Source organism: Styela clava, chromosome 13 (assembly GCF_964204865.1).
Source record: "Styela clava chromosome 13, kaStyClav1.hap1.2, whole genome shotgun sequence".
Classification (NCBI taxonomy): Eukaryota; Metazoa; Chordata; class Ascidiacea; order Stolidobranchia; family Styelidae; genus Styela; species Styela clava.
In genome coordinates this window covers 17,287,967-17,411,649 of record NC_135262.1, presented here as the reverse complement: position 1 = coordinate 17,411,649, position 123,683 = coordinate 17,287,967, and the positions used below count along the sequence as shown (strand labels likewise).

At 34.9% G+C, this 123,683-nt stretch overlaps 3 protein-coding genes, 2 long non-coding RNA genes and 1 pseudogene across 10 annotated transcripts; 3 read left to right on the top strand and 3 right to left on the bottom strand.

The window, feature by feature from the left end:
* Nucleotides 1–3,789: 3,789 nt before the first annotated feature.
* LOC120332913 (uncharacterized) lies at nucleotides 3,790–5,408 on the top strand. Its single transcript, XR_005568167.2, has 4 exons — nucleotides 3,790–3,942; nucleotides 4,374–4,544; nucleotides 4,773–4,840; nucleotides 5,298–5,408. It is a non-coding gene; the product is annotated as an uncharacterized LOC120332913 (long non-coding RNA).
* A 4,255-nt stretch (nucleotides 5,409–9,663) lies between these two features.
* Nucleotides 9,664–59,072, bottom strand: LOC120332819 (uncharacterized). 2 transcript variants are annotated; one of them, XM_039400136.2, is made up of 19 exons: nucleotides 58,907–59,072; nucleotides 57,808–57,892; nucleotides 57,115–57,184; nucleotides 49,323–49,366; nucleotides 48,644–48,692; nucleotides 35,723–35,772; nucleotides 24,920–25,043; nucleotides 22,591–22,653; nucleotides 22,376–22,440; nucleotides 21,764–21,847; nucleotides 21,566–21,679; nucleotides 20,674–20,832; nucleotides 19,020–19,178; nucleotides 15,861–15,969; nucleotides 15,119–15,303; nucleotides 14,674–14,756; nucleotides 14,039–14,292; nucleotides 13,611–13,886; nucleotides 9,664–13,205 (listed from the first exon to the last, which is right to left on the bottom strand). In XM_039400136.2, the coding sequence occupies exons 2-19, from the start codon at nucleotides 57,883–57,885 to the stop codon at nucleotides 13,018–13,020; spliced, it is 2,154 nt and encodes a 717-aa protein (XP_039256070.2). In that variant the 5' UTR covers nucleotides 57,886–57,892; nucleotides 58,907–59,072; the 3' UTR covers nucleotides 9,664–13,017. The 2 variants fall into 2 exon arrangements, with proteins under 2 accessions (XP_039256070.2, XP_039256071.2); XM_039400137.2 differs by lacking the exon at nucleotides 20,674–20,832.
* A 9,278-nt stretch (nucleotides 59,073–68,350) lies between these two features.
* On the top strand, nucleotides 68,351–76,947 carry LOC120332565 (uncharacterized). Its single transcript, XM_039399834.2, has 14 exons — nucleotides 68,351–68,920; nucleotides 69,321–70,033; nucleotides 70,114–70,232; nucleotides 70,770–71,002; nucleotides 71,740–71,958; nucleotides 72,173–72,323; nucleotides 73,264–73,358; nucleotides 74,036–74,165; nucleotides 74,228–74,314; nucleotides 74,694–74,934; nucleotides 75,266–75,366; nucleotides 75,438–75,560; nucleotides 75,845–76,096; nucleotides 76,189–76,947. Exons 1-14 carry the CDS (start codon nucleotides 68,364–68,366, stop codon nucleotides 76,477–76,479), a joined length of 3,312 nt encoding a protein of 1,103 aa, XP_039255768.2. The 5' UTR covers nucleotides 68,351–68,363; the 3' UTR covers nucleotides 76,480–76,947.
* A 5,457-nt stretch (nucleotides 76,948–82,404) lies between these two features.
* LOC144431546 (U2 spliceosomal RNA) lies at nucleotides 82,405–82,576 on the bottom strand (annotated as a pseudogene).
* Nucleotides 82,577–93,745: 11,169 nt separating this feature from the next.
* On the bottom strand, nucleotides 93,746–121,914 carry LOC120332461 (uncharacterized). 4 transcript variants are annotated; one of them, XM_039399710.2, is made up of 19 exons: nucleotides 121,775–121,914; nucleotides 121,621–121,641; nucleotides 121,010–121,133; nucleotides 120,522–120,700; nucleotides 119,878–120,083; nucleotides 119,052–119,192; nucleotides 117,973–118,159; nucleotides 117,367–117,472; nucleotides 116,687–116,785; nucleotides 116,205–116,295; nucleotides 115,512–115,688; nucleotides 105,885–106,046; nucleotides 104,460–104,583; nucleotides 103,559–103,759; nucleotides 102,326–102,540; nucleotides 95,883–96,066; nucleotides 95,306–95,418; nucleotides 95,145–95,238; nucleotides 93,746–95,071 (listed from the first exon to the last, which is right to left on the bottom strand). In XM_039399710.2, the coding sequence occupies exons 3-19, from the start codon at nucleotides 121,110–121,112 to the stop codon at nucleotides 94,931–94,933; spliced, it is 2,523 nt and encodes an 840-aa protein (XP_039255644.2). In that variant the 5' UTR covers nucleotides 121,113–121,133; nucleotides 121,621–121,641; nucleotides 121,775–121,914; the 3' UTR covers nucleotides 93,746–94,930. The 4 variants fall into 4 exon arrangements, with proteins under 4 accessions (XP_039255644.2, XP_039255646.2, XP_077975255.1 ...); XM_039399712.2 differs by having other exon boundaries at nucleotides 121,595–121,641; nucleotides 121,775–121,890; XM_078119129.1 differs by having other exon boundaries at nucleotides 121,621–121,705; nucleotides 121,820–121,865.
* On the top strand, nucleotides 110,086–111,067 carry LOC120332462 (uncharacterized). Of its 2 annotated transcripts, XR_005568092.2 has the most exons (3): nucleotides 110,121–110,171; nucleotides 110,435–110,621; nucleotides 110,870–111,067. It is a non-coding gene; the product is annotated as an uncharacterized LOC120332462 (long non-coding RNA). The 2 variants fall into 2 exon arrangements; XR_005568091.2 differs by having other exon boundaries at nucleotides 110,086–110,621.
* Nucleotides 121,915–123,683: the final 1,769 nt, after the last annotated feature.

Below are 123,683 nucleotides of genomic sequence, written 5' to 3'. Positions count from 1 at the left end.
GGTTGGGAAACAATAGTATTATTGTTCTAATAATTGTGAAAGTTTGGTGTGAGGGTATTACCTGTAGTCAGTGTAGCAAAACTAGAACATACCCACCCTGTTAGGTGGCCCGCGCCTTCATTAGTAAACTACATGTGGCCCTTCGGCCAAAAAGGTTGGACGACCTCTAGGAGAAGAATGGCTAATTCTTTTTAAAATAAATAGTGAAAAATTATATTTTTAATGCTGAAAAGAGGGTGGGAAGTCGTTTAAATTGATCAATGTTTGCATGAGTTCGAATCTTGATTTTGCCTCGAAATCCTTGGTTGATATTGTGTAGTTTTAAAAAGGTGCAGTGCTTATATCGAGACTGAGGCGACTCCTGGTACTTGATTTTATGAAATCCATGCGCGAAAACACGATCTTATATTCATATGCCATATCAAAAAATGTTTATTGAGCAATGGCAAATCTATTGGAAGTTAATTCTACTCCGACAAAGTTATACTTTTCGATCGGCTTTCAATGTCATTAGGGTCACTACCATCCTGCTTCAAAAACTTCATCATCTACTCTGATGTCAGTGGCTATTGAAACTCTCGAAGAGACCGCTTACGACGCAATAATCTGGTTCTTAGAGAAGATGGAATTAAATTCATTTCAACCCCATAAAAGGCGATAAAATGATTGATAAAAATAAATAAAAACCGAGTATGAAATCAGGAGAGCAGACAAAACCTTGGATAAGGTTTAAAACCTACAGAATACCAGATGGTAGGTTTTGCCAAAACGAAGTGTACGAGTTCACTCACCTTAAATTACTGAATCAATACACGTACACACACAACAACATGGCTATGATAACGTTAGAAAAAGAAGAGAAGCTTTGGATAAATTATATGACGCTCCCGTAGTATTCGTACCAAGATGGCGCACAACCTGGTACCCATACTATGTTCAGGCTGTGCGCCATCTTGGTACTACGTGAGCACCAATTATATTGTAGAAAAAAATAAGTAAAAAGAAATTAGAATAAACAATAAAAATTGTTTGCCAGATCATTTTAATAATTTTAAAAAAGTTCCCAAATTGAATACAAATTTTGTAAACAAGAGTGAACAGTATTTAATATAAAGACAAAAAAAAAGAATTCGCCAAGCTGATTATAGTTGGAGACAAATGCCGAATTGCCCAACCAAAGTTCAATTAAACGAGGGTATTGATACTGAGGTAGGTATTGGAATACATTGGTTATGAGGGTGTGAGCAAGGATAAAGGAATTGAGGATATTCGCATATTTCACGCCATACGATAATTGTGATGTAGCATAAAAAACGAGAAAACAATCTGCGAGTATGTGTTTGAATGATCGCGTATAAGAAACATGGTGACATAGTATTATCTATTTAGAGATAAATGAAATTGTTCAATTGATTTTAGGAGGTATTGATCATTAAATTATTATCACTTTATATTGACGGAGGATACAAAAGCAAATTCTGTTACGGACACAAGAAATTATCACACCATGCGAAAACACTCAACTTTGATCATATCACTTATCACACTATGTACACTTTGGCCCCCAAGTCAACTCCATAGCAATACCTTACTTAAACAAAAAGTTCATGCTTTTAAAATGTAGAAAACCACATCAAATTAAAATCACACACAGAAAATTGAAATCTGAATGGGAGAATTCAATATATATAGCTCGACTGCGCATCCAGTTACAATACATGCAAATCTTGCAGGAACTATATTATGCTCTTACTAAGAATAAGCCAAATAAAATATGAATGATGCAATAATTCAGTCCATGGCAAAATAAAAATAAAAAAGTTTATTTTGACTGACTTGAATCACCTTAATCTCATTTTTGCCGCTCGCGATTTGTGAATATACTATTTGCGAAGTATATATATATGGTTTATATATATATATATATGTTTCAAACCATCATTTCAGTTCAAAACATTTAACAACCTGTCATATAAAAATTCATTGATCATTGACTTATTTGAGTCGTAGTTAAATTTAAGCTTAAAGACAGCTAAAAACAAACAAGTAGCATGCGAAAACGAGGTAATGTTTACAGTCATGCCTGAAAATCTGTGTGAGGGACAAGTATCTGGGCGGCTGCTAAAACGTCTCTTGTTACTTACTGTATCTTGATGATTAGCCAATGTTGCGGAATTGAACAGGTAAGTCGGTGCTCGGGGAAAAGTCCATACTTTAGGAAATCCTTTCATTGAATCCCCACTGCTGCTAACAAAAAGCTGCTGTGATCACTTTGAAAAACGTAAGCTGGAGCCCCAAAAGCAAAAAGGCGCAGGTTGTCGATCGCTGATCTATTGCATTTTTTTTTATCATGAACGCTGTGGCGGCATTGCTGCATACTGTGGCGGTATACGATACTAATTATATATATGGTATTTCACTTCTTTTAGATTGAACTGAAACTGGTTTATAGTAGTACACCTATTAGACGCGAAGTGGACCTATGGATCGTTTTATGAAATCGATGTTGTTCTTTTGTTATTGTTGTGAAAAAAATCGCTTTTCTGTGCAACCATTGAACTAATTGCTCTGAAATTTTCTGTGCTTCAAGATTGTTGTCGATAGGTTTTTTATCTCAAAAATGTTTGTGGGATTCGTTTTGGAACCGAACTAGGTTTTAAAAGTGTAGTTGAGAGTAGGAACAAGGCAAGTACCAGGTTGAATACCATACCGCATCTAGAAACTACTGGATCTTACAAAAGGTATGGAAACTCTTTCAAATTAGGGCTACAAGTCGTCACGTTCACACAGGCAAAATCAAGATTTGTACATAGGCCTACATATTCCACCCATTCAGCGCCAAACGTCGGATGTTGGGTGATATCATTTCCGGTCGATGGTGATGCATGAACTGGCGCCATAAAGTGTTATTTACATTAATAATATTTTTTCTAGATAAAATTTTTACTTGGTGCCAAAGTGAATCAAGCACGTCTATTTGCAAGCTCTTATCTTTGAGCTTACAGTCCCAGTATTTACGGCGCTCTGGAAGTATTCGTACCAAGATGACGCGCAACCTGAACAAACCTAACCCGGTACACATACTATGTTCAGGTTGTGAGCCATCTTGGTACGAAAACTTCGGGAGCACCGTATTTACGACAGCTCACGATTTATATCTTGGTTTACATTTCATCTGAAATTTTGCTCGTTCTTCAAAGTATTTATTGAGTTGGCAATTGTACCAATACGAATGCCGATTTTGAGTATTGTACGGTTGAACTCGACATCTTCGAAAGTGATGACAACGCAGTCTAATGTTTTCGTGCTCGGTTTAGTGGACTCGAAATAATATATATATATATATATCACTGCTACCGCGGTTATTCATATTTAACGCAGGGTAATCGTATGAATAAATTTGCACATGCCCTGTCTATCCCTATTCCAACTTACGTGCGCTTTGAACTCAATTCACATCTTAGTAGCTACTACCGCTTTTTATGAAGTGGAGGTTCTGAAAATGCGACACATCATGTAAAATGCTACAGTTGGAGGAAACCTGACACAGTTTGACTGCCAGTTTCTGTTGCTTTCGGTCTCGATGATATAACTAAATCATACGCAAACCAAATGAAAGTTCTGATGTCTATTCAAGGTGAAGTACAGTAATTTTTGCAAAATACGACAGCACGTGCTGCTATACCACTTTGATCACGTTTCCCGCATTGAGTAAGAATTCAGCTATTCAGATATTTAGTTGCTACAGGAAATATTTGTCTGCAAAATTGAATATATATACATAAAATGCGTTAATACCAACGACTACGACGAGGAATATATATATGAGTTATTTACAAGTAATACTTCACATTGAACGCCAGGTTGGTATCTGAAGAGTGAAATATTAAGAAGCTGGTATATCGCTCACAAGAGAGCAAGAATATCGGGGTTTCCCATTAGGTACATGGGTATCGTATAGCCTACAATGTATTATCAATTTTCACACATATACACTTTTTTATGGATTTATGTTAAATGAAGTGTTTATATTGTTTATTTATAATATTATATACTATATATAATAAAGTAATGTTTTGTAAAATCTGAAATTATTTGGCATTTATTTTAAAGATATGTATAAATTATATATATATATATAAAAAACTTTACATCGAAACAGTTATCTCTAGTAAACATTCGGCGATTTATTTTCATGTTGACGAGTGAAATGTTTTTCGCTAATGCTCCATTGCAGAAAAAGTATTAGATTCCTAGTGGAAAAGTAGCAGTAAGCTTTAAAAAACGTACATCATTATGCTTGTATTTTTTTATTCGCATCGAAAATATCGTAAATGTTGTAATTCTATACATTCTATTACAATTTTTTTTAGATTTCTAAATTTGTCAGATACGATGCATACAACTAAGTCAATTTTGGTGCTCAGTATTTGCTGTTTGGTTTTACTTGATCAAATGTATTTTGGAAGCTGTAGTAAAGATGAACTTGGTATAATGTTGCCCACTGAACATATTAACTCAGATGAGAAAACTGAATTCTCGCGGTGAGTGAAATATTTAATCTCCTTCGCCCATATTCCAGTACAGTACAGATTGTTCTCAACAGAAAAATCTATATTCAAAATTTCAAGATAACCTGAATTCAGTTCATAATCATATGAAAGTGACCCAATTTCCTATAATCTTGTCAATGCGATTTGAGTTTAAGAATAATAAAGTACAAATTAATATATTTGTTTAAATTCAAATATTTGTTGTATTCGTTGATGTAGGTTCAACCGCGATTTTGCTAGATGGATTCCTTGGCGACCAACAGAAAATCCATCAATGGATGACGACGGTAAATAACATGAACTGAATAGTGAAATATTTCAGCAGTGAAAGTTTTTTTTCCTGATACAATTGATCTGAATACAGTAAAAAATATATTAGCTTGTTCGAATATAGGCAATCGGGTAAATTATATCAAGAGATACATATATAATTGAACATAGTATTTGGCCGCATTTCTGTTTTTCATTACTATGAAGTGCCATTTCATAAAATGTAGCTAGTTTATTTCAATAATTACCTATATAATATGATGAATTCTAATTGTCGATTACTAAAGGTGAAGCAAGGAAAGTAAAATAATGTATTTTATTGGCCTATATATATTTGAATATTAGTTTACGCACTCGTGCCTCCAAGCTGAGACGAGAAAAATATATGCCAGGAACAAGCCTGCCATACTACGAGCCAATCCTCTCGAAAGTATCGAGGAGGGAAAAGTGAACGATCTATTTTTATTATTACAGAACTTTTCGACTTCGATTGAAAACGACAATAGCCGCTTCATTATGAGAATCAAAACTGTTGATGTGATAATTGTCTATTATTTATATCTTCAATAAATCATACTCCATGAAGTTTTGTTACTTTTTTTCAGCTTTACATAATATTAGTAGCAAATATAATATTGCTAATGCTCCGGTATATATTAGAAAAGTGCGTTTTGCATCATTTCTTAAATCATGGTCACAATTTTACAGATTTTCAGTTATCTCCCGATATTGCACATATATATATATATATATACATCAGTTTCTTTTGAAACGGGATCAGATCTTTTATCACATTTTGTTAGCAGGGCAGTGTAGGCTATTGTTACCTTATTAGTTTTCTGTAACACAAACGAATATTGTTCCTTTCTGGATAGTCATAGGTGGTCTCTGAAACAAACAAAAAAATAGTGTGGGCGAGAATGCCTTCTTCAGTCAAGGTAAGTTTTGCCTGACATATATATATATATATATATTACATGATCGAGAAAAACATTGCACGATGTCACACCTTGCTACAATTCATCAACAATTTGTACATGTTAACAAAGGCATCAATTCATTCAACACGAATATGCTTGTGCGCTGTTGTTAATATATTCAACTGCCATTCTCCACAGGAGCCCAAGTACGTGGATCCAAATGTCCACGTGAAAATGTGCTAGCTCCTACAATAATAAACCAAAATATATTCTCTCTACCATGGTGTTTGTACACACTGACAATTCCATTTACGCCGAGAAAGCTGTTTAAAACACTTGTGCTTATTTTCGTTTATGGGTAGGGACTGGGCATTTTCGAATTTATACCTAATGATTTCAGAATCGAATACTTTATTCGAACCGAATCTCAAATGCTCAAAAATATTCTATTGTATGTTAATCTTTCATTGTTATGGTTCCTCCAGGCACATAGATTACACTCAGACAGTTTGTTGAGTGTTACAACACAATAAGAAACATGTTTCATCAATAACTCACTAGAAAGAAAAGAGTCATCTGTCAGGATTGCATTTTAAAAATTTGGCACTAGTTGTGTGTCTACCTGTTTCCAGGCGTTCCATGAACTAAATTCGTGGATGAAAGACCACAAGCAGCCTCCTTCAGCCTTAAAATTAGAATATGATAATTTGAATAGTTTCTACAGAATGCCTTTATGATTTGAAAAAGTTTATAAAATATATATATATCGATATTAAGCTGTAGGCTACTACTTCATCTGAGCAACGAGAAATCCAGTATATATCATATTTTTCTATTATTTCGCTTCTTTTTTTTTTATTGTAGACTCGTTTATCCAAAATATCATTTTAAAACTTAGTTATTTCTGTAACGATTATTTCAGGAAGCTCTGTATTTTTGATACAACATTTTATACTATGGAGGTCAATAAATTTACAGCTTCAGAGTCTGTCAAAACATGGGACTTAAAAAAGGTTCTTTTACAACAGTGCGTTTGTATAATATGCAGGCTTGTCCATGGGACATTTGTGTTATTTCACAAGATGAAAATGCGCTGTTGACAAGTTTGTGTTATTTCACAAGATGGAAATAATGAACATGATTCACATTGCATTGTTTACTGTGACCCATCTTCTGTATCAGGGATGGCGATACCCACCAAGTTTTTTTCAGTGACCCGTCAGGTCACGAATTATGTCACAAACATACTACCATTCGAGTGATGAAAATAAAATAAACCGGCTTCAATTTAATCTAACATTAAAGTGAACTTCTAACTATAGCAGGGATGGCAAACCTTTTTCAATGATTGGGTCAAAAATTACATTTTTATCGCGGAACAGAAGAGAGTGGGTCACATATATATAATCAATGTTTATATCTATAAGAAACTTCCGAAACAAATCTTATAAGCTTCTAATGGTGTAGTTTTGGCCTTTACTTATGCAGCCCTTCTATCATTTTTTATGGCACTCGATTTTATGAAATTAGAGTACGAAAACACGCATATGAATTACGAAAAACGTTTAGGATGATACGGCAAATTATTTTACTACGGTTCCAAAGAGTTTGGAGGGAATTTCACTCTGATAATGTTATATTTTTCGATCAGTTTTCAACCACATTAAGGCACTTTTACACTGCCCCATTGTTATTTTAGATTTATAGATTTTTATTTCAAGTCAAGTGAAAGATTTTGTTTTCTCAACGGCATTGTAAACGAGAAACTAATAAAATGCAAAGTAGCATAATATACTATTCAATTAAAGAGTCCAGCTGCACACTAACACAAATGTATTTCAGTAACGTTTCGTCCGACCAGAGTCAGACTTCCTCAGACAAGCAGTTTACAACATTGTTGTAAACTGCTTGTCTGAGGAAGTCTGACTCTGGTCGGACGAAACGTTACAGAAATACATTTGTGTTAGTGTGCAGCTGGACTCTTTAATTGAATAGAATAGTCACGTTTATTCCAGCTACAGTATCCTTGCAGTATACGCATACGGATCCACTAGCATAAAGGCATAGAGAAAAGATAGGAAGTTAGTCTCGCGCAACCCAACTCAAATTTAGCATAATATATTTCTCGTATAACCCCTGAAACAGTCTGCAGATGCACTTCCGAAAGAGACAAGACGTTACGAGAAATGGACACCAATTGCATTGTTATGTCATAAACGATGTCAGAGCCAAGAGCTGGAAAACGGTACACAGCGGTGCAGACATGCGTCCAAGATTAGGGGTTTTGAAAATTACCATACCGATCCAAAATTGAAGCAAATTGAATATGAGCGATCGCAGCCTTGACTTCTCAACTGACGTTATAATTATTTTTGTTATTTTTAGATTAATTAGGCCGGTTTAATCAATTTTTATCATTGTTACGTTAGCATTTTTATTTTATTATACTCGTGCCTTGGCGGGTCACGAATAACACGCGTTGGGTCACTTTGTGACCCGCGGGTCAGTGGTTTGCCATCCCTGATCTATAGGATATCGGAAGGCACAACGCTTATGAGATAACAATACAATTGATTGGGTTTTTTCTTGAAACTTGTCTTCTAACAGGGTTTACTTTCGGTGGTGCATGAACCGAAGCGATGCACCGATGAATCAAGGTATACGAGAAATTAGATCCTACTTTTTAGTTTATTTTTTTCACATACAGTCAATGCCTATTGGAAAGCAAGATTTTATTGACTTAACGACCACGGTTGAAAGCCAATCAAAAAATATAATTCACCCACAGTGATATTTTTTAACAAATTTTTTTGAAACCATGAAAAGATTTGCCTCAGCCTTAGAAACGTTTCTCGGTATGCATGCGAATCCGTGTTTACGTTGTAGCGAGTACATAAGGATAGTTACTGTGTATTTTAATATTTTCACCACGTACTGTTAATAGTGCACGTTATTTGCCTGTAACATTGTCATTGCTCTAATTCATTTCCATTATGATATATTTTCTCTCGCTCAGTGTTGCTCGTGTTTATCGTCCTTTGTTAGTTAGTAATTTGGTTTCATCACACATACTTTATTAAGGTTTTAAGTGTAGGTTCGATATCTGTTATTTGGATCAATTTGATTGTAAAACTTTACAATATAACAAATGGCATTCAATACATTGTGTGCTTATTGACCTCTGAAGGAGTTCAGATCGGAGTTACACTCTGTTAACGTGTGTTCAATAACACGGGAGTGTGGACACACAGATAGGGTCCATAGCCCTCCATAACATACATGAATCCCATAAATCGCCTCAAAGTGCTGCGTACAAAATTCAAGCTCAACCAAAGATTATAAGACTTGTTGGAAAAATATAACTGCAAGTTTCTCATTGATGCAAACTTGACCCATTTATTGAAAGGTTCGCCATTCCTGATTTACGACTTCAATTGATCATATTGTTGCGTCTTTGTATAGTAACAAGTGCTTGGCACATGATGGCCAAAGTGCCTGTACAGACGAATAGTCCACAAACGCGAATTCGGGGTTGAAACAAAGTAGTAGTATTCAAGATATTAAGCCTGGGGAGATTCTCGTTTGAACGTGACCTATCTATTTTTGGTACTCCCGAAGTATCTGAACCAAGATAGCGGACACTGGAACGTAGTATGTGCATCAGGTTAGGCCCTAATTTCAGGTACAAATACCACGGGAGTCACCTGGCTAGTCCACGAACACGTTATAGATATAAAATGAGGAAAATTGGAATAAAATTATGACCTATCCTCAACCTGGTACACATACTACGTCCCGGTGTCCGCCATATTGGGTCACATACTACAGGAGTACCCTATTTTCTGTACATCAGGAATCACGTAACAACCCACTGTCGGTTTGCATATATCCTAGATTACTACCCACAAGAACAAAACACATTTGCTTACTGTGGATTTTAATACGGAATAGAGAGAGAGAAATGGTATAAATATCGAAACAAATATCGCAACTACAAAATAGTAGACCGAGCATTTCACGAAGTCAGGTTAAAGTGGTAAATGATTCCAGTTGTTTCATTGTTTCAAACAAATTAATGCTTTAGCTAGTGTCCAACTCTTATTTCCAACAGATCAACCCACATAAAAATAATAAACTTAAAAAGGGAAAAAAAATAATACGGATGTTATTTTACAAATCAATAATGAAATCGAAAATGTGTGCAGGCGCACTGTAGTACCTGGAAGTCTAAAGGTTCAAAAAAAATGTGTGATACCGCATTGTTTCGTGAAAATATTGTCAAAAAGTGAGAGAAAAAAAAAGAAAGAAATAATATTAACAATAATAATAGTTAAAAAAAATAATAGTAATAATAGCCATGATAATGGTAATACAACCAGTCCTTGCTTTTCTACGAAACTTCGTTTGGAAATCGCAGTACTGTTCACTTTTTAGTAAAATAACAAAGCAATAAAATGCTGTAAAAGGCATCATGGTAGGTTCGTGTTTCAATTTTTTGTCGGAAAGTAAAAAAGCTTAAAACGATAAAATAGCAAAAGATTCTTCAATTACAATAGGGCATTCATTGTTCTTAAAATTATTGATACAACCTTCATAATGTAACAATGTAGCGGATAATTTTGATCTTGTTTATGTGAGGACATTCCACACTTACTGCTATAAATAGAACTTCAAAAAAGAGAAACTTTTGTATCAGTCATTAAGAGGATGATCAAATAGATTGGATGTTCAAAAACAAACAGGATGTTGGGAATTTTAGTTGAGAAAAAATTTGCTTCAGTAACAAGTACATACACGTTTAGGTTAATGAATTGCGTTTTTAACAATCCACTATTCACTTGAATAAATCAAAATGTGAAGATTTAAATTAGGAATCCATAGACAGAGATTCATTCAGGTCGATGTAAAATTTTTGAACTTCAAAATTAGTAACAAAAAAAGCCTTAAAATTGGCAAAACAAAATGAATTTTGTTACAAAAATTCAAAATTCTTGGCAAAAATTGTTAACATTTATCTACGCATCGAATACTAAAAAGTAATAAATGTTGTCGAAAAGTGGAATTTCATTATGTTTGGCAGTTTGTAATAGACAACAAAAAAGACTACATTGATGGAGGAAAAACGTAGAATCATCTCTCCAATTAAAAGTGAGCACTGCAATAATGCGATAAAGTTAAAACTGCTCCTACTTATCATGTAATATTGTATTGTAAGTCTGCTAATATACTTTGAATTACTAATAACGCTAATCAGAAATCACAGACAAATATCTTTATCAAACAAGAACCATTGTTGGCTAAAGAAGTTGTGATTTCTGACTGCGTGATACGACTGCTACCATACTGCAAAAGGGATGTAATTAATAACATCTACGTACTATCTTAATAACGTTTGACAATAGACAGTCATTAATTTCATATTCTATGCTAATTTCATTAAAATACCCAGAATTAATTAGAATATAATACTGCCTGGGATAACAACTGGATTTATAACTAAAAGCAGAGCAGAACTTGTGTAAAACAAATCCAGGAGAATACTAATTTAAAAACTTGTCAAGTTTAATAAAAATAATAAACTTGGTATCACATAGTACAGTTGCCAGTAACAAATATTTTGTTTTTGTACAACTCTTTTTCATGAATTTATTTCAACTTTTTATAGTATTATGAAGATTTCTTAAATTTTATACTGACCATTTCATGTTCAAATAGACATAATTTTAAAAAAAATCAAAATGCTTTCAAAATTTTTGTTAACGAATATTCGAAATGATCTTTTAACCAAACTATTAAATTATACGAAAACCTTTAAATGCCGGACTAAAAATCTGCTAGTTTGCAATTCCATGAATTCCGTTAGCTTTAGATCAGTTGGAATAACTTGCGCTAGTGTAAACGAGCCCCAAATTATACTTATAAATCAATTAATTAGTTCAATTTGATAATACTTTTGCCGTAGTACGATGAAAAACATTTCATTTTAAGAAATTAGAAATTAACAAGAGAAAAAGTTCAGCTTTTGACAAAATTTACGACTATACAAAAAACGGTGCTCAAAAATACCTCCTAGCTGTCAAAATTTTAATTCGTAAAAAATAATTTAGCACCCTGAACAAAGCACATATCAAAATTTGACAATATGCACAAAAGAGCACAAGAATTATTAAAACATAGCTTCAAGTAAAAAAATTTGTCACATTTTCTCATTTGTACATTTTAATAAAAACTGGCAATGAAGCACGGGATATTCAAATAATTAGTCGAGACTCGGAAAAAAAATTGCAAAAATATTTCTGGCCATATTCAAAGACGTTGCAAAAATTGTTTAGAAAAACTTTTTAAAATTCTGGGAAAAGTATTGGCAAAACTTTTTTCAAACTTTTGATTGGCACAAGTTAAAAACAAACAACGATGTCAGCTTATGACAAAAACAGCGGGGAAAAAGGCATAGTAGTAGTAATTCAACATGGCGGCACACAGAAAAAGAAACAAATGCAACTTCTGACAGCCACGAAAATCGCAGTAACATAGATACGTAGTGCCTATAAAAGAAAACAGAAACTTTCACTTAGAAATGAGAGATAAAAAGAGTAGAAAAGCAATTTTATTACCATCAACAACTAGTCAGACAATTGACAAATACTATAAAAATTTATGAGAAAAAGATTTCTTTATCAGCTTTATCCTGTGCAAAAGAATATGAGCGATTTGAAATAATTTTCACACAAAGGTGACCACAGTCAAAGATTGTGCTTTATTGAATATGGGCAAGTGAACGTATCAATACAACAGCAATAGATCTCCTCATTTGACCATGCACACAACACTGACTGGAATACAACTACCTTCATTAATGTTTATAAAAACAGACGATCTACATTTTTGTGGCAAATAAGAACTCCGTGGACCTCTCTAGTTGTTTAGGAATGGATAGAAAACAGGTTAAATTTCGCAAATTGCGACTGAAGATGGAAAATGTTGATGTTCACCTGGAACTCGCAATACATCGACACAGAATATGTACAATTTTTTTATATAAATAAAGTGCCGAAGATAGTTTAAGCGAAAGCGTATACTACTTGAAGTTACATCTCCCAGTTATTGCTTCTATTTGCTATCTCCCTATATGTAGGTGCATCATTTAAATAATATTGCTGGGATTTAGTCATACGGTGCCCAATCTTCTTCTTATAGTACAACTTGAAGCCGAGTCTGTGGCAGTGTTGTTATTTACTTTGTTGATATTGCTAGTCTTCTACAACATTTGAAATTTACATTTGCGTTGAAGTTACTGATCCAAAAACTGGATCCATTTGTTGCGGCATCCCTGGAGTAGGTACGAGGGCTGGGGGTAATGAGTTGGGTCCCATAGTGCTTCCGCCAGCAGCCTCCATGTACCGAACTTGCTGCTCATTTGATGTGTTTGGGTAGTGTCCACCAGAATTCATGGCATGGAGATCTGTTTGAAAAAGTTATGGTTACTTGCAAATTCAATTGAATAATCAAAATCTACCCACTGTAAGGAGTACTGTACCAGGAGTAAGTTTGTATTTAATACCTGATAAAAATTATATAAGGAACTGTCCACAAAATGACAATATTTACAAAGGACAAGTATATAATATACAATCAAGTTGGAACAGCCAAAACACATGCAGAGTGACCCCAAAAAACACAGCCCATGTTCATTTGGAACATATTCTAAAGAAAACATATCTCATGCATGAAGCATCTTAGATTACTGAAACTTTTGGGTAACCCACACATAAAGAGAATTCCAAGTGTGAAATAAATTTTCCTCATTTTTGTTGAGAAATCATTAAGAAAATTTATAGGTTCTTTTTTTATAAAAAACGTATCTTACCAGGATGGTTAGAGTATTGCTTCTGCATATGTTGATATTGAACATTGGATGAAACAGTTGGATCGTTGATGTTCATTTGTCCAGGATGGTGACCATGGTAACCATGTTGTGATGAATCCGGACCATATGCACCCATGTGTCCATTGCTTCTTGGACGTTTGACCATAGAAGAAGCACCAGGAGATGAATAAGAAGGTGATGGTTGTTGCATTGATGCAGCTACTTTTTCTTCTTCTCTTCTTTTCATGCAAGCAGCCTTCGGATTTAGGTTACGATCTGAAATAATATTTAATCGAAAGACTTTGAAATATTTTCAAAACACCAGCATAAAATGTACATGACAAAATGAAAAAAATAGTTAATTTGCGATGCCATACAATACATGCCACAATTAAAACATTATAATCAAAAAATAGTTTTCAAAATACCTCTGACTTCATGTTCCAATCCAAGTATAACCTGTACCGCATGATGTAAAATGGTCAGCTTTGTTTGTGGTTTGTCATTGTTCATATGAATTTGCACCATTTTCCCAAGTTCTTTGAATGCTTCGTTGATGTCACGAACTCGCAGCCTTTCTCTTGCGTTGTTTGCCATTCTTCTCTCCTTTTCCCTCTTTTCTCTTTCTTCTACTGGCAAATCATCATCCAGATGCGAATCATCCGGGTCGTCAATAGAAGTACTGATAATAACATAATGGGAATTTATTTTTTCGCTGGCAATTTCAAAAGATACACACGTAAATGAAATTTATGTTTATGTTAACCTATGTCACTACTTGTCATTGGTTTTGGACAATATGAACGAACACCTCACTGGAAAGGACTATTTCCGGAATTGTTTTGTATTATACAGTTTGGCATATCAATTATTTCAATTTCAGATGATAATATACCTATCTTGGAGCAAAATTGGCAAACTATAAAATCAAAACAATCCTCAATTATGAAAGTTCCTACGAAGGTTCTAAATCATATTCATTTCAAATTTCTTCAAACTAAATTCTCTGGACAAAATTTGGTTTGCGATGGAATGCAAACATGCAATTAACGAAAGTTCTAACCTCTTCAATCTTCCTCTTGTCGTACTCGTAACTTTTCCTGATTCTTTTTCTTTGCCTTTTTTACTGCTTGACCCAGAAGAACTCTGAATAGAAATTTTGCATTTTTCATATTACAATTATTCACCCATTTTGCCCCGAACAAAGTCCTATACAAGCAGACAGTTCAGCATTGCCTGATTTATTACATCCTGGGTAACATGGGGGGGGGGGGGGGGGTCGCATGAAATGTGAACCTGAGATGTATTAGTAAAGGTAACACTTTAGCCGTCAGGCCAAAGGGCGCCGGAAAATTTCAAACAATACAGTAGTGCAATTGATAATTAACCAAGATCAAATTCATGTTCAAATAGAGAATTGAAATTTGTTGGAAATCACCTTACAAAATATTTAGCAAACGGATTAACCCTATGGATGAGTTTCAGTACTCAGAAACAATCACACTTACATCTGCTTTTGATTTTGTTGATTTTCCAGCAGTTTCCTTTGTTTCTTGTTTTACTGAACTTGACGAAGAAGTTTTCCGAGAAGAACGTTGTTCAACTACACAGTTGTTATTACTGTTTGTACTCGATACGGCAGGACTTCCTAGAGCTTCGGACGATGAAACTTCAGAAATGGAAAGGGCGGAATCTAAAAAAAGCAAATTACCCATTAGTTGGAACAGATGCCCAATAAAAATAATGTCAGATTGTTAGAAATATTAGGTTTTTATCCAATATATCGCCACCATTTTACATCATTTGAAAGTTTAAAACAAGATTTGAGTCATACTTTAAGATGATGTCCTTTTTACCACAACGCAAAATTAGCAAACATTTTGTTAAATCGCGCGATCTCAGAGCGGACAGGCATGAAGTGCCATTATGGTCGCAAAATTAAATTATTAATGCAAACATCCATTGTCATATTGACCAGAAATTACTTAGAAGTTGAACTAATGAGAAAACCGCACTTGTTTGAGAAATTGAGAGATTTTAAAACAGAGCATGCTCTACTTGCAGCATCGTAAAATAGATACTGCCAAGTTTTTACAATGAAAATAATAACTTTTATGTTTTCGTTTAAATACAAGCGACCCAACTTAGCCCCGCATCCCACACAATGGAAACTGCTGTTTTAGTGTAGATTTTATAAACAAACTTACTCAAAACAGTTTTCGAAATAACTCATTTAAAATTGTTTCTTACTTGAAGGAAATGTGTTGAGTCGTGAAGATCCAGCTGCATTGTTGACTGAAGTGACTGTGGTTTGAGTCTGTGAAATACCAGTTAGACTGGAAGCATCTGGCGGCGTAACCTAAAACAAAACAGTATATTTATGATTAAGAATTTCCATAACTCGCTGCTATTAAACCAAATATATTATTCTACTATAATAAATGCCTAAAATTTCTGTCATTAATTAAATCTTGATAACAAACAACTTTTGAGAACTTTGACTAATCAGTCAACTTGATAAATTACTAAATACAGTTATTATAACAACAGCCAAAAGCAGTGTACCACATATCAAGCATAGGTACAATAAAAGATTCATGCAAAGATGGTTGATACCACCGAGCAATCAGTGATGGTAATGCACAATAACTCTGGGACTTGAAGGCAAAACCGGTAAAAGCTGTTTTGAGAAAATGAACAAAACGTATATTTTTGATTTTTAAACTCTAGTAACTTTTTATTGAAACAGTCTGATGAATACTGCTTCGAAATATGAACAAAGGCATTGTTTTATTGATATTGACATCTCGGTAAAAGAAGCCAAATTTCGTGAAAATATTACATTTCGAATAAACTTATGTGCTTATATTCTAATTATAATATTCTCCTTTTTACATCATTATACAGTGTCTAATTATGTTTATTCAACCTTTTTTACAGAATTTATTGTTAAAACTATTTGAGCTATATATAATGTGGCTTAAACTGTTCAGCTTCAAGGGAATATATTTCAATATTTTCAAATATTCTTTTTTCCAAAATTTCAATGTTCACCATTTTGTTTCGAGTCTCTAGACTGGAGGTTACTATACATAGTGTATTCAATAATATGTATTTTAAACAGGATATAGCAGTTTAAATAATTTGAAAAAATAATATGAATTGCAAGATTGATACTATTTCACCATTTTGTTTTGAGACCCTAAAATTTACTATCAAATAATTTTATTTCAAGCATTACATTTTATTCATTATATATTCTAAGTAAGACTGAACTCTACTGAAAAGGTAAATAACACCAATTTATCTTATTCTTATGGTGAAAAAAATTACTTTCCAAAATTTAAGGACCAAACGATTTCAAATTTTCAATACTCAATAAAGATGGAAGTAGTTTGTAGGAGGCTATAAACTTTAATGTTTATGAAGTCTATATATTTTGGATCTGCTGTCTGGTTTTATATTTCATAAAGATATTACATCCATGTAGTTTTGTCCACTTATGAAACCATGAAAGACGACCAGGGAAAATGTTCCAATACATGTTTCCTGACTCAAGTACCCTTGAGACAAAATATTACCAGCATAAGTGGTTGATAATATTGGTAGACTATGATACGCACCCAGTAGATAGATGGTGAATTGGGATAAGCAGTCAAGATAGATCCTAATCTTGCTAGTTCATATACATTGCACCACATTTTATAAGTAATTTGTATAATATAACACTACAGTATAAACTAAACATAATATATAATATAACTGGAATGGAATAAGACGTTGAATGCAAAGAAAAATCATGACAACCCTTTCCTAAATAACTGGCAAAAATTGACTCTTAGAATATTGACATATTAAGGAAGATTAATTCATGCAATACCAATATATTGCTTCCTGAATTACCCAATTATTTCTAAAATTTCACACAACATTTAATCTACAAGCAAAGCTTATCATATAACAAAGTGTCTTTCTGGGTTGCTTCCAACAGATCATCTATGGTCTATACTCAAGAAAACTTGTACCTATTTTCTTCGCCATACTATACAATCTACTGTAACATACCATCACTAATATAATGTATGGATACAGCTATAGGTAGAGACTATAAAAGTGAATTAATGTCAAATGAACTAAATGGAATGACTGTGTAGCAACTAGCAAGGTTATAAAATATAGTGTGATCTCCTTTAGACACAAAACACAAAGTACAGCTGTTATGTTACATACACAAATTAAACCTGCAAGTTAGACCAATTTCACCAGCACAGTTTTAATTTAGAGAATCCTCAAATTAACTTTTCTATTATTTATGTATTTGCCAGGAATTCTCAACATAAAATCCCTGTTTTAAATTTTACCTGATTCTAAAATTTCAGTTTCGGGTATCATAAATAAAATAAGCTTGTGGGAAAACAATACTAACGATTTTGGTTGATCAAAGTTAAAAGTGGATCTTGTGAAGATCTGCATTAATTAAGCTCAACAGTTTATATTTACAGACTCCCAAAATAAAAAAAAGATTGTTATTCGGAACATTTTCCAGAAAGAACATAACTTTTTTGCAAGGCGTCCTAGATTACTGGAACTTTTGGGTACAATCATACACAAAGAGTAATTAAATAAATAAAAATTTATGGATTCTGCTTTTTTTCCTGGTCACAACTTGAAAAAACAAAACATTTGAGATAAAGTCAAACTTCTTGCACTAGATGAGTATATTTATCTGAACTTTTCTTGAAGCCAAAAATTTTTTCATCGGCACTAAAGCATTCAGCCTATCTCACTAAAATTCAAAATTAGTGTAAATCCTCAATTTATGTAAAATAAGATATTGTAATTCAATTTATTCGAAATCAAAATAAATCACAAATAAAATTATAAAATAACCAACTATTCTGATATAAACAACCAAACTGCAATCCTTAGCCGAACCATTATCCAACTGATAATTCCCAAATCCAAACACTTGGTTTTATAATCATTCAACATTTCTTTCTCATAGATCAAACAAATTACTCTGTTGATGAGTGACATATTTCCTCGTCACCTGTCTCATAAGTTGAAAATCATAAAGCTGTGTATATCCAAGTACGTGGACTAAGCCTCAAACTTTACTTGTGCGATATGGCAGATGTCAAAAAAGGTTTGGCAACTCATTAATTCCAGTTGGATGCACGACAGAGGATGCTTGAGTAATGGGATGGCCATAACTTTGTGAAATGTGGTACATGGATATATCGCCATATTTGCAGGTGACATAACAATACTAAAAGTTGATTTTGACATAATGATAGGTTTTTAAATGCAAATCCTGTTCATCTTATCATGAAGAAGCTTTCTAAATTTTAATATTAAATTTAAATAAACTTGATCAAAAAAATTTAAGAAAAGAAAAAAGTATCATACCAAAGGCTGTCCCGGGAATTGATTTCCAGGTGAGTTCCATCCCATCAATGGTCCCGTTGACATTCCGGCATGTCCATAACCTGATGGAGGCCTTTGTTGCTGTGAATGCATGCCCACATGTTCGCTCACCACCTCGATGGCATCATTAAGGGCAATGTTCTAAAAGAAATATGGGTGATGAGTTTCTCAACAAGACATGAAAAATTCTAAAATGTGATATGCAGAGTGACCCAAAATACAAATCCTGTCAATTTCTTAATTACTTCTATAAAAATATTTTTTAATAAACTTCTTTTTGTGTATAACTGTACCTCAAAATTTCAGTAATGTGGGACATTTGCACAAAAGTTAGTGTTCTCTCTGGAACATGTTCCAAATGACCTGGCTTCTGTTTTAGGGTCACTGTCTATATGAAGCAAGAATTTCTTAAGAGCATAGGTTGTACTATTATATTAGTGAATTATGCATGCAATTAATTAATTAAAAACACCATAATTGTGTTAAAAATTTGTTTTTGATGACAAAACTGGGGATTAATCACACAGATAACAAAATTGTTTGGTTGACTCAATAAAACCTATGTATGGATTATTACAAATTAAAATGCATGCAAAGAACACATATATGCTGAACAAAAAAAATCATAGAAATTGTTGAATAAAGCAATGGCTCAGGTTACCTCATTCTAGCTTAACAGATTAAGATATAATATAGTTTATTATCCAGAATACAATATTTACTCGGACAACTTGTTACAAAATCAGTCTGGTTTAAAAATAAAAATAAATTAGGCTAAGAAGAAGCAAAATTAAAATAATCTTCATGTGTGACTTTTAGTAAACTAATTAGACAAGACAGACCAGTGGGCAGTGGCATTTTTGGGGAATTTCTAAAGGTTCAGTTTATCAGGCTTTAAAGTGATACATGGAACTTTTTTAAGAATTCAGTAAATTGTTGAATTATGAAACAGGATACTTGTTTCCAAAAAACAACAATTTAATTATTATCATCTTCACCAAATTCCCAATATAGGATATAGAGTTTTAAGCATTTAAAATATAAAAAATACAGTACCAACAGAAATTTTGTAAAAATTGAAGATTTGAAATTATAGTTAGTTAGTCACATGCACACAAGCAGCACCAATTTGAGATACTTCATTGAATAATTAAAATAAATCCAAAATATCAAACTACGCAACATGAACAGATCTTTCACTTTTTTCAATAATTTGTTCAAAGTAGGGTCATGGCACTTACTCAGAAGGGAGATTCATCTCTGAGCAAGGTTGAAGGTGTCCGCCAAAATGCCTAAAGCCACCAAATCGGTGGATTATTCACAACTGGACGCAATTTAACTACCAATAATGCATGGCCCACCATCCAACCATGCCCGACAAAATATAAGATAGCTCAAACATAATGTTGAATTAAGCTGCTTGTATATTAGATTTGTGAATAGTAAGCAATCAAAAGCTTTCACGAGTACACTACTGCAGAAGATTTGGAGCTCCCGAAGTATGTGTACCAAGATGGCACACAACCTGAACCGTGATCTTGGTACACATACTTCGGGAGCGCCGAAAATTTATTGAAATTATTTGTGTTATTGGTATTATTAGAAGATTCTTTGTGAGCTTGGTGTCACATGCTACCTGTTGTTGATGTGTATTGCCGTGTGGTGGGTGGTGAGAATGGTGAGGTGGAAATGAGGGATGATGCTGAGAACGTGGGTGAGCCCCGCCGTCGGGGACAGACGCATGGTGATGATGAGGTGGAAAGCTGTGTTGTCTTCTCGTTGGCATTTTGCGAGACTGTCGATGAATGGTTATTTTATTTTTGATATACTAGTTTATAATTTAAGTAACTTTGGTAGGCTACTACTGAATTAACCTTTTCTAATGAAGATTTGATGAGTTTTTCATAAAATATGTCAATTTTGAGAATTGAATATTTTGTATTTATCCCAGTTTGCAAACATAACTCAAATAATTGAATTAGAAATAATAAAAAAAGTTGGAAATGATAAAATATACAACAAAGAAGGATCGATATTATTATCATACCATTTTCAAAAAGCACATCATGGTTAATTGCAAATAAATAAATAATAAACTTTTAATATGTCATCATCTCTTAGATCTAGCTGATGACAATGCGGGAGTAAATCAGACACAGACAGAGATGTTTAATTCACAAAAAGTTAAGCCACAAAAAAAAAACCTATCGAAAAACGATAACAACTCAGACATTTTACTGAGAAACAGGTAAATTCATCTATCATTGAGTTTGTATTTCAGATTTGAAACAGACCGCAGTAGACAACAATGAAATTTCCTGATAAAAAATTCTAATTCTAAAAAGCAAAGTCATTCAAATACGACTCATCAAAAATATATTGTGCTACAACATTTACTAATATCACATACTGATATATGAATACAGTACATTGAAATGACATTCAACATGGCAAACAAAACACAAAGACCCAATACCGAACAAAACATGCACTTTCTAAACAAGGTATAATGTCCATGCACAACTCACCGAAGGTATGTCATGAGATGATTGATAATGCTGTTGTGGTCTGTGCCACTGTGGCATGGGTGAGGCGGCTGGAGTGGCCGGATTTGAGGCATAATTGGGATCTTGGCCATACATCTGTAAAAGGCATGGTTATTTATCTTATTTATTTTTTTGCTATTAAACAAAAATGAACACTCAAAAGTCGAACAATTGTCTTACCTGTGGAGAGGGATTCCCATGTTGAACATTGTACATATTATGAGAAGAGATATGCTGACTTTGTGGAGATAAAGAACTAAAATTCTAGATGAAAAAGGTATGAGTTAATACATAATAACATTACGTAAACTATGGGCGCTCCCGAAGTACCTGAACCCTAACCTGGTACACATACTTTGTTCAGGTTGTGCGCCATCTTGGTGCACATACTTCTGAAGGTCCAAATTATGTTTGGTGGATGTTGGCACCATGAGTTAAAAAAGTAGGTGTTTCAAGTTCCGATTTATTTGCCACCAAATTCAATTTTGTTATGAAGTCTGTATCAATATATCTCTTAACCAAGTTAAATTTTAATCAGTGTTTATTCAAGTTTTTTACTTCACTTCTGTAGGGCAAATAAACTATATATGGTATCAATGAAGTCCTTCGCAATTCTAAATTTCCTATTTCAAATTGGGCCATGGTTAACAATAACGAAAAAACGTAGTATATCGATATAACTCATTTCGACTTTCTATAGTAGGATATTATAGATAATTGTTCAGGATTAATATTATGGTAAATGTACAGTGCAACAAAACTAAGTGTATAACTGTCAAAAAAACAACATACCGATCTCTCTGGCTGATGAATATACTGATGTGGATGATGCATGCTGTTTCCATATGGCATTGGTTCTGAAAAAAAAAATAATAATTTAGACATTCAAAAATTTTGGCTGACAAGATTCATCAATCGATAGGGCCATGTATAAGACGACAATAAATACAATTTTTCTTGTTGATGTATTCACACCAAGAATTAATAAGGTTAATTGATGTACTTACCAACATAGGGGTGAAAATCTTCACTACCAGTAGGTGAGTATGTTGCTCTCCTCCTTTTAACCCCTGTAATTAAAAAATAAATTAATTAGTTAATTAATTAATATATTTCTGATCTCAAGACAGACATGCATATTCAAAGTATTATAGCACATTCATTCATCTCAAAGTATACCGGTAAATAAAACGTGGTTTAAAACCTAATTATGCTAATATTGAGAATTAAAATTGTAAATTAAGCGTAAAAAAATGAATCAATAAAATGGAATATATTGCTACCAATATTGATCAATGACTTGAATCAGTAAACAATTAATTTTTAAATGGAATAAATTATAACTATTCTATATTTATTATTTTAAAACTTGTATGTAATCAAAAAACAAGAGCTAATTGAGTAAAAAACAGGGCTTATGTTTGAATATTCACAAATACATATACACAAATCATTAGGGATAACAGGATCACCCAATTACAATTTCCCAGAAAATAAAGAAACTTATCAATAACACTTGAATTTCTGTCTGTGTATGATTGTACCTAAAAGTTTCAGTAATGTGGGATGCAAAAGTTATGTTCTCTCTAAAACATGTTCAGAATGTTCTGTTTTTGAACCATTTATATTCCCTTAAGATTTATATATTTGAATTGAATTTAACAAAATTGATCTAGAAAATGCACATAGTAGTAGTCTCAATAAAAGTATCAGCATCAGCAAAAAATAAAGCCTGTGGCAAAATTTTCATCAAAACCCAAAACAAATTTAAACGTCAGAGATGGAATATCAACCAATCAATTCAACAGAATTGAGTTAAATTGATAAACAATAAAACAAGCCTATTGATAACAATCAGGGAAACCATATATACTACAAAACTACAACTACAAAATGCATTAGTATGAAGTGGAACAATGCAGTATAGCGTTGTCAAAAATGTTCCACTTTAAAGAAAAGCTGTGGACTGAAGGCAATGTGACACAACAATATATATAATTAGATATAATCCCCACTACATCATTAAGTTTTGGAATTTGAAAAAAAAAATTAAAAAAAACACTAATTTCAAGGGAAGTCTACTGGTAATTATCCTGGGGTCATGTTTGTTGAATTACATGTAAATTACTCATATTTCTCTGATTTTAACCAATAGTGTAAAGAAATATGCACTGTGTTCACAAACATCATCATTAATACAGTACAGGTGTGACTTAATCCCTGGGATGATTCTCTTGAATAACGAGAAATAAAAATAAATTTGATGTCTGTAAACTATTAATTATAGATATAATATAGAGGTGAATAGGTTACTTGCCAAAAATAAAAATGATTACTGATAAAATTCAAAAACCTACATTTCTCTTTGAAATTACTACTTGAAGACTTTAACCTGAAATTGACCCAATTTTACATTCAATATTGTAAGTGGATGTCTGAAACTTGGCTCAAATAATTTCGGACCTATAACTTCAAGAAAAATTTAAAAAATCATATTTTGACAATCCATCAAACAAAACAGGTACTAAGATAGTGCAATACAACATCCTGATATATATTTTATACATGAGGCTCATTTACATTTTGCTCTGAACAAGTCCCTGCACAAGAAGCCACTAATATCTAACGATATGTAAGGAGATAAAGGACCTAAACCTTTCCAGTTGGACACCGTCCACCCAATTGATTACACCCTGGGTGAGATGGGGGGGGGGTATAATATTGTTTTATTAACCGCAATAAATTCTGCGCTGGGATTAAACCTCTATATACAATTTCAGTTCATGAGCTGTCTCTTTTGTAAAAAGGTAATAACAATTGAAATAGGACGAATTTTTTTTTACACATATGAACGACAGTTTGGACATAACAATCAAATAAAGGCGGGATAGGTTAAGTTTTTTTCTACACATACGAATGACAGCTTGGAACCCTTGACCCAAAAGGATGAAACTTGAAAAACCTGTTTTAACAAAATGAGAAGAAACACATGTTTTCAGACTTTGAACTTCAGAAACATTTTATTATAACACTTTCGTGAATATTGTTTCAAACTATGATAAGATTGTCAGTTCAAAAAGCCCCTATTTATTTGAATATTTTAGAATGCAATATTTTGAAATTTCAACCTTTGACCTGTTGTATTAAAACCTTCCAGTTTTATAGATCTTTAAACAATACAAAAAAAAACAGTAAACTGATATTAAACAATTGACCATTATCCAATTTTTTTTTAAATAAATTACCAATATTACCTGTGAGTATGAGAAATATAAAGTGAGTATGTGAAATGCAGGTATAAAATTTCAACTCAGAATAAATATAAAGTATACAAACCTGGAATATTTGGTTCTTGAGGTGGTCGTTTTGGAGGTGGAGGAAATGGATTATTATTATTATTGGTGTTGTTTGGTGATAAACTTGTTGGTCTTGACTGCATGTCTTGTCGCATCATCATAGTCTGGTGTGAAAAATTTTCAAATAATTGCATCGAAACCGTTTAATAAAAATAAATCCCGGAATATAAATTGTCCACAGATTGAAAAATGATGAGCGTTGTTATATATGTTTTCCTCTAACTATAACATAATAAATATATGCTGAAACAAACGTAATAGAGAACTTTTATATGAAAAAACATCAAGTAATACAGGCAAATTGGTTCAACAATTCAATCTTATTTTATTACATATGATATAACACAGGGTGTTTATAAAGTCCTGTTACAATTTCAATGTTGTTTGTTAAGAAGTCGGTTCCCAATATGTTATAACCAAAGTTGTTTCATTTTAAATCATTGTTCTCTTAAATTTTTCTTACTCCATTTTATACACCTCACAATTTACAAAATTTTAAGACTTAATGAACAGTCCAGTCTGTACATCAAATAGAAATACCATGACTTCACCGCAGTACTTTGCCATGAATTCGATAACAATAAAACATACAAAATATTGGCTAACCAGCCATTTATGGTGGTAATATAATATATAAAAAAGTATACGCAACAATGAAACCTAGAGATAGTTGATACCATAGGTAAAATACGTTCGATAAAGCCGAATTACTCTTTGTTATCGCACTGACAAAATTTCTGCGTTATTAGTAAGGAAACTATAGAATTAATCGAAAGAAAATATTTCAAAATCACTTTCTTATTGCTGTACGTTATAAAAAATAAATACACTGCGAGTACGAAGAACCACTACAAACATCAAAGTAGACACTAAGACTTAAGACTCGATCATAAACTCACTCATACACAGTTCATAAATCTATACTATTATTCAATTCCATTGTAAACTGCATATCAATAATAGCAAGCTGTCTTACTACGGTATTACTTTCATAACCCAAATTGATTTCATTGTATTTATTTCAAGGTATTCGTGTCAAATTGACAAGTTTTGTTATATTTATCTAATATATTTATATATTGAATTTGAATATCGAAAATTGAAATACACAGTTTAAAATAAAAAAATATGTCTATATGTTCTTTTTGTCACTATGCCAGACTATGTACCTCACTTACCATCTAGTAACATTGATCTATAGGATTTTAAATAATAAAATAGAATAGGATTTTCATATATAAAAAACGATCCAAAAAATACCAATCCAGGGCATATAAGAAACTATCACAGACAGTGAACCACAGGTTAAACCTTTTTAACAAAGTCTATGCTACCCAGGGTGCCTAACATATGACTCAAAACGAACTAGAATTAAACGCTGTACCATATTCTATCTAATTTTGATAACAATAAAGAGAATAAACTGCTCATAAAATCCCTTTAAATACCCCCTAAATCCGACCTCATAGAAGTGCGCTTGGCGATTAGGCCGATGAAATCGCTTTTTCGATTTATTAGCCCAAAATATTCCACCATCAAAAGCTAAAATATCAAATAAAAGGTTACGGTACAGGCGACCATCGCTTCGTCGTTCTGCTTTTGATTCTCTATAAAACAAAATGTAGCTATCGAGAGAAAAGCGACGGAAACGCTAAGAAAAAATAAACACAGCAATGGCAGCTTGCGGCGGAATATGATGTTGACCCATTACAGGCTTTAGGGTATTTGTTTAGGTATAATACATTCGATATGGTCAAAGGGTTAATGAAGCAAATCGTCCGGAACGTAACGGGAGAGAAAAATGAACGAGCGAGTGAACGGCTCAAACTGCGGGTTAACCCACAGAGCACGCGACTGATAGATTATTCAGACAAGATTTTCAAAAACGCCAACTACAGGCCATGTATGGCCGGAATTCCTAGGTTACCATATTATCTGTGGCCTGTGTTTGGCACAACATGTTCACAAATTTTATTCATCGCTCGATTTTTACTCAAAAGTAAAAAAAAACTATACATACATTGTTATTTAATGATAAAACGAAATTCCAATTTCTTTATTTTTATACAATTAATTTTTTACATTCTTCCAATGTCAATGGATCAATTTAAATTCGAAAATGTTTATTTTGAGAACGATCAAAGCTATACTTCTGTCAATATTAAAAAGTAATATTTTGACGATCATGTAGTAATGAGGGAAACACATCGAGTTCAGTACGATGCGCCGCGGGCCACGAGCGAATCGCTTCTGTCCTCGTAAAAACCTAGATAGCAATTTCACGCCGCTGTGCGTCGAGTTAAGTCTCCATAACCGATACTTTTCTTTATTTATATAAATTTTCCGTACATACAATAGAATTTCTTCTGTTAGCTTGTCGAAAGGCTGTCGAAGTGAAGCGTCGTGTTCACCCGAGCGTTATTTACTGACGCCTGTCGCGTCTACCACTTGGTGTCGCCATATAATACACAGTGCAGTAGTAATATTTTCGAAGTAATAACGATTCGACAAGGTGCAATCAAAAGTATCCATAATAGTTATAATCATCAATGTCACTTTGGTAGTGAGTGTCCGTAAAACCCGTTCGACGCGCTTCGATTTTTGAGTACATACTTGAGTTTGTAGAAACCCACTGTCAAAACTACGACCGCCATAATTTTTTCCTGACTTTTTCTTATTTTGTCTTGACCCAACTGAAGCATCTATTTGTAGCCAAATTAATATCAAACTAATTCCACAAGTTACGCATATTTCATGTAAATTCATACGCTAAGCCTTGGCCAAAATTGGTGCATGTAAAACCCACACATAATAACAAAGCTTGATCAATTACCAGCGCAAACTAGTACCAATCATGTAAAACGCAAAAAAAAGACGGTGACACATAAAAGAGTGGGAATCAACAAAGAGTGATGCGTCATACACAAAAATATAATCTTTAATCTCCGTACTAACGAACATTGATAAGATAACCCCAAACTGCCAAAACTGATTCAAAATGAAGTCGGATATACACGGGCCATCGTTAGACCTAATGTGGGATTATTTCAAGTCGATGACTATCCTACAAACTTACTAAAGTCGCAGAATTAAAATCGTTACGGGCTTTCATGTATATTTGTCACATATTTAATAAGATATATATTATATATACTTGGAACACCGACATTCTTCATAAGAACTTAGGAGAACTCACTGCACAGAAGGCAAATAATAATAATAATTTCAAATGAGTTGTTCAAATGTTCTTCCAATCAAAAATCTTGATACACTGGAAACCTTTTGTCACATAGTAGAATATTTATTAGGTCAGTTTACGATTCACTACAACAAAAAAGATCGAATATCTTCAAACTAACAGCCTTTCCGGTTATGGGTATTGTCCGTTGGAACCGCGTCATTATTCTAATCTAGAAAGAGGATTAATTTGATTTATCTTACCATAATTACTCACGTAAATTATGAATATGTAAAACGATATAATACTAGAAACCGGATTTCCGTCTTTCATATACAAATGACCTGCCTTCCTTGTTATCGCTATCAAAAACACTGGCTCGACTATTTCGACGGGACTAAATTGTAGTTCAAAAAAGAAAAAATGGCGATTTTTGTATACTTCTAAAGGTCAAAATGCTGTTGAACTATTCCAGTAAAATAAACACAATGTAATGGTAACAGAATACTCTACTGAATTTCTTTTTGTAACGCATTCACTGAATCTCGAATGTGGCGTAAAAAGAGAGTTAAATTGACTAATTTTTTAGAAAGTGCGTATAGAAACTAACGGAAAATGGCAATTAACGATTTTAGTGACTTAAAAGCTTCATTTTACGCTCGAAAAAAATTAACTACAGCCTAACAGGTATTACAGATTACATGTCATCTTGTAACAACCGGTAATCAGCTTAGCCTGCAAAGCGCTATTTATTTTTAATTATCGGGCGTTAACAGTAGCTCAAAGTGAGTCAAAACCAACTACTTTTCGAAGAAATATTGCATTGTGGATCACCGGGTCACGCAAATGAATAGGAAATTATACAAACAAAATTATCATCATTAAAACGATACAGATTCAGGAATTTAGAAATTTAGTGTGTTTAACGTGAAGCATAACGATTTTTCGTACCTTTAAAGAGAAACATACCGGCAATGATTTTTCGTAGCTCCAACGTGGGGCATATTAATTTTTAGTAACGACTAGAAAAAGAAAATTTTATTGACCTATCGCATACCAAAAATGTATAATCTAGTTATGGGTAATTATACAATCTGAAAAAGAAAATAAAAATAGGTGATGACGTAATACTTTATTTGTTGTAATACACTATGATTGAATATTTGCCCCCCAAGTTCAAAATTAACGATTTTATCTGGCCTAATAAGAATATTATACATTTGCCTTGTTCCGATATCTTCTATTATCGAATCACTGTTTGCCATATATGGGTTGTTGATAATGTCGATTTCATGCATGACAAACAATAACTTCTATTAGAAATTCAAAAAACCCTAATTTAACCTAGGACGCTTTACACAAAAGTAATGTCTCTCTAGAATAGGTTCCAAATGACCTGAGTTCTATTTGGTTCATCCTGTGAATAGCGATAAAGCAAACTTCAACAGTTACTTTCATGTCGAAGCCGAATTAAACATTGCGTGCGATTCTAAAAGCGAGAGCGACATTTATTAAATCGACTCTATAATTAAATTGAGGACAAACAATTTTATCTAACCAATAAACAAACGAGGTACATAGTTTTTACGACCACAAAAAGCGGCAACTTCGTCGTTTGCGTAGAACGGTAATGTGTTCCGTCGACCACAAGGAATGAGTTAGCAAATTTGCACGTTTTTAACCAAGATGGTTGCGTTGTAAATGTAAGTGTTGTACACATTGTTATCAACTGTAACGTTTAATTATGAAGACAAAATCCAATGAGCATCATCGAAATCAGCTACACGAATCGTTGGTGACTAAACTAAACATTCAAAATATGAAAATATTCGTATTTCTCATATATACAGGGTGACAAAAAGTAGAATCCAGGCCATTTGGAACACATTCTAGAAGTAATTAAGAAATTTTTTTTTGTGGTTATTGGTGAATAAAAATAGGTTGTATATACTGAAAATCGGAAAAATTAAAAAATATATATCTCTATCTACAAACACACATACAAACGAAATCATTAAAAACTTCACAAAATAAAGACTGAAAAAAAATAAATAAATAACGAGAGATTAAATACCCTTTAAACTCGTCTTATAATAAACTTTCACACCAGGTGCTAAAACTTGGCGTCAAGCATGTATTAATTTACAATTCAAAATAGTATCATGTTGCTGCGGTATTTTATTTGCACCTTTGTTTAAGAAGCGTAAAACTATAAGAAAAATGAAAAAAGAGAAAATGCGCGATCGAATCTTCAAGCTATGGGGGCAGGGCAACAAGTGCAAACATATGTTGTTTATTTTTGTACGCTTCCGTCTTAAACATCGCGGGGGAGGAATTCGAAGTTAAACATAATTACCATCAAAGTCTGAAATCGGAAAATATTCATAATATATTCTCTTTAAAACATGTATAGTATATGATTATTGAGCAATTAGTCAAATAATTAATATTTCAAGAATATATCGATTCGCTTTCAGATCCTACGTACGTCACCGATGGTTATTTATGTAAATAGTATTCATAAGGTGAGTAAAATATTTCGAAGCTAATCTGTTTCAGTCATTTATATTATTCTCTGTGTGCGTCAAAGAGATCGATTTTCACCATAAGTAATTTAAAAGTAAATTTTCACAAAGATTCCAATTTATGCAAAATTAAGAAGTATCTTAATATAATTTTATTTTCAATCCGAAGTGTTCGATTTCGATTTTACAAAACTTAATTCTGTCTTATCTTTGCAATATAAAACTTACTATCTTCTGCATTAACTTGCTGGTTCTATTGCAAATAATTTAATATTCATATATTCCATCTCTATAGTATTCATAGAAATCTATTGAGGACTAAAAACTAGACTATAAAAGCACCTATTCCTGGGTATGAAGTGAATATGATCCATCTTCTATGCGTACACTCTACAAATTGACAATTTGCGACAAAGGTGTCAAATATGTAGTAATCGAGCTAAAATAAATACAAAGACAAAACTAACAATAAAATCATATAAGATTTGTAGTTAATTCGCACCCTATGACCCACTTACCCATCGCCCCCGGTGTTCTCACGATACAAGGCGTCGGACGCGGAACTGCAAACTGTCGCTATAAGCAACACTCATCCGTTATGCGTCATATTATGACGTCATCACACCCACGCACACTTGAGCCGATTTTGTATTTTGGGGACAGATTGGGGCCTAAAATTATAATTATATTCGTAGATGCGTCAAGTAAGCGTGAAAAGTATATTTATATGTAATATAACATCATTACAGTGACACGAGAAATTTGGTAAGTTTTCTGGAATAATCTAACAGTATTCACTGTTCATTAATAGTCGATGAGAGATCAAAAATGACACAAAAATAGATGATGTGACAAAACGATTCATTATCCGTAGAATAAAAGCAAAGTCGGTTTCCGGGGTTCTCGATCTTCACGCGATGGTGGTGGGTCAAATCATCCTCGACCAAACAAGATCACAATGTAACGCAAAATGTTACATCCATATACGCTTATGACCAAGCCTGTGTGAGGTAAAATAAATATTTGTTTAAGTTTACTTCGTGGCTTGCCTTATTTGTGAATATTTAACCCATTGTCATAGAAGATGACGTTTCACCTATAGTTTGTGATAGTGTTGGAACAAAGAGGTTAAAAATAATTCAATGTTGATTAAAATGTCTTAGTTGATAGAGTGTAAGATGCGGTACAAATATACAGCATGATGTAATGGTGGCTACTTAAGAATAAAACTCCTTCGGGACAAGTAATTACTAATTACATGGTTGGTGTTTTGACGCTTGCTACCGGATGTAGCATTTTGCCAAATGTTACTTTTTCTTGAATGATACTTTGATGATGTTAGACGACGAATAATGTGAAGGGCTACGACATGTATATATAGTAATAAAGATGTTTGAATGTTATGAGGTTTTTGACCAGATATTTATTTTTCATTCTATTCTGTTTATTCTATGGGAAGTTAGGCTTTGTTAGTTGTCCCCCCTCCCCCAATCATCTCTTTATCTTAAGTTATTTAATACGATTTCCAACCCAATCAATCAAAGACAAAACAAATCAGCAAAAAAAAAAGTAGTGTGCATGGGACAATACCAAGATATGCCGTTCTTTCTTAAAAATCAGGTTATATAAATTGATTCCCTGAAATATTTTTATACTTTAAAAAAAAAAAAATTCTGTTGATCTTAATTTTTAGAATTTTGTTCAACTACCGGTATATGTCAATGCCTGCATGAGCGAGGAGGGGGAAAACTGTTGAAAATACCTGTTATTGTTATTACCTTCATTGTATTAAAAGTAAACAACAATTTAACTGTCTCAATAACAAAATATAAAATAAAATAGTATGATACATACAAAAATAGTATTGACATTCAGAGCACATATTTGAATAGATATCTCAGAGCAGTGGTTCTCAAACATTCATGGTCCGCGGCTGCTCCCGGGAGGGGAACAGCTCGGGGTGCTTCCTATGGCCAGTCTAAGAAACCCAGATCCAGAGGTTGAATATACGAAGAGCAAGAAAAATTGTTGAATTAATTATGAGTTTCATTCAAAACGAGGTGTCGTATTCATCCCCAATTGCGAATAGAAAGTGGTCAAAAAGTCATTGTAATAATAACGATGACTTATACGAGCATTATGACCGAATTAAATATTAATGTCAAGTCCACCGCATTATCAACCACCCTAGTATAGACATGATGAAGTCATACCAGCAACAAAATCACGAATGATGTCATTACTATTTTTTTTCCCATCTCGGCCTATGGTAACCATTTCCCGTTATATATTTAACCCATATGCTAGGAAATCAGTGACGGTTTTTGTCAAACAGCGTAAAACTACGATTAGGAAGAAGTAATGGAAATCCATTATTCAAAATTCAAACTCCGTATTCTGTATTTCTGTTCTGTGACTGATTAGAGTTGCGAATGTTACATATTACCGTAATATTTTTTAATACAAAATCATTAATATATTTTAAATTTCACTTTTTAAAATTCTACACTAACCACGACATTGTAAAAATCGTAACTTTAAATATCAATTGTCTGATGCTTGATAAACATCTTTAATAAAGTGTGTGTGGACATATTAAAATTTCATTTAACTTAATTATTTAGGTAACACCAGTCTAAAGTGGACTGATACCTGTCTGTGTACAATGTATACGTGAACATTTGCATCTTAAAGGAGCTAAAAATGAAGGTGTTGCTAAGTCGTCATAAACGTGGTTGATTTACACGGCTTTTTATCTTTTAAAATATCAGAAAAATTCGGAATTTACAACATCGTATTTTATGATGCTGTAACTGTCAAAAAGACAATAAATTATCTTCGAGTAAGAACGAACTGCGCAACAATGTTTACGACAACGTATTGTCCATTGCGACTTGCGACCGCAACAATATATAACAAGGGATTATTCTGAAATCGTGACTCGATTCATACTGTCGCTCGTTCTTTAGAAAGAAATTCAATACACTATGTAATTGTGTCGCTGATAAAATCGAGACTACCCCATGCAAAGTTCATGCGACAGTCTACCCAATCAGACAGGTTCCGCCTCGGCGGAAGCCAACTTCGACGCAAAATTCGTCACAAAAAATCACAAACAGTACTAGAAAATCATGGTATTCTTGTTGTAAAAATATGAAACTTAAAATCGCAAATACAAACACCACCTGTAGAAAAGGAGCGCAATCGCGACGCCGGAGTGGATGTGCAGATGACTACGCGTTTCGAAACTTCACAGAGCTATTTTACACCCAAACTACTAAAAAGAATTAAATGTCTCATATAAATCTTCTAAAAATACTACAAATTTTAAATCGCCATTTCAATTAAAGAGAATTGAAACGAGCAAACGGGCTGCGCTTTGACATGTATGTTGACGGACATGGTAATCCTCCGCGGAATGCGTCCGCAAAAAGTCGACACATAGAGCCAAGCCATATATTTGTTTTTCGTTCAAACACCACATTACGTAGGTAGGATATATAAGAAACAAACGCTAATATTCGATCATACATGGTAAAAGTGAAAACGCGCTGATATTAGATGCATGACATACATAATCGAGTGTCAATTACTTGGCGTTACCATAAGTATTTTCTCCTCATTGGTCATGACCTTGAATAACACTTTGCATATAGCGCGATGCGGCATTGCGGTAATGGGGTTTCTTTGCGCCTTATCTCGTTGCATTACTATTTGCTTATACTAAAAAGTTATAATTAAAAATTATATTAAACTCTCAGCTTCCAAGATAGAATATTAAAAAGATACTTTGCATGGTGGTTATATTGCTTTAGATGGGGCTGAAATACTAAGAATATATTTTTGCATTTGAAGTAAGCATATTTTTAGTGAAACCCAAATGCTTTTAAAATATTCAAAATCTTAATACATTGCGTAAGAGCTTCAAAATAGCAAACTAATAGGATACGGCCGTCTGTCACTGGGGGTCGTTTCGGTCCAATAGTATAAAGTTTCGCGCAAACGACACCCACTATTCCATCATTTTCAAGTCGTCAAAAATATCACAATTCCCATTTAATCGCTCTTCAAATGACTTAATAGCCATTACAGTAAGAAACAAATACTATACGACCAAATAAGAAAAACTTGGCACTTTTTAAGATATTTATCGAGATGATCTGACCTGTAGTACGACGTCTAGCTACTAATCGGCCTAACTGAAAGCTACCTAACTCGATTACAGAGCCAATCACCAGACCTTTGGGATTTCTCGATAAAATAACATTCATTCTTAATCGACAAACGATGTCAACTGCGTTCATCTGTCCTACATGGTCGGTATTTTCGGGCCATGCTCAGACATGACTTTGAAAAATAGAGAGGTAGGTATTGACGCAAGACCTAATATTTTCACAGCACATTGACTTGATGGGGCCAATTTAACTTCCAGATTGATAAAAGGTTTGGATTAAAACACTCCGGCAGGTTAAATCTTTGCAGCTACGAGCTTGGGAGAGACCCTAACCCCTTACCCTTCCAAACCAGTGGTTCCCAACCTTTTTCAAAAAATCCTTCCTTTGCCTATTTTGAAACTTTTCATTCTCGCCTCACTATTCTGTTTACGTTAATTTTTCATTTTTTGAAACCTCTTCAACTAGTTTTAAGCGCACCTCGCACTATAGCTTTTGTATCGTTTAATATAAATTATGTGCGCACAAATATGTATTACAATAATATTAAATAATATTGACAAAACAATACTCTAGTCTATACAAAGTAATATTTATGTATTTTCTCCCCGAAAAAATAAAATTTCTTCCTTCGGAGGAATCGTTCCCGGATTGCGAAACGTGGATCCACGGGTTTAATATTTGGTAAGAAAATAGACGACTATGAAAAGTATTCATGCTACATATATATATACAAACACCTTCAGAAGAGACCCACGGGGTTAAAGGAAGGAAACTTTATCAGCCCTATCCTACACCCAAGATTTAAAAAACGAGTGAAAGCAGTAGTCAATGTTGATGAAACGCCTTTTTTATAATGCAGGTGTGGAAGATGAAATAAATCAAAAAAGAAATGATAGTTCACCAACCTGTCCATCTCTAGTATATCCGTCGTATGGTGATCCCACTGAATGTTTACCTAAAATACATGAAAATAACTGTTAAAAAAATAAACTTAGATAATAAAAATTAATAAATTTAGCCTTCCTTATACGACAAACAGTTGATGCGAGAAAAAGTTGATGTGGAAAACTGGAATTGAAACACTAATATGTCAAAATCACTGCTAATTTATTTCTGTAAATTCGTCTCGTCTCTGAAAACGGAACTCTCAAAAAAAAATTGTCAAAATAATGTTAATGTCGTATTTTTTTCGACTAAGTGACTTTCGCCAAGTAATATTCAGATAACAAGAACAAAATGTCAAATATTCAAAGTCGCGTTATTCACATTCTTACGAGCGCAATTCCACCACAAAGTAGCAGTAAGTCATAAATCATGTCAGTGATGTGCTGCATAGCGGCACCATTTTCAATGCAGCTAATTAAGAATTTTAATTCGAGCTTCCTCAAGGGATGTATGGAAATAATGGTCTTAATTTACGATCACCCGACAACTTTCAACAGCTATTAAACGGTTTCCAAGAACCCATTACGTCAATGAAAACCACAAAATATCAAGAGGGTCAAACTGGATAAGTTAATGTGGGGCCAGGGGCTCACAGATCAAGAATAGCTTGAATGTTATTAAGTTATTCAAGAGGTATTTCTCGGGCCGTCTATATTGCTGTCATGATCATGATATAGGGGTATAAAGGAAGAAGTATTTTGAATCAAAAGTCTATCATAGCAAAATATGTGAAAATATCCAAAATCAGTATACAGGCAAGGCGATTCTGTTGTGTGATACGCGAAAGCTATTTTCATGCATATATAGTCTTATAAAATTTTTTCCGTGTTTCCAAACTAAATCGCATATCCAAATGAACTGTTATTCTACTACAATACTCTATCATTCCCAACGTCCATGGAAATTTTGTATTAGTACCATAATTTTTTTGAACAGTGAAAATTGCGCATTTGTTGGTAGTTACAAGTTACAAGGGGAACGCGCGATACAGCATTGAAATCAATGCTATACTCAGGCATTCATCCTCATATATCCGTTTTTTTTTTCTCCTTATCTAGTTATCTAGTTGTATATACCTAGTTGAGTGTTCGAATTTGAACTTCTAGGCGAAAGAAAAAACTATCAAGGCCACAAGCAGCGCGGGTTACTATTAAATCCGACTATATCATCGATTTTTAGTACTAGTATGTCAAAACCGTTGCATTCCAAAAATCCCAAAGAGACCTGAAAAATGATCCCCATATGAAGAGCATTTAATTCCTCGCGTCAACAAATAGTCGAGCCCCGCCCTACATTTGCAACATCACGGGATTCTCTATACACAACAAACGTGATATGTGTCGTGTGTCGGTAATACCAGGGTTTAGCAATCTCCGTTACGCTTGCGTCATTTTTTAGTTTAGTTATAGAAGTTTGCGACTATTTCGGATCAAGCTGGTTGACCTTCAGAGGAAGAATGGGATCAAGCATATGACGAGGTAGGTTCTTAAAACAAATACAATACTGCAATCTTGGGATTATTGGCTTCTAAATACCTAAGCCCCCCTCATTCTATATTCTATATATATAGGGTTTAATAGAAGAGTGTCGAAAGATGACAACTAGTCGCCCATAGTGGCCAATATTAATTAGTTTTTAGCAATTATACCCAACGGTGAAGAAACGATAACGATCACCAATGCGGATAAATATAATAATATGACAACGGATTACCGAGAGCCGAGCGATGACATTGCTTCATCTATACTTCAAGCCAATCAACTTCACTTTGTTCTTAATATAATTACGACGCCATTGATACCGTTAGAAACTGATTTGCAAACGGTTTGGCTCCTCCAACCATAATTGTGCCAAATTGTTAGGGGAGTTTAATCAACAAGAGAGCAATGCTCGAATATATATACACGAAGGCCGAAACGAAGTAGTATCAAATCTTTCACAGTACCGGTAGTCACTTAGATGTGATCATGGTACCAGTTTTTTTATTTGGATGACGCCATCATAAACCACACCCAAAAATAATAACGCAGTTGCAAAGAATTTCTGTTGCGGCGAAGGAACGTAAAGTCGAACTTAACCGCACATTCAATTTTCAGGTTTAAGTTTAATCCCGTGGGATAAAATGGAATTTCAAAAACGAGCTTTTTTCAATTCTCCCGGTGACGTCACGAAGTATTTTAGTCATGGTAGTTTGAGCATGGTATTTCTATAAATCAAGTCTAACGCGGCACGCGGTATTCAACGTCTATGAATGATCTTAAAATCGAAGACAAAAGGTCATGGGCCAAAATTCTTGGCATTTAACGGCGAGCTAACTTCGCCACTGCAAGCCACTATACACGTACTCCCCCTGGGCGAGAATTCTAAGAATTCCTGGCGTTAAATATAATGCTGCCCAGTGCTAGAATTACATATAATTGGTCGAACGAAGCTAAGAAGTCGAAATAAATCGAAAAGGTGCCGATAGTAAAGAAAATGAATCTTGGACTCAAACTGGTAGCTGTTCTTTTTTTAAATTAAATAACAAAAATAGTGGTATGATTTATACATTAGCTGTGATTAAAAATATGCCTGCATGGGAAAGTTGTGAGTGGTGTAGATCAGTGTTTCCCATCCTATGGGTCGCATGAAAATCATCTCGGGTAGCTTGATTTTTCAACAAAAACTTAAGTTGCCGATTTCCTTTCCTAGTAGATTTTCATTGTTTATTTTATATTTCGTATTGCAGTATTGGGGCCTCCTGAAGTATGCGCACCAAGATGGCGCACAACCTGAACTCAGTTTGTGTACCAGTTAGGGTTCAGGTTATGCGACATCTTGGTGCGAATACTTCAGGAGTACCCAGTATTGTTCATTAGCAGTTGTATGTGTTAAGTATTACGGCATAAAAACTTGGCGGCGAATGAACCTACGCCACGAATTCAAAAACTCGCTGATAGCAAAAAGAGCAGCTTTCTGACTTTGAGGTCGTTTCTAGGAAATAAATGCCATATGATTGTATTATATAAGTCATTTAATTTTGCGGCCATAACATCACTACATGCCGTTTAGTATTCGAGCATATCCTTGGATGTATGTAGTATTTATGTTTGGAATTTTATTATATACTATAAATAATGACATTATCTATGAAGTATGAATATGGCATAAATCGTAATTTTCTTTCTCATATAGCTGATTTCCCATATTAAAAAATGAATGGGTTAATTAGGCAACAACCATTTAAAGATATTTTGAATATTATCAATTCCCACTTCAGTCTAAATTCGCATTCGACACTCTTCGATAAAATAGAACTGACAAAAAAGTGACTGTTTTAGTATTCCATCAAATCAGTAGATTGTTCACTAAACAATTAATTGATGATGGAATAAATGCAGCTGAGAATACGCAAAGGTTCGTTTTGCTTGGAAAAATGAACCCAACCGAATAGTACAGAAGGAAGGCCTATTTCTAAACCATGGGCATCATTCTGACCGATAGTAAAAACATAATTCAGGAGAACGAAAATTTACTTTGTTATACATATCTCGATGGAGTACGATAAGACGTTAAACGCCGACCATTATTTACATATTTACAAACGACGAGGAAAAATTTCTCCGCATGGCAGGTGCCTAGCGAAGATCGTCTACGCACGTTAGAATTTAACCCTTTATATTCGACCTACGCCAGGAATTCACAGAAAACAAATCCCGATGTATCACAAAGATGACAATAATATAGTGAGTACGCGAACGGGTTAAAATACTCGAGAGGTTACTGGATTTGGAGAAAACAATGGTTGGTCTATATTGAAGTTACGAACCAATAAGATGGTGAATATATGGTCCTTTATGACCATCTTCTAAAGCATCACGTTTGATAATTTCGTAGAAGGCTGACTACCCAGTTATAATTGACAACAACTCTGGCTCGATTCACGGGTGGACCACACATAAACTTCAACATATACAAACCAACTTTGCTTATATGCTAATATCCAATTATTTTTTGATACAATATAAGTCAGTAATTCGTACTGCCCAGTTGTAGTTGTTTTTGAGAAAACAAATAAATGAAAATTTGAGGTGCAGAAACGAGTAGAGAAAATAACTGATATTTATTATATTTAGCATTATAATCCGGTAAGTTGTTATACGAGGAAAGATCGGTGATGTGTTCAGATTCAGTACGGCCATTTACACAGATAGATTATGAAGAAGTTCTCGAGAAGCAAGTTCGATAAAAAGAATCGTTCTGAGCCAATTTAGTGAGATGTCAAATAGGCACCTATACAACAGATTTTTCTTTACAAATAGCATGCTCTTTTATCATTATTCCATATTCTTCCATCGTGCGTAAAGCGGGATGTTGTGCATCATTATATTTGCAAAAAATGACGTTCGTCTTACAAATTTGAAAAAAGAAAAATGGCTGACGAAAAGGTCAAACTGAATTTCGGAAAAAAAAACGAACGAATAAACACACGAAAAAAAACGACTTTATTGCAAAGCATTGTTACCGTGTGGGACGAGATACTTGAAAGGATATATAAACAAGATAATAGTAATGACATAACGATAACCATCTCCGTTCCCCAAAAATATGACGAAAGGTTTTTGGTGTTATATAGGAATCTTAGTGTAACACCAGCAACCACGTGTGGGTATTATATAAAAACAACTGAAGGATACAATTATCTGTCTCCCATGTTTGCTTAAACAAAAATAGGAATTACTAGACCACCTGTGCAGAAAGGTAAAGCGAGTTCCTTCATGTTATTACATTGTAAAGTAATTTTGTTTCGTTCCCATATGATTTCGTTTCAAATCAAAAAGAGTTGGAATCGACGAAAAAGAAACTGAGTCATATTCGTAGTGCAGGCGAATAGCGCATTAAAAAGCTCATGTATTTTAGGTTCAATTAAAACAATTGTGATAGATGTCCGAATCCTTTGAATTTTCCCAAATAATTTTCTCCAGGAAAATTTTGAAAATCAGGATTTGCGTCCAAATCAAAAAGAGTTGGAATCGACGAAAAAGAAACTGAGTCATATTCGTAGTGCAGGCGAATAGCGCATTAAAAAGCTCATGTATTTTATGTTCAATTAAAAAATTCGTGATAGATGTCCAAATCCATTGAATTTTCCCAAATAATTTTCTCCTGGAAAAATTTTGAAATCAGGATTTGCGTCCTATTATGACGAACCATATTTTACAAAACTTGAAAAGTTATTAAGTTTTGAATTTGTGGCAATACAGCCGACAAAAGTAGGAACCCACTATTACTATATTTCAATTCGCCTGTAAATTTTAGACCGACAAGATTGGATAAATACTCAAACATCAGTTCAGTGGAATGAACCGAGAGCTCAAGTAAAATTTTCAATTGGAATTTGTAATAGGTCTGTGATGATTCCAAATTGAGAAACATACTGAAAAACACCGAGAAGTTTTTTCCGAGAAGTACCAAAAAAATAAAATTTAGCTAGACTCCACACACGAGGCTTTCATCCCAGGGTCACCGGTGCACTAAATAGAAAGGTCATGCTAAGCGTGAAGTAGCGTATTAATTTTATAAACATCACTTTGATACCTCATTATTTCGAAAATTGTTATTTCCGTATAGTCACGTAAACACCTATAGGAATCGGTTATTAATCATAATAAAAGGGAACAATTACGGCACATTACCCTTTTTTGTAAATCCGAGCCATCGTAATTAAAAAATTTAGCCTTCATGGTAATTTTCTTTCCGACCGTGGGAATATTTTGTACGTCGAGTGAAAATTTATGTATTTAGTGTTTGGTTTAAAAAAGAATAGTAAATTAGTCTGTGATATACCAGTTAATAAATGGAGCGCTTTATTCCCATTTGCCACAAATTATTACAGGACATTCAAGTAATGCTGTCGTATTCTAATACAGTATAATGAAACGTTACGACAATGATCTAATTCATAATTTATTTAAATGAGTAAAGTATTTAAAACGTAATTGTAAATCCCGTAATAAGCGATCAGAGACATCTTAATTTGCTTTAATTTTAGACGCGACCAAACCAAAATGACTGTTAAAAATGATAACAAAATTTATCGCATTTTGCCAAAATAATTGCACGATAACCAGTTTAAACAAGCCCAAAGCCTGCCGATAAACTTCGCTGTAACCAGTGTCCAAAAATATGCCAATAAGCTTTGAAGTTTGATGTAGTTTTCTCTCCCTCTCATATTTAATTTATAAGTCAAAAATAGTAACATTTTCGATGGTATATCGGTTACTAATTTTTGTATGCGGTTTCTGATTGTGAAGATAATATTTTTCGGTTATGATTGGTGGTATAATCAGTGGTTGCTTAATGCTTAATTTTTCCTAGAGTTCGTGTGACCCTGAATTTCGAATTCACATCTTTCGCTGCGAACGAGGCCTGTACAACCAGCCACCGATATCTAACGATATATTAAATTTCACCTTTCCGCCGCTAGGCCATCGCGCCTCCCCCATATTAAAATAAATTAGATATTGACGAAACGTTATAAAGCAAAGTTCAGACTCAAACCAACCATTTGCAAAATAGTTAGTGATCAACATAATTCACAGATTGTTAAAATGTACTAACTTGACAAAGAAAATACAACTTTGGCAATATTAAATTTGAAGTATAATGTCGTGAAATCCAGCCCTGGGTTTCGCAAAAAATGCATCTCTACCAAGGGCCTCTCGGTTGGAGATAACTAGACGCAATCAAATATACACATTATACATTGCACAAATCTTTCAGACGATAGCAATTAATATTAAACGTCGGAAACCGCAAATAGAAACACAAAAGTTATTATATCACAGCATATCATAGCATCAGTCTCATATCCGAATTCCAAGCGTTCCTTGGGTAATACGTAATTAGAATGGGGTGCGAGGTAATAGACAGGCGTATAGTCGGAGGCAAGCCAAAGCAGAAAAAAAATGATTAAGAACGAAAAATGAAATATTTTTGATTCACAAACCGAAATTTTCTGATTCAAAATTTTATCAAAAGTAATTTGGGTTATCCCTCTATTCTATGCTTCCCATAATTTTCAGTTGAAGTTTGTTTGGGAGGGGCGAGGAGACACTTACAAACGTAGGGAATGAAACGAAAACAATTACAATCGGGGTAAAGAGAAGATAAGTTACCATTGAAGATTGGGGTGATAACTTAACTCTGGCATCCCTATTTCCATGGTATTTTAGTAAGGATAACTACATTAAACTGAAAAGTTATGGAATGCCAAATCGTAATTGGTCGGATTCACAGTGCTGCAAGGCTGGTATGGCTATTCGATGACCACCAATCAATTAGCGTCGTAACATAGTCAAAAAAGTGTTTCTACAATCTGTTGACCATCGACATCATAATTAGCCAATATGACGTCACGGAATTTTACGAACGTTAGTGTTCACGTATTTTGATTTGATTCGATAAGCAAAACCTCGGTCACATTTTTGTGCTTGAGAAGCAAAGAGGTGCCAAGTCATGTAAAGTATAAGCCATATATAATTCACCGCTTAGTTTCGATTGAAAATTGGACGCTATAGTCGATCACCGATCCCCGTTGAAGATAAACATTCGATTATTTTAACAAGGTAAAACGAACAGTTATCTATGATTTATATCAGTTTCATATATGAAAAATGTATACCCCCTCGTTCAAATTTTCTTGATTCAAGCATGCACCAAAATGGCCAATGCCGAGCAATGGATAAATAAGTCACTATTTCTGTATAAACCATTTTACTCCATGACAATTTGTGGGCTAGCAAGAAATTGTGCACAGCTGTTTGTGAAATGCGGTACATTAGAGGCGCACTTCATCCGTGAATCGGTAATTTTGTTTTGCAAAACAGAGGTAAGCATAGGAAAACGAACAATGCACGCAAAGAGAGAAATAACGAATGAAAATGTAACACATTACCATACACAAGTATTAGATGAATTCCGCTCCTTGCTTCTTTTTTTTTTAACGGCAAATGCACATTTTTATTCGAGATACTCCATTTAACTTGGCGGACTATTCTATCAAGGATCGGTTTAAAATAACCAACATCAAAAAAAAACTTTTACCGTGGTTAGTAATCCCACTTGATTCCTTGAGTAGTTTGGTATTTTAGAAATTCTCCAAATGTGTAAACCGGTATATTACCCACGGTTTTTAAGTTCACCATGTGTAGTATCCAGGGATGGCCAAAACCGAATAATTCTGTATTTCGACAACATTCTAAAGTAATCTTTTAGAATATGAAATTACATATGTATTCTGAAATTGGTCTGTTCTACAAGAGAAATTCTTCAAGACAATTGTAAATTCGTAGAAATCAAATTTGGTTAAATATTGTTTTCATTAGTATTCTCTTATTATTCTGTCAGAAGTTTTTGTCTATCATAAGATAATAAAAACACCATCTATTTTCAAATGAAAATACAATACTAAATCGAATATAACCAAATTCGAATGTATTTGAATATTCGATTCGTTTTGGACATCTCTGGTACTGGCTATTGTCTAACCGTGTAAAGCGTTGAGTACATTAAAGCCACATTAAATTTGATCGTTATGTTCCACGTTTAATTAAATGCACGTTTTATTGATGTAGAGAAGAAATGCAACCGGAGAAAAATGAAATCTAACATTTGAAAAATAATTTTTATTTATACATTGATTGTTAAAATCGATATCATCATTAGTGAATTGGTTACTATAGTTGCATCTTCAAGCTAGCGTCGGTGTTTTATAATGGATATTGCACAATGAAACATTTCACTGGTTCTCACCAGACCGAGAAACCAAATGAACACAAAATAAAATTTGCCTCCTCATTGCTGAATGATTTTATCGTTGTTTGATGAATATAATCCTTTCTCCTGATTTTACACATAAATGTAAATTCTGTATACCATAATACAGGTACAGGGTGATCCAAAAATATATCCCAGATCAATTAGGACCTATTCAAAAGAGATGACACAAGTTTTGTGCAAAGCGCCCTAGATTGTTGATACGATTTGGTACAATCATACATTAACAAAACTTCCGAGTGTTAAATGAATTTTCTTCATCTTCATAGAAGTAATTAAGAATGGCGCTCCTGAAGTGTGTTTACCAATATGGCGGTAACTAATTTTGTTCGTCCACTTTACATCAAGTTGTGTAAAGAGACGGAAGCCTATGGCAGAGGGTATATTCACTTGGCTAACACAGACACCTAACTCGTAATAGACCTAAATAAGGAAAATCGGAATAAAATTATGGTCTAACCCTAACCTGGTACACACACTACGGGAGTACGTAAGAAACTATGTGGGTTCTGTTTGTTTTTTTGGTCACGTGTTCTTTACCTCGCATTCGTATAGTAAAAGCTTATAGAATTTTATTTAGACTGAGAGTTAAGTTTTATTTAGACTGAGAGTTATGAAATCACGCTAATGTTTTGATTTGCCTTTTGAACGCAACAGGAGTAAATTTCCGGCGAAGTCGTACTAACTCGTGATAAGAGACCTCGCCAACAAACTATTAAAAATACTCGTTACCCTAATTATATCTCAAGTTAATAATGCACACTTGGTAAGTGGTATGATTTACTTCGAAATGGGGAGTTCATTTTAATTTTATAGCAGTATAAATTACAAGTCGAACTTAACCGCGACCGTGAATCATTCCTATGGCGACAAGATTGCGGTGACGAATTAGACGATTGAATTAATGGATTGCGTGAGAGGTGTAGGGGTTAAAACTTAGTCACCATGGTATTATAGTCTATTATGCAGTAGTTATATCGATTGTATTTTTAATATAATTTGTGAAAGGGTTGAGTTATCGAACGAATACAAACGAATAGAGTGGGAAGACTTGTTCAAAATTAGTACACATGATCACTAATGCTGCTTTTTCCATATGACTCTGATTCAATCCTATGCAATCAACCACTGAGGAGCTACTATTGTTTGGAGGGACCGGAATCTTTCCGATTGGCATCACATACCAAATTTATTACATCTTGGGTGAAGTAATGGCCATGGTTATACTGTATATATAAAAATTTAAATGCTTATATTTCCAATGGACGAAACTGAAGTCACTTAATGCGTAATCATGATAAAGAAAAAATGTTTAATATTCAGTTTGAATGAATTAGAAATTTAGAATTGCACAACTCATCCAAGCTGTTCTCCAACATCAATATATCCATTCGTAACTCATGTTATTACTGTATTGATAAGACGCATTTTCATGTTGTTATAAAAATTCTATCGCATCAGCTACAACCAAAAGACGTCACAAAATTTAGATAAGTGTTATATTCTAAAAATGGGAGATGAAGCACAACACGATTATTGAAAAAATGTGCCTGATTTCAGCTTTCTTTAAAATGATATATCATGGCGTACGACAAGAAGCGTCGTTGCACCGTTAATGTTCATGGTTTATAGATTAGCATACTATGGAATACATCTAACAAATAGATACATGGCCAGTCCGTAAAAAGTAGTTAGCTTGTCAGCAGCTAAGCGTACAAGAATTACAGGTCGCATCACTCGCCTAATGAATGATAGGCACCACCGCGAAAAGTGGTGCGATACTGTGATACAACACCGTGTCTCTCTGGGTGACATGTTTTCTTTCTACCATGACGAAACAACACAATATAACGTTGGTCGTCGATACATTGGAAATCAGCCGTATCCTTAGTTCAGTACAAATTACCTAGAGTGGGCTGATGACATCGCCTTTTTATACCCTTTCCCATGTTTGGCAACGCCAAAATTAAAACTTGATATACCGTGAAGATGAAATTTTGATCTATTAACGAGAAGGAAAACTTATACACAGAAACAGACGATATCAAAGATAAATCTTGTAAAAATAGACAATAAAACAATGATAGCAAGCGGTCCAACTATGTCCCACTGCAACAAAATATTTTTTTTTGACAGGCCCTAATTACTAAATCAGCTTAGTATAAATTTAAGCCGACGCTTCCTGCCAAAAGAGCAAAAATTTCACCCTTCACAAACGAGGAAGTTGGTATTCTAAAACCGTAAAACACGAAAATAGGCCATTTCCGTTATTGAGTCAAAGGTAATGGGTCAAAGATCATGTGGCATTGGTAGAACTTAGAGCAGTGCCCCATTCTATATTAATCCACGATATTATTCAAATAATTGATATAGGAAATTAAATCAAAATGGCGTTTCCACAACATTCTTCAATCTCTATTGCACAAGGCGAATCACAACCAGTGTGGCCTTCAAACTTTTGCACTCATCACATCAAAAAGCCAGAACATGTAAGTCAAGAGGTGGTGTCGAAGACTCTGGTGTTATTTGCGGACTCGCGCGACATGTGTGAGCAACAAAGACGACGGGTTCAAGTTCAGATCCCCGGGGTTCATTATAATAAGCTAAGAATAGCAGAGCATAGATAGGAAGAAGCCAAGTCCTTCTTGGAAATCAATAATTCGGCAGTTCTTGTGGCAATGCCAGGTTCAAAATTCAAATGCCATTTTTCTACTTTCCCCTCAAAACATCATTAATTATTAGCAATAAATTCAGAAACAAAAAAAATCAGTTGCCATCTGACCTGATCTGAACTGGCTTTACAATAATAACATTAGCGTAATCAAATTAGCAATATTCACCCATCGTTAAAAATTTCAATCACCTATATCTATGGTTCGCGTTCGACGGGATTTACGTCTTGTCGTCTTCGAGTGTCCACGTCAAACGTCACGTGATCTTAATCGATTTGCCGGCGACACCGACGGGTGTAATTGAACGGAAAACAAATTAGGGCGGTTTATCATAACGATAAATTGTTTATTACACATTCGTAAACAAGAAGCGTGCGTTGCCTTCGTGTGCGCAAATTATATCTTTGAATTGCCGTCGGGTTGAACACATTATTGGTTTAAAATTTCAAAACCGGGACGTGATGACAATACTACAACAGCTGTATATGGTAAGAACTATTTTAACAAACCCAAAATGATTTTTCAGAGGAATACACATAGCAGTCAGTATATTCGCGAATATTCGTGCTTAGGACCAAAAGCAAGTGACGAAAACTTTGTCCATAACAAAAAAGTCTGTCATTCTTAGACAGGTGGGTATCTCCAAAAATTTGCGATAATTTTTTTTTCAACTTCACACAAGAAATGGTGATGTATGCGAAGGATTTGTACTTTCTTGAGTGCGACATAAAAAAACGTATCTTTGTTGTACGGCTTCGTGTGTCCGAACCATGGTTTAATGGCAATTAATTAAATTCTGTTCCGGATACTAGAAATTATACTTATCAGCATAAATATCCGCACTGGCGGTATTATTAATACAATTATTCGGGCACCAAGATTTATATTGAAGATGCCCCAATTCCGGGATTTCTTAACCGTTGGTACACGCACCGACAAAAGAAAACTTGCCGAAAACTGTTTTTTGGGGTGCAAGAATGATAAATCGTTAAGATTGGTTAAAAATGAAGTAGCTAAAAGACACAACATGGCAGAAACGACAGCAAATAAAACAAGTATTTTGCTGTAACTTACGTAACATTATAGTAATTTGCATATTATTTTCTAATGTGATATAAATAATTAGAATAAATAACACACCCGCCAATGCTCAAAATAATAAAGTTAGTAATTATTCAGTTAGGGTTTGTATTAGGAATGCAGGATGCGCTGGAAATTCACATTTTCAAATTAATCCTAAGCCCAACTGGATAATTACTAATTTGTTAATTTTCAACGTCGCGTGGGTGTTTTTCTCGAAAACATATTCTATTAAAACACAACTTTTGCGCATCGCGTCCTATTTTACTGAAACATTTGGGTGCATTCATACACAAATACAAAATATCATACCTGCGAGTGAGTTGTTGGTCCTTACTATTCCATTCTCCTCAGAATATCCCTAAAACAACATTATGAGTAAAACTTATATTACAACAATAGGCTCGGACCGTACATAAAATCATTTATAATCTCGTTTGCTTCTACACTTTACGTTTAGCGCATATTTTATAGGTTACACAAGAATTCAATGATCGGGCTGCTTAGTGTCAGATATTCTTTCAATTGGAATTAGGGTATTTCACTCACAGAGATGAGAATCGTTCTTTAAAGTGATTCATCATATTTAACTAGCGATGTCGAATATAATATATAGAACACTGATATTAATATAAATATCCACATATCGTAGAAAATAAACAATGGCCGACAAAGAAATTTTGAGGATTCATAAGAAAACAACAGGTATTGGCATAAAAGTTATCAAATTATAGATTTAAAACGGGAGGGCTCGTAACTAAATGATCCCACTTGGAAAAATCCCACTTTCACACATAATATGTAGGTTTTGTTGATTCAAATAGCGAACGGTTATATATAAGAAACCAAGAATTCGTTGACAATGTAATATGGCACTATTTTATATTTCACCTTCCAAAAATTACTGAGAAAGCTCATGATTGAGGAAGTTTAAAATTATTAAAAGTTGCACGGTAATTCTTCCCTTATTTTTAACAGTGTTAATACTTACCGATGCGGATGGACAATTTGGATCTCTCGTCATGTGTTCCCAACCTAGAGACAAGTAAACAATAAATAAAAATGATTAATGATGACGGTTAAGCAAATTGAATTAAATACTATTACAAATAAAATCCAGAGTCTCGCTTAGTTCAATCATCACGTCTACGATGGATTCTACCTTTACGAGAGACTCTATTCAAACTAATTAGAAATTACGTAGGTAGTGAAACGTTATGGTATAGTTCAGACGTGGGCAAATTACGGCCCGCGGGTCAAAAATTTCTCTTTGTGTAATTCAATCTGGCCCGCCTTGTGCTGCAACAACCAAACTAAAACCAAATTTTGATGTTTTAGCTAAAATTAGCTACCAAGGAATTTGTTGAGATTGCGATTAAATTTAGTTTTGGCACGAGGCTTATTGTTTTCCACGTTTGCTTTCGTAACACGGTAAATACTGTTCACGAAATGTAACTTTTACGTCAAACTCACGTGGCCCGCCAGATTAGCTAGATATGCGAAATTTTTGGTTCCAGGTCCAAAAACCACCCAGGGTATAGTCCCACAAGTCTTGTACACCGGCATCATTGAACTTGTTTTGAGCACAATTAGGAGAGAACATGAGATAAAAAAAAAATGCCAGTATTATCCACTGAATCACAAATTTAAAACGCAAATCGCTATCGTCACACATAACGCAATAAAAACAATTCGGACGCCGTCAAAACCCATACAATACATAAGACACGTTTCTTATAACGTTAACGGTAATATTATACGCTAAAACGACGTGCGTCCAGGTGTAGCCACAAACAAAAATATTCATATACATTCTTCGATATCGTAAATCAAATCGCTAGTTAGTAAGATTGTGACAACTTTTAAAAAGCAGTAAATTAAGTGGTATTTTCATGTACTTCATTTTTATAAAACGTGCAGTTAAATATGGCCCCTTTTCATAGACATTTACGTAAAGCGTAGTTAATATTACTGGTTTTTTCCTAACCATGAGTATTGTAATATTACAGTTGAAATGATTGGGCCTCCTCTGAGAATTGCTAATCAATATATTACAATATAAATTTAATACAAATATTCAAAACAGAACAAATATTCACTCAAATCCAAAATTTTAATCAGTAATTCAACTATTCGCAGAGTGGATTAGGGTTGTCAATTTATAAGGGGTAACAAGCGAAAAATGGTAGAATGAAAAGCTTTATCAAGAAAAGCTATATTTACTGTTGCATATTAACTGAACTAAAAAGTGAGTCGAAATAAATACATTTTAAGCATACGATATTGGAAAAGGCTACATACATTCCATACACATGAAAACATGAATATATGTATTCTTTAGGGATTATCAAGGACTATTCCCATATGGACGCCTATGCCATTTACCGGTTTTTAGATATAATATAACAAGTTTGGTACCGGTATATAGATGAAAAAATCGCGTTTACATGGCCCTTATGGGTTGGAGTATAATAATTTGTACGCCCGCTGACCAAACACAGAAACCACTTGAGTATCGTTCGGCATCGAGATTTAAAAATTCCGCTCCGTGTAATGGTGTATAATATTCAACATGTTGAAAGAAAAATTATATCCTGTAGTCACTTCATGAAACAGGTATTTTGGGGGCAAGAATAACAAAATATTTCCGATGAGGTATGGGAACAGTATACACTTTTGCTACATCTAGGGTGACCAGGAAGAACGGTCGTTTGGAACATATTTAGGAAATAAAATATTTATTCGTGCAAGGCGTCCTAGATTACAATCAGACGTGTAAGTGTTAATTAAATATTCTTTATTTTCATGGAAGTAATCAAGAAATGTACGGATTTTGTTTTTTGTGCGATCACCCTCGTTAATGCAAAATATAATGTAAACGAGGCGGTTAAATCATGAATGACGAATTGCGGAGCAATTTTTCCTTACTTAGGCAACAATCAAACAGTCCACAGTTAAATCAGTCAATGCAACCCTAAGGTACTTAATATACAGTAGAAGAAGATTTACAAGAAAACACTTCAACGGTATGGAGGCACTCGACGACGCGTGCCTTATCTTCAACTTTAAGATTGAGGTTATGATATTGTAAAGGAAAGAATACGAACGATATTATATTGCACAAACATTTGGACTCGGTTTTTGCCTAATTCAAAACATTCGGAAATTCCATTTCTAATTCTCCTAAAGTCTTTACCAAGCCTGGAAGTCATGTGTCAAAACGAGGGCTCATAAGCGGCCCGCGTTCGACTAGGTATATTTTATATAATATTTAACTAACTGTGATGTGGTTGCAACTATGATAAAAAAAGGTTTGCTTTGCTCTATACTTACCGTGGCGAGCAAAACACGGGTTGAAGTGGATAGGTTGAAGCAGGTGAACATTTAGCTGATTGAATATATATCGGTGTCAATATTTGTGCTTTAACCAAAATGTCAACTAGCAGAATAAAATATTTTCTTTTTTCCGACTTAACATAATGACTTTTCAATGCAGTTTAAATATTTTTCTTATACATTTTCACATACATCGATTTTTACAGTCATTGTAATATAAGAAACCGGTAATATAACAAGTGAATGAGAAATCCGTGCAATATACAAAATTCGCTAGAGATGGTTGGAGGGCGGAGACCGTCGCTTAATATTTCAAATATGGAGAAAATGGTCTGGGGACTCTGTTGCAGATATCATAGTTTCATCTAACAAAACGACAACGCATATTCATGAAATTTATTTTAAAAATATTAATCTAGTGAACGCTTTCATTTCTAACTACTACAAATTGGACATGGGTTGATCTAAATAACAAAGACTCGACTTTAATTTTTTTTTTTTTGATCATTTTTCCGGGCCCTCAAATGTTAACAGCTATATATTTCTGTAGGTTCTTCGTGCTATTCATAGTGATCTATATCCAGCCCATGGCATTTCTTTGTGCGTATAAGGCGAATTGAATAGTACCATGCGTCAATTCTAATTTCAAGGCGGGACGTCCGTATTTATGTCTTGAGGGATTTTACCTCAGCAGGTGGTGAGCATTGTCACTGAACTGAGAGGCGTAGCTTGTAATCCAAAGAAGCTATTTCTATGTTCCCGTCTATATTGCGAGTAAAGGGCGAAAAACTTCATTATATTATCAAACCCAAATCCCAATTACAGACACCAGACTGATCTGACTGATCTGCAAAACTGATCAGGCGGGTATAAAAATGATTACGGTTAGATATCGCAAACACTGGTACTATCGTAGTGGTGTACCAGGTTAGGGTTAGGCCATAATTTTATTTCGATCTTCCTTATTTTAATTCTATTACGAGTTCGGGGACTGTCTGTATTAGCCAAGTGAATATACCCCCTGCTCATAGGTTTCAGTCCCTTCACACAACTTGAAGTAAAGTGAGCGAAAAAAAAAACTAGTGACCTCTATATTGTTGCACACACTTCTGGAACGCCAAATTACTATATTTTTCTTTTGCTATTGGACGACAGCGGAAGCGATAGTCATTCCATTTTAAATACGCAGAAAAATGTTTTGCCCATACCGGTAATTTATTATGGAGCACTGGGATTTGGGTACTAGGAGAAATTCTAATAAATCTGACCTGCATTGTTTATTATTATTTTTTATGAAGATAAAAGTATCAAAGTAAGAACCAAATGCTAAATAATGGGGAACGAGATATTCAAAATATCATTTCTGCATAATCGATTAAAAAATTCCCACACGGAATTAAAAACGAACAGTATCTTGGAATTACTCATCGCGAGAAAATTTACAAATGAATAGGTCATACTCGTAATAATATGGCATCACCAATCGGCGCAACCAAGCCAATAACAATGGTAAATGAGATAGCGATGTCTTAGGTAGAAAAGTAAATTACAGCCGTCGGGTATTAAGTAGGACTAGCCCGTTATTTACACAGCTGTTTGTACCTATTGCCGGTCTCACCTATGAAGAAAACTTTATCGGCGGTCAATCAATTTTGGTTAGCACCATGTTTGCAAGAATGTATGAAGCATTGTTTGGTCCAAATTGGGCCAAAGGTGTTTCAGAGAAAAATATAGCGAAGTTGACAATATTTGAAATTTCCAGACCCATGCCATGTTAGATTGAACATTACATCTCAAATATTTTACAAAAAAATATTTCTTACTTTTTGCATACTTTCACGAAACTATTTGTTTGTATTCATGACTTATAATATACCGTAGAGGGGGTCAGATGACTAGGACGAGCTAACGGTAATATTATAGACGATATTAATAACAATACCCTTTTTGAAACACATGGTAATATCTGTTAATTAAATTGCTACCGATTTTTCCATACGCCAAAACGCGCGCACGAATGCTTATTATAACGGACATCGCTCTGAAATAGTTGAATACAAAATCATACTAACACAGGAATTTGAGAACGATTCTTTTTATTGCGTTTGCACATTACACTTCGATCATTAAATAATACATCATCATAGTACGATTGGCTGATGATGATAAGATTTGTAACCCAGTTGTGCGTACTATTTATTACAAATATCGGAGTAGTAAAATTTGAATTGTTTCTTTTCAGCAATATCCATCTTTGCTGTTTTAGTATCAAAGGATTGGCCATATATTAATTGCAGAAGACGTAAATCATTGTATAACGTCAGTCTGCGCACGGGCGATGATTGTACGAATTGACTTTCTACCCACATCTACTTCTCAATTATTCCACACAAGAAAATCTGTCAGGGGGTGAGATTAATGATTTAATGCGGGCACTTTCTCCGCCAGCAAATCAAAAAGACAAACAAAAATAATCGATAACGAAAGTGAATCTTCGTGTTCTGTGTTGGGGTAACTAACTTTACAAAAGGCAGGATTGACTAATTCCAATAGAGCATTGTAAGAAGAGTAATACACAAATAAGAAGGTGTTGAAAGCACTTAGAAGCCAATGGGATAAAAGACCATTAGAGACATTCTCACACCTTTACCCATTAATGAAACTAGATCACTTATTATTAAAATCAAAAAGCCTCTTCAATAGGAGATGTAAACAAACAATACAACAATAAGAGTACTAAAATAAAAGAGTAATTTAACTTTTAATTTATGGTAATGATCATGCGCAAGAATTGATCTAAATAATAGATATTTGCTAATTTAAATTTTTTCGAATTCATTACCATGTACTTATGCATTTTTGGGCTACTTTTGCTTACGAAAATCTCTGTAATATGTACATAAAATAATAAATACCTCCGTGTAGCTTTGAAATTATGATTTTAGACTTATCAAATTTGGTGTAAATCCTGATTTTGAAATAACATCATCCAAAACAACTTTTGAATGCAAGCAATCTTATTAATAGACTGAATGTACTTGGCGACCAAAGATGAAAGATTTGGACATTTATTACAATAGAAAACAAATCATTTTTTCAGCCCATCTCTAAAAATAAAGTAACAGGCAATATGTCAGCGGGTTTTCAGTGAACAGGTGCTGATAACGCCGCAAATTTTACGCTAAAACCGCATTGTGTACTTGTCAGGTAGGTGGTAAAGCCAAGCAAAACAAAGTGAAATTCTTATCTATTGTTATGGATCGTTATCAGCGTCTGACCCCGAATGTGATGGATGTGAAAGGGAGCATTGATAACCCACACAAGAAACATCAATGATGAATGGTTTCCCATAGTGTTTGTACTAATTTTCTTTGTAAATTCATCATGTTTGAATTAATATACATTTAGCTATTAGCTGACTATGCATCTTTGTATTGAAAAGCGCATACAAAAATATTAGCAAATTTGGGATCTTGGCAATATCACGAATCCATTTTTCAATTCTATATCTCGGCTACATATTTTGGAGAATCACTATTATTAAAGTCAAATTTTAAAAACCTGTTTTTCGAAGTCTCCAAAATAATGCTAATGATATACTTACAGTAATTCAATTTCATTTTCTATGCTTTCTTGATTTATTTCCCCCCAAATTCACACAAGAGGTAGAAGGTTTACTACTCAACTGAGAAGAAATGATAAACTCTTAGCGACAGCATAACTATCACAAAACAAATAGGTGAATAGACATATTTACTTGAAGCAAACTTACTGATATTCATAATCATCAGATACATTCTATTAATTGAATGATTGCGTGAAAACAGGTTCTTACCCTGCCTCAAGAATTGCATGTGTCATCAAGTTAGTTATAAGCCTAATTGCAACACAGTTTATCAAGCTGTCAACAAGTAAGATAATCAAACTCCCATGAAGGTGTTAACACAAACTGTGTACATAAATGATGATATAGATTGACCAGGACCCCAATGAAAAATCAATTTGTGCATTAGTGATTGACATTTGACCACCCTACTAATCCATTTCAAAACGATAGACAACCAAATTAACCTTTGTCAAGGACAGGGCGGTGTGTACCTTTACCCAATCCTCATTACTGATTTACCAAAATTAGATTGAATAATGCAAGAAGTGCAACTTATTAATGTACAAGTTAATAAAATGGTTCACAGCAGGTCAAAGGTTAATCTCTATGAATTCTTTCCACGTCATTTCCAAGCGCTAGTATTAGGACAAAGGTAGATTACAATACAAATAAATCTCATCTTAATCTTTAGAATGCGTCACTAAAAAAACTGAACTTATTTTAATTTTCATTCAAATTGAACTACTAATAATATGGAATATTTACTGCAACAAAAATTTAGTCTGCCTTCAGATTACTTGTTCACTCCCCGAATCAATAAAATGAAGAAAGCTATCATGAAGTCATAAGGATATAACTGAAGAGTAATATTACCACCTATTTAGACTTGATTGCGCTCTTCAGACTTTCACAATGTTTATGATATTTATGCGATTCTACCATGCATTTATTCGTTACCGAATTGTTATATACCATGAAAGTCGAATAAAAAAGTAGATAGATAATGCGGAGTTATTGTACATAAAATGACACAATAATGCAAATAAAAACCGTTCAAGTATTTTGCTATAGACAATGCCAACAATACATTACATAGTTGGCACGAGAGGTATTTAAATAACCTTTGAGAAACCTCATGAGTTCAATGGTCTTCACTCAGTACGTAATGAACCTGAGAGACTCATTTGGCATCTCCCCATCAAAAATGTTTATTTATAACTGGGATTAAAGTGCGGCTCAAAGAACTGATATTTGCATATGCTAATTAAGTTGGGATGCAGGTAATTAGCAGTCAGCATTACCTATAACATTAAACCACAACTTCGTAATGAAGCTTCAAATATTTATTAAAGTAAGCACATTCCGTATAGATTGCATATACACCACAATGTTATTACCAGTAAATCATAGTAAACCACCATTCAAAATTAAAAAAGTGCAGCAATCAGTTTCTGCATCGGTGCTCATTATTAAACCATTAACTCTTGTGGAAGATTTTTAATTGACTTCGTAATTCACAAACAAAAGTGAGTTATGCACATAAATTAGAAATAAGTAATAAAATGCACATATATTAGAAATAAGTAATAAAATGCACATATATTAGAAATAAGTAATAAAATGCACATATATTAGAAATAAGTAATGAAGTAATAACTAGTTTTTGGTGAATTGATTTCCAGGGGCCTAAGCATTTGTACACCTTATGATTTGAGGATTTTATGAAGCAAATTTTGATTTATGAGTTGAAACGAAAAAATGTGTTATAGTTATGGAATACACTACTACCTTTAGTATAATAATTTTGTCATCCACAAAAAATATCAAAATAATATTCTACCTGCTTGTTTGAATGAACTGGAATGCAGCGGAGGGGCGGAACCTTCTGATCTTTTTGTAGCTGGGAACATCTAAGGAAAAATAAATAATTATTACAGGTAATAAATAACTTCCTATAGGTTGCCAATTAAAACAAACAAATTACTTCCTATCTCAAATAGGCTTCAATGTGGCAGTTTACAGGAACAAAATTGAATTGTGATATAGCATATATGAATGGTGATTGAAAAAAAAGTAAATTTTTTAATTGGCAAATGCATGGATCCAACTTAAGAAATTTCAGAATTAGAAATGCTAATGGAATTTATTGTCACTAAACTTTACTTTTTTTATAAAAAAATTTATTTGCTCAAATCGATATCACGCTAACTAAGAAGCAATACAATCACAAGAACTGAATACTGAATTCCAGTTAAAAAATTAATGATATTATTATTATTGGCATGATATTGTATGGTCTGTCTAGTCTTTGTCAGTGCGTACAAATTTAACACCGGCGTAAAGGTGTTTACGGCCTAAATAACACATCACACTGACGAAAACTATTAGTGTGATTTTAACAATATGCAATTGCACACATTATCAACGATTTTTTCAGTCTTTTTCAGATCCATGGCTCCAGGCTCCAACACCAGGACAGGGCATACAAAAACGAATATCATTCGCCCACAATGTATACAATGTAATTACTTACCGAAAAATCGAGCAGATCCCCAAGCTCTTTTTCTGGATACCCGCCTTGCCTATGCGAAGCGGACTGCATGGCCATCATTGGATGCCTAAGAAAACAGAAATAGAAAACTGTAAACACTTTAAATCACTTGAACTTGCCCAATATTTTAATGAAGCAAAAAACGTGACTATGATTATTCAAGATGTAAATTTGAGACAAGAAATGACAATGAAAGACTCAGTATAGATTTTAATCTCACTATTATTAAGAAAAAATTACGCAGAGAAGGCTGCTATCTAACACGATCTGTCATTGACGCATGGAATTTGCGACAGCAGAATTGAATCGTGCGAGTGAAATCTGATACATTTTCATTGTTCAAGGAAGCAAATTCCTTGTATACCTCACTGATGAGTTAAAATTGACATGAAATTGGTACTGAATGTAGATATGATTTATAAAAAAAATCCTATTAAATTAAAACAGATACTGTATTTCTTTGTAAACAATCTTTGTAAAGTTTGTTAGAGAAATTTACAAATTTACTAGAGAAATACCAAAAAGTAAATTGAGAAATTCCTTAATTTCACTAGATTTTAACAACAACAACTATATTGTTATATTTTAATATCTGTACCAAATATTTGGTAGCAATGAATACCAACAGTACAGCAATAATAGATCATAAAACATCTGTGTGTTAGGTATTTAAGAATAAAACTTGAAATTACAAAATATAACTGTTTTTCATCAAAGTCAACTGGCAAACCATGAATATTGAAGTTAGGTATTATCTTTAAACAAAAGCTATAAATTTCCAAACCATATGAATATTTGAATATGAACACGCACAATGTAATCTGGGCATTTTCACTCAAAGCTAATAACATGAAGCCAACATGATTTTTTGCACTGAAAAGCAGCGCTTAAATGCCTAAAAATATTTAATTAAGAAACATATACATCATATTTATACATTTTTAAAGAACAAAGTTGAACAATAAAAAATAGTTCATCTCAATTCATGAATTTTCAAATACAATGAATTATTATTTGGTGACCACTATTGGAAAGACACAAAAATATTTCATATTATAGATAAGAAATTATAAAGAAATACCTTTATTGTCGAGAAGTACCATGAAGCAATTGATGTGTTAAAAAATTGCTCCAGAAAGTTCAACTTCAGAGACAACCTTTAACAGATACTTCTTCCCTTTATCCACAGTGAAACAAAATAATGATGATGGTATTTCAAATAATAATACAAATTATAAAAATAAATTAAAACTGCAAAAATAAATTGAGAGTGATTTTCTCACCTAGTTCTAGTTAGGGTCGCTGGGGCTGTAATTTGGCTAAATTAATAACAACAGATCCTGATCTCTAGCAAGTTACCCTTTTTCACCTGGACAATTTCGCTTTTGGTATATTACTCTCACATTATTGAATTACAGTATGTGTCATTTGGAATAATTAAATAGACTGGATATATTAAAGAGTTGTAGCAAATTCAACGATTGGAAAGGCAATCATAAAGTTATACCTAGCTATTCAGATACCGTATATACAAATGGGAAATAATATAAAAACTTCTATTCTAATAGTCAAAAATAATTGTTACATGTAGGATAGGATAAGATAATTCAGCAACTGGAGAGGAAACCATAAAGTCATGCCCAGCTATTCAGATATATACGATTAAGAATATAATATAATGCTAAACCTCTATTCTAACAGTCAAAAATAATTGTTATAGGTTGATTTTGATATATTTCCAAGCAATATTTACCACTAAATTGATAATTTCAAATGAGGACAATAACAGTCACATCAAAATATCAACTATAGAGTCAAAGTGAAAACTACGGTAGATATTATTGTGGATAGCTAAAAACAGGTATTAACGAGGAGTCACAAAAACCAGGGCTGAGAGCTGAAGCCATGACAATTTGTCAGAGCTGGAGTTGCAGCTACCAAAAATTAAGAAGCTCCAGCTCCTACCCATCTAATTATTTTTTTACATTTCTAATATTGCATAAAAATTATAAAACTATGATTTTAGCTCATGATTTTTTAACTTTAATTCGGAATAATTATTTTATTTAAATCAACCTGAGTTTAAAAGTTTAATATTGAAACTTGTATCGAAGATTTAAGTCGCTCTTCTAAAAACTAGCATTTAGGCTGTTTTATGGCATTGAAAAAATATCTCAATGCCCATAGAACGGAGCCCAGCTTGAGGTAAAAAATTAAGCTCCATAGCTACAGTTCATCTGCACTACGCTACACATCGGCGTACTCATGTTTTAAAAAATCATTTAAAATCAATCTAGAGAAGAATTCTAGGCTAACCAATAAAGATATCGAAGCAAATTTGCTATTTAAGATGTCTATTTCCTCTGGCAACGAGAAATAAGTTCATAAAATAAATGGTTCAGCTACAATTCTATGTTCATAATTTAATGCACTGTTATATTTAATAAAGTTTTTGCAACAAGCGCTTTCGTAAATATGGACATGTTTTAATCCAGGAATAAGAAAATTAGCAAGCTCAATCCTGCAATTACCATTTTTTTTGTATTCCTCAATGAGATGATTAATATTATGTTACTGGTCATTTATGTTAACAGCTTAATTTTTGGTGATCATGATGCAGGATATTAGACATGAATGTTGTGACTTCCTTGTTTGTTCCCTAACTTGATAACAATGATTTTGATTTTAAATGTTTTTCAGTTTTATGTCAATCTGGCATATTACAGTAATAAGTATCAAACTTTAAAATTCATTAATTCTGTAATTGAACTCACATGCCGATATGGGATTTTTATTCCGACAAGGGAAGCTGATAAGACGGTAGCAGTATACGGTACTGGTATAGCGAACCACGATCGCATAACGGCACGTTAAGAACTGCAACAGTCTGCCAGTACAAACAGATACTGTATCATGTGCTGATATTACACCATGGTAGAAGTTTAAAACTGACAGAAACTTAGCTTCCCAAGTTTTTAACTTAACAATACTCGGTTAAAATAGGGCTTCTCCCGCTTCCCTTCTAAACGCAGCGAAAGACATTCCCCACAAAGTCTGATCGACCATAGGACGGGATCAGCAAAGCAACAGGCCAGACAGTGAGCCCGACATCCAACGCCAATCAGGACGAAATTCAGCCAGACCGGCGCCATTGGCAATATCTTCAACAGCACAACAGCACCAGCTCTCGATCACGATATGATTCATATTCACATGTACCGTATATATCTTCATATATAAACCATGAAATGCAATCAATCGTCATTCATTCGTTAACCCTACAGAACATAAACGCATCAAAAAAATTAACATTACAAATATCAAAAGAAAACTAACTTAAACTTAACGGACATCGTAAAATTTGACGGAACTTAAACGGAAGGTAGCCTATATGATCTGCAATGCTGATTCAGGTTGGTGAGTATAAAAAATCAACAAAGTAACAAAAAACACTTTACCAATTAATTTTTTTTTGAAAACGAGAAAAATACTAAATGTGTATTAGCAACGATTTATAAAAACAAAAGGGAGCGATGAACAAGGTCAGGTACAAGCGGCCACTGATAATTGACGATATCTTGAAGAAGCTCTCCACCGACCTAGTTGGCTGTCGAAGTTATCCAAATTTATTGGCTCGTTTGGAAAAAGGTACTCCCGTCGTTTATATTTTTTTCCTTATTTTAGTTCTATTACGAGTTCGGGCACTGTCTGTGTTAGCCAAGTGAATAAATATACCCCCTGTCCATAGACTTCCGTCCCTTTACACTTGATGTAAAGTAGCCGAACAATTAGTTACCCCCCTATTGGTACACATACTTCTGGAGCGCTAAAAAACGTCCGTTTATCGATGAATCGCTCACGGACAGAGCAATATAATGTTGATAAAGACGTACAAGTTACAAATGACACAAAATTGCTTTTCGAAAAAACATTCGTTAAAAGGTTTTGTGAAGGATGGACCACGTCATGTTAAACGCAGAAATTTAAAAGAGGTGGTTCAAAAGCATTTCAAATACAATGCCAATTATTGACTGGCTTTCGTTAGAGCAGTGGTAGCCTATCCAAACTAAAGAGGTAATTTGGCAATTTGGGGGGTTATGCGCAGCGTTTACTGTCTTAACATTTTCTTTTGTAATCTACTTGCATTTCGCTTGCCTGTACGACAACTGGATATGAAGTGTTCGTATCCAGTCAAATAGCATTGTTGTGCCACAATGTAGTGAGTCACACCGTACGTGTCCGTAAGCTAAAATGCTGACCTAATATAAGTTTAGCATCTTAGAATTGGGTTGGATGATGCAATAGACTGGCAGTGCTTCTCAACCTTTTTTATATCGCGGCTCACTTTCACGGAGAGTTTTACTTCGCGCCCCCTTTATCAACTTAACGTTTTTTCAAGAGGCTAAAATAAATCGAGGTGCCGATCAGACAACACAAAAAAAATACGCGGAATTTTTTTCAATGCGAAACTTGAGAGCTTGTTTGCTAGAAATGATAAGATTTAACCGAGGTTTTAAAGGAGATAAGCTCACTCGCAAAGCAGCCTCAATATTGTGTCCGTTAAGACTATTTATTGTCTTCGATTTCGTTGCAGTCACGGTCGAAAAGCCCGATTCACAAAGTCGTGAACGGCAGAAGAAATTTGATGACGCTCTCCGATAAGGATGGATGCTCTTTGCTTGCTTCTATCCAGAATGCGGGCAAATCAAATTTTTCATGCTGAAGCTCGAGGCTACTATCTTCTGAAAGTTCAATGAGGTCACTCTCTGGTTTCGGGGGCAGATCTACCTCGTCTACTACAAAACAAACACTGAATGGATCGAGAATCCATAAATTTCCAGGTCTAGAAAATAGGTATATATATATATATATTAGGTTTGTGCAACAATTGAGTCAAATGCTGACACCCGGTTCCGATATGTCCACAAGACGTAAAGATTCCAAGTTTTCATACAGTAGTATGAACATTTTGAACCTTTTATCTTCTGCCATTCCTTTTCCATTTCACGTGAAACCACGCGTCGCTATCGTCACACTGAATCCAACGTGGTTCACCACCTTCAAACACAGCTTTGCATTTACTACACTTATTATCCCCGTCGCTTTGTTTTACGCTTACCTCCTCCTTGTTTTGCTGCTTCTCTTTCTTATTGTCTTCTAAAACGTGTTTACTTTCAGTTAATTTCTGTAACTTCCTCCTATCTATATTATTCTGCTTCTTCTTCTGAATTTTCGTCTGACGATAAATTCAAAGGCTATTTCTTACTGGCGGCGTTTTTCGGGCATTTTCACGGGCATTTCAAAAATTTCTTTTCTTGCCATTTTAAAACAATTTTTTTCTCTACAATAATTTTTTATGTTTGTCTTTCTTTGCTCTTCCTCTTTTTCTATCTCTCGCTTCAGAATCTTCCTTGCTATATAAAAGCCATCATTGCATATTTCACCTCTTTCATATCGTTTTCTAAAATAAACTTTCTCTTCTGTCGACATACTCATTTCTGCAACCTCCAATGCTTTTCTGGACTTTGTTATCATGGGTGATAATTGAGAATATAACTCATCAGTCGGAGAATGTTATTTAGTAAAATACTGATCTAGGTTGCTGATGTTTATGATGGGGCTTGATGTTAAAGAACGATCTCGTTGAAGCCTCGAAGTTGATGGAATGTCCCCGGAAACTGTGGACGACAGAGATGGAGAAACAGCATGAACATTCGAAATGGTTGGAGACTGCAGTCTGCATGTGGAGACATGTTTTGAATATCGAATTGTTTAACAGTTTGTGGATCGATGGAGTTGTTCAAAAAGTCCTCCATATTTATAGTAGGAAAATCTGAATTTTGATTTTAATACAAGGAGCATAATTCTTCTGAGATTATTTCTTCTTTTAACTGTGAAGGGGGCAATAAAATTCTGCTCATTTGCCAATTTACTGATTTTAAAGTCCTTATGTGACGTATGTCCATCGCAGAGTAAACGACATTGGTGCGTTCGTTTTTTGGGGGGGAGGCTGGGTATGAACATATGTTCAAATCAGTCATAAAAAGCGTCTTTAGTCATCCAGTCGTAGGCTGTAGCAAAGTTACGACTTCCTACTGGAAGATCCAGGGCGAATACGGGGTTAACACTTTTGCCGGAGAATATCACGTACGGTGGTAGTATGAGTCCATCGGCTCGAATACATAAAAGGGCTGTGAACTGAGATTTACTAGATCCGGTTATGTGGTAGCTGCATTTTTCATTGGCACTCATTACTATTTTTCGGACTTTTTTTGCAGATGAAAACCCTATTCGTCCCAGTTGTATACTGCTGATGGCACTGTGATATTATTTTCCTTAATCATATTTTCATACTCGGCAAACCAATTTCGCACTTTTTTCTCTGAACATGCCATGGCCCTGGCCAACTCAAATTTTGCTCTTTTATTATATTTTAAATCAGGGTGTTCAAGCATTCAATTCAGACTAGCCAAGCATAATATTCAACTTTGCTAGTTGCCTCAGCTAGTCATTACACTTGACTAGCCAATTCAGTGACATTAATGATATATATAACAATATGTCAAAATTTTTCTGGTTATCTTTATGACGAAACAACTCCAAATGCGATTTTTTGTTTACCCTTGCGCAAATGCGACGCGGACCACAGATAATGAAGCAGCGGGCCACATGTGACCCACGGGTCTGGATTTGAACCACCCTGATCTAGAAAAAAGGTGATGAGTGAAAAGTTGTACCTCGTATATTGCAAGAGAGACCGGAGGCCTAGCTAGGATGTCGTATTTGCGACGGATAGCGGTTTAGGTGATTGGAAACGAAGCAATGACTTTTCTACTACCATACGCGACCACGCATCTGTGTGAGCATGGATTTTTGGCACTGACGTTCATTAAAACTAAGACTCGCCTCGATTCATAGTGACGACTTGCCTATTGCGCTCAGTAAAATAGAGCCGCTTATTGAAGATATATTGAATAGGGAAATTTCATTTTCACTCATCACACTGAGTCAATGGACTGCTTCTGATGAATGTTTGTTTGTAATACATTTTTGCGATGTTTAGGTTCAGGTCGCGAGTTATTATAAAATTCAGATTTGGGTCGCGCTCAAAAAAGTTTAAGAACCACTGTGTTAAAGGGACTGATGATCGCGAAGTCTTTCATCGCCCTGGTAGGCGAAACGCAGGCCTATCTACATGGATGATTTCTTTATTACTTATCGATTTTAATCGGTAAGTATGTTGATAGGTATTTGTCTGTTAGATGCACGCGATATCTCACGAAAGCGAGATTGATTCTGCATGTGCATTCATCATATGTCGGACCAGAAGCCTATTGATTTTGGATGAATTATGTCGTATAATTAGCGAGGTATTAATTATTTAGTGATGGGACACAAGGTGTCACTATGGAGTAAGAGCGCTGTTTTGGGGGATCCCTAACTTTCGATCGATGAGTCTTCGGTCTCTGACCGATATTCTCGTTTGATTCATTTCCAGTGTGATGTGATATTGTTTCATTTATGAAGGTATTTTCTCTTTTTTTGCTGTTCGATTTATTCATAATGTCGTGGACAAGTGTTTGCGCTGTTGTATCGACCAATATATTGCCCAATAGACCCAGATTCGACTGTTCTTGCTCGACTCCGAATATTTCTGCCTACGTTAGCCCATTTTGTCGTTAAGATAGGACGTGTTTTTGTTGCTCTTCATTATATCTGTTCAAATCCGTGCATTTCTGCTGGGAAATAAAGTTCTTTACTGACGTCATCATATTATCCAACCTATTGTGTGGCTTTGCAGCACACGTAATCTTTTAAAGGTTTTGCAAACTTGGAGAGTACACTTATTCGTGATTTTGCACCGCTGCACTTGTCTAACTACAATAATTAATACACACAAACAATTAAATGAACATTTGTATTTCCCGCCGAAATGTGCAAGTGAACCTTACCCCGAATATGTTTTGTCTCGGCCCATCAAAAATGATTCATTCGCATAGAGATGTCGGCATGATATAGCTGATTCCTTACAAAAGAGCTACATATCAGCGGGATTTCTAAACGACAATTTTAATGTTTGATACGGAATGAGAAATATTGTTTTGGAAATATATCTTGCACCTCAGCTACCGTTGTTATATTCAACAAACGGAAATGACGAAGCTCGGATTCGATTCTAGCATATGATATGTTCGCTCAAAGAGTTACTGTATAAACAAATCAGAGTTACTTATCTGATTAATAATAATTTTGACAAGGAATTCATCAAAGAAGTAAGGCATTCTAATCAAAGTCATAAATTATAGATAAAACTTCAAACTTCTTCTTATCTTTAACTTCAATAATATTTACAAATGTGAATTATTGGTCGATACTTTCACGGCTTTTTTTTCTAACATTAGAAAGAATAAAGAGCCAATTACAGCTCCTTTTGGAACCCCATGCTTCAATACACAAAGATTGGATTAAAGGATAGAATTGTCAATGATGCCAAAGACTTTTGAAATACTGTATCTAACAATTTGCAATGGCATGTAGCGTGCTTTCAAAACGTTTCAATATTTCAAATAGAATCCCGTCGATGCCGAAACTAGATTTAAGTTTCATCTCGTCTATGATGCTTCTATTTATTTCCAATGACACAGTGGGCTTTCGACGCATGGGAAGTTAATTGGGTTTTAAAATATGATAGAAGCTAGCTGGTTGTGAAATTTTGTCAAGCAAATTGTGTGCCACTTCGCGACAATGTCAGAATAAAAACTTTTTCGATCTTAAACTCCATTAGTATTTCCATTGTGCAAATTGCTCCAGATGTCGGATTGCTGTTTGCCGATATGATATGGGCGAAGTCGAGAATATAGAATATCGAAGAAAAAATATGACAGGCCAAGAGAAAACCATGATTAGTATTTAGGTATAGTTCTAGTTCTTAGATTCTACATCTCGAGCGGTCTTATAAATTGGCTGCTCGTTTGCTTATCCGTTAAACCTAGATTTTTAGGAGCATGCGAATCTTTAGTTTGATAAACGTTACAAGTGTAATTCAGAAATGCGCAAGTTCGAACCGCTATATATTTTTGCAATCGAAACATTTTGCAAAAATTTTATTTTGACTTTTCTCGGAACTTGTCGTTCTATATCAATATTTTGAAGTCTCTAAATTTCACTTTACTTTTTAAGAATATATATATTAATTAAATTATTCAAATATATTTCAAAAGTTGACGTGATTGCATATTTTATTTTGTAAAAATACCACACACATCAATTGCTTGAGTCTGAGGTTCCTGAAGATTAGTATTTCAGACAAAACGCCATCTCCGATTTCAAATTGTATATTCGTTGAAACATCTTCCAGTCGTTTTATTCTTATTATATAGCTGTAATTTCATTCGCGTTATTGAATAATATCAATAAACATGTTTGAAGTATTGTACTTAGAGATTTTGTGTGGAGGCTTTTCATCGTGGCTACACTATCTCTTAGCATTCCTAATTTCAATGGCCCTTTTGGTTGTTAAAGCATTGTTTTCTCTCCGCGCCAAAACAAAGACTTCGAAAGGCAACACGTTTGTTAATGCGAGTAGTAATAGTTACAATTCGGTATCTATTACAAATAGTAAATAATTGTTTCGAAGAAGTCATCTTATTTTAGAATCTGAGTAAATCCGTTCCTCGTCTCCACAGCATGATTGTGAAGTAAAGTTTTGTATGCGCACGAAGCTTTCAATAGAATGAAGTGGCGTCGGGTAAACTAGAGCTGAATTCTTGGACCGTTGTTCAGAAGTCGATTTCGTTAGTGCTAGTTGGAATGAACCATATACGTATTATGTACTAATGAAAATTTATTTCAAAAGTCGAGTGTTACAGACTAATAGTGTTTGATGTGGGTGTGATTGAATTGATAGGTAGGGCGAGTGGTTGCTAATATAGTTTCAGTGCGTTCGCCAAATTGGTATTTGCGACTCACGGGTGATATTGTGGCGTTGAAACACTTTCGTTAGTAATATAGGTTTTGCAGTCTACAGCAAATTACAATGGTAAACAGGGTTGTAAAGGGATTGGATTGAAATAGCAAAAAATCGACAAATAAATGGACAGCAACGAGCGAGCCTTTTAGTTCGCAGAGAGTACGCTATAGGATTCGAACAGATTGATAAAGTTGAGGGAAATAAAACGTATAATATGAATTAATATTGGCTTATTTCGGTTATTCACAGGGCCAATTGCCGTGAAGGAAAACGACAGAGAAAAGGCAGACTGATTTAGGTTGTGATTTTCTCGAAAAGAAAATTAACACGTCGAATGAAGAGTTAATAGCGAATTCGACCCAGTTTGGCCACGGTACTATCGTGGTATATTAACAGTGTATTAATTTATTCACCATTTCCCCTCCTATTGAAAATTATGTACTTGATTTTTACAAGTGGGCCATGGTATATTACGGCAAGATTGATGTAATAATCGCCATTCTAATTTCTACTATTGATTTATATTTATTATGAAAAATAACTCAAAGAGTACAAGAAGATAGGCACAATGGCGAATTCTTCCTCGGACTCGATTGGCTCATTTTCAGCTGAAAAAATGGACCAGAAAACAAAAGATATATTTAATGGAAAAGCATTGATTGATAGGCTTTTAGTGTACTTTTCCAAGTTTGAAGGTAGTCGAGATAAAGCGAAACGTTACGCCCAAAAACTGCTCGATTTGGGTCATATTGAAAGTTTGGCCCAATCTCTGACGTTTGAAGATTCGTCGCAGGAATACAGATGGACTGATGTTGCGAGTGTTGTAAACAAAGCAAAGGCAAAAGTAGCCGCGCAAGATGTTTCAAATAATAGTATAGTAAATGGTGAAGGCAATGAACCTGAAAGCAGAAACGCGAAGCCTCGCAGGCCTACATTACGAATCAGTATAGAAGCTGATAACTGCGATGGTGCTGAAATTCAAGCACACATACGTACAAATCCGACTAAAAATAGCATGACTCGATCTTCAACAAAGTCTGGAGACACAATTTGCTTTTCTGGAGTTCAAAACGGAAAGATGATAAGCTTCGTCACCGAGACTTCAAAAACTGAGGAAGTACTACGGTTAGTGATCTTGTTTCTTCTTGAAGTTTTTAGATTATATAGTGTGAGTTTTGCTATAAAAATTAAAAAAACTAGTACAAATTTTGGAGTTAATCGTGGTAAAATATGTGTTTTAGACATTTGGGTGCATTTATTGTTACCAGGCAAAAATAACATCCGATCTCGGAGTGGATATAAATAATAAATAATTAACGCGTTATCGACTGATATACCAGATCTTTTTCAAAAAAATAAAATATTTTCTTAAAAACTAATTATATATATATATATTTTTAAACGATGCTTGGTAGGCTGACAAAATTAGCCTTATAATATCGGTATATTTCGTACTCTTTATATGCAAGAGCTTAGATGCGTTGTATGAAAACGAAAATAATATAAATTTTCGTTTATTTTTAAGAATGGTGCCAGTTTCGACAGTGATTAATGAAGAAGATCTTTCTCAAAATTCAAATTCCAAAAGTATAAAATCAAATTCTGAACAACAAAATGATTTTCGTTCAAAAGATCAACACTGCAAAAATTTGAAGACGAAACTTAATCCCGGGATTAAGGAATATAATTACAATAGCTCTGAATCTGACAGCGCGGTTGAGGTAGATAACTCAAGTACCATCGAACAAACCACATCAATTGACAATTCATCTACACCTGGGAAAGGTGTAACTTCATTGAGTACAATTACTTTTGATGAGAAAGTGACTCAAAATGGCGTGGAGCACACTAGAAAATTTGAAACGTCGGACGTCGAAAGGAATTTGATGAGCGAACCAAGCGGAAAAATAAAATCTAACTTACATAAATATAAATGGGAGAAACAATCGACAAAAATCTCTGACCAAAGAGAAGAAACAGTGAGTGATTCCATTAAAAAATACGAATCGAAAAAAATTTTGATACCTCATAACTCTACTCCGCACCCTGGTGGACAAAATTGTGACAATAAAAAGGTTAATGAAAATCGCCAAAGCTTATCAAGCATCAGTAGCCTGAGTGATTCCGAGAAAAATTATCCTTCTCCAGAGGGTAGTCCTCCCCTGCAAACTAAGAAAATGCAATTCAAAGGCGACAGTGAGTGGATAAAACTGAGGAGAGAATACCTTGAACATTCAGGTGAGATTGTTTTACATATACAAGAAGCCTTATACTGATGTGCAAGAATAATAACACACTAAATCTATGTTTTATTTCAGAAATAAGAGAAATGACGGAACTGAAAAATGGAGAAACAACCGTATACAATGATACTGGTATATCACTTCATGCAGTGAACGAGGACGTTCGGGAAGAAGAGAGCGAAGATATTATGAAGGTGACGAGAAGACTTTCAATGATCAAAACAAATTTCATTTTAATGTATAAATAAACTTAAGGAAAGTAAGAATATCGGTATCAGTGAATTGCAATAAATTATAAAACAAGAGTTTCGTTTTCAAGAGCGAATATGAGGTCACTTTTAAATTTATAAAATATAATGAAAAAGTTATTAAAACTGCTGCAATACTGTAGCAAATTCAGTGGCCTTTCAATTCAAACAAACACGAAAATCGTGTTGAAAGCAACCCCTTGAGTTAATCACAGTTATCGAATGTAAGTTGAAACGAACTTCAATCAGAACACGACACATTCATCACAGTTTTTCATAGCAGGATTTATATTCACTTAAAGAATGTGGCTTAATATAAAACTCCTGATTGGCAATACACGCTTTGTGCACCTTCCCGATAAATTAAATCCGCCGTTTATTTGGTAGCCGCGCAGCTAGCTACGGATAAAACTATCCAAACGGCGATTAAGGCCATATATCAATCTATATTCAATAATGTGATAATTCATTTTATATCTGTAGGATTCGAATCTATCGAATGTTGAGAATCTTGTTATACCAGCTCAACCAATCATCCCCATATCACCGCCACCATCTACTCCAACAAGCCCTCGGAAATCTCCAAGCGATCTCGGAATCAAATCTTTATTTTGGACAAAACTTGTCTGTGATTCCACACAACCAGACGAAGCTGAAGGAATATTTTGGTCAAATGTGGAGAAAAGACATCGATTTGATGAAGAAGACTTTGTGAAGTATAAATATGTATATTTTTCGGCATTTAAGCAGTTGATTTTTAAAATTTAATTAGTTTTATTGAAAAATATTCAGTATTGAAGTAAAATATCAGCTCATGCTCGGTATGGCATACCCAATCTTAAGTTAATGCATGAACACAGTTGAAGTCTTAACAGACCAGCGGATACATGAATATATGTGAAACGAAAAAGATCAGTAGTTTCGCACGGTTCTAGGAAAATTCTGCCGCATAGGGAAAATCGCATAGGAAAATTCGCCGCATGAAAAATCGCCGCCGATCGCTGACAAAAACAGTTAGGTTTTTATTTAAAAAGGATAAAGCATACCCTTACCCCACAAACCTAACTGTTTTTATCCCCAATACTTTACAGCAAAATGATCTTGCTGCAATTTTTTATGCTATCACAAATATATTTGTTTTACAGCAAAATTCCCTTGCGGAGAATTTTCCTATGCGGCGAAATTTCCTGCAGCAAGATTCCCTACGATGAAATTTCCTGCGGCGAATTTTCCGGACACGGTTTCGCACATAAGCCTTGTCTAAACTAAAGTAGTCCAACCTTCCGAGGCCATTCTGGGTAATCAATCTGTGACGTGACCGTAAACGTGTCCTTTACACCTCCACACGCGATGATCTATTGTAGACCCCAAAAATGTTACTCCAAAATTGACATCAATATGAAAGTTTACATTTAAAAAAAATATATATATATACCAAGTTTGTTATTTGAAGATTATTCAGCAAACCCGCACCATCGCCGATACACAAAACTTCCCGAACAAGAATAACTCAACAACAAGAACAAGAGTTGGCTGAAGGAAAAGCCCTGAAAGTACTCTCTACGGAAAGGTCTCGTCAAGTTGGCATCAGAGCCAGCTCTATTCGACTTCCAGTTGAAGATATACATGATGCTGTCTTAAATATGGACGATTCCGCCTTAGACCTTGACGCGTAAGTGATACATCCTCAAAAATTAAGTACACAGTGAATTTAATAACTGCTCTATGTCTGTTAAAGTGCAGATATAGTGTGTCTGACAGTATAAATATTTACTTTATCTTGAAGTTTCTATGATGGCAAATTCAATTGGTGATTACGTTAATATATCTTGACTTGGACTAAACATGTCGTTGTGTTTCAATACTTGATAACGATTATTTCTTAGCTTGGAAGCCCTTTACGATGTCCGACCTACTTCTGACGAACTGGACGATTTCAGTGATGCGCTGAAGAAATTTCCGAACGGAGTTTTAGACAAACCAGAACAGTTTGTACTGATGTTGGCAATGCTTGGAAATTTAGATGAGAGATTAAAGGTAGTATCAAGTACCTCTCAATTTCTGATCTGCTTTTGACAGATTTCTTCCTGCTTCTGATCTGCTTCGCTCTGCCTTTCTGATTTGACACTAAGAACTATACGGGTAATTTACTCAAACAGCGCAAATCGTATACGACAGGGGTGTGCAACCTTCAATACAGGAGAGCCTGATACAAGTAACTGGGTGAAACCGTGGGCCGCACCTTTTTAACATAGGCTTTTTAATAGTTGTAGGCACAAAAATTTTGGTTATTAATCTTACGACCACACATTGTTCACTAGCACAAGCTAGCTTCGGGCATTGTAACGTCATATATATGCATAAATTAGATCCAGATATAGTCTTTGCATCGTGAAGGGATTGGGATTAGTCGCACGTTCCAGATCGAACTGAAATAAGAATTCTATTCGCGGGACGCACACCATTCTCAATTGGCGCTTCTCCGCGGGCCGCACAATTTTTCCCTGCGGTTCGAACTTGGCCTACGGGCAGGCCGCAGGTTTCACACCCTCTGGTATACGGCACACACATTCTATCATTATATGGCGCATTCTATAATTGGTGATATAATATATTTATAACTAAGATTTCGCTAACGTCAGTGCCTACGCCTATGTAACTGAAGATAAAGTACAATTATATATTGTTGTTGAGATTAGGCCGGTGTTATACACTTACTATAAATCTGATCCAAATATGCATCAGTCGAACGTATGGCTTTTATCTGACAGTATACAGTAAAAATTTTATTCCGCATGATATAAATACAAATATAACGGGACAGCAGTCTCTGACAAAGAAGTCTGAGACAGTCGTAATTAATCGGTACTTTACATCTCCGAGATTATTGCGTCATACTAGTTTTATTGAAGATAATTTGCGCAAGTCTGATAGTGTAGAATCTTACTCAATACCTAACAGTCATTATTTATTACAGAGTTGGATATTTGCGAAAAAATTTCCGGATAAAATTCTAGACATCAAGGATCAATTGAACGCGATGTCAAATGCATGCATCCAAATCGTAAGAAAGTAAGCAGGAAGACATTTTCCTATTTGTATATTCATGAAACCACCATTTACATGCAATTTATTACATTTTACCCACTTATGAATTCAATAAGTTACAAAATGTGGCATTATTATGAATTCCATATTTGCACCATTTAAGGATATAAGATAAAAATATATTCTGCATTGAAACCGCGAGAGATATGATAAGATTGACCCAAAAGTTCAAATAAAAATTTAAAGTTGTCAATATTCAAAACGTCTTTAAATGCGAATTGCTGAATTTTGAACTGGATTCAACCCAGGGCCAGCTAGTATAAGACAGTTATTTCAAAGTCAGGATAACGGAATAAACGAAAATATCGGTCAGAGACCGAAGACTTATCGATTGAAAGTTAGGGGATCCCCAAAACAGCGCTTTTACTCCATAGTGACACCTTGTGTCCCATCACTAATTAATTAGAAACTCGCTAATTATACGACATAATTCGCCCAAAATCAATAGGCTACTGGTCCGAGATATGATGAATGCACATGAAAAATCTGCAGCATATCCAATCTCACTTTCGTCGCGTAGAGATATCGCGTGCATCTAACAGACAAACAGACAGATAAACAGACAAATACCTATCAACATACTTACCAATAAAAATCGATAAGTAACAAGCCCAACTAATACATTATTTACATATTTCAAGTTCAACCCTGCAGAAATTGCTGGAAGCTGTTTTGATGCTTGGTAATATTATGAACAAAGGAACACAACGCGGAAATGCAGATGGATATTTACTAGATATATTGCCGAAGTTAAAAGATGTCAAATCTCAGGTAATTTGATTGATTTGCTCTCAGAAACGAAATATTGTCAAACAAATTCTTTTTGTTTCTAGGGTGGTGATATAAATCTCACATTATATTTGGTAAGATGGATAATATCGGAGCAAGAAAAATCAAATTCAGATTTCATAAAAAGACAAGTAAGCAACCATTTTTATGCCATTTTTCTTTGGAAAGATACAAGTAGTTGTCACACAATAGGGATGCATGTATATAACTTCCATATTCATTAAAATGATATTCAAAATGAATATAAGTTGGAGGAAATAGCATGATTTCACTACATTTCATGATTATACATCCAGCTCTGTTTCATTTTAATATTTATAATGTAGATTTTATGTAATTCGACGAAATTTCATATTCTCTATGTAAGTGAGGTGAGAGATACAATAATCTATATTTTGTGAGTGTGTGAGCCACACTACTGACACATATTTGTACGATGTATTATCTGTGGCACGACTATGCGTATACGGGCACCTGAGCTCCAACCTGACCGTAATTTTATTTCTCCAGGACAGCAAAGCTTCAGCGCTTACAGATGATGGAGAAGCCAATGATTGTCACCTTCCAGGCCAAACCGTTTTACAAAAAGCATGTTCTGTCAGTATCCAAGACGTATTGGAAGATATAGAATGCATTTCGGCAGAATTAACCGAATGTAAAGACCAACTCATTCCTGCTGTCATTGAAGGAGCAACTTGTATTGCGGAAATCAAGCCATTCAATGACAGGATGACAGATTTTATTGGGCAAGGTTAGAAATAGTTCGATTTACGCAAAAAAATTCTATACATCTCAATATATAAATCAAATCTTTTATACTGATCTTTCGAGTGTTTTCTCTTATAGATACAAGTATATATATATATATCTATTTCACAACAGAATCACATAAGACTACTTCCGATTTATCCAAAATGATAATTTTAGTGTGCCAGTAATGCACATTAGTACCTTTTTTCAAATTAAATCACCCTTCACAGAGTGTTTTACTTTTTACATATATATCCAGGCTATATACAAAATATGTGTATATATAGAGACGAAGACATTTTCAAAACATAACTCTTATTTCTTATTTTTAGCTGAAAAAGCACTGTCCGAACTTCAAACGTTGGCTGCAGAAACATCTGATATTGCTGAAGAATTTAAACTCTATTATGTTCCAACGGAGAACACGAAAACAGTAAAATCTGAAACTGTATTTGGCTAAATTTTTTAATTTCTATCATAAATTTTTGATTTTTTTTTTTACAGGAATCTATCGGAAACATGTTAAAGCATATCAATAGTTTTTGTGAAGATTTTCGAATGTATTGGAACGAAGAGAAACGCAATGCCGCAAAAGAAGTATTTTTTAATACGGAAAAGGCAAGAAGAGTAAGAAGAAGTTTTTATATTGTATTCGTAGCTAAATAGGGCTTCCGGGAGACAAAAATAACAATTTCGGTATAGAAAATTTGCGATGAATACCTTTGATATTATATGCCAGTTCAGTTTAAAAATCGGGGTAAGCATCGAGTCACCCACCCACTTTGAGAGCTACAGGGCCAATCTGGCTAATGTTGCATAGCCAAAGCGCATAAATAGTCAAATACACCAAAAAGATGTCTTACAAAGATTTTACCACAAGTGTTTAGAAAAATTTCGTTTATTTTATTCAGCAACGAATAGCAGCAATAAAAATTGCAAAATCACCCTCGGCTTTGAAAGCGAGATTTTTGGAGAAAAGAAAGCGAGATGGTACTAAAGAACAGAATGAAAATAATGAACTACTAAAACCGAGTGAGAATTCACAGAAGCAACGGCCGCCAGGACGACGCGAGTTCAGAAATGATGGTCACGGGCAACGTCAGGATACGCCGTTACATCGGTCTGCCAATTGGAAGAACTCGAGCACGAAACAAGTACATGAGGTAAAATTGCATTTGGTGTCGAAAACATAGTAAAGTAATAGCGGTAACAAATGAGGCCATATGTTCTATGCCCTATTCTTTGTATGTTTTAGGATTTGATTTGTAGCCAAAGCACAAGTGGACGCCGTTTACAGGGAGTTTCCCGTTCAAACAACCAAGTTTCAACGCCATCATCTCGTGTTCAGAAACCAGTGGAGAGAGCCAATGTTGCTAACGGCCATGCTAGTTACGAGGCTGCTTACAAACCCGTGACTCCTACAACCTCGGCCATCCGACCTGCTAGAAAGACTGGTCCTAATACCGGCAACACGCCCGTAGCAATGTCTAGAATGAAACAAGCTATGACAAAAAGGCGATTACTACTGAAGTCAAAGACGTGTTGATAACAAAGTTGTTTTGGACTATAGATGTAGGTCGGACTGCGATTTTTTACAATGTTCCGAGATTAAAATTAGGAAACTTAAACATTAAAAAATTTTCAATTATGTAGAAGACATCATACTTTCTGCCCGGGTTGATGAAATCGATTTATTGAATTTCAGTTTCGGGGCCTACTTCAGAACTAAACATTTTTCTTAAACAAAACAGTAATTTTTGACTTGAGGTCCGGTACAATCACCACGCCATAAGCTTACTGAAAGGCTCTTTTTTTTTTGTTTAGATAATGGTTACTAACGTGAAATTGCTATATTATCGGTGATGAAAATCCTATTCTTATATATAGTTTATAATTTCAGTTTCAATTTGTGATATTTTGAAAGATTTGTAACTTGTATATATGTTTATATTTTGAGTACAGTATAATTATTAAACTGTTGATTATACGAATAGATTCATTTAAAAAACGATATGAACTTGGATGCCTAGAAATTCTAAAACTGTTTGCTGCAAAAGGTAACATCTTGCATTAAAACAATTGCATAGTCAGAAAACTAATAACCGCGATAATATCTATGAAAAAGACTGAGAAACAAAGAGTTCCGTTGATGGAGGGTAACTGACTAAAATGGAAAACTTACTTTTTATATGACGATTCAAGAGACTTCTGCGTGAGGTTATTCGAATGGTCTATGAAAACGGGGCGCTAAATGTAGCGCATTTGTAGTTTCATAGTCGTTTCAGAATTGGAGCAAATGATTGAATAATTGCGGAAAACCCTTATAATCTCCAACTTCTCTTATGAAAATACAGAAGTGTTTATTCAGTGGTCGAAGCAGACGTTTGCTGAGTTCCATTCCGGCCATTTATTGAAATCGCCGACCAAGACCTGCATGTATACGCGAAAATAAACCAACATTTCTAACAAGAAATAGCAAATAACCAACATTCCGTAAAAGTGAATTCCACACGTCATAATTACATATTTCTTGATTGAAACAACATATCCGATGGACAAAATTATTTCGACGACACTGCACTATTTTGTAATTCAATTGGGGCTGTTTCTGCTTACATCACTAGGTATACTTTACAAAATTATGGAGTTCTTGCTACGGTCAGTATTGTCCTTGTTTCATGGACGAAATCAGTATTTCATCTTATTGTTGCTAGGACGCATTACAAAAAATTAAACGCAAATATGCATACCGGTCATGATAGCAAGACATTAATAAGGATAAAATGTAGGCTACTAACTACTTAATGCATTCCAATTCCATAATTGTTGAATTCCAAATGCATTCAATCATTATTTTGCCAAACAAAGTAATGCTCATACTGACATACTCTCAAAACAGTTCAGCATATACATCACCATGTGTGTGTTTACCCACAAACAAACGTGGTGTCAGAATGATTTAAAGCTGCTTGAAGAATACAGAAATAGCGTCGGCGAGAAATTAATTTAGAGACCATATTGTTGCGCTCGATTCTATGTTACCTGGTCTACTTCTCACGCCCATTAGATTGAGGAACTTCAAAAAAACGTCCCAAAAACACAGTCCTGACCCCAAACTTATGTCGGTTTATTGTTATAACCAGTCCGTGCTTCCAAGCAATTAAAGACTGTAAACAGTGTTAACCGATTTTAGATGATTAACGGTTGCGATTTATTTAATTAGAATAATTTTCGTTAGGGTCAGTGTGGGTGATTCGTTGCGAGATCAGGCCCTGGGTATTGCTGGGAATGATAGAATATCGGTCCACTGTACACAATCAATTTTGTTAACTTATCCCGACAATACCATTTCAAAATTATACAGTCTGCCTTCTTCGTTGATTGCTCCAATATAAACAGGCGCCGTTCCGAACGGAGCGAGTTGCCTGGCGAAGAGCGTATTGGAAATTCAATTCTAGCTTTTGAGTCCGAATCCGTCGGTAATAAATTTGATAGCATCCTGCAGTTCGGCTTGAAAAGCCCCATTGTTTTACTGGCGTTTTACCCGCTCTGTTGCCTCGACCACTGGTTTCATTCATCTGAAACGAAGCCGCCGGGCCAGGCGTTTCATTCCAGATTCTCTTCGCCTGTAACCAAATAAATTTTATTTGCAGCCTCTGCTCTGTGACATCAAAATGCCCATCTAATTTCAATTTGAAGAAGTCGTGAAATTGTTGTGTGTTCCGACGTTACTCCGGTGGAAGCAGTATGAAAGATTTGGAGCTGTCTTCATGCCTGATGTTTCGCGCTCATTCCAAAAGGCACGGAACGAGGGTGACTGCTCGCTTTGCCTTACAAAGTAGTTGGAGAAATAAGACAAATATTACGCAGATTGTTACTTACCCAATAGGAAAGTGACGGGCCAGTCAAGGCTGTAGTGCAGTGGTTCTCAGCCTGTGGTACGCGTACCACTAGTGGTACGCGGAAGTTGATCAATGGTACGCGAGCAGCTTTAAATTATTGCAACAATTAACTTTTGAGTTGGCCAAAATATGCCGACAACGCTTTATCTTCCATACTGTATGTATTCGCTAAACAGCCTTTATGAATGTTTCCATGTGCATCAATTTCCTTGTTTACATCCGTAACCAGAAACAATCAATAAACGTATAGCATATATAATTGGTAAATGAATGTGATGTTACCGTATATTGCTATTTCGTAGATTGTCTCTGACTTGCAAGTCACCCGTTCACCCTTCAGCTTCAACGCCCACGTGAATGAAGATGCGTTAAAAATCTCTATATGTTTTTATTTGTAAATTTCCACAACACACAGAATACAAATCTTAAAACATTTATCCAGACTAGCTTAGAATGGTTTACATCGTCTTCCCCCACATCGTCCTCATTCGAAAGATATCGGAGTTGTATTTATACGTCGATCGTACATCTAATTAAATACTGTAAACGTGAGCTCGTGATTCACGTTATAAACAGAAGTTCCTATTATCTCAACAAGGGTATTTAGGTACATCGTACGGATGGGAACTTAGATATAATTATTTCAATCAGTGCCAAAGGTCTTGAGAATATAAATTTTAATTTGATAATGACTGGATGGAACCTGTTATGTTCTTAAACCTGGTGTAATTTGATTCCTACAAAAGTCTTTGTTCGAATTTTGGGGAAAATTAACTTTGTTTTCATATTTTTAACATGAAATGGGGTACATTTGGGGGTTAGTTGCTATATTATCTCCCCATCTTACTAACTGGAAGTTTAAAGATTTGGCACCCTCTAATAAATTGAAAATATATAGAAAAATACAATACACGATGCTAAAATTAATGATATAGGTCAAAAAAATATTTACATGTATATGATCTACTATGAGACAAGACATTGAAGTAAAGAAAAGTTTATAGAAAGGTAACGGTTGTAAAGTAGAATTACAGAAGGATGGCGTATTTTTATTTTAAAAATTTTGGTTTGAACGGTTAAAACATATTTTCAATTCAATGTATTTCGCTAAGTTGAAATACTTATACTCGCTTTATCGCATTGTTACGATTTTGTAGACCTAGTTGGTCAATATATGCTTGTCCCATGTCGGGAAGAAAAAACGCGTTGCGACCTAGTTGGTCTATATATTTGTCCCATGTCGGGATGAAAAAACGCATTTTTACGTTTATGCCATCTCAGGGCTTTTTTGAAAAAATAACGCTTTTGATACAATTTTTGTTTAACGAGCTTATTATTTCACCGTTCTATATGACGGCTTTGTAAATAATTAAAAGTATGACTCGCTCGAATCTACTTTTAGAAAGCATTTTAATTCCAACGAAATCTATTTAATCGAAAAGGAATGCTAACCACAAATATTCAATAATATAAATCTCTTGAAAGGTATTTGAAATTAGAATATTCAAAGTTGTTACCATTAATTAATTTATAAAAATTGAAAGCCGAATGAAACGCCATGTATATACGAGAAGAAAAAGAAGTACTTTACCTTAGTATTAGTGGAAGAATGAAAAATGTCTGTCTCAATGAGAAGAAAAACCTGCAAATCATGAAACAAATTGTAGAATGACATGCTCCTGATCTGTATATCCATTAGGTACGCGCGACAATTCCTCTCTCTATTATTCGGAATAGAGCGCGTAATTTACCGTAAAACAGTCCATATAGTTCATTGTTTTCAACAGTTCGTTTTTGATTAGGTTTTTCACCTCGAACATATATCATGTTCTAAAAGAGTTCATTTCGATCGATGTTCAATACAGTCCATATTCATGATTTTAACGTTTCCAGAGTCCGTTACCATAGTTCAACTGTTTTCAATTGAAATTATTGTCTTTTCATAATGTTTTTGATTATGTCGGCTTGTCAGCAATTTGATACTTCACTCGTTGTTCCAGGCAATTTGAATCTCCCCGACGTTCGTAAGTTCGCACGTTTTGTGGAGACGGTTTCTCGGCACTTATTGAAAGCTTTCGCTTGGTCAGCTTTTTGGTTGATTCCGTCAAATTGTTGCCAGTCCTGATTGTTGTCCGAATTTGTGGTTGAACCCTGTTGATCTGCTCCGTTTCAGAAGGTTAATTCAAGTCGGCTTTGTCACCATTTATAGCATAAATGATTGTTAGATGAATGTGATGTTACCGTATATTGCTATTTCGTAGATTGTCTCTGACTTGCAAGTCACCCGTTCACCCTTCAGCTTCAACGCCCACGTGAATGAAGATGCGTTAAAAATCTCTATATGTTTTTATTTGTAAATTTCCACAACACACAGAATACAAATCTTAAAACATTTATCCAGACTAGCTTAGAATGGTTTACATCGTCTTCCCCCACATCGTCCTCATTCGAAAGATATCGGAGTTGTATTTATACGTCGATCGTACATCTAATTAAATACTGTAAACGTGAGCTCGTGATTCACGTTATAAACAGAAGTTCCTATTATCTCAACAAGGGTATTTAGGTACATCGTACGGATGGGAACTTAGATATAATTATTTCAATCAGTGCCAAAGGTCTTGAGAATATAAATTTTAATTTGATAATGACTGGATGGAACCTGTTATGTTCTTAAACCTGGTGTAATTTGATTCCTACAAAAGTCTTTGTTCGAATTTTGGGGAAAATTAACTTTGTTTTCATATTTTTAACATGAAATGGGGTACATTTGGGGGTTAGTTGCTATAAACGTTACCTCGTTTTTGTAATTTTTTTGGTTATTTGTCAGTTTTCAGTAGCGTTTCAAAAAAATAGTTCTGGCTTAAATATCTTAATTGTCATTATGTATTCATAGGAGCATTAATTTAGTTGCTGTAATCAAAAATGAGTCACGCAAATGCTGCGATAGACTAATCTAAACTAAGCTATCAGTGCCTGTGAGCGGCACATGGTATATAAATTTTATAAAAATGAGGGCTTTCAAACACGTAAACCAGCTTATAAGCGCCAACACATCAAAACACTCTCAAAATAAGTAAAGTAAATTGGCAATAGTGAAGTATGGGAAGAATTTTTCTGGGGTCAAGGGTCGGAGAAACGTCTTATGGGCCAGTCCAGTCATTAGAGATCGCCCTCGCCTGCTATTGTCCACGAACGAATCCAGATGGGCATGTTTTCGTCCGTCTTGCGAATTAGGTCACTGAGGATGTAGAGCCTCATTATAAAATACTCCCATAGCGCGTGTTTTAAGCCATTTTTCGCCGCGCCAAAAAATGGCTTTTCCAGTGGTACGCGGCCAGAGTAAAGGATAGGATAGGATAGGATTTAGGATAGGATTTACATATTTATCCCGGGGGAGAGGAAAGCCGATAAGACGGCTTATCCATATGGCGAACCACGGCCTCTCGTCCGGTTACCATTCCAATTCGGGTATGGGATTAGTTTTTTACTGTATTGTTTGTTTTCGGAAGCATGGACTTGGTGGTGGAGGAAGCCGTAAATAAACAGTAAAGTGGTACGAGGCCAGTAAAAGGTTGAGAACCACTGCTGTAGTGCAACGCCAAGCCGACCTGCGAGAGCGGAGTGGCAAGCCAAACCCTCGCTCTCGTCGTTGCAAAAATGAGATTAATACAAGAGTGGGGGAATACCCCACAATTCAGGTATTAATCTGAATAGAACAGTTACTACACTCTAAGAAATGTTCGGTAAATTTGACCGTCATTTTAGGGGTAAAAAAATCGTGTCGGTAAACTGATTCACCAACAAATGTCGGTATTAATTACTGACATAGAAGGCGTGGCGTTAGTCGAGGTTGCGCGCGCACACAGGTGAGGGAGAGCCGCCGATCAGGCGGTATACTTCTAACGATTAAATTATCACGCGACGTTTTTTGTTGCTTTACTCCCTAATTTTTCCGTTCGATTGACGAATTCCAGACTTTTGGACTCTGATAAGACGATATTATGTACGTCAGTCGACAGCAGTTATATCTTAGTTGCTTTTGTTATTACTGAGTTGGCTGTATTTCTGTGAGGTAATGCAGATTAGATCCAAGTTTTTTGTGCATCTCAAAGTCAGCCTGTCAAATGTTGGAAATGTAAATGAAATTGTTTAATGAAATGTCAATTCATGTGAAACGGTAAACGCTCTTCTTGGAATTGGCGATTTAAATCTCCTCCACCTATTTGGAACTGAGGCATACTAAAAATAGGCAGTTTTAGTTTGTATTATTAATTTAATACAGGATGAATATATGTATCGCTTCTCTTCGCTTCTGCCCTCGGCAAGACAAAACGTTGCAGTTACACATTAGTGTTAGTGTGCACAGCAATTCTGAGTTTAACAGAAAATTTCTATGATATATGTTGTGTAATTGAATGGAAATCAGTTAAATATAGACATGATCGAAGCAGTTTTCTGTGTATCTGTATCTTCAATTCAGTATTTTGAACGTTGAAAATATTTCAAATAATTGCATTGTAACGAAAAGAGTAACGATTTGGCGATTTCGAACTCCTCTAGCTATTTCGGACGGAAGCACATATGAAATGGAAAAATTGTAGGAAGTCATAGTTTGTCACATTAAAATAATGTAGATTTATTGTAAATAATGAATATAACTAATAAAAGGCAATAGTTGTCTCAGCACTGTAGTTGTCGCAATAGTTGTCTACCACTGATAAGTTCCACCCCTTCACAAAGAATTATGATTACGATTGTAATATTTCTGGACCATACACATCTTCCTATAACAATGGTGATATGAAAACGCAACATGACCCAATTATTAATGATAATATTAGTCCCGATAGCAGTGTTTCAGTTAATCCTATAGTGTATCTGATCAAATAGAACATATACCCCCCCCCCCTCTTCGCAGATCTACACGCACTGTTAAAAAAACTGATAGATATGGGTATTGAATGATAATGTTTTATTTTATTGCACATTTATTAATGCTATTTGTATTAATATGCTATTTCTTGTTTGACGGGAAGATGTGACGTATTGTGATTACTCAAATGATGAGTAGCGCGACAACTCTTAATTGTTGCGGCGCAATGCATCTCATCTACTCGTCTGGCTCGCCAGTCGATATTAAGTTGTGTTAACTTGTAGACGTTTGTTTATGATCGCTGTTTTAAGTTGTATTGTTGAAGTTGTGCCGCTGTTCTCAATAAACGAAGTTCAGTTGTGTTCGAGTTTCCATTCTGAGCAGATAGCAATTAAGAAACGAAACAGTATCTACGTTGCAATTTAAACAAAACAATTCCATATATATGGAACTGTCTGTTCACGGAATGTCAGGAATCGAAAGCGCCAGTTTGGTTTAGGCTGTTGATGGGCGCCCGATGATTCCAGTCACTTCTTTGCTCTTGTTACTTATCGATCTTTATCGGTAAGTATGTTGATAGGTATTTGTCTGTCTGTTTGTCTGTGTGTTAGATGCACGCGATATCTCACGAAAGCGAGGTTCAATCTGCCCCAAATTTTACATGTGCATTAATCTTAGCTCGGATCAGAATCCTGTTGGTTTTGGATGGATTATGTCGTATAATTAGCGAGTTATTAGTTAATTAGTGATGGGACACACGGTGTCACTATGGAGTAAGACCACTGTTTTGGGGATCGCCTAACCTTCGATCGATAAGCCTTCGGTTTCCAACCGAATTCTAGTTTTTTCATTGGCTTTAGCTGCTGCCTTGGTTTCTTTCACATTCGCGGTTAAATTTGTTTAATTTGGACTTCAATTGTTAAAAATAAAACAAAGAGAGAGATCTCATCAATGACTTTCATTTCGGCCACCCGCTGTTATCTAATCAAGAATTCGCCAATTTTATTGATTATTTAACATGCGTGACTCTCATAATTTTACACTGGTTGTTCAAATATGCATGTAACTGCTTTTCTTGTTAGAGTTGGGTTATGTCTGTCTGAAGAAGTCTGACCTTGGTCAGATGGAACGTTACAGAAATATATTTGTGTTAGTGTGTAGCAAGACTCTTAAATCACGTAGGATTGTTATCTCTACGCTTGCTACGGCATCCTTGCAATATATGCATACGGATCCACCGGCACAAAGGCATAGAAGAAGGATAAGTAGTTAGTCTCGCAAAAACCAAAAATCAGCGAATGTTATTGCAGATTTGAATATTTAGTTTAATGACAGTTTGTTATTTGGAACGAAATCGGCTAAATAAACACACACATGATCGCAACAGTTTTTTTTTTCAGCTGAAATGCGGTGCGTTCAGTGTAGAATATTTAATTCAAAAATATATTCATGAAAATGTCAAGTACTGATAAACGTCATCATTTTATTTGATGATTTAATGCATTCACCTATTTGTAACAAAAGTACAAAGCACAGTTGAAATATTTAATTTGTGGGCAGTCAAACTATCTAAGTATCAATGAGTAAGCGATTTTTGTTGTAATTTAAATGGGAGCTTTAAAATTGGTAGTGAAACATAACATGCGTTTATGCACGATTGGCACAGAAGGAAACTTCAGTCGTTTTGTGTACATGAAAATTGTATTTTACGTTCTGTCGCTAAATACTTGATAAGATGTTGTCAAACTATTTCTTTACTCTATTTGTCAGAAGTTTAATAAATTATTTAGTGGAGAATGTAAATTGTTATATATTTTTCGATAATTTATCATAAATCATTGCCGTAGCGAACAATAGTGTTTGAAAGTTTAGGGCGGATTTTGAAACTAGAAAAGCATTTTTCCCGTAGCAATCTAACTATACAGGCAGACATTTGCATTAAAGCAGATAGTTGGTTGCATGCTGTGCAGTATTCTAATCAGAAAATAAAGTGTGTTACAAGTTTTTAGTTACTATTTGACATGAGAATTTCCGCAGTAAACATTGCGTAATTATATATTATATTTGCAGTTATTTTATGTCTTCCACGATTTTACTGTAAGTTAAGTTCTCTACATACTTCTAAATCGTGCGAGTGTTTATATAATATTATGTTTTATGTACTCTTGCATTTTGCATTATTTAAATGTCTTTGCCAAATTTTGATTAACTAGAACGACAAGGCTTGCATGCACGCACTGATACATAGAATTAGCGAGTTACAATTTCATTCGAAATAACAAATATTATTTTAACAACAAAGGATAAAACGTATATTTTTGCCTTCGCCACTAGAAAAACGGCCTTCAAATGGCGACTTTACAAGAAAATGCGCAGATAAGTCCACCATATGCAATCATATTATAACAAAAGTATATGCGAACGACATTATGTTATTGAAATTAGTTGAATTTGCGAATCCAATAAAGTGCAAGTTGATTACATGCAAATCTTTATACCTGTTAGTTGTCTATTTATTCACAGTTTGACAGATTTAATAGTGAATAATAGACATTTTTATACGCAGGCCGCAGGGTGTCTCAAAAGAAAGTATACACTTTTAATTTTGATTTGCTTTTTAGGTGCTCATCATAGAGCGTTCATATATGCAAGAAGCCAGGAAACATAGTGTGGATGAGTAGTAACATTGAATGGTGACCGTACATTTCAACCCATGTGTATATCCGCGGGTTCAATCTATATGCAGGTGCTAAAACCCATGGGTTAGGTTAGTATGGGTTCAAATATCCGCAAAACAAAAACAAAAAATCCATAGGTGCAATAGTATGCAGGTGAAATTGCTGTGGGTTCAAATGTACGTGGGTTCAAATGTACGGGAACCACATTGAATAATTGTTTGCATTTCTCGACAATCCACAGAATGACAAGGAGATTGAATCAAAAAATAAGGCGCCAAATGCTATTCGACAAGAAGCATATAAATCAGTACAAGGTAAACTCTTTTAACAGAGAATTTGGAATTAATTCGGCTATGAATGTTTTTCTCAGGCACTTCTTGGTTTTCTTGATTCTTGTGCATAAACTACAGATCCAGTTTTCTATAAATTAACAATGAATTACATAAATAAATTGGTCGTCGTGTAGAAGCCGAATCAATTCTGAATTGCCAAGCAGCAATTTTGTACCTCATTTCTTGGGTTAATACCTTTGTCATTCTGTGGGTTGCCGGAAAATGCAAACAATACGTAAATTTCACTAAATATTCATACTGTGTTTCCCGAAGAAATGAACGCTCGATGGTAGGACCTGAAAATCAAATATAAATGAAAGTGCATACCTACTTTTGAGACACCCGGTATATTGCGATGTTTCATTATACATAAGTAGTGTTTCAAAGTATAATGTTGGTGAAGTAAAGGTATATACTGGAGCGGGCTAATGCAGTTATAAAGAAATATAAGGTTGCGGCATAAAGGATGAGGGCCAGGCCTCCAGAAAAGTAAGATATTTGGATAGTAGGAATTGTCCGACGGAACCGAAACTTGGCAGGAATGTGGTGCCATTCAAGGGTATACATGTGAAGGGTATATTCGTAAGCAAACGGTTTTTGAAAAAATTTTATTTGCAATTTTTTTTTTAAAGTCTGTCACTCTCCAATGATTCAGACTTTTTGTTCATATAGGAAAGGAGTCACGCTTGTTAGGCAATGGACGGGATAATGTATAAATTAGGATTTGTGAACAACCAATTATGATGTAAAACTATTTGTTTCGGATTCTTCATTGTTATAAACCACCTATTAGTGAAAAAGTATCAGAATGAAAAATATGAAAGTGTTGTTGTTGCTATTTAGTGCAAGGTTTCATAAGCATGAGTTAATGCAAAAGAAGCATAAAAGGGAAACCATGTCTATATATACAAGCACACGAGCATTAACACACTTCATAAAAATACATTTGTCAGTGTTAAATAAATTATTACTTTAATATTTGTTATGACACAGGTTGTATTATAGTTAAAGTTGTGCTTGATATACTTTGCGCTGTAAAGGCATCTACTTATTTACGTGAATATTTTTAAATAAATACCAAAAGTAATGTCTAACTTCTCTTGGACATTCTCGGCAAAGGATTTGAACTATCCAGCGTGTTGTGAACAGGCGGTTTCAGGAAGTTGAACTCCCCACGATATTGAGTGAAGAAAAAAGGAGGCGTAAAATAACAGGACATCTTCTGCATATAGAACGAGCAACTCCTCTATCGACTGAAATCTTAACAAGAATTAAAACAAATGCTAATGTGTGTCTTCATAATTAGACATGACGAAGTAGCTCGCATATTACATGTTGAGAACAGGCTGTCCATCGGAGGAAGAGTTACTGTGCTAGAACCACAGTGCTATAGTAAATGGAACAATTTGGCAATTATCACGACGGAGCACCCGTTATCTCCTACTTCTCAGTCGCGGCAACCGGTACCGGAAGTCATACCACAAGATTTGATTGGAAGCGGCGACTGCATCAGCTTTTGCATAACAATTGATAGAATAAACATTACTGTCAACTTCATAACAGGATGCAGTCACGAATACTGCGATGCTCGATACACCAATAATTGCCCAAGGAGCGTTTCGAAAAAGCTGTGCAGAATGATTGTGTCGCAAGTTTGTTTTGAGGTGCCTAATCTCGGTGCCAAATGGGTACCATATGCGAGTAAGGCACTTGCGCTTGCTATATTTAGTGAGGAGCTGTTGGTTGTGACACAGCAAAAAGATGTTAGTACATGGAAATGGGAAGTCACATGGCCGAGGTACTGGAAAATCATCGAGGCTTCAGGAATCTTGGCTGGTACCGTCCTGATGTCACGAAAGACGACGTTGTTATTGAAACATGTAAATTGCGTACTAGCTTATTGACAATAGTCGGCGGATCTCTTCAGCGGTTTGATTTTGTGCCCGATAATGAGGTTGAAAATGTACCAGATGAAGCTGAAGATGACAATGTCGTTTAATTAAGTAATAGCTTGTAAATTTATTCCCACGACTCAATTGTTTGCGCAAGTTTTTTAATATTATTATTTGACGGCGATATGGCTAGTCTCTTATGAATTTATAGATCAAGTCTTTTTTTAATTCCATTTCTTGTATTTCAATGTTAATGTAGCTGTTTGTAATATGTTATCATTTCTGAATGCATTCATTTTACGTCATCTTCTTTTATTGTGGTTGTTAGTACGGTGTATTGGTGTATTATTCGTTGTATTATTCGTTGCACTCGTTTCATTTTTTTATACATTTTATTTTAAAAATAAAGTCCCTCCTTCCATATAAAGCTTCAACCATATAAGAATAAAAATTATCGACGACTTGTATAATATGTTTTAATAATATCTACATACGCCGACAATTTTTATTCTGTTCATGAAAACTTCTTTGTGATAGATGATGCATACGTTGAAAATACACATGGCATACACAAATTGATAGAAATATAAAAGATCGCATTTATGGGTGACGAAACACAGAGCTGACTTAGCGCCGCGCGATCCAGGTTTTTTTTTCAGTCCGCGAAATTCCAACTTAGACGGACTAACTAACGATTCACCACAAAATGAGTGTCAATAATAGAGTGTCAGAGGAAAAATTGGGCGGAAATATATTTCTTCGCCAACATCAACGGTAAACCAGTGTCTGGAGCAGGGGCGCAGCCAAAGGGGGCAATACGTGGGGATTTTGACCACGTAGAAATGCCATTATTGCCGATTTATTCACGTGTTTAGTTAGTATCAGTGTTTTAACCCAAAGCTGAGTTAAGTATATACTCAACACTGTTTATTCAAGAAATTACCAATTTGCGGAGTTTTTCAATTATTATTTAATACGAAAGCAACACGGACACGATCTAAAATTAAAAGCATAGAAATGTCAACTATCCGCTTTACAAATATCGCATCCCGGGGACAGTAATGATAATATTGTTCGCTTAAAATTACATTCGCTTAAAATTACATACATTTTAGTTTATAAACGCATTACGTCGTCGCGAATTGCAGTTTTGGTGTAATGTTTTAACTGCACCGTAACCCCCCGTTGAAAAAATCATGGCTGCGCCTCTGGTCTTGAGTACTATAACTGTCACGAAAAAACATATTTTGAAGCGACATCGCAAACCAAACACGAGAAAAGACGTCGTAAAAACTCTCCGTAAGTGCCAATGATCTGATTTTTAATATAGGTAGTTAGTTTGGTATTCTATTTAGTAGCATCTCAATTCGAAAGCGTTTTATACTACCATCGATCATCTTGAAAACAGCAGCATTACGATTAAAATAGGACAATTTAAATATTACCATTCATGTTGCATATTAAATCAAATCTTCTTTGCTTCAAGATATGTTGCTGCTAGTACTGAATCTCATGCGAAATCCTCATTCACATTGTACTTGTGTTGTGTTATATCAATTGGACACGCTCGGTGGCAACAATGTAAGCGTCTTACAATTGTACAAACTTCTCAGCATTTTGTGTCTTTATGTGAATTGAGTTAGTAATTATTATTTGTTTCAGAATCTACGGCTGTTGCTTGAAAATGATTTGTAATATTTTAAATACTAGCAGTGCAGTCGTTCCCAAACTTTTTAGAGTTGCGACCCACTATTTACAGCTTAGACAGAACATAGCAATGGCTAATCATCGTAACACTACCGTGTTTCCTCGAAAATAAGATCTGGCCTGAAAATAAGACCTGATTTAAATTTTAAAAATGACTTTAATTAAACCATACCCTTGAAATGAATTTAAAATGCGTGGGAAAAGAAAGGTTCATTGACCTGAGGCAAGGTGAAGATCGCACCACTATTCAGGATTGTGCGATGTCACAATCACAATTATGATATTTGTCACTTGATTTTTGTTTACTATAGGAAACACAAATATAAAAAAAACGGATGTCGGTTTTTATATAATGTATATTCAAAAATCTCGTGATATATACAATGTACTTTTATTTTTGATAAATGAACTCAAAAGACCTCTTCCAAAAAAATAACATAGTGTTATTCTTTAAAAGAAAATAAATCTAAATCCTATCTAAATTTCGGGGAAACACGGGAAGAAGTACAGTACAGCTGCTGTACAGTGTATACACTTGATCTTAGCCAATAGGCCGAAGAAGCGATACATGGTCGGTGTTTCCAGGCAATAATGTATTGGGAATTTATGACTATGGTGCCGGTGATGGCGATAAAGTTTCCACTTGCATTACTAATCAGTAGGGTTGTGGGGGGGGGGGGGGGTACAACCTATCTTTCCTGGTGTTAGTTTGACATTAGGCCATTCGTTTGACTAACCTCACACAAGGAACTGCCTGGGCCAGATTTGCAGCCTTTACGTCGCCTACAATTATTTTCCCATTTCCTCCTTCTCTGCATCTGATGATAGCTTGAATAGTTGCACTGTTTTGCTATTCCCGCTGCAATTAAGAGCCGAACGGCCTTTAATTCTATAGCAGAAGGCACCAGCCTAGCCGCGGATCACGCAGAACCGCCGTAACCTCGCAGGCGATGTTGATCGAAAATGGCGGCCAATTTCCATTGTTGCGCAACTTAGGTATATATGGGCTTTGCGTCAAATAACAACCAAGTCTGTCTAAGTTGGCATTTCGGGACCTAACTAAAAAAACTGGATTGCGAGGCGTTAATTGGGTTCTGCGTTTCGTCACTACTGTCACATGGCCCACGCTTGAAAACAGAGGATGTGTGCTTTACTAGAATAAAGGCACAATACGTTAGAAAAAAGGGTTTCAATCTCGGGATTCCAACCACAGTTGGAATAGCCAAAAAACTCAACTCAAAAAACTCAGAAACGTTCTGCTATTAGTTACAAATATACGCTAAAATTGTGCTGTGGGCGCACGGAATGTATCAGCACAACATTATCAAAAAACTCCCGACTTCGCTGACCACTAAATCGTTGAAATACGATCGTGGAACTGCCACATAATGCAAATAGTTCATTGGTCCAATTGTTGAAGAGAAAAGAATTTTTTTTAAAACAAAAATGCAGCAACAAGATGAATACTAGAAAGAAAACACAACAACAATTTAGGAAAACGACTCATAGGCCCATTTCGTGTCCAATAAATAAGTTTCAGTGTTTATTTTTAATAAAGAAGGTTAATATGATACTTGAAGACAAAAAATAAGCGAACACTCTGATGTTTGAGTCGTCTGATGAACTCGTAATATCTTAATAAACACCGACTTAATAAACTATATGAAATTCTGCTCAGGGTGTACACAGCCTATGTCAAGAATTCTAAACTCTAATGTAATAAATTCTAAATATTTACTGGGGACAACAATGCAAACGCGGTTTCACTTTAATTTAATTAATACAATTTTAATTTTGGTTGTCGCTGCTCGATAACCAATCCTGGTCCCCCGCGACTTCCCTTCCCCAGTAAAAATGTGTTCAATTTTGTCAATTTCGTATGTTTTTTTTTACTGGATGGAAAAAATAAACTTGACTTTGACTATTGGAATGATTTCTTACCTTGCTAAATTTATGCCAAAATTGAGGGAACATACTGCTAATTTACGTTTGTTGTTTAGCCATGACGTGGTTGAAATAAAAATGAACGTAATGCTCTTTAATATGCGCAAAAATATGCTTACCAATATGCCAATTTAAAAATTTTTGTCTGCAACAAAAGTGTAACTTTAACATGTGATGCATTCCAGAAAGGTTTTGGAGCTTCTCGTTTGCATGATAATGTACCCATTGCTTATGCATGTCACGTGCATTAATCGATACTGAAACGAGGTATGCACAGATTGCGAATATTTCATCATTGTATATTTGGTAAAAAAATTTTCATTGAATCTGATCATGAACCTCAATCTATCTTGACGAAACCTTTTCTGAGTGCAACCCTCAGATTACAAAAAATAATGTTACGTTTACAAAAGTATGATTTGAAAATAATTCATAAGAAGGGTATTGAAATGTATATATATTGTTGATACATATAGTCACGAGCATAAGTTTCAAATGATAAACCTGAAAATATTATGCATGATTATGATGATTTTGATATTCTGACAATTGTTTCCATTCCCTCACCAAAAGCTCATGAACTGGCTGAAAAAAACAAGACTGATCAAAACATTTCCCCAAACAACGGATTAGCTGGAAAATTAGATCGATCTGATCCATACGTTACCTAATTAAACATTCAAAATGTGCCTGGATATGACATATATACTTGGTTCTTCTGCACAACAGTTGCTATCACGTCGAACAAAAGGCGACATACCTATATCAAAGAATTTGTTGAATCCTGAAATTCGAAAGAACTGCATGCTCAATTGCTGCACAAAAGAAGCGAACAAAAGAAATATTTTGATAAGTCTTCAAAATTGCTACCTAATTTAGCCCAGGTGATACAGTCAGAATGCAAACCAAAAAAGAATATATATGACAAGAAAGGTGTCGTGTGTCATATGCCAGAGACATTACTTACAATTACATTCATTTGTTGCAGCAACGGCCCACGCCTTCATTCGGCATTGTGTTTTCCCGTTGCCATGGGCCATTTATACACCGTGTTGCAAATTCCGACATCAAGACAGTACACTGTATGTATAGGTATGGATTTTTTTAAAGCGACCAACATTTCTCTGAACTGCAACTGCTTCTCTTTATTGCAGTTATATTGCACTGTAAACGTAAACTGGCTTCTTTTATCACTGATTTTTAAAGTCTTAGCTGTTCATCCGCGACCTAACTCCGATTCACCTATATAGGTTTTGTTGGTTAGCGTTTTGCACGACTTACTGAGCCAAAGTTACATAGACAGGGTATGGGTCAAGTATGGCGAATTTACACTCGTGGCCGGTGAACATATATTTGTATTTCAAAATCTACTACCTTTGACTACAGCCTACAGCTTTTAGTTAAAGGACTCAGGAGTTGGTGACCGGGCGAAACTGAAGGGAATTTTTGTAAATGCAGACGAAATGAGATCATGAAAATGTATAAATATATATTTGTTTCTAACAAAATAAATATAATCTTTGCATGCAAATAATATAACATATTTATATAAAAATATAGGATAATTCTAAAATCTCTATAGTACAATATTCGGCACGGAGTGTAACAATTTTATTTTAGTCATTACGGTACAGTCATTACCGTGTAGATAACATTTAATTATATTCACAAGTATAAACTGTGGTTGAAATATCCTCGATTGGAACGAGATCATGCATGGACGTACATATTTGCAATATAAAAGCGGAGAATTATGAAAATCATGAAAAATTGGGTTTGGTGGGACAAGGAGGGAGAAGTATTACACAGATTCAAACAGTCGATACTAAAACTTTAGAAATAAAAATATCATTTGAAATTTTCACAGTAAGATTTTTGGAATGATGTTGAATAATATTTTGACATCTCTTGAAAGTATACATTAACAAGAACATAGGTAAATACTGTTAGGTAAATTTATTTTTGGAATCAAAAGTGTACTTCTTGTAGATAAAAATATATATATAATCTAAACAAAATATGCATAAGTATATAACATGAAGCAGGTAACATAACACAAATAAATCTCAAACGTATAACAGTGTGTAAAAGACACAGCTATGCCTAGAAATACAATATAACAAAAGCAATTTTACATCATTATAAAATATTTTTATATACGGCCCAGAATTCTAGGTAAAGGAGGAAGATTGTTTTAATTAAAAGTTGCAATATGTAGAAGGTACAGTGTGCGACAAGGACAACAATCAGGATGTGAAACTTAAATTTAGTTGTGTAATAGTTAATGCTCGGTACCGGTAACTGTGTATTTCCCGTATATACCAAAACAAGCCCTTCTGAATTCTGCGACCAAAAACAGTGATATTTTAGTTCAGTGTTCCTCAAAGTGGTCCCTTGGGGCTTACGCAGCCGGCCTTCTTGGACTTGGAGTTTTCATTGGACCTACAGTGGGTCCCCAGAAACACATCATGAATTACAAGTTGAAAAAGGTTTTATGCTTGCGGTTGAACCAAGTTTTGGAAATTTAACCTGAGAAGCTGATAAATAGTAGCAATGATTATTTTTGTAATTTTCCATGACATTCAAAATTTTCAATAATTTTTTAATCAGATATCTTTTGACGATAAATATGGGCCATGAGAAAGTAACGGTTGAGAACCACTGGTCTAAACGGCAACTTTTTTTTCTTCTTTTACTTGCGGACTGGCTTTGTCATCCGCGTCACGTGGTGCGGGTTTTCTGCGACGAACTGGTCTTTTGTACGCGTTCCAAATTCGTATGGATTTATCCCAAGAACCAGAAACATACTATAAAAAACGAAAACGATTAAATTAGATACCGATAGCTGGAATGAAGTCATTATGCTACAAAATGACATACCTGCGACCTTTCCAGAACGTGTATTATACTTCGTATACTGTCCGTGTGTCCGACGTTTGTCTGAACTAAATTCATTGTTTCCAAGTCGTACACTCTAAAAATATAGGACGTGAAATAATATTTTACGAATAAAAAAAATAAATATTAAAATATTTACTCACTTTATTATATTTTCAACACCGGCCACAATAGAACCGTTAGTCCGATCTATGCATAGTGTTGATACACTGCCCTCAGTTGATAGTACGTGCTCACATGACATGCCGTCGTCAGTCTGTTAAAAAAGGTTCATGAAATGTAACATGGTTTGTCTCCACAAATTGACAGTAACGCAATGTGATATAATTTTAGGGCGGTAAGAGGTGTTGTGACAAGATTATGCTACTCGTGATATCGAGGTGACCTTTGACTGTTGGTTGGGTACAATATCTATTTGGAATTGGGTGTCTGGCGCATAATAGTAACAAAGTATTATTTTTAAACTCGCCATAAGAGGGAGTTAGAGTCAAAGCAAAAATTCAACTCCACAATGTCTAATTCGGAACTCAGTCAATCGCTTTGGGAGAATATTTTTCGGCAAAATAAAGCTGAGCTTTCACAAATTTTGTGGACAAGGGCCGGAGCGATACTGATTACAGAGCCCCTTTTTTTTATTTTCGAGAGTTCGTCGCACTCGAGAGTTGGCACACCATGTTACCTTAACGAAAAATAGTATGTGTCAAATTTAGATTCTCTTACCCATATTCTTATAGTACCATCCTCCGAGCCACTTATCCATCTATGATAAATAGGGTTCCATTTGATGCACGTGATTTCAAGTTCGTGTCCTTGTAAGGTATTACGTAGCTTCATTTCAGACCCAACGGTGCTAAAGTCCCGGATATAAACCATACCGTCACTGCTCGCGTAGGCATATTCATTTCTATAAAAGAAAATTTAAATCGGACAAAAAACTATCAGTATCATTCAGGCGTAAGTTTATGTAGCTATGTTTAGTAAAACACTTGATAACACGGGGACTTTCCTCTTGGTTTCCAATATTATACTAAACACAACATTCCAGAAATCAAAGGCTTTGTTCAAAAATTTCATGTAACATACTGCAAATAACTAGTTCTTAAATAAACATCTTCCACATTCGCAACACGCTATAATTTGTATTCGGGTAGAGTACCAACTTTAAATATTATCTACTACTACATTTCGAGTTGAACATACATTTTTCAATGTATAATGAACATAAAGCTCGCGTGAAATTATATTTCAGATAAAACCAGACCTGACTGACCATTGGTCCGTTTCTCAAAATTTCATGAATATAATAACCCAGGGGACTGATTATAGGCCTGATTACATGTCCGCTGGAACCGGTCTAGTAGACCACATATTCACGCTTCAGTGGTTCGCCTGCGATTCAAATCCGTGCTATCGGTCCAGAACATCAGACCTCCTATTTAGGAGGTCTGGAAGTGAGCTAACCGGTCTTGCTCAGTTGCTTCGCCGTGCTACTCGAGCAATCGTGAATCACCGTGATCGAAGGAGGTACGGAAGTTGTTTTCCTTTTCATCTCTGGTAAGTGAGTTGCTTTTTTAAACTAATAAAAATTCAGCTAGATAGGGCAAGTTTAATTTAAACATCTTTCGCATCTGTTGTGTCGCTGCTGAATACAAATTTGAAATACCGGGATCCCGGTGCGGCATATTAGCATGATAGGTTGTTGTTTTGAAACGGAGAATTAAATCTTGATGTCCAAAGATTTATTGGTATAAACTGAGCGCAGTACGACTTCAGTTTGCATTGAGAATTCTTTTGGAATTGCACCATACAGCCATACCGCATCCTAGCTAGTACCGGTAGTCCAGTGTTAACTCTAAGCAAATTATGAGTGCGAAAGTGCTTCGCAGTCCAAAAAAAAAGTGCGAAAGTGCTTTTGCCGATTTTAACAAGTTAGGTGCCCTAGCCTTTCATATAACCCATTTAAAACGGCATAGATACTCGAAAAAGCGCTCCTCCGGTTAATATTATGATTCAAAGAGAAGCCTTTTCGTTAACCGAGTTCCCTTCAAGCGAATTCATGTTTAATTAAAACAAGCGAATTCATCGGCAATGAAATGACATCTGCTAACACCTGCCACGGACAAAACTTTCATGCAATGTATCACGTGTCAGTTGCTTACTTGCGTAAACAGCAAAGACTTTCACATTTGTTACTCCTCCCATCTAACAGACACGAGGCCGGCTGGAAACCATATTAGTTACAGGGTGGATCGTTTGTACAAATCCGGTGCAAAATAATCCCCCCCCCCCCCCCCAAATATAAATAGCAATCAACTAATTAGGGTTAGGTGCGCTGGAAATTCAACTTTTCGATTCATCCCTAAACCTAATCTGATAATTATTAATTTGTGATTTTGAACCACTTTGAAAGTCGCCACCCGCTGTTTTAAAAGATAGGTTAACTCCGAAATATTATGCAGGATACTCCCCTGTTTTAGGAGATAGGTTGACCTACTTTCCTTTCGAACTTTTTTCTCCGAAATATTACACAAGATCACTTTGAAAATCCTCCCGTTTCGTGAGCTAGCGTGACCTAATTTCTCATTTACATTTATATTATACTATTTCAGAGCTTACCCAAAGACAAGTAATTTTTAAATGTCCACATGCCTTGGTTTGCGTGCGAGTTAGTTTAAATCGGGCAGAAAACATCATATATTGGCAAAATGTTTAGTAATCTCATGTACTTTCAGCATTCATAAATAGCACTCTTTGTAATGCTGCTGACCTAGTATCAAATATTCGCATCACAACGCCACTTGCGAGGTTTCCATATATTTCAATTACACTAATAGGAACAATGACATCAAAGAGTTTACTTTGCGAAGGTACACTAAATATAACGAGGGTGATTCTTGAGAAAAACATGAATTTAAAAAATAAACGAATGATATGATAATGGATCCCAAATAATTTTGAGAGTGTCTCGAAATACCAATCCATTTGATAAATAATTTTTATTCGACCACATGAACGCTGATATGTTTTTTAAGCAGAATGTAAAAAAATTTATAATTAATAAACGGGAGTTACGACGCCCTTTACACATCGTGTGTATTAAACTTCCCTGGTAGGTACTTTGGTAAGTACTATTATTATTGTACCTATACACCTGTTGAAGTATTTCGGACAATTTCGAATTTAAAATAAATGAAAACCAGACATATATATAATAAGGAGGCAAAAGTAAAATGAACATTTATTGAAAAAGTTATCATTTAAGAAAGACAACATGATCGTACAATTCCGCCAAAACCTCGATGTTCGCAAGTGAGATGATAAATGAATACTTCCCTGTATTCGATCAATTAACTTTAGCGTATCGTTGTTCTGCCAACAAACAGCCGGGTGCAAAATATTTCCGTTCTGTGATATGCTCACACATATTCTCAATATTAATATCATACCCTCGCGTATGTACTTTCTATTAGCTCTTTAGTGATCCCTTCCATCCTTGGCCAAGTCATGTTTCGAATATGTGAACATTTTATTCGACCATACATGGCCGGCGGGATGTTAAAATTGTAAACAAGAGAGAGGTAAAATCAATCGCGAATTTCGTTATAACGGCTCGTTTACGAATTGTTGCGCCTGTTATCGTCGAAAATAATTACATTTGTTGTATTTTGAGGCATTTAAGCAGTAATAATTAGGGCATGACATCATCAAAATCGTCAAGTGAGATCTTGAAATTGCAAATTCCGTAAATAAAATTGCGAATTACTCGGTAACGAATTCAGCTTTAATGACCGTCGGGGTATTGTTTTGTTGAAAATTATTATTAATTTGAGAGCGGCAAAAACATACAGTCCATACCGATGCGACTGCAATTTATATGGTCGCAATTGGTGTGGCGCGTTTATTAATAGTGTAAAATAAATTAAACGAATATCAATTATAACCAAGCCTGTCAGCGTGTTTATTTTCTGTGGGCAGGAATCGTAAAATACCATCTTGAGACAAATTCACTTCTATTATAAAATCTTAATTTTCAGTTATTATGGTTATACAAATAACGTGTGGCAACTTTTTAATTTATCGTCGATCAAAAAACCGCCCCACACTCGTCCAAACGTGTGTCGAGCTTGAACGACAGGAACAGATTCATCGACGACCTTAATTAGGGAAAATATGTATTTTATTGGGAATGCAAAATAAATGTAACAAAACGCATTTTTTGTGATATAACTTTGTATTTTCGGAAACGGGTTACCGTGAAAGGTAAAATTTGATCTAAATTAATTGCAAAAATGTTTTATTTTAAATGTAACAAAACACATTTTTCGAGATACAACTGTATTTTCGGATACCGGGTGTCATGGAGAATAAAATGTGATCTGAATTCACCGTAAATAATGTTTCATTCCAAATGTATTATAACGCATTTTTTTGCGATATAACTTTGTATTTTCGAAATCGGGGGTCACGAAAATTATTAATTTAATGTTTTATCTATCGTCTAACTAACGTCTGGAACACATCATTTTCGGGGAGAACTCTAGCCCGCGAAACGTCATTTAATTTAAAATAGAGAATGTTTCACGCATTTCAAAACGGAAAATCACCAGTAAGTGGACAGGGATTCAACCCTCCGGATTCAGTATTCTATATCCCCCGTGTCAGAACTTTCTGAAGAATGGAACAAAGAACCCGTCAAACCGCCGCGGAAGAAGGGGAGTATTTTTTTGCACTAATAATTAGGGCGTGACAATATCAAAATCGTCAAGAAACTGGTGAATTTGCAAATTCCATAAATAAAATTGTGAATTGCTCGGTAACATTTTAGCTATAATTATCGCCGGGGTATTGTTTTGTTGAAAACACGTTGAAACTTGAGGGAATTAGTTACAATTAGCGCCTGACCTCTATTAGGCACTCGAGCACTCGAAAAAAAAGCACTCGAGCCCAATCTTTTTAGCAATAAGTCGCATACGTGAAATATCCTGTAAAAGAAGTGCTGTTCATTAACGTCATCTCGTCTTATGACCACGCAGAAATGCCTTTATAGCCGAATTATTCAATCACTATTTCAAATCAACATTCAGGATTGGCACAATTTCAGATTTGCGAAGTTTATCACCATAGAAATACATGAGAAAGTTAATTATCGTCTTAATAAATATCTGCATCACGGTATGGACAATAATATTACCATTCGCATAAAATCGGGACGGTAAATTTACAAATCTTGATAGGTAATATTAAAGCCAGCGCAAATGTTAATTTGAGTCCTCAATGTCTTCAACAGCTGTTGCCGATGTGAACGAACGGGTAAACCCGAAATATAAAACTTCGATGTCCTCCGAACCACAAGAATTCATATTTGTAAAAAAGAGAGGGCGGGAATATAGATTACCCAAAACCTGGATATCGCCGCCAAAACGATCGGTGACAAGAACAATTAGCGATTACAACGGAATTAACCAGTAAAAAGGCTTTGTTGCCGATTTTTTAATGTTTCCACCACGTTTATTCGGTACTCCTTAAAAATATTCGATTTAAAAAAATATTGAATTTTGCCCACCCCTCCTCGCATATCAATGAGAAATAGTTGTGTAAATATCGCAAAAATCCGGAAAATGCCACGTCCTTTCAACATTGTGATTACAATAAAATGGCATTTAATGGTATTTTGTGAATTTGCTGATTTTGCAAATCTGTGACATGCTGCTAAAAGTTTCGTCTGATTTGAAAATCGTGCAGTTTGGTCACAATTCATCCAAAGTGACTATAACACGTTACTAACACTTTTTATAGTCATTTTGAATTCATCGATATCATTGATAGTCACATGACCACTCTCGTTCAAAGAAACGCCCTGGGAGCGTTTTTTGCAGGAGAAGCGGAATCCGTGTGCTTGTATAATAATCATATTATAAACAAGAATTTTGCCGTTAATGCAAAAGCTTTATCTCCTATGTCTGCATCTCATAGGTTAGAATTCCGGTAAATATCGTTATGATATGCAGAATTGAGTTACAAAAGTACCAGTATGTTACTTATTTGTCAACTTAATACTCGAAAATATTTGTTAACTTTGAATTTTTATTCCATTCAAAATCGGAAAAAAGTGCTATTTCGCAGTCCCTAAAAAAAGTTGCGAAAGTGTTTCGCAATTTTCGCAAAAAAGTGCGCTAATAGTGAACACTGACCGGTACCCTTACTGTACATACCGGTACCAGCATAAATACGAAGCTTCAGTGTCGGTAACGTCGCAGTAGTAGGGCGATATTAAATAATGAAAGTGCTTCTGTTTACATATGATGAGCCCACTTCACACAAGTGTTTGGTTGATAAAGTGTAACTGTTTTAATTTGGTTGCCAGTCTGCCAGTAGCCTACTGGTAACTGTAGGCCTACTGTGATTTTTTAATGGATCGTGTGGCGTAAGGTGCCAGTAGTCTGCAGCGTTGAACGCTGAATGGTCGGCCAAAATGATCTAAATTGTCTATCTTTTATGCCCCCAATAAATTCGTCGTTTTGTTCTTAGATTGTAGGCAAATTTCAACGGGAAAGCAACCCCTCATCATATTCTGCAAATAACCTCAATCAAGAACGTACATTTAATTTTGATACTTTAATTAACATTTGTATTGAATTTATGAATTTATTGAAAATAAAATATATGCAGTGTTTGCAAATCATGACTTATTTGATTTAATCCGGCAACTCTGAAACTGTTCTCAGCTTGTTGGTTTGGACATGTAATCGAGGGCGCTAAGTAGTCTCCGAGACCACTTTGACCGAACCGGTTCGCTGGACTGGTTTTGATAAACATGTAATCAGGCCTATTATTGTCCCCTCCGCGGAAGAGGCCATTCAAATGACACCCGAGGCCTCCCTAATCCTAACTAATTTTACGCAATCGTTTCAAAATAGGAGATAAATATAGAAAAGTCGGCGCTTCAGAAGTGTGTGTACCAATATGGAGGTGACTAATTTTGTTCGCCTACTTTACATCAAGTTATGTAATGGGACTGAAAGTTATATGCACAGACAGGCCCCGAACTCGTTATAGAACTAAATAGGGAAAATCAGAATAAAATTATGGCTTAACCCTAATCTGGTACACACACTACGGGAGTACCGAAAATTCACCACAGTAAATGATAAATATTTTCCTACCTTTCTTTACAGTATTCAATATCAAGTATAACACCATCACATGCCAATTCTCCTTCAGCTAGTTCGTCTTCGTTGACTGCATCCTCGATATCATCAGGTGGAATTTCTTTTCCAGTGTTGATGTCATAACGAGTCTTATTCGCTCGCAACTGATCATGAAGTTGTCCTGTTCGTAGATTCCAAACCAATATTTTTCGGTCCCATCCGCCTGAAAGCTGAAAATAAACTTCCAGGTCATTTGTTCTATAATACGCCTTTCGCTTTAAACAGGGCAATGTACAAACATACACCGCTAGGTAAGGAGATCCATAGTTTAGGGTAGAGTTTATCAAACTTTTTTTGCTTGGAAAAACTACGCTTTTTATCTCGCCTCGCGGAACACTAAGAATTAGAAGGTAAAATTGATAATAAAAATTTGTGTAAAGAATTTACTTTGTGCATCAACTTGCACAACCGGCTTATCACAGCATCTTTTGAGGCTTCCAGTTTTGAGCCAACAATCCATTTGGAAGGGTGGTTTTCAAATAAATTAGCCTATGGTAAAATTAAAAAGTTTGCTGTAAACTTGACAATTCAAAAATTATGCCGATGGTTAACGATATTGGAAGGTTGACGAAAATGCCATGCTTTCCAGACTGGCACGAGGCCTGTCCGCCTGTTTCTCGCTAGTTAGGAGACAAATATACGACCCAGAGGCGCTGAAGTACGGCGGACCCAGAGGCGCGCGGTCGCAATTTCGATCCCTGTCCCGCGGAACACTCCAGCGATACACAGTATTAGAAACGCTGGTTAGGGGAAACGGAATCTTTCAAGTTCAGCATCGCCTACCCAATTTGTTACACCCCGGATTAGGTGGTGAGCAAGAGGTTTGAACTCGAGATTTTAATCTGCAATGCCATTATAGGTAAGTGACTATCTTCAACCTCAAACGCGCCAGATTTGGTAACAATCTTCATGACTTTCAAATACGGAATTATCGACAACTGAAATCAGCGGACTTGTCATCGTATAGTGCTCGTATAGTTCATGTAACTGTTGGTCGGTTACGACTTTTTCCGTGATCGAGTCCATTTATCTGAAACGAACTAATGGATAACTATTTCCATGAACGACAGATGCCGTGATTCGCCATGTGATAAAGTCGTAATCCTTCCTCGTTTCCCGGCTATAAACGTAAAAAAAAACATTATCCTCTTTTGTCAATTCTTACGTAAATCGTCACAGATGACTTACCATGTAAGTGGCTCCGTGTTCCTCTTCCTTATCAACGATAGCAAATGACGTCACACAAGATTCGTGTCCCAGAAGGACATCTTTGCATATAAAACCAGCCACTCTATTTGTTACAGAATCAGCGAAACTGTTGGTCGCTTTCTCCTGAATTGGCGTAGCATCGCCTGCAGCTGGTTCTAGTCTTGTTTCCTCCAACGGTTTCTATAATTGAAACAGGGTTTTGTAATCACCCCGGGAAAAGGGGAATTAACTATCTGATGATTGTCGAAATTGTAACATTGTCGATATTTACAAAGGGAGCATAACTTTTCCCCGAAAACCGATGTAGCATAGTGCTTGTAGTACAGGGTTACCTAAAAACGAAGCCCATAAACTTCTTAAATACTTCAACAAAAATGAATCAAATTTATTTAGCAATTGAACTTCTGTTTGTGTACCCACAAATATTCTAGGAAATTTTCCCCAAAAGTTTTATTATTTTCAGAATATGTTTCAAAGGACGTGGGTTCTGTTTTGGGGTACACCCTCTATGTTCAGGGCTATATAAAAAACATAAAACTCTATTTAACTAGCAACAGTAAGATTTGAAAGAGGTGCTGGAGGCAAGATTAGTGACTCTCACATAGTATTACTACTGCCAGAGACGTCCGTCATTTTTAAAGCATAATAATACATCAACAGCACGGGTGTAAACAATATCACAAGGTAATCAGAAGGCAATTTATCACATTGATACAAAACTAAAAATACAATTTTAGATGCCCTCAACTCTCTGTAATATTGTATGCCACAGTCAGTTTTTTCCATTTTAATAATGACTATTGGCCCGGATACTGTTCATGTTGCGACGGTTTGTATATCACCACGAATATAGCAGTAAATTGAGTTAAATCTCGTTTACTTCGTCATCGTCTCTTCCGTCTCCCATAATTAAGCCATTATTCAACGTTTCTCCGTATAGTTTTTGAGGTGGGATCGGAGTCATATTATTTCGTCTAAAATCTCCAAATAAGACGCTGTATTTCCTGGTGTAAATATAGAATTGGTAAGTTTGATGTCATGGTTTCATGTTTGTCGCAAACAAAATATTGTCGGCATGTCCGACCTAATTATGTTGGCGTTGCCAGTTGATAATAACCTCTTGTGAAACAAATTTATAATAAATTTGGTAGACTACAGAAGAGAGAGGTGGCTTCCTACATACTTGCCTGCTTGAAAAAATGTAAAATATATACCCCAATTAAACAATTAGCCTAATCATAGATTATGGCGTTTTTATTGGCACAGACGATCTTGGGATCTGACATTTATGTCAGGTACAATCTCAATAGTGTAAAGGCGGTTTCTTTGTTTTGATACCATTAGTGTTACGGCTATAAGTCGTTTCTCTGCCAAATAAGATGTTAGAAATGAAAGAATGATTGGATCTACGTCGTCGTTGCCATGACCTCGTTGCCAGGTGACCTACACCAAAATATATCACGTCAATCTTTTGTAAAAGACATTTCGTTTCTCGATAATTCTGACTATTGGGCGAATGCGTTACTGCCCTTCCAGGGCTTTTCGTCCCCTAATCTATTCGCCCCTAGATGATGATGTTGCTTAATATCGGAATCATTGGATTATACTATCTATACCAGGGGTTTCCAAACCAGGGGTCGCGACCCCAAATTGGGTCGGAGTGATAAATAGGTAGGGTCGCAACCAGGTCATGGGGTCGGTGGGGTCGCTGAGGTATGGTAGAGGATGGATGTACAACTCATCTAAGATTTGACAAACCATGTTAGATTTAGCAGTTTGTATCATGGCTTAAAGTAAAATTAGCACATAGGCATCACTCTATGCTTTCGTTATTGAAAATATAGGTGTTTATTGTGACATCACTGTTGGGTTTTAGCTTATTTTACTTAATACCACCACATGACCAAACTCAAAAGTCCAGAGAAAGAAGCTCTAAAGTTTCATGAAAAATATATATATATATATTGACCTGGGGTCGCACTGGACACTTGGAAGTTGTCTTTGGGGTCATCCTGAAAAAAGTTTGGGAACCACTGATTTATACCAATTTGAAGATTAGGACAATCCTATCACACTAGCACTAAGAGGGGACGTGTATAGTCAGTCATTTGTTCCAAGAGGAAATTTTTTATATAAAAAAATGAAATTCTAATTAGTATATTCCGGTCGAGGGTGCGGCTTGTTTGTAACAAAGTGATAAGAAGCCGAAATCGAAACAAAACGAATAGAAGAAATATTAATCTCCCCATTTATGTAATAAAACGTCCTAGAAATGGGATTTGACTTCTGCCCAATGCTTTTTTACCTGTGAACTGGAGATCCATCCATCTTTTCCGGGGATAATTTGGTCAACGCACTAACTGCTGCTTCATCAAACCCCCATATGTAGATGTTCCCATCTTCTGATGACGTAATAAGGATGTCCAAATGCTCAACGTAAATACCAGAAAGGAGAGAAACATTGTTTCTAAAATAGGAAAATAACTTTTCCAATCCGGTATAAAATAAAACAACATTGTGAACTCACTACAGCTTTGGTCGGTCAAAGAATGAGAGAGTCGCAAAGGGCTTCTGCGCATTGACACGAGCACTCACTCTATGGTCGAGCGAAATACCTTGTAAGCATATTTCCACAAAGTCGTAAATATAAAAAATTTGAAAAACCAAAGCTATATCATATCGAAGGTTTATTTAGGGCAATTACTTACCGTGTAGAAATATTAAAACACCAATTTGCACCACTCGTTGATCACAAAAATACAAGGCCAAAATGGAACATTTGAATCCTAAATCAAACTTTATGGCACATCGTAGTTTAATATAATTTATGAATGACTTTTTGTTTTTGAAGTGATCGCTTGAGGCTTTTTTCGAAAATATATGGCTATACATCAATGAAATGTTGATTCGTTTTTAATATATAATTGTATTGTAAACATAAATGTGTTTACATCAAAAGATGCTTTGTTTACAGTCGTACAGTAGCTATCATCATGGCTTTGCAAGGAAAAGATAGTATGGAGTTAATTCCAGTCCGTTAGAAGCTTTCAAAGATAGCTCCATTTAATCAATAAACCTAGATTTGCAGACAGGCCGCCGGAAATTCGCGCTTGAATTAATTAAGTTGTGATTGGCGTATCATGATTTATCTACATCTTCCGTCGGAAATTCTTGATTCTACCGGATGTTTTGTCCTAAATCAACGTTCTGTTTCGATTATTTATTTTGTTTTTAGATATTAAAATTATGTTCTGTCGAATATAAATGATTACTGTTAGGTGATTAATTAATGTCCCAGTGCCGGTGACATTTTTGTCCGCATTAATTAATTAAGGCGGTACAAACTAATGCATATACAATACCTTTAAAATAATGTTTTTAATGTTTAAAGTCATGTAGCTATCGTCCCAATTCAACTAAAATACCTTTTTACGGCCCTGTTTAGATTTAAATATCCGTTTGTCTGACATCGTATATGTCTGACGTTTACTATACGTAGCGCGAATGGCAAATGTGAAGAGTGCTTCGTTTAATTTTTCTGTTGTAAAAAGTTTCTATGTTTCCATTCAATTCCTAGTATACATATTTTTATTTGAAAAATTAGGTCACGTGTCTACAGCGGTACAATATGGGAACATCAGGATATTTCCTATTGTCGCGTCACAATGAACCAGAAGGCAGCCCTATTTCAATTCGCGTTTCCAAATTTCTCAAAACCCGATAATTCCTGGTGGTATTCAATTTCCAATTAACCCCAAACAAATTTATAAATTTCCTAAAATCTTATTCAAATAACACAGACAAATCAGATTCTTTATTGTCTTTGAATCGTAACGCGATAAATTAAATCCGCCAGACAGACCAGCGTAAGAGAAAACAAACATATTTGACCTCAATCCGGAAGCGAAAAAACGTCATCGGGGTCAAAAACGTCCCTGTGCGAAAGATAATCCGTTTTGCAAATTGCGAGGATTTCCATCACGTGACCAGTCACGGTCACAACTAACTTCATGGCGACAATTCAACTTGAAAGGCAAACTGATCCACATTCAAATTGGTTGGAATTGACTAAGTGTGTTGACTAAAAATAGTGAACCTATATATGACTATTTCTTTGTAGTTCTGTATATGGGCTCATTTTCATATTCCATCTTAAGCAGTTGATGCCCATATTAATGTAGTAGGGACATATATAAATTAATAATAATATGAAGAGGCGACTTATCGAAATGACAATAAAAACTTGGTGTATTCATTGTAGCTCATTCTCAATGGAGACGTAATTTTCAATCTTATGGTTCTAGATACTGTGATTAAAGATACATTGACCATATCAGAATAGTGAGTGCATTACTGCAATTCGGTTGCTTCGAAACTGAGGTTTGAAATATCACATAAAAAGCACTTCTGAAGCATGGATAACGTTCAGAAACGAATTCCATAGGAAATTTCAGAAAGACCTGTTTCTTGTCTAGATACAAATCAAGCCTACCATTCAAACGATCCAAAAGAAAACCTTTTTTACTGGACATTTACAACGAACTCGCAGAATTTAATAACGATAACAAACAGACTAATAGTAATATTCACGATAACGAGGCGTTCATTTGAGAACGATATATTTTAGAAGTAGGATATAACTCGCGCTTATAATCTAACACCAAAAAAGGAAAACAATAAACAATAATAGTAACACTCGTTAGAGGTATTACAAAATACCTTCTAATATAACCCGTTATTGTTCCCAGAACGAGTAAAATTGGCAGCCTCCAGGCGTTTCGGTTTGAATTAACTGCATAGCAGTCATAAATGATTCTCATTGTCTTGTTATAATTAATTTTCTTTGTTGTTATCGATGTGTTTTGTGTCTTTGTTCATAAAAAGTATTGAATTTTACGGTCTCTGGCGACTATTTTTAAATTACTGAAACTAACAAGATTAGTTTCATCAGAAAATAATACGGAGGGTACTACCCGTTATTGCCCAAACATTAAGTTTCTGATATGCCTTCTCTACTTCTGCACATCTACGTTAGGTTAGCTAAACGCCCCATCTCCTATCTCATCCTATATAAAAAAAATAAATAAAAAAAAACAGATCAAAAATTAAGTGGCTGGGAAATAAAAAGATAGTACCGTACATAATGATGTCTTTAGAAGATTATTCTTTTAATATTATGAAACTGAGACACGCAAGAAAACGAACAATAATTTTTACAAAACTCCAAATACTTAGCACCGAATGTGTATTGTAGTTTAAACGTCACACGTTAGCTTTTTTGTTTGACAAATACGGTTCATCCGTTAACCGTATACTACCGATGCAATGGCAAAACGTGCAGCAATGTTTACCACTACCAAAACGCAGACGACCGAAAATTCAAGTTCTTATAAAAGACAATCAAGGCCAAAGTATGAATCGTATTTGAGGGCAAATAAGTGACACGAACTTAATATTTCTGTTCACACAGCGTGACGTTTCATCACCCGTGACGCCGTCATTCTTTGCTCATGGAAGTGAACGCACAATAACTAAACAGGTCAAACAAAATGGACGACGCCGATGTTGAAAATCTTGCGTGCAAAAATAAATGACATCCATGCAGATTTTGAACAGGTTCTAAAAGTATGCCTGTACTTTAAATTGATTTTTTTTTACTAGTTAATTGCTAATTATTGGTTATACATGTGGATTCAAATTATTTATTTATGAATGAACAAAATTACTATATTGTTTTTACTTTGTCTCTTTCGAACTTACGTGGGTTGTTGGAACTTTTTCAGTCTTTTTGGATAAATACAAAATTATCAAATATATCCCAATTTTAAAGTGAAAATATAGCGCAAATACAAAAATTCTATCTGATACAAAATTCATTGAATGTATTGCCCGTAGAAATGTAACGGATCAAATGAAACGTATTCGTGTCGGTGTATAGTAAATTTCTTGGACCACTTATAATAGTTATGTCAATTCTTGCAAACAGCGTCCATGTTCCACCAAAGCGAAAGCATGGCTAATAGATGTCACATTATTTCACAAGCAAGGGAAGTTCGATTACACATTCAATTTATTTTTAAATCAGAGAAAATCCTAATGCCTAAGAGGATATTTATTGATTGCAAGAAATAACGAGTCTGTGAGCTATGATCCCTCATATGGAGTTATAAAACAAGATACGCTGTAGAATATAGCCACGCTAACATTGGCTAAAAAAGGACCAATTACGCATAATACCATTTGATTCGAGGATTAGTATAAATCAAATCACACACAGAGACAACAAATAAATCCATGGGTGCAAAGTAATTACACGTTGCTGGATAAGCTGCAGCTTTTTAATTGGACGTCTTGATAAGAGCTTAAAAGAGAAGCGCTGATAGAGGGAGGGGCGGTTGTTAACGGAAGACGAGAACGAGCTCAGGAAATTGGCCCTCAAGCCGGGCTCCAGACATAATTCATAAAAAGAAAAAGGCGAGAGAGGAAAGCGATATGATATAAATGATGTAAGATGGCAGTCAGAATCATTGTGGTTGTTTGGATTCCATTGAGCTCAAGGACAATCAAGTCGGAATATCACGTGATAATTTCGGTGAATTTTTTAATTCTATTCCAGCTTCGAAAGTATTAAACTAAATTTTAAATTCGTCAATAAGTATAACTGCACGTTAAACTTAAAACTGTATAAAGATGTTCTTGTAAACTTACTGATAATATACGTCGAAAAACTCGTTATATGATGTATTTGCCGACTAATCGCAATCTAACTAGCAAAGTAGATCATAAAAATGTCCGATGCTAGTTGATGGAGTAGAAGAATAACTTTATTCCGCTCTAATTCCTTTTTCCCCGTAGGCGAGTTCAAAACCGGCTCAAGGGTGTTTATTAGATCCACGTTGTGAATAGGAAGTTTAGTGCGCATGTGCAGAAATAGAAAAAGGCGAGAGAGAGAAGCGAGGAAAGATTAGTTTTCAACTTCGCTTTCCAGATGTCGAAGAAACTTTGAAAGAGAAGGCGGCAGAACGAAGAGAGAATTTTCAAGGTAAGATAATAATTGTTTTTATTTAAATTCTAACACTGATATACCTAAGTCCCAATCTAGGAGTTATACTTCCTTTAAGGTTATTACGAAGTCCAGTCACGGAATCGGCAATTGGACTTTAATTTTTGATTAAATTTTTGTTCAAAGCACAATTGTTCTTTCGAACGACATAACTAAAACAGAGCGGTGCTAAATATGATGAACCATGATTTAATTGAATAAAGCGTCATATTACAATTTGATTTTAGACTGCTGAACTCTTGCCTGGGTTCGAGATACCCGTAATATTTCTCCGAATCGAAGTCAATGCTCAGAAAGTGAACAAGCTTACAAGTTTGAAATCGGAAATGCCTTAATTATTCACTATTAAATATGTCTGAAATATCAAATAACAGTATTTGTAGAATTGAAAAAAAATCGGGTCAACTTTTTGTGAATGATAGTGATAGTGTTTCAAACTATATTTTAAGTTTCTCTTGGCAACGGTCAGCACATTATCTGGACAATGAAACGATCAATGAAAAGCGTAATCGAGAGCAGAAATAGGACATCATCGTTCATGCGTGACGGATACACGCAAATCCGTGTGAAAATCGTAACTCAGTGTTCCCAATGATATTTTCCATTCATAAAAAATCAAGGTTGTAGTGAAATTGAGACATTTGAATGTCGTAATAGCATGAATTCGTTATAAATAGTTGTAGCATATTGTTAACCAAATCAATGCTCTTTTGAAATGAACAATACAGTGTGGCATCATTTAATCGCAAAAAATAATATGGGAACACTAACGCTTGACCGACGTAAAAACTAGGGCAGCGGATCGAGTAAACAATGCTTTCGGAACGCCGTTCGTTCTGAGCGATTGTTGGCGATTTAAAATACGCGGGTCGTCCGTATGACTAATCGACATCAGCTTCGACGAAAACTAAGAGCGAAAAACATGACCATAAGGCCGACTGAACCGCCGCAAGCTAGCGTCGACTAGTTTAGTACATGTATGACAACAACAGTACGAAATCACTATGTAAAGAGAGGGTTTTTAGGCAGAAATGACTATGAAAATAGTCTATTTAGCATATCTAAATTAAGCTATGTATAGCGCATGGTAATGGTTACGAAAGCGAAGTCAATTTTTGCCACTAAGGTGTGAAACTTCTATGGAACAGGCCGAGTATAATAAAAAGGCGTTGGCAAGTTTCTGAAGTTTTCAATCTTAGAGAGCAACCGTCATCGATAGTATGATTCAGATACAGAAATTTGTGAAAATGTGTCAATGATGGCGTGTTGGACTAGTTGAATTTCACTTTAAACCTGCTATTTGTACCGGTATAAAAATTCGCCATTTCTAATCTAACTTTAGAAATTGTATGGAGAAGATGTTACGCTTCGACGTTAGAAAAGTCAGGTTTCAAATTCGTAAACAATATGGCGAACTTATTATTCAACAGCTGAACGTAGATTCGAATGGTCAACGGTTTCCGACCTACGTATGTGACGCAGTTGCGTGTGTATGTAATGTGGAAAAAGCTGGAGGAAGCGGTGCGTCCGTCCGGTATTACGTATCGAATAACATTTTAAATAGTATTAGTTCCTGATCATACGTGTACAAATGATGGGCAGGCGTTTCAATATGATCACCACCATACGTAAGTGAATCTAGAGAAATTTTCAACAATTTTATTGGAATAAATTTTTTAGAGATTTATTGCGCAAGAAATGATGATTTATTCGATTTTATATCCCCTAAAAATCTCATACCCATGAATCACAAATCCCGTATTAAACGGTCCATTTTGATTTATAAAACGTCATTTTTTGAATTCTTCATAGTTCGACTAACGCAGCATCCAGTTAAAAGTAAATTAAGTACCTTTTCGTCGACAAAAAATGAGATTTTTCACATATTCAAGCTATGTAACAAACCCACATAGCAAGCGTAATTAAGCCTTGTTGCGGTACCAAGCGCGTAGGTGTCATAGTTGAGTTGTTTATCTAAGCGAGTGAGTCACGACGTTCTTCAAACCAACCAATCTCGACATCAAAATATTTTCGTCATTTTTGTCGTTGAATCATCGAGCTAACATGCAATTTTCATCTGCCGAGAATGGCCAAAGAGTTACCCGCCTTGTCGAGTGCGGAACATATTTCGCCGTGTATAATGGAAGTATCCGATCATAAAATGCGCAAAACCAACAGTTGCCTAATTACGGCTATAAAGTAAAATGAAAGTAAGACTATTTATTACCAGAGTCCACGTACGTTACTCACATTGATGCAATATGTGCGAAAATGATAAACGGAGATAAATATTTTAAAGTATTTTATCCAATCGTTATATACGTTCTATTTCTATTCTATCGGGCCTGATGTTGTGAACTTTCCCAGGAATAAGTCCCCTGTTTGTTCGGTTCGTCTTTTAAGACAACGAACTATATAATTTGAAACGGAAAGACTTACTCTTAGAAAGTTCGTAAAATCGGTGCTTCAAGTTCAGCAAATTCCCAGAACTTCGATCGATTTATTCGTATATTGTGTTGCTGTTGCGCCCGGTATTTCTAGTATTCAACCACCTCGATCATAGCCACACTCGAATCGTAGATAATTTCGAGGTTAGGTTTGCGATCTATTTTGATACAAGGTGGTTTCCCTTCGAGAGAAAACGCGGGAAATCCCGGGTTCTTCCGGTGGGCCTTGGCTTGTCGTTGTAGAAGGGCAAACATTCCAAGGCTCAGCGCAAAAGCTTTTCACAACACACTACCCATTATAAAAGATTTGTAGCATCGGTTCAATCTAACAATATTTTGGTTGAAAAACAAATGGCGGTCGAAGCATTGAACTTTCTAAGGAATAGGTTTGTCTGACATAGAGAATTGAACCTATTCCAGAAGGCTCAACACGACGTCTCGCTACAAACATCGATTGAACAGTAAAGTAATAACACACAGTGAAATCAATAAAAATCGCCCTGAAACGTTGCCTTGAATACATTTTTTACTGAGACATCTTCGTGTCCATGCGCTCAGTTATGGAATCAGACGAAGTTTCCCGGTACAAATAAATCATATATACCAGTAACTCTTCTAGCGTGGATGCAAATGTAAAATTCATGAGGCTACACCTTGAACTGACGTAAATGACAGCTTAAAAAAAAAACGATCTCATTTATATGATTTCTTTTCGGGTAACCTGAGATGATACCGCTGTTTTTATATAATAAAACCATCACGGGCGTTTAGAGAAGGCATACAAATTGACATATTCAGCGAGTCGCTCGATTTCTTCAATAAAGAAACACCTAATGACAACACTATACGGTTGTACAGTCTCGATTGCCATCAGGTAATGGTAATCACAGAGGAAACGGCAATTCTTATAGATACACTCGGAAAACCATGACGATCAGAATTTGAAACTTCCATGGAACAGGCCGTTTTTACGTTTTCTTCTGCCTGGACCTGGAGTTTTTCATCCTGGTCAGTCATTTTCTGCTGCAGAAGATTTTTGTTTATCTTGTAACCAAGGTTACCAGCGAAAAACGACTAGCTTATTGGTTGCGGAACTTCCGTAGGAACAGGCTTTTGTTATTCGATCTCAATTTCAAGCCTTTTCCACGAAGTTTTATAATCATTTATGTGTCTTCCATCAATTTTTGTAATCAAAAGAATATGGATAGTTGATAATTTTTGTGTGAACAAACTTTTTTAATGTAATTTCAAAGAGATTTTCTGTCTGCCGCCGTACGTGCTCATCCATTTTTTTCAACTTTTTATACAAACTTATATTTTGAAACATTCTTGACATATTAATGTTATGCTGCTTAAGAATTTGCAACGTATGTTGATCCCTTCTGTCATGTAACTATTAAATATCTAACTGGACGATGAGCTAGGAACATTCAATGGAAAGAGCTAGCAATATTTTATATAAGTATAAAGATCCAGAAGTTTCTTGGATGTTTTCGGGCATTGACATGAGCTTCAGTCCAATAAAAAATGGTTGAAGGGATTTCTAACTCTAAAACATGAATGCCAAAAGTCATTGTCATCTTGGCAATAGATCCAAAACACCAGTACTTGGTAAATTTACTCCAGATTAGTGTTCGGAACTTTCTTATGAACAGGCTGGTCAGCGAGTTGCACAAAGATAACTCCAGCCTATTCTAAGCGTTCCAAATTTTTTTCTGGCACACACATCGATGAAACCGATCAAGAAAAAGTTTCCCAATAGTTTTTAAATATCAGAGATGATGGTGAGTTAGGCACTCCTTGTGGTGTATCTCCCAATGCTCGTTTTAGTTACTTTTAATAAATTCATAAATTGCTGGGAATAGATGCCAAAGATTCATTGTGTAACACTGTTATTCATTGATAACTTGTTGGAATGAGCTGGGTTAGAAAATATTTTTAATGATGATTGTAAATCACCCGTCGTTGAAATCTATGTGATTTATCATGTAATTGCGTAAATTAAAATACTTAAATATCTCCTAGGCTTGAAACTTGGTATCATGTCAAAAAGATTGAAAGTGATTGCATTGTTGTATCTGATTGGCCTCTCAAACAAATCATTGTTTTGATTTGAATGCCACCAGCAAAATGACATAATTTCGGTATTTATCAATAGAATCGTTCCAGCTTTCTTAATTTAAATTTATCTGTTCCAGCTTTTCCCACTTTTAATTGCATATATTCACCCATTTACTAACATACTACAATAAGGGCCAAACTTTGAATAAACCAACTAAACTAAATTTGAATAAAGCTCAAACATTCAAAAGAATTATTTTTTGAAACTAGATTCAAAATCAGTGTTGTATCATGCAATTGTAGTTGCAAAAATTATGCGTCACCCTAGAATTGTCAAAGTATTTCTCTAATTCATACTCACCCGTGATAAAGAGAAGATGGTGCGAAGATAGATTTATTGTAAGTATAATGACTTGATGGAGAATTGTGTGGACGCAAATGTTCTATCTTCAGATGATTTTTCTTTTTTGTTAAACCCCAAATTTTTTTTATTGATTCCAACTTATCTTTCGCTTCTTTTCTTGTCAAAGATTCCATGCTGTTCAAGATTCCAGGAAAACATTTAAAATTTTAAAGTAACCGAATTTTTCGAATAGAACCAATTCTTTGAACAATTATATGGTTATTCAAATCCGACTTATAAAATATTTAGCAAATCGTAGTTTTTTCTATCTTTAACAAATTAAATTGATACTACGATGTTTTGTTTAAACTTCTGTGGAAAAAGTATCTATTTAAAGGCAGGAAGATTAAAAAATATAATATGCGAAACGATATGTAAATAAGAAACTGATAAAGCATTTATTTCAAGCTTCATGCTTGATATTTGACCTGGATTTACACAATTCATGTTTAGTAGAGATGTTGAAGGATTTCTGTTGAAACAAAATTTGACACTGAATTCGCGTTTCAACTTTTAGGCAAAATAAATCCAATCCACATTAATTATGTTGAAATTTGAAATACGTAAATATGTGGATATAGACATTATGTCACAATGTTTGACGTTGTAATGAAACATTACCGTGTTGTAATCTTTTCATGGACATTATACCTGTACATAAAATGACTTGATTGGAGTCTCTCCCATTTGTAAATACTTCCATCACCGCAACCAGAAAACAATAACATTGGAACTTTTTTTGCTGAAAAAAAATGTTAAAAGTGTTAACAGCTAACGAGAGATTGAGATAGGGCAATCACATACACATAAAAAACACAGCCACATATACCACAAAACTTCCAGGCATACTCCAAAGAAAGTGAACAAAATTTATGTACAAAGCATCCTAATTCCTCAAACTTTTGGGTACAGTCATTACAGATAGGAATTCAAGTAAATTCTTTTCATGTTTACATAAGTAATTAAGAAAATAATATGGTTTGCCATATTTTATTTATACTAATAGCTATGACAAAATAGAAGCTAAAAGCTCCACCAAAAATATGCGTTTGAAATATGAATCTACCTGTTATTGAAATGAATTTACAATATTGTTTAGACAACATTTCGATTAAAAAATTGATGATACTCACTGTAGCAGACACTGTCTATAGGATGTTTGCATTTAAGAGCAGTCATACAACCGAATGCATTGTATTTCCATACAATAATTTGACGCCGGTGAGTTGTACCTTAGAAAAATACAATCATGTTTCAATAGTATAACAAGGTATATCCTGTGTTCATACTTTTCAAGTTATTTTGAGGGGAATTGTTAAAGGTACCACAAAATTAAATAATAAGCCAACAACAAAACCAAGTTCAGTTCATTTGAATCGTTTTCTGCTGGAATGTAATCACTGAGTTGCATTTAGATCTATGTATATTGTTCATCATTCTCACTGAAGTTTTTAGGATAGGTTTTCATAATTATTCAGGGAAGAGCAAAGCTGATAAGATGTCTTAATCATATGACGAACCACAGCCTCTCATTCGGTTATCAGTCCATGTCAGGTATTTGATTAGTTAACAGTTATTTGTTTCAAATGCAAGAACTCAACAGCAGGAGAAGCTGTAATCAGCCAGCGGTTGAACCTCTCTAATACAACAAGGAGTCCAGCAATTCACTCACACATAATTATACTGCGAACCTGTGGACCTGCACAAGCAAAAATGTATCTTACTGAATATTCCCCTATTTTTTTACATGAATTAAATCATGCAGTGAGGTTAAAACAACACGATCATAAATATGGAAGATTTCACTGCTTACCAACAACTTGTGATGATTCAGGATTATATCTAAGCTTAAATATTTTATGTTGTGATTCTTCTCCTGGATTTGGTCCAGTTTGAAATGTAGGTAAAAACTCTGAAACCTGAGAAGTTGGTAAAATTTGTCAAAGAAAATTGAGATATAGGTACGTAAGTACGTTTATTGTTTAAAGGCAGCTGTTAAAGTGGTAGGCTTAACTGTATTGGCATCTCAAATTATACATATATCCAGTTAAAATTCCATGCCCCCCACCTCACTCAAGATGTAATAAATTGGGTAGGCAATGAAGAACAGGTACCAGTAAGATATCAGCTCTTCGAAATTACAAGAGTTCATTACTTATCGCTCGTACAAAATGTTGTTCAAAGCAAAAAGCGTGCATAAGCAAAGTATACAAAAACTGTAGAATTTTGTATTTTCTGTTGATAAAAAGGATTTAAATCTTAATAAAAAGTTCCTAACATTTACAAATCAGGTATAACTTTCAATTGTTGGCAAAATTAATTGTTGGCATGCCAAAACTTATATCAAAATATTTATATTTTTATACTGTCGCAAGCGAGCTGATTAACAAGCGCATTAAATATCACCAAATTAACTCACGTTCTCTCCAGCTTTTGGATCGTACAATGTAGCATGAGGAGCTCCAGATGCAACCCAAACAGTTTTTGCTCTTGATACATAACATAAACTAGTTATTGTATGTAGGAAGATGGTTTCAAGTTCATGTCTCAGCTTACCATCCTGCGACCAAACTTTTACTGTTCGATCGAATGATCCTGTCAGTAACCTAGATTTAGGATGTAACATGAATTATTGAGAGATATTTATAAAAAATTATGAAACTAAATAGCAGAGATGTTTGACAGCAATTGAAAACAACGGCATCAAGTATCTTAACGGTGGAACACTGATTAGTTTTCAATCATTAGTATTAGAATTTACATTCTTATCTTCAGTGAGAAAAAATATCAGATTCTAAGATGTTTTTTCACGCTTTTCACACATTTTGCATGGATGAAGATTACAAACGTATATGTCTTCATCAGAAATAAGACATCACGAAAAGAGCAATTCAAATAATATACTATGCAATTCAAGAGTCTTGCTGCCCACTAACATGAGTATAATTTTTTAATTTGCTTACTTTACATCAAGTTGTGTGAAGGGGCGGAAGCCTATGGGCAGGGGGTATATTCACTTGGCTAAGACAGACAGTCCCCGGACTCGTAATAGAACTAAAACTAGGAAAATCGGAATAAAATTATGGCCTAACCCTAACCTGGTACACATACTACGAGAGTAACTATAGATCTACTAGTGCAAAGGCATTAAAGGATTGGAAGTTAGTATCGCGGAACTTCTACTGATAGTATAAGTAATATAGCTGTGGAGTTTTGATTGAAACAGAGTTTCTCATACCCTGATAAAATAGGTATGTATAGAATCAATATCAACCAACTGTTAAACTAGATAACTGTCATCTGTGTGAATATACTGGATGCCAATATAAAATATGCCCAGTAAGAAACCAGTAAGGTTTCTCTACTACATGACCTTCAAATAAAGCCTTTATACAAGAAAAATTCAGTTATAAATATTCCGATCTGTGCCACTAGTTAAAAGATTTCGTTATCCAGACCAGAAATACTTTCAAATCAATAAATGATGCCAGATTTTACCATGTGTTGTTCTCATTGTCTTTTACAAGAGACATACATGTTATTCCTGCTTCATGAGCTCGTGATATTTTATGAATTAAATCTAAACCTTTTGTTCCAGGATAAAGTGTTGTGTCATAAATGCAGAATCTTCCATCAAATCTATAAAATTGTCATTGTATAATTAATACAATTGTATGAATTAATTAAAATTGTAATTGTATAATTGTCTTCAAATTGAAATCTTGAGCTAACAAATGTTAAAAAATGGATTTCATACTGTAGCTTGGTTTTGAGGACAACGTTAAAGTCCGAATGCTAGGGCTCATATCTATCTATGTTCATAACTTAATTGTCTGTAATTTCATTGCTTCAGTGTGTATGAAACAGACATATATTTGCACAAGCTCACAAGCTTAAAGCTTGGTTAAAGAACCTCTCAACATCTTTTCACTGATGTTCTATGGCACAGGGTTAGATTGTTCATGTAATACTTTTGGCTTTGTAATGTGGCCATTACCTGTTGTGATGTCATTTTTCTGTACCGGGGGGACTCCAAAATGAACAATCTTCTATTTCACATTACACATTAATAAGACTACTTAATCAAACAGGGTGAACCAAAAAACAGAACCCACAAAGTTACTTTCTATGAAAATGAAGAAAATTTATTCAACACTTCTAATTTTGTATGGTTGCATTCAGGAGTTTCAGTAATCTAGAAACTTTGCATGTAAGTTTTGTTCTTTAAGAATAATATGCTCCAAATGAACTTGGTTCTGTTTTGGGGTCACATTGCCTTGCCTAATAAACAAACAAACTGAACAAGAAAAAATAGTCCATTTACCCCGCAGTGTACACTCGTGAATCGTGACATATTACGCAAGATATTACATCATTGTGGTGTTCAGCAATAAATGGTTTTCTCAAATCAATAACATGTCCATAGGTTTTTCTCATATCAAGATTGAATATCTTCAATTGTCCATTGAAACTACAAATGAAGTGATGTCGTCTTAAATTGAAACGCATGCAGAAGATAGGCTGATTCATCTGAATAAAACGAAACTCAGTTATGAATAAGACATATAATGGTATGGTACAGTACAGTAGGTACAATAAATGCCAAGTTTTTAAGTATAATGATTCATGATTGGTGTTGGGAACACGTCCACTATTGTACCACCCTAACTGTAAACAAATTTCTCAGCTTGAGTCTTCTGGATATAATTATTTTAAAAATGATTGCTTAACTTCTTGATGTCACAGTGTAGTTCTTGTTATTTCTCATCAGTTACCGATTCCACTATCCTCCATCCATACAAATGAAAGATGCCGTGTGATTAGGATATTTCATGTCATACCTACCTATTTAAAATTATTTTTTAGGCCCAATTGTCAGACAGATTATTGTGGTAAGCTATATATATAACATTCTGCATAAAATTCGCTCCAAATTGACACCAAATTACTATAATCGCATTTTCTCACATAAATTTTGTCCATAACAGTCCCACTGCTCGTCCATGCAATAATATATCCATCGTTAGCAGATGACAATAACAATTTCGGTTCTGACCAATATAAAAAATCAGTCAGCCATCCACGATGCTCATGTGTCGTCAATATTAATTTCCCGCCATCTTGTTCCCACCATTTCATGAGTCCATCTGCCAAAATATATTCAGTTGATTTGTGTAATTATATAAATGTATATAAGTATAATATTGTTTAATAATGGTGTGCTGTATTTTGTATTCACAGACGGAAAATTGTTACACAGAAATTCAAAAATGTTAACATAAGTCTCAGAAGTTTGGTGCATAATGCTAAACATTAGTTTGAAGGTTAACCCATGGAGGTTAATTATGTAAAAAAATATTGACGAACTTCGTTTTTCGCTGAATGGTGCATATAACCATTGGATAATAACGATAGCCTGTCCATGCACCTAAAATAACAAATATTTAGATTCATACCTTCATAACCGGTCACAATTTCTCTTCTCAGTGGGTGGAATCCAATAGCAGTGACAGGTCTTGTGTGAGTATCATTAATCACAAAATGTTTTTCCATAGCCATGCTGAAGCAAAACTAATTGATCTGCATGAAAAAAATGCCTCAATATTCAAACTTGTTTCATATTACTAAAAACCTAACATAGAATAAATCACAACTCAATTTTAGTAAGTAAGTAAGTTTATTTTGACTCCATAATCAGCATAAAAGACGATGAAACAATTGATAAAAACAAAATAAATAAAACTGATTGCAGAATCAGGTAATCGAACGAAACCTTAAGAAGGTTTGAAACAGATTGGAAGGTGTTGTAAAAAGAAGTGATTTGTGTTCGCTCACCCAGAAGTATCAAGTTAATTAAAACACCCATACACTCACATACAATAACATAGACAATATAAAATTAGAAGATAGAAAAAAAACATAAAATATATTACTTCTTGAAAAGCAAAACAAACAAACAAAATAAGACACAAAATTAAAATGGAGAAGGAGTAAAACTTTTAAAAAGTTTAAAACATTAGAAATATCATGTGCCCACTCACCAGCACACCCTCACAAAAACACAAACCTTGTTGAAAGAGTCTTGGGCCTGAAATAAACACACAAAAAATACAGGAATGTATTGAACTTTCGGGCTGTTTATTTTAATTAGTCTATCATATATTACTGTATAGAAAGGATCAATTTCAGAAAAAGAATAGCATTAAATTGATAATACTCACCAAGCTGAAGTATCATAAGAGTAGCAACAAAATCTGTATGCAGACCTGCACGTCGCACAACTGAACGACATCAATTTTACAACTGTTGCTGGATGGACATTGCCCACTTTCCACTGTTGCTGCAGTAACCAAAGACGCAACTTCCCTTTTCTGTATCGCCCACTAGCGGAAACGACATTTGTGGGCGTCTGATTTGCTGTTCGGGTGCAACGGACCCATTGTGGGAGGAAGTTTTATTTCGATATCACCAACAGCGCACGCAGGAAACGCTAAAAAAACCATAAAAACCAGTGATAAATTTTATAGCTACTTGTGCAACCTTCGCTCGCACTAAATAGGGGAGTTGACATAAAAAAATAAACTACTACCGGTAGCTAAATCTTTTTTCTCTCTATTTCTTGTACGATAATACCAGACGACATTAGGCTCGGGATGTTAAAAACCAATTTCTTTAAAATATACTGTCTCAGTGACCCTCGACGTTAACGTTGTGAGCATTCAAAAAACGATATTTTAGTTAATATTCCAATAAGGTATTCCAAACGGTTTTCCAATTAAAATGTTGAACTACGGTAGCTGCACTCGATAAACAATTTGTATCGTTGGTATCGCCTTATAAACAGACATGGTATGAATATCTTTGACCCGTTGCAATAAACCTTCTATGATAATGGATCTAAGGATTTAACAACGGGTTCTCTTTTGTACTAAACTCATTAACAAAAGGTTCCCTCATTTCAGAAGATATATGTATGTCAACAGTGGCGGCGCGTCAATAGGGCCAACCGGGGCAATGCCACGGTTGTTTTTTCGGTATAATAAAAAATATTCGAAAAATACCTCAATATCGGTTGCACAGACTGTCTGCACTAGCCATATTCTCCCGACATGGTTCATTTTTCGCTCGCAAAGCCTTAGCCGAACGTCGACGGGGCGACGCCGATTTTGCCCCGGTTGCTCATTGTATATAGTATTCTCTCTTTTATCTTCCACTCGCCGCGTTTGTCTCGTTTGTTTTCTGTTTCTTTTACTAAGTCATCGGGGCCGATCGGGGCTAGCCCAGAAATTATGACGACACAATGCCGACGTTTCTTACAACAACGTGTTGACATATTCACGCATTCCTTCTCGTTCGTTGGTTGCTTGAAGAGTTGATAGTTTCCTCGCCTTCATTTTTGTCGCTTGTTTCGATATTTGAATCAGTTAGAGACTTTTAGTCCATTTGCTTTCGATTTTCCACATTCCTTTTGAGCTCCTCACTTCTTTCCGGCTTCGCATTTCTTAGCCTTAGACCTCATAATGAATAAGGTTGATGCACTACTTCGCACTCCGTTTTCGCAGCTGCCGCTGGAACAAAAATTAGAGGTACAACGTCTTGGGCCTCATCAACCAAAAAATTGTTCACTGGAACAATCCCATGACGGAGGAAAGCGTCGGCGTACATTCTGCGCAGAAACTTGGTATAAAAAACACGAATGGTTGTGTTACAGCGAGGACAAAAATGCACTTTTTTGTTTTTTTTGCCTACTTTTTGCTATCGCCCGTGACTCACGTTGGAGTAAATTTGGTTTTAGAGATCTTAAACATCTTTCCGAGCGTGCCAGGGATCATCAATCTTCTATGGAGCATCTGGACAATGCAGTAAAATACCGAACATTCGGAAATGTTAATATTGCAGCACAGTTGGATGAAGGACGCGCGGTTTCTATTCGTCGGCACAACCAAAATGTCGAGAAAAACCGCCATGTTCTCGGTCGATTGATAGATGTTTTGAAGTTCATTGGTTGTCACGAGCTGTCCCTCCGTGGGCACGATGAACGGGCTGGCTCTTCTAATAGAGGGGTATTTTTGGATATGGTGGAATACACCGCATCCCTAGATACAGTATTGAGAGATCATCTTGATGCCG

Excerpts from the sequence above, each read along its gene's own strand:
- LOC120332565 (XM_039399834.2), top strand. The coding sequence starts at position 68,364 with ATGGCGAATTCTTCCTCGGACTCGATTGGCTCATTTTCAGCTGAAAAA. Across the intron at positions 72,324-73,263 it reads ATTTAGATGAGAGATTAAAG|AGTTGGATATTTGCGAAAAA; the intron begins GTAGTATCAAGT and ends TATTTATTACAG. Across the intron at positions 74,935-75,265 it reads GACAGATTTTATTGGGCAAG|CTGAAAAAGCACTGTCCGAA; the intron begins GTTAGAAATAGT and ends TCTTATTTTTAG.
- LOC120332819 (XM_039400136.2), bottom strand. The coding sequence starts at position 57,885 with ATGATGGCCATGCAGTCCGCTTCGCATAGGCAAGGCGGGTATCCAGAA. Across the intron at positions 48,693-49,322 it reads CAAATTGTCCATCCGCATCG|GGATATTCTGAGGAGAATGG; the intron begins GTAAGTATTAAC and ends ATGTTGTTTTAG. Across the intron at positions 25,044-35,722 it reads GATATACTAGAGATGGACAG|ACTATGATGATGCGACAAGA; the intron begins GTTGGTGAACTA and ends TTTTCACACCAG.
- LOC120332461 (XM_039399710.2), bottom strand. The coding sequence starts at position 121,112 with ATGGCTATGGAAAAACATTTTGTGATTAATGATACTCACACAAGACCT. Across the intron at positions 120,084-120,521 it reads CTGTTATGGACAAAATTTAT|ATGAATCAGCCTATCTTCTG; the intron begins GTGAGAAAATGC and ends CGTTTTATTCAG. Across the intron at positions 116,786-117,366 it reads TGAATCATCACAAGTTGTTG|GTACAACTCACCGGCGTCAA; the intron begins GTAAGCAGTGAA and ends TATTTTTCTAAG.